The 144,179-nt window shown below is 39.6% G+C and overlaps 2 protein-coding genes across 9 annotated transcripts; both read left to right on the forward strand.

Annotated features, from left to right (window-relative positions):
- Positions 1-24,910: 24,910 nt before the first annotated feature.
- LOC513659 (guanylate-binding protein 6) lies at positions 24,911-50,526 on the forward strand. 2 transcript variants are annotated; one of them, XM_002686262.5, is made up of 11 exons: positions 24,911-25,061; positions 29,444-29,652; positions 30,456-30,583; positions 33,037-33,146; positions 33,345-33,541; positions 44,246-44,491; positions 45,785-46,065; positions 46,757-46,969; positions 48,720-48,822; positions 49,161-49,354; positions 50,264-50,526. In XM_002686262.5, the coding sequence occupies exons 2-11, from the start codon at positions 29,463-29,465 to the stop codon at positions 50,486-50,488; spliced, it is 1,887 nt and encodes a 628-aa protein (XP_002686308.1). In that variant the 5' UTR covers positions 24,911-25,061; positions 29,444-29,462; the 3' UTR covers positions 50,489-50,526. The 2 variants fall into 2 exon arrangements, with proteins under 2 accessions (XP_002686308.1, XP_005204401.1); XM_005204344.5 differs by having other exon boundaries at positions 29,448-29,652.
- A 20,056-nt stretch (positions 50,527-70,582) lies between these two features.
- LOC786372 (golgin subfamily A member 6-like protein 22) lies at positions 70,583-87,988 on the forward strand. 7 transcript variants are annotated; one of them, XM_010803350.4, is made up of 16 exons: positions 70,583-70,646; positions 76,752-76,826; positions 77,196-77,383; positions 79,485-79,533; positions 80,098-80,256; positions 80,608-80,795; positions 82,184-82,265; positions 82,588-82,743; positions 83,114-83,272; positions 83,618-83,799; positions 84,335-84,383; positions 84,895-85,053; positions 85,664-85,822; positions 86,178-86,336; positions 86,688-86,872; positions 87,773-87,988. In XM_010803350.4, the coding sequence occupies exons 2-16, from the start codon at positions 76,781-76,783 to the stop codon at positions 87,827-87,829; spliced, it is 1,977 nt and encodes a 658-aa protein (XP_010801652.1). In that variant the 5' UTR covers positions 70,583-70,646; positions 76,752-76,780; the 3' UTR covers positions 87,830-87,988. The 7 variants fall into 7 exon arrangements, with proteins under 7 accessions (XP_010801652.1, XP_010801653.1, XP_024845850.1 ...); XM_010803351.4 differs by having other exon boundaries at positions 86,688-86,815; XM_024990082.2 differs by having other exon boundaries at positions 77,199-77,383; positions 83,621-83,799.
- The last annotated feature ends 56,191 nt before the right edge of the window (positions 87,989-144,179 follow it).

Raw genomic sequence — 144,179 nt, forward strand, 5'->3', positions numbered from 1 at the left:
AAAATATATATTTTCAACTATATTTCAAGTATATTCAAGTATTTGTAGGTGCTCTGATTCAAAATTCTCATATTAATAACATAAAAAAACAAACATGTCCAGTGATTTCCCTGGTGGTCCAGGGGTTAGATTCCATGCTTCCACTGCAAGAGACTGCAAGGGTTCGATCCCTGGTGGGGGAACTAAGATCCCGTAAGCCGGGTGGTGTGGCCAAAAGAAAGAAATACAGAAATAAACCTTGAAGGGGAGATATTTATAGACAAATAGGACTTCCGGGGTCTCTCAAATGCCACTATATATGCAGCTTTCCCCAAGTGAATATAAAACTGCCTTATGACCCAGCAACCCCACTGCTGGGCATACACACTGAGGAAACCAGAAGGGAAAGAGACACGTGTACCCCAATGTTCATCGCAGCACTGTTTATAATAGCCAAGACATGGAAGCAACCTAGATGTCCATCAGCAGATGAATGGATAAGAAAGCTGTGGTACATATACACAATGGAGTATTACTCAGCCATTAAAAAGAATACATTTGAATCAGTTCTAATGAGGTGGATGAAACTGGAGCCTATTATACAGAGTGAAGTAAGCCAGAAGGAAAAACATAAATACAGTATACTAACGCATATATATGGAATTTAGAAAGATGGTAACAATAACCCGGTGTACGAGACAGCAAAAGAGACACTGATGTATAGAACAGTCTTATGGACTCTGTGGGAGAGGGAGAGGGTGGGAAGATTTGGGAGAATGGCAATGAAACATGTAAAATATCATGTAGGAAACGAGTTGCCAGTCCAGGTTCGATGCATGATGCTGGATGCTTGGGGCTGGTGCACTGGGACGGCCCAGAGGGATGGTATGGGGAGGGAGGGGGGAGGAGGGTTCGGGATGGGGAACACATGTATACCTGTGGCAGATTCATTTTGATATTTGGCAAAACTAATACAATTATGTAAAGTTTAAAAATAAAATAAAATTGGAAGAATAAAAAAAAAAAATTAAAAAAAAAAAAAAAAAAACCTCCTGGAACACAATATCCTGGAATATTTGGTTTGCTGACTAATATTTCCTGCCATATTTCCAAAGCTGAAAGTTGATCTCTTTTTATTTTTGACTTCCTCTCTTTTTTGTTTTATTATTGTGTGTTAGTTGCTCAGCTGTGTCCAACGCTTTGCGACCCCATGGACTGTATGTGGCCCACCAGGCTCCTCTGGCCATGGAATTCTCCAGACAAGAATACTGGAGTGAGTTGCCATTCCCTTCTCCAAGGGATCTTCCCAACCCAGGGATCGAACCTGGGTCTCTCTCATTGCAGGAAGATTCTTTACTGTCTGAGCCACCAGGGAAGTCCTACTAATAGTAAAATCTGATTTTCTTAAACTTTTCTTCTACCAAATTTGGCTTATTTGCCCTAAATCACTTCTAAGAAACTTATACAAACTTTACTAAAAGTTTGTAAATTTCTTATAAACTTGATTCTTTATAAAATTTATTTAAAATCTCCCCACCTCTCTTCCTGGCCTTCTCTCTCTGTCCTGTCAAGTCTTAGTGTTTCAGCACTTTCAGAAAAACTCCTCTGCTGCCCTCTTGTGGGCATCTGCAGATATCAGGCATGCTCCCCAAAGCTACTGAACCTGGCTGGATCACTGGTGTGGAAATGGGTGGGGTAATCATCTAGCTCCAGCAAGGAGCTCCTTGTAGGTTGCTTTCCTCTCTGGCAGAAGCCAGGACACTTAACCACAGTCACAGCTAAACTCGTTTTTTGTGTTTTAATTTAATTGGATAGAGTCAGCAAATTTTCTATTATTGGCAGCTTATGAATAGTTTCCCCTATTTTTCTGTCTCAGTCCCAAGGTTTGGAGTCAGGGAAGAAAGCAAAGCATTTCAGCCTCCTTTGAATGAGCAGCCTGCCTCTCCCTGGACTGTTACAAACAGTGACCAGAATGGTCTTCTCAGGTGTCCAGACTGACCTTCATTCTGGGCACCAGGGGGTTACTGTGGGCTACCTGTGCTGCTGCTTTTCTTTACCTCCAAGGTGGGACACATCTTTTTTTTTTTAAATAAAAGTAACATGTTCATTTGCACATTAGAAGAATCAGATAGTGAAAGAAGGACAGTAAAGGTCATCTGTAATGTCAACACACTGACAAGCTGTTGGCAGTTTGCATTGTCATCCCACATGTGTATATATCTCTCTGAAGAGCTGTGTCCCAGTATAGGAGTGGTTCTGTATCCCTCTTCTCACACACTGCATGCAATCATTTTGCTGTGCTGTGCTGAGTAGTTTACATCATTCTTTTCATGCTGCATAGCCTCGGTGCCTTTGCACTCAGCTTTCCTTTAAGAGGATGGGAAGATTTAGGAGGTGTCCCCCCCTGCCAGCTCCTTGTTGCCTCAGCTCAAATACTGCCAACCCCATGTGGTCTTCCCTACCCTTCAACACAGGGAGCTTTCTCTGTCATTTGTCATTTCCTTCATGCAGCATGCCTTGTCTGTCCTATGAATTTTTTCATTTCTTTGTTTGCTTGTTTTAGGCTTTTCCTGAGAACCAAAGTCTTCTTTATCTTCCTCAGGGCTTAGGATAGTATGTGTTGCAAAGAATTTCCTTGGTCAATAATTGTTGACTGACAGAATTAGTTCTAAGGCTGTACCAAATGCGATCAAGTCATTTCTTTTTGCAGAGACTGTAGGTGGTACCCCGTGTTTTAATATTTTCAACAGCAGTGCAAGAATGTGTAGATCAGTCTTATGGACTCTGTGGGAGAGGGAGAGGGTGGGGAGATTTGGGAGAATGGCATGGAAACATGTATAATATCATGTATGAAACGAGTCGCCAGTCCAGGTTCGATGCACGATACTGGATGCTTGGGGCTGGTGCATTCGGACGACCCAGAGGGAGGGTATGGGAAGGGAGGAGGGAGGAGGGTTCAGGATGGGGAACACAGGTATACCTGTGGCGGATTCATTTCGATATTTGGCAAAACTAATACAACATTGTAAAGTTTAAAAATAAAATAAAATTAAAAAAAAAAAAGAATGACTTTGTGCACTTGAACCCTACTCTTTTCCCCTCCCAACATTAAATTGAAACATTTAAAATGTACAGAAAAGTAGAAAGGATAATGCAACAAACACCCATATATTTGTCATCAAGATTAAAAATTTGTTAATGCAACATTTTGCCACATTTACTTTCTCTCTCTCTCTGCATACCTTTATTGATGAATCTTTTAAAAGTTACAGACTTCACAATACTTTATCCCTGAACACTTGAGCATGCATCTCCCAAGAATAAGTATCTTCTCCCAAATAAACACATGATATTAGCACACCTAAAAAAGTAATAATAATGAATTATTCTCCAGTAAAACCTGATAGTCATCCTATATTCAAATATCCTCAACTGTATCTAAAAATTCTTTAATAACTGTTTTATTTATTTATATTTTTGCATCAGAATAAACCAAGTTTAATGCCCTATAGTGGAGCAGGAAATAGCAACTCACTCCAGTATTCTTGCCTGGAGAATCCCAGGGATGGAGGAGCCTGATGCGCTGCCATCTATGGGGTTGCACAGAGTTGGACATGACTGAAGTGATTTAGCAGGAGCAGCATGCCCTATAGTTATTTGTATGTTGTATCTGTCTAGGTCAATCTATTAGAAGTGTCATCTTATGATTTTTTATTATTCATTTTTTTGAAAATGACATTAGATTTTTTTTCTTTTTTTGATTTTTTTGATTTTATTTTTTAACTTTACAATATTGTATTGGTTTTGCAATATATCAACATGAATCTGTCACAGGTATACACCTCTTCCCCATCCTGAACCCTCTTCCCTCCTCCCTCCCCATACCATCCCTCTGGGTCGTCCCAGTGTACCAGCCCCAAGCATCCAGTATTGTGCATCGAACCTGGACTGGTGACTGATTTCATATATGATATTATACATGTTTCAATGCCATTCTCCCGAATCATCCCACCCTCTCCCTCTCCCACAGAGTCCAAAAGACTGTTCTATACATCAGTGTTTCTTTTGCTGTCTCGTATACAGGGTTATTGTTACCATCTTTCTAAATTCCATATATATGCGTTAGTACACTGTATTGGAGTTTTTCTTTTTTTTTTTAATTTTATTTTATTTTTAAGCTTTACAATATTGTATTGGTTTTGCCATATATCGAAATGAATCCTCCACAGGTATACATGTGTTCCCCATCCTGAACCCTCCTCCCTCCTCCCTCCCCATACCATCCCTCTGGGTCGTCCCAGTGCACCAGCCCCAAGCATCCAGTATCGTGCATCGAACCCGGACTGGCTACTCGTTTCATATATGATATTATACATATTTCAATGCCATTCTCCCAAATCATCTCACCCTCTCCCTCTCCCACAGAGTCCAAAAGACTGTTCTATACATCAGTGTCTCTTTTGCTGTCTCGTATACAGGATTATTGTTACCATCTTTCTAAATTCCATATATATGCATTAGTATACTGTATTGGTGTTTTTCCTTCTGGCTTACTTCACTCTGTATAATAGGCTCCAGTTTCATCCACCTCATTAGAACTGATTCAAATGTATTCTTTTTAATGGCTGAGTAATAAATACTCCATTGTGTATATGTACCACAGCTTTCTTATCCATTCATCTGCTGATGGACATCTAGGTTGCTTCCATGTCCTGGCTATTATAAACAGTGCTGCGATGAACATTGGGGTACACATGTCTCTTTTAATTCTGGTTTCCTCAGTGTGTATGCCCAGCAGTGGGATTGCTGGGTCATGAGGCAGTTCTATTTCCAGTTTTTAAAGGAATCTCCACACTGTTCTCTATAGTGGCTGTACTAGTTTACATTCCCACCAACAGTGTGAGAGGGTTCCCTTTTCTCCACACCCTCTCCAGCATTTATTGCTTGTAGACTTTTGGATTGCAGCCATTCTGACTGGCGTGAAATGGTACCTCATAGTGGTTTTGATTTGCATTTCTCTGATAATGAGTAATGTTGAGCATCTTTTCATGTGTTTGTTAGCCATCTGTATGTCTTCTTTGGAGAAATGTCTATTTAGTTCTTTGGCCCATTTTTTGATTGGGTCATTAATTTTTCTGGAGTTGAGCTGCAGGAGTTGCTTGTATATTTTTGAGATTAGTTGTTTGTCAGTTGCTTCATTTGCTATTATTTTCTCCCATTCTGAAGGCTGTCTTTTCACCTTGCTTATATTTTCCTTTATTGTGCAGAAGCTTTTAAGTTTAATTAGGTCCCATTTGTTTATTTTTACTTTCATTTCCAATATTCTGGGAGGTGGGTCATAGAGGATCCTGCTGTGATGTATGTCGGAGAGTGTTTTGCCTATGTTCTCCTCTAGGAGTTTCATAGTTTCTTGTCTTACATTTAGATCTTTAATCCATTTTGAGTTTATTTTTATGTATGGTGTTAGAAAGTGTTCTAGTTTCATTCTTTTACAAGTGGTTGACCAGTTTTCCCAGCACCACTTGTTAAAGAGATTGTCTTTAATCCATTGTATATTCTTGCCTCCTTTGTCAAAGATAAGGTGTGCATAGGTGCGTGGAATTATCTCTGGGCTTTCTATTTTATTCCATTTATTTATATTTCTGTCTTCGTGCCAGTACCATACGGTCTTGATGACTGTGGCTTTGTAGTATAGTCTGAAGTCAGGCAGGTTGATTCCTCCAGTTCCATTCTTCTTTCTCAAGTTTGCTTTGGCTATTCAAGGTTTTTTGTATTTCCATACAAATTGTGAAATTATTTGTTCTAGCTCTGTGAAGAATACCATTGGTAGCTTGATAGGGATTGCATTGAATCTATAAATTGCTTTGGGTAGTATACTCATTTTCACTATATTGATTCTTCCAATCCATGAACATGGTATATTTCTCCATCTATTAGTGTCCTCTTTGATTTCTTTCACCAGTGTTTTATAGTTTTCTATATATAGGTGTTTAGTTTCTTTAGGTAAATATATTCCTAAGTTACTAGAACTAATCAATGAATATAGTAAAGTTGCAGGATATAAAATTAACACACAGAAATCCCTTGCATTCCTATACACTAATAATGAGAAAATAGAGAAATTAAGGAAACAATTCCCTTCACCATTGCAACGAAAATAATAAAACACTTAGGAATATATCTACCTAAAGAGACATTAGATTTTTTAAAACAGTTTTTATTATTATTTATTTATGTATGTGTTTATTTGGCTGCTCTGGGTCTTCGTGGCTGCCCCAGTTTTTCTCTAGTTGTGGGAGCAGGGGCTGCTCTCTAGATATGGTGTGTGGGCTTCTTACTGTGGTGGCCTCCCTTATTGTGGAGCATGAGCTCTAGGGCACCTAGACGTCAGTATTTGTGGCTCCCAGGCTCTAGAGCACAGGCTCAACAGTTGTGGTGCCTGGGCTCAGTTGTTCCTCGGCATGTAGGATCTTCCTGGACCAGGGATGGAAGCTGTGTCTCCTGCGTTGGCAGGTGGACTCTTCACCACTGAGCCACCAGGGAAGCCCCTGACATTTAATTTTTAAAGAACTAGATTAGTTTTCTTATAGAAGACTCCAGATAATCTGCCTGTCCATTTTCTTGCAGTTTCATTTACTTTGTTTTTCTTCCCTCCATGTTTCCTATCACTGAAGTTAGATCAGGATACTGCCTTGGATTATATGATTATAATCACTCATAGTCGTGATTCTTTTTGATAGTAAAATTGTCCCAAACTTGTCCATGAGGTGTCCCTTTGGCCAGCCTCCTTGTCCTTGATATAAACTCATTAATCTTTGAGTGTGCTTCTGCTGTTTGGCACAGAACTACGTCACAGCCACACCTTATGTTTTCTGCCTATGCCTGAAACCTCTGATTTCTCCAAGGAGTGCTATTTGTTGTTATTTTTTTAAAAAATGAACAAAAATTGTTTAAAAACAAAAATTTGGGTGCTGCATTTACTCAATATTATTAGAGTTCTATAGTTTCCAGGACCTTTCAGTGGGTCAAACTGTTATATACATACATAAAATTTTTTCAATTCAAATTTGTATTATACAGATTTTTCTTAACTCCTTTTATTTTATATCTTTATTTTAAACACTCACTGATCAAAACTCACCAGGGAAAAAACTTTATTTTGCTGGTTGCAGTCAGGGAAAATGTACACAATAGGTAACTAGATGGCATCTCAAAATTGGGAAATTAGGAAGGGTTCAGGGGATGGGAGTTAAACACACGATAGTCTCTGCAGGAATTGTTTAGAATTTGTGAAGTCTGGGAGTTTTAGCTATTGTTTGCAGTTTTATCTTTAGAACACAGATGTCCCTATGAGTTATTGTTAAGAATGTAGACTCTTCTATAAAAGGACTGTGGGCTGAATTAACTGGCGTTTGAGCTTAGATAATTTGTCTTGCATGTTATGGTTTGGTATATTTTATATACTCTGTGAGCCATGGTACCATTATGTAAATTGCAGTGTTTGTTTCAATTACCAGTTCCCCCCTCTTGACCTAGCTGTCCCCAGGGTAATTTTTTTTAAAGACAGTTTTATTGAGGTAGAGTTGATATACAAAAACTGTACATATGTAATGTCTACAGATGGTAAATTTGGACATATGCATACAGTCATGCAACCATCACCACAGGCAAGGTAATACTTCATTGTCTCTAAAAGTTTTGTGCCTCTGTTTTGGGGGGAGTTCTGAATCCTTAACCAGAGATTTCCCCTCTCAACAAAATTTTAAGTGCATGATGCCATATTATTGACTATAGGTTCTATGTTGTCCAGTAGTCTCTGGAACTTACTTATCTTTCATAACTGAAATTTTAAACCCATTGAACAACCAGTCTCCATTGCCTCCTCCCCATTCCCCCTCCCCCACAACCACTTGATTCACTGATTCTGTGAGTTTGACTATTATAGGTTTTGTGTATAAGTGGAATCAGGCATTATTTGTCCTTCTATGACTGGCTTACTTCACTTACACAACATCTTCCAAGTTTATCCATGTTGTCACAAATAGCAGGATTTCTGTCCTTTTTAAAGCTTAGTCATATTCCACTGTATGAATACACCACGTTAACCTATTCAGCCAGTTGGATGTTACTGTTGTTGACTTTGTCTGCCTTGCAGTTCTTTTGTTCCTCTCTTCCTGTCTTCTTTTGTGCTTTGCTGATTTCTGTTGTGGTGGTGGTACTGTTGCTGAAACTGCCTCTGTTCATTGGTGCTGAATAGAAATGAGGAGACAGTTTTGGATAAGTAGAAAAGTGTAGCTTTCATTGCTTTGCAAGGGAAAGGGGCCCACAGCAGGCTAATTCCCTCAAGACTGTGTGACCCACCCCGGAGGAGGGCAGTGAGGATGTTTATAGTGCTCAGGAAGAAGAGCGTGATCAGCTTGGGGACCATGCTTGGATTGATTGGCATCAAAGTCAAGTTTCAAGCATCATCAACTTTCTGGTTTCAACCAGTCTAAGGTCTATGTTCTTTCAGTTGGCAGTTTTTATCTGGTCAGGGGTCTGCTTCCTATAGAACACAGATGTCCCTATGAGTTATTGTTAAGAATGTGGACTCTTCTATAAAAGGACTACGGGCTGAATTAACTGGCGTTTGAGCTTAGATAATCTGTCTTGCAAGTTATGGTTTGGTATATTTCCTGTAGAAACTGTGTCAGGCCTGTATCTATATTTTTAAGGGAACTGGGAATCTGGTGATTCTGCTATGTGGCAGAATTATATTCTAAATTGTTACCAGCTCCCCAGCCCAACAGTTACCCTTTGTTTCTACAGCTTCACAATCCCCAGTCACTAACTCTTGAGTCAGCATTTTACTTCAAAAGACAAGAACTCAGGATCTTGTACAGTTTCAATATTCTTTGTTTTCTCTTTCTCTTTTTAAAAAAAGTTTGTTGTTCTCTAGAAGCTCACTGAGCTTCTTTAAGATGATTATTTTGAAATCTCAAATTCATTAGGATAAGTTACTGGAGATTTACTTTGTGTCATATTTTGCTGATACTTATGCTCCCTGTATCTTTGCATTGGCTTCTGTGATTTGAAAAAGTAACTCCCCCTGTAGCTTTAATGAACTGGCTATGGCAGGGAGAAGCTTTCAGCAATTGGCCTGGCTAGAAGTTCTGGGAGCTCTCAAACATTTTCTATGGATGTGCACATTCCATGACTCATCTTCCTCCTGGGAGAGAAGTTTCAGGGCTGTGTGTCTTCCCCCAGACTTGCAGAGCTGTGCTACCACCCACCATGAGCTGCTGTCCCCCACCCCCCCACCCCCACCCGTTACCTAGGGCAGATGTTAGATTCATGCCCTATTCCTCTCTCCCCCATCAGAGGGAGAAGTCTCAAGGTTATGCTCCTTCTCTCAAACTCACAGAGCTGTATGACTTCTATAGGCCACCTGTCCCTTTTCCTAGGGCAGTGCTTTGAAAAGCCTGGCCACTGAGTGTGCACGTCTCTTCTCTCCCTCCCTCCTGAAGAGGAAGTCCCAGAATTGTGTGTCACGTCCTAATCTTGCAGAGCTATGCCAATGGCTAAGAGAGACTCACTTTTTGCTGCCCTCATGCTTATTTATCATTTGAAATAAGGGAGCCTTTAAAATTTTCTTTATGCTAGTTAGTCATTGATAGAGGTGTTAACAGCTATCAGCTTTGTTCTTGCCACATTTGTACATTTTGACATATTGTGTTGAATTCACATTTTTATTTATTTCAAAGTATTTCTAATTTCTCTTGTGATGTTTTCTTTGACACAGTCATTATTTAGGAACATGTTATTTAATTTCCACATATTTGTAAATCCCCAAATTTCCCTCTGTTATTGATTTCTAATTTAAATTCCATTGTGTTCAGGGAATATACTTTACATGATTTCAATCCTTTAAAACTTGTTGAGGTGTGTTTTGCGGCCTTGTGTATGGTCTGTCTTAAAAGAATGTTTCAGGTGTGTTTTAGAAGAGCATGTGCTGTGTTGCTGTTGGGAAAACTACTCTACAGTTGTCTGGTAGGTCTAGTGGTTTGATAGTGATGCTGAGTCCTTTATATCCTTGTTGATTTTATATTTAGTTGTTCTACCACCTAGTTTAAAGCTTTTGTGGTTCTGCAGTTTTACCATGTTGCGTCTATATGGATATTTTTGGAAGTTACTTTCTTTGATTAATTGGTCTTGAATTTGTGGTTTGGTTTTCTTTCAATATTTCTAGAGAATAATTATCCACCAATATTTCTTCTTTAAAATTTTAAAACCTGATGTATAGTTGACGTAAAATATTATATTAGCTTCAGGTGTACAACATAGTGACTCAACATTTACATATATTACAGGTTAATCACTTTGTTAAGTCTGTTAATCATTCATCACTATGTAAAGTGATTACAATATTGTTGTCTATATTCACTGTGCTGTATCTTACATTTCCATGACATATTTATTATATAAATGTAAGTTTATACCTGTTAATCCCCTTCACCTATTTGGCCCAACCCATCCTCCCCTTCCCTCTAGTGACCATCAGTTTGTCCTCTGTATCTGTAAGTCATTTCAGTTTTGTTTTGTGTGCTTTTTGTTTTTTTAAATTTTAAATTCTACATATACGTGAAATCACACAGTATTTGTCTTTCTTCATCTGTTTTGTTTCAGGAGTGTAATAGGCTCTAGGTCCATCCATATTGTCTCAAATGGCAAGTTTTTATCCCTTGTTAATGGCTGGGAAATATTCCATTGTATGTGTATACCACATCTTCTTTGTCCATTCATCTATTGGCAGACACTTACGTTGCTTCCATATCTTGGCCACTGTAAATAATGTTGCAGTGAACCTAGGGGTGCATGTATCTTTTCAAATTAGTGTTTTTGTCTTATTTGGATAGATACCCTGAAGTAGATTTTCTGAATTGTATGGTAGTTCTATTCTTAATTTTTTTGCAGATAGCTCCATTTTGTTTTCCATAGTGGCTGCACCAATTTACATTCCCACCAACAGTACATGAATGTTTCCTTTTCTCCACATCCTCACCAACACTTGTTATTGTGTGTCTTCTTGACAGTGACTATGAATAGCCACTCTGACAGTTGTGAGATAATATTGTTTTGATTTGCATCTCCCTGATGATTAGTGATGTTGAGCATCTTCTCCTGTGTCTGTATGTCATCTCTGTGTCTTCCTATGAAACATGTATTTAGTCCTCTGCTCATTTTTCAACTGGACTGTTTATTTTTTTGTTATTGAGTTGTAATGAATTCTCTATATGTTTTTATATTAGCCAATTATTGAGTATATGGTTTGCAAATATCTTCTCTCATTCAGAAGATTGCTTTTTCCTTTCTTGATGGTTTCGTTTGCTGTACAAAGCTTTTCAGTTTGATGTAGTTCTACTTTTTTGCTTTTGCTTCCCTCACCTGAGAAGATAGACTCCCAAAATATCTCTAAGACCAGTGTCAAAGAGCATACTCCTGATGTTTTCTTCTAAGTGTTTTATGCTTTCAGGTTTACATTTAAGTGTCTAATCCACTTTGAGTTTATTATTATATATTGTAAAAGAAAGTATTCTAGTTTGATTCTTTCGCATGCAGCTATTCAATTTTCCCAACAGCATTTATTGAAGAGACTGTCTTTTCCTCCCTGGATATTCTAGGTTCACTGGTTGTAAATCAGTTGGCCATATAAGTGTAGGTTTATTTCTGGGCTCTCTATTCTGTTCCATTGATCTATATGTCTGTTTTTGTGCCAGTACTATACAGTTTTGATTGCTATATTTTGGTAGCGTAGTTTGATAACAGGGTATGTAGTATTTCAGTTTTGCTCTTTCTCAAGATTGCTTTGCAATAAAGATTTGCTATATAGCACAGGGGACAATCGTCAATATCTTGTAATAACCTATAATGGAAAATAATCTGAAAAATAATACATGTGTATATGTATAACTGAATAACCTCATTGTGCACCTGAAACATTGTAAGTCAACTATACTTCAATAATATAAATATATATTTTAAGAAAAAAAATGATTGCTTTGGCTAATTGAGATCTTTCATGGTTCCATAGAAATTTTAGGACTATTTGTTTCAGATTCATAAAAAATGCTACAGGTGCTTGGATAAGGATTGCATTGAATTTATAGATTGCTTTGGGTAGTATGGATATTTCAACAATATTAATTCTTCCAATCCATGACCCTGGTATATCTTTCCATTTATTTATATTGTCTTCAACTTCTTTCATCAATATCTTTTGGGTTTCAGAGTATAGATCTTTTACCTCCTTAATTAGATTTATTCTTCAGTGTATTCATTCTAAAGCAATTGTAAACTGGGTTGTATTTCTTAATTCCTTTTTGTTAGTTTATTTTTAGTGTATAGAAACACAAGAGGTTTCTGTATAGTATGTTTAATCCTGCAACTTTACTGAGTTCATTTGTCAATTCAAATAATTTTTTGTGGAGTCTGAATTTTTCTATACATAGTATCATGTAATATTATTGCCTTCCTTCTACTAACTTTGGGATTTGTTGTTATCTACTTTTTTAGTTCCTTTAGGTGTAAAGTTAGATAATTTATTTGATATTTTCCTTGTTTCCTGAGATGGACTTGTATCATTATAAACTTTTCTCTTAGAACTGCTTTTGCCAAAACCCATAGATTTGGGAATGTTGTGCTTTCATTTTCATTTGTTTCAAGGTATTTTTTAAATTTCCTCTTTGATTTTTTTTGTTGATCCATTGAGTTCACAAGCATGCTGTTTAGTCTCCATGTGTTTGTGTTTTTATCCAGTTCTCTTTTTTAAATTGATTTCTAGTCTCATACCATTGTGGTTATAAAAGATACTTGATACAATTTCAACCTCCTTGAATTTATTGAGATTTGTTTCATGGCCTAAACTTGTGATATATCCTGAAGAATGTTCCATGCACACTTGAAAAGAATATGTATTCTGCTGTTTTGGGGTAGAATGTTCTATGTACATCTGGTCTAAAGTGTTTAAGGCCAATGTTTCCTTATTGATTTTCTGTTTGAATGATCTATCCATTGTAAGTGAGGTATTAAAGTACCTCACTGTTTCTTGTATTGTTGTCAATATCTCCTTTAATAGCTGGTAATATTTATGTATATATGTGCTCTGATGTTTGGTGCATGTATGTGTGCATGCCAAGTTGCTCCAGTTGTGTTTGACTCCTTGTGACTCTATGGACTGTAGCCTGCCAGGCTCCTTTGTCCATGGGATTCTCCAGGAAAAAATACTGAAGTGGGATGCCATGCCCCGCTCCAGGGGGTCTCCACTCAGGGATCAAACTTGCATCTCTACATCTCTTGCATTGGCAGGCAGGTTTCTGTATTCATGGAATTATCATCACAGTAATTCTAGCTAACATCTATTGCCACACATAGTTATAATATTTTTTTTCTAATGATGAGAACTTTTTTATTTTGGATGATGAAGAATTCAATATTTATTAAATAGAGGAAAACAATAGAATGGGAAGACTAGAGATATCTTCAAGAAAATTAAAGATATAAAGGGAACATTTCATGCAAAGATGTGTACAATAAAGGACAGAAATGGTATGGACCTAATAGAAGGAGAAGAAATTAAGAAGTGGCAAGAATACACAGAAGAACTATATAGAAAAGATCTTCATGACCCAGATAACCAGGATGGTATGATCACTAACCTAGAGCCAGACATCCTGGAGTGTGAGGGTAAGTGGACCTTAAGAAGCATCCCTACAAACAAAGCTAGTAGAGATGTTGCAATTCCAGCTGAGCTATTTCAAATCCTAAAAGAGGATGCTGTTAAAGTATTGCACTCTTTAACAGTATGCCAGCAAATTTGGAAAACTCAGAGTGGCCACAGGACTAGAAAAGATCAGTTTTCATTCCAATCCCAAAGAAAGGCAATGCCAAAGAATGTTCAAACTACTGCACAATTGCACTCACATGCTAGCATCTCACATGCTAGCAAGGGCTTCCCTGATAGCTCGGTTGGTAAAGAAGCTGTCTGCAATGCAAGAGACCCCTGGTTTGATTCCTGAGTTGGAAAGATCCACTGGAGAAGGGATAGGCTACCCACTCCAGTACTCTTAGGCTTCCCTTGTGGCTCAGCTGGTAAAGAATCCATCTGCAAAGCAGGAGACCTGGGTTCAATCCCTGGGTTGGGAAGATCCCCTGGAAAACAGAAAGGCTACCCATGCCAATATTCTGGCCTGGAGAATACCATGGACTGTATAGTCCTTGGGGTTGCAAAGAGTCGTACACAACTGAGTAACTTTCACTTCACTTCACATGCTAGCAAAGTAATGCTCAAAATTCTCCAAGCCAAGCTTCAACAGTACTTGAACCAAGAACTTTCAGATTTTCAAGCTCAATTTAGAAAAGGCAGAGGAACCAGAGATCAAATTGCCATCATCAAAAAAGCAGAGAGTTTCAGAAAAACATCTACTTCTGCTTTATTGACTATGCCAAAGCCTTTGACTGTGTGGATCACAACAAACTTTGAAAAATTTTTAAAGAGATGGGAATACCAGACCACCTGACCTTCCTCCTGAGAAATCTGTATGCAAGTCAAGAAGCAACAGTTAGAACTGGACATGGAACAATGGACTGGTTCCAAATAGGGAAAGGAGTATGGCAAGTCTGTATATTGTTACCCTGCTTATTTAACTTCTATATAGAGTACATCATGCAAAATGCTGGGCTGGATGAAGCACAAACTGGAATCAAGATTGCTGGGAGAAATATCAATAACCTCAGTTACACAGATGACACCACCTTTATGGCAGAATGTGAAGAAGAACTAAAGAGCCTCTTGATGAAAGTGAAAGAGGAGAATGAAAAAGTTGGTTAAAAACTCAACATTCAAAAAACGAAGATCATGGCATCTGGTCCCATCACTTCATGGCAAATAGATGGGGGAAACAATGGAAACAGTGAGAGACTTTATTTTCTTGGGCTCCAAAATCACTGCAGTTGGTGACTGCAGCCTTGAGGTTAAAAGATGCTTGCTCCAGCTTCCCTAACCAGGAAACCTTGACAAGCCATTCGTCCAACTGCATCCACAGGGAGGAACTTCCACAATAAAGAAGAACCACAAACTTCCAGCATACAGCAAGGCCACCCCAAACACAGCAATCTAAACAAAATGAAAAGGCAGAGAAATATTCAGCAGGTAAAGGAACATGATAAATGCCCACCAAACCAAACAAAAGAGGAGGAGATAGGGAGTCTACCTGAAAAAGAATTTAGAATGATGATAGTAAAGATGATCCAAAATCTTGAAAGCAAAATGGAGTTACAGATGAATAGATTGGAGACAAGGATTGAGAGATGCAAGAAATGTTTAACAAGGACCTAGAAGAAATAAAAAAGAGTTAATCAGTAATGACTAATGAAATAACTGAGATCAAAAGCACTGTGGAGGGAACCAACAGTGGAATAACTGAGGCAGAAGATAGGGTAAGTGAGGTGGAAGATAGAATGGTGGAAATAATTGAAGCAGAGAGGGAAAAAAGAAAAAAGAATTAAAAGAAATGAGGATAACCTCAGAGACCTCTGGGACAATGTTAAATGCCCCAACATTTGAATCATAGGAGTCCCAGAAGAAGACAAAAAGAAAGGCCATGAGAAAATACTTGAGGAGATAATAGTTGAAAATTTCCCTAAAATGGGGAAGGAAATAGTTACCCAAGTCCAAGAAACCCAGAGAGTCCCAAACAGGATAAACCCAAGGTGAAACACCCCAAGACACATATTAATCAAATTAATGAAGATCGAACACAAAGAACAAATATTAAATGCAGCAAGGGAAAAACAACAAATAACACACAAAGGGATTCCCATAAGGATAACAGCTGATCTTTCAATAGAAACTCTTCAGGCCAGAAGGGAATGGCAGGACATACTTAAAGTGATGAAAGAGAAAAACCTACAACCCAGAGTACTGTACTCAGCAAGGATCTCATTCAAATATGAAGGAGAAATCAAAAGCTTTACAGATAAGCAAAAGCTGAGAGAATTCAGCACCACCAAACCAGCTCTTTACCAAATGCTAAAGCATCTTCTCTAGACAGGAAACACAGAAAAGTTTTATAAACTCAAACCCAAAACAATAAAGTAAATGGCAATGGGATCATACTTATCAATAATTACCTTAAATGTAAATGGGTTGAATGCTCTAACCAAAAGACAAAACCTGGCTGAATGGATACAAAAACAAGACAGCCATATATGCTGTCTACAAGAGACCCACCTCAAAACAAGGGACACATACAAACTGAAAGTGAAGGGCTGGAAAAAGATATTTCACACAAATGGAGACCAAAAGAAAGCAGGAGTAGCAATACTCATCTCAGATAAAATAGACTTTGAAATAAAGGCCATGAAAAGAGACAAAGGACACTACATAATGATCAAAGGATCAATCCAAGAAGAAGATATAATAATTATAAATATATATGCACCCAACATAGGATCACCACAATATGTAAAGCAAATACTAACAAGTATGAAAGGGGAAATGAACAGTAACACAATAATAGTGAGAGACTTTAATACCCCACTCACACCTATGGATAGATCAACTAGATAGAAAATTAGCAAGGAAAGACAAACTTTAAATAATGCAATGGACCAGTTATACCTAATTGATATCTATAGGACATTTCACCCCAAAACAATGAATTTCACCTTTTTCTCAAGTGTATATGGAACCTTCTCCCAGATAGATCACATCTTGGGCCATAAATCTAGCCTTGGTAAATTAAAAAAAATTGAAATCATTTCAAGCATCTTTTCTGATCACAATGTGGTAATACAAGCATATGGAGGCTAAACAATATGCTTCTGAATAACCAAGAAATCACAGAAGAAATCAAAAAAGAAATCAAAATATGCATAGAAATGAATGAAATGGAAACACAACAACCCAAACCCTATGGGATTCAGTAAAGCAGTGCTAAGGGGAAGGTTCATAGCAATACAAGTTTACCTCAAGAAATAAGAGAAAATCAAATAAATAACCTAACTTTACACCTAAAGCACCTAGAAAAAGAAGAAATGAAGAACCCCAGGATTAGTAGAAGGAAAGAAATCTAAAAATTAGGGCAGAAATAAATGAAAAAGAAACAAAGGAGACCATAGCAAAAACAAAACAAAGCTAAAAGCTGGTTCTTTGAGACGATAAATAAAATAGACAAACCATTAGCCAGACTCATCAAGAAAAAAAGGGAGAAGAATCAAATCAACAAAATTAGACATTAAAATGGAGAAATCACAACAGACAACACAGAAATACAAGGGATCATAAGAGACTACTATCAGCAACTATACGCCAATAAAGTGGACAAATTGGAAAAATGGGACAAATTCTTAGAAAAGTATAACCTTCCAAAACTGAACCAGGAAGAAACAGAAAATCTTAACACACCCATCACAAGCATGGAAATTGAAACTGTAATAAAAAATCTTCCAGAAAACAAAAGCCCAGGACCAAATGGCTTCACAGCTGAATTCTACCAAAAATTTAGAGAAGAGCTAACACCTATCCTACTCAAACTCTTCCAGAAAATTGAAGAGGAAAGTAATCTTTCAAACTCATTCTATGAGGTCACCATCACCCTAACATCAAAACCAGACAAAGATGCCACAAAAAAAGAAAACTACAGGCCAATATCACTGATGAACATAGATGCAAAAATCCTTAACAAAATTCTAGCAAACAGAATCCAACAACATATTAAAAAGATCATACATCATGACCAAGTGGGCTTTATCTCAGGGATGCAAAGATTCTTCAATATTTACAAATCAATCAATGTGATACATCCCATTAATAAATTGAAAGATAAAAACCATATGATTATCTCAATAGATGGAGAGAAAGTATTTGACAAAATTCAACATCCATTTATGATAAAAACCCTCCAGAAAGCAGGTATAGAAGGAATATACCTCAACATAATAAAATCCATATATGATAAACCCACAGCAAACATTATCCTCAATGGTGAAAAATTGAAAGCATTTCCCCTAAAGTCTGGAACAAGACAAGGGTGCCCATTCTCACCACTACTATTCAACATAGTTTTGGAAGTTTTAGCCACAGCAATGAGAGAAGAAAAAGAAATAAAAGGAATCCAGATTGGAAAATAAGAAGTAAAACTCTCACTGTTCACAGATGACATGATCCTCTACATAGAAAACCCTAAGGATTCCACCAGAAAATTACTAGAGCTAATCAATGAATATAGTAAAGTTGCAAGATATAAAATTAACACAAAGAAATCCCTTGCATTCCTATACACTAACAAGGAGAAAACAGAGAAATTAAGAAAACAATTCCATTCACCATCGCAATGAAAAGAATAAAATACTTAGGAATAAATCTACCTAAAGAAACAAAAGACCTATATATAGAAAACTATAAAACACTAGTGAAAGAAATCAAAGATGACACAAAGAGATGGAGAAATATTCCATGTTCATGGATCAGAAGAATCAATACAGTGAAAATGAGTATACTACCCAAAGCAATCTATAGATTCAATGCAAACCTTATCAAGCTACCAACGGTATTTTTCAGAGAACCAGAACAAATAACTTCATAATTTGTATGGAAATACAAAAAACCTTGAATAGCCATAGCAATCTTGAGAAAGAAGAATGGAACTGGAGGAATCAATCTGCCTGACTTCAGACTATACTACAAAGCTACCGTAATCAAGACAGTATGGTACTGGTACAAAGACAGAAATATAGATCAATGGGACAAAATAGAAAGCCCAGAGATAAATCCACACACCTATGGACACCTTATCTTTGACAAAGGAGGCAAGAATATACAATGGAGAAAACATCTCTTTAATAAGTGGTGCTGGGAAAACTGGTCAACCACTTGTAAAAGAATGAAACTAGAACACTTTCTAACACCATACACAAAAATAAACTCAAAGTGGATTAAAAATCTAAATGTAAGAGCAGAAACTATAAAACTCCTAGAGGAAAACTTAGGCAAAACACTCTCTGACATAAATCACAGCAGGATCCTCTATGACCCACTTCTCAGAGTAATGGAAATAAAAGCAAAAATAAAAAAATGGAACCTAATTAAACTTAGAAGCATTTTCACAAGGAAGGAAACTCTAAGCCAGGTGAAAAGACAGCCTTCAGAATGGGAGAAAATAATAGCAAATGAAGCAACTGACAAAGAATTAATCTCAAAAATATACAAGCAACTCCTGCAGCTTAATTCCAGAAAAATAAATGACCCAATCAAAAAATGGGCCAAAGAACTAAACAGACATTTCTTCAAAGAAGACATACAGATGGCTAACAAACACATGAAAAGATGCTCAACATTACTCATTATCAGAGAAATGCAAATCAAAATCACAATGAGGTACCACCTCACGCCAGTCAGAATCAGTTCATTTCAGTTCAGTTCAGTCGCTCAGTTGTGTCTGACTCTTTGAGACCCCATGAATCACAGCACGCCAGGCCTCCCTGTCTATCACCAACTTCTGGAGTTCACTCAGACTCACGTCCATCGAGTCAGTGATGCCATCCAGCCATCTCCTCCTCTGTCGTCCCCTTCTCCTCCTGCCCCCAATCCCTCCCAGCATCAGAATCTTTTCCAATGAGTCAACTCTTCGCATGAGGTGACCACAGTACTGGAGTTTCAGCCTCAGCATCATTCCCTCCAAAGAAATCCCAGGGCTGATCTCCTTCAGAATGGACTGGCTGGATCTCCTTGCTGTCCAAGGGACTCTCAAGAGTCTTCTCCAACACCACAGTTCAAAAGCATCAATTCTTTGGTGCTCAGCTTTATTCACAGTCCAACTCTCACTTCCATACATGACCACTGGAAAAACCATAGCCTTGACTAGACGGACCTTTGTTGGAATAGCTGCTATCAAAAAGTCTACAAACAATAAATGCTGGAGAGGGTGTGGAGAAAAGGGAACCCTCTTACACTATTAGTGGGAATGCAAACTAGTACAGCCACTATGGAGAACAGTGTGGAGATTCCTTAAAAAACTGGAAATAGAACTACCATATGACCCAGCAATCCCACTGTTGGGCATACACACCGAGGGAACCAGAATTGAAAGAGACAAGTGTACCCCCATGTTCATTGCAGTATTGTTTATAATAGCTAGGACATGGAAGCAACCTAGATGTCCATCAGCAGATGAATGGATAAGAAAGCTGTGGTACATATACACAATGGAATATTACTCAACTATTAAAAAGAATGCATTTGAATCAGTTCTAATGAGGTGGATGAAACTGGAGCCTATTATACAGAGTGAAGTAAGTCAGAAAGAAAAACACCAATACAGTATACTAATGCATATATATGGAATTTAGAAAGATGGTAATAATGATGACCCTATATGTGAGACAGCAAAAGAGACACAGATGTAAAGAACAGACTTTTGGACTCTGGGAGAAGGCAAAGGTGGGATGATTTGAAAGAATAACATTGAAACATGTATATTACCATATGTGAAATGGATTGTCAGTCCAGGTTCGATGCAAGAGATGGGGTGCTCAGGCCTGGTGCCCTGGGATGATCCTGAGGGATGGGATGGGGAGGGAGGTGGGAGGGGGGTTCAGGATGGGGAACACGTGACACCTATGGCTGATTCATGTCAATGTATGGCAAAACCAATACGATATTGTAAAGTAATTTGCCTCCAATTAAAATAAATAAATTAATTAAAAAACAGATACTTGCCTCTTGGAAGAAAGCTTTGACAAACCTAGACAGCATATTAAAAAACAGAGAAAGCACTTTGCCGACAAAGGTCCATCTAGTCAAAGGTATGGTTTTTCCAGTAGTCATGTATGGATGTGAGAATTGGACTATAAAGAAAGCTGAGGACTGAATAATTGATGCTTTTGAACTGTGGTGTTGGAGAAGACTCTTGAGAATCTGTTGGACTACAAGGAGATCCAACCAGTCAATCTTAAAGGAAATTAGTCCTGAATATTCATTGGAAGGACTGATGTTGAAGCTGAAACTCCAAAACTTTGGCCCCTCGATGCAAAGAACTGATTCATTGAAAAAGACCCTGATGCTGGGAAAGATTGAAGGCAGGAGAAAGGGATGACAGAAGATGAAATGTTTGGATGGCATCACTGACTTGATGGACATGAGTTTGAGTAAACTCTGGGAGTTGGTGATGGACAGGGAAGCCTGGTGTGCTGCAGTCCATAGGGTCGCAAAGAGTCAGACACAACTGAGTGACTGAACTGAACTGATTGTGTGTATCGTGGTAAACAACAGTGATTTCAGACTTTGAGGAAATAGTCTAGGAGAGAGGAGAGATAGATAATGTTATAACATTATAGAAGTATTGAATCGTTAACTCCTAAGATATACGTAAAAGAAGTAAGCTTCAAACCCATGTATTAATATATGCCCTCCCTAATAGTATTAGCTTTATTTTTACAGTTACAACTACATACACATTGGCTGTTATAAAGTGCCTGTGGGAATTTAAGCCTAGACTTTTCTTTTTTTTTATGTAGTATCTTTGTATCAGGGTGATGGTGACCTCATAGGATGACTTTGGATGTGTTTCCTCTTCTTCAATCCTTTGGAAGAGTTTAAGAAGGACTGTTGTAAGTTGTTCTTTGTATGTTTGGTATAATTTCCCAGTGATGTCATTAGGTTCTGGCCTTTTGTTTGCTACGAGTTGTTTTTTTTTTTTTTTTTTAGTATAGATTATATTCACTTAATGAGAACTTTTAACATCTACTCTCTTAGCAACTTTCAAACATACAGTAGAATGCTGTTAACTCTGGTCACCATGGCAACTGTAGTATATTACATCCCCATAGACTCTTTGGACAAGTTCTGGCTTTTGAACTCTGGCCCCTTATCTCATAATGCCTTCAAAACCGATGGTACATTCCCTTGTTTGGCAAATGTTATTGGGAAAAAGCAGCTTCCGTGCTCCACCCAACGCTCACTTTCCTGTGAAATTTGACCTAATGATGTCATTCATTACTAACTTGCAAAAATTTTATTGCTTTTAAAAAGATACATTTTAAATGCAGAATTTTAACTTGTTTTCAGTACAAGGCTTTGTTTGAAAAGATTATTCAGATCAGGTCACTGTATTTTGCAATTCCTGCTGCTGCTGCTGCTAAGTCGCTTCAGTCGTGTCTGACTCTGTGCGACCCCATAGATGGCAGCCCACCAGGCTCCCTTGTCCCTGGGATTCTCCAGTAATTTCCAGTACTTACTATCTGCTCCTTCTGCCTCTTGCCTCCGTTCTCAAACCCACTGCACTTATGGTACCAGTTAGCATACTTCTATGTCCTACTCGAGTGTCTTATCCATCCTTTCTCAGGCCTTTTTTCAAGCTATGAAAGGCAGCTCATTTTACACAAGCACAGCCTAGAAGTTTAGAGGGGTTAAAGACCTCTAAGGTAACTCTCAATTGAAGGGAAACATTGTTGGAAAAATCCTCACATTGTCCTTCAAAAGGTCACTTCAGAAACGCATTCAGTGTAGTTCTTCAAAATATCCATCTTGAGATTGATTTGCAGTTTCCCACAGGGTAACAAGCTCAATAATTCACCTTTTTGACTTTTTCCATTTTCCCTTTCTTACTTTCGCTATCCTCCTTCACCCTTCTTCTGGCTTCTTGTCACTGCTTCTCAAATAAACTGTGTGCATCCATGTCTCTTTTCTGGGAGGGAGAACCCAAGAATAAACATTCTTTCCAAAGGAGCTTAAGAGCTTACTACTTCTCTCTTCATTTCAATTAACCTTTAGAGAACTTACAGGGGCTTCCCAGGTGGCTCAAGGGTAAAGAATCCAGTGCAGGAGATGTGGGTTCGATCCCTGGGTTGGGAAGGTCCCCTGGAGAAGGAAATGGCAAACCCACTCCAGTATTCTTGCCTGAGAAATCCCATGGACAGAGGAGCCTGGCGGGCTGCAGTTCATGGGATCACAAAAGAATCGCAGCACGCCAGGCCTCCCTGTCCATCACCAACTCCCGGAGTTCACTGAGACTCACGTCCATCGAGTCAGTGCTGCCATCTAGCCATCTCATCCTCTGTAGTCCCCTTCTCCTCTCCTCCTCCTCCTGCCCCCAATCCCTCCCAGCATCAGAGTCTTTTCCAATGAGTCAACTCTTCGCATGAGGTGGCCAAAGTACTGGAGTTTAGCCAGTGTTTATGTTAAGAAACTTATGGAATCAAAATGATCATTGCATGCATGTAATATACTTGTATATGTGGATTCACACTTTTTAATAGTTGAATTTCTATAGATTCTATATTGAATTTATATTGAATTCAACAAAGATCTTGTTGCAGCAAAATTCATATATTACTGGAGATAGATCATGATTTTGAGTTGCCACTTGGTGGCAGTGTCGGCAAATCTTTATAGCTTAGGTTTGGCCTTGTGCTGCTTCCATGGAAACCGTGTACTTTAACCTGTGCTTGAAATGAGCAGTCCAGAAAATGCAGGCAGGAAAGTCTGGATGTATTTCAGTAAAGCACAGCTTACTCAGGCTGGAGGAAGTCACCTTGACATGTACCCAGATGTTAGGCTTCCTCACTCAAAGAGGATGGTAGACCCGCAACAGGAGTCCCACAACCAAACCAGCCTCTTCCCCATTACCACTGACTATCTGCCATCACCCTTGTTCCTCTTCGGCCTCTGTAGGAGCTACTGGCAGTGCTATATTGTTGGGAGTTGGACAGTTAGTTGTGTAGACATGTGGATGCTTGGCTGAAGGACCCAGGCAGGAACTCACTTGGATGATGCTCAGACAGATGGACAGAAAGCATATTCCTTTTCTGTCTCTCTGCTCCAAAATAATAAGGATACTTAGACTCAAATTGCCACAGAAGTAGACACTCAGACTGAGACCTTGGACTTGGGCCATTCCATTTATCCTGTAAGACAACGATACATGAGAAGGTGACAACCCCTAGCATGTAGTAGCAGCAGCACACTTAACTAAACCAGGGGTGGACAAACTATGGCCATAGGCCAAATCTGTCTCATTGCCTACTTTTGTAAATAAAGTCTTATGGGAACATAGCCACACCCATTTGTTTATCTTTGTCTATGTATGCTTCTGCTGAATAGTTGTGACAGAGACCTATGTCCTGCAAATCCTAAAGTGTTTACTATCTGGCCTTTTCTGGAAAAGTTTCCATAGATAAGGAGAATGGTGAGGACAATGGAGACCAGGCAGATGGAGCCTCACGGCCTGACTTCCTTGGGCATCTTCCTACCAAACCTCTGTTTTTCTCTTTACATGGCTCCTTTGTCTTCCTCACTAACAAACATGTACACCCAATCATTTTCTTACCTGATCAAATAAACCCCTTTGAAACTGGTCCAATTGGCTAAATTTCTGTAGAAAGGGGGGTGGTACCTATGTTAGTTGAGGGTCCATGCTTTGGAGAACTATGAAAATGTCCAGCCAGTAGTGAGCACCTTGGATAATACCATGAAGGATTACTCATTTTCATCTTTATTTATCTTTTTATTTTAAAAGATACTTGTTTCATTAAATATAGGTATTAAGGAACAGATTTAAAATGTTTAAGAGTTCTTCACTAACACAGTACCCAGGAATCCTTGCTGAGAAAAAAAATGCTTGAAATATACTTGGTTTACACAGCTCAATTTCACTCACTTCAAGCAATCTTATGCCCAGGAGAGAAGAGAGGCCATGGAAGCCTTTAAAGTGGCTGAAATTCCACCATAGAAAAGTGGTGGAATGTGTTAGGATTCACATTCTGCAATCCTAATTCAGTCATTCTGGACTGGCTTTTTCTAATTTCCTCTCACTCTGCTCCACACACCCATATTTGTGCTGTAGTCAAAGAATCTGGCATGACTCTGCTACCTCAGAAAGAGCATACTTTCAATTTCAGTTTAAACATATCACTATACTGGAAGAGAAGACTGACTTGCTCAGTCTTCTTTAGCTTTGATAAAGGAGAGACAAAGGGGTGGAAGGAGCAAGTAAGCAAAGGGTGAGAGGCAACTGGAACCATTCTTGGACTCCTGGTGTGTGGAACAGGTATGTCCATCTTTTATGTGCTATCTAAGATTGATTTTTGATTCAATGTGACAATTGAAGAAGGGCAGATGGCTTGTTGTCTGGAGTGCAGAGGTCTACAGCTGGCTTTATTTTGGGGAGCTACAGCTTCTCTGTTTGGATCAGTAGGGCTGCAAAGTGACGGGCACACTGTGTCTTCCTGGATGTGCTGCTTCTAGAAGGAGCCCTTATGGGATTTTGCCTGTCTTGCTTTGTCAAGCTCTGTGGCTGGCATTTGAATTCAGAGAACAAGATATTTCCTGCCAAGGCGGTTACAGGCAATTATAACTTAAAGAGATCATTTCTTTTCATCTTTATATCAGTCATACTTAAGAAAGCTTCACAGAGAGAGCTCTGAAAATTTGTCTATGTGCATTAAATTTAGTACCCACATAGCTGATATTTAATAATTAAAGATTTAAAATCTCATCAAAACTCTTTCGTTCTCTTCTCCTTTTCTCTCTCTCTCTCTTCTCTCCCATCTGTTGTGTTTGTTGGTTTGCTTTTCATGGTTATGAAGTTGGAGCCGTTTGTAGCATTTAAAAAATCTATACCATCTGGGTTTAACAATCCCTTTGGATAATTCTTCTGTAGATCAAATTTAGAAAACCAATCCTGAGTAGGACTGAACAGCTGCACTTTGTTAATTTGAAGTTCAGAATTTTGTAGCCCATTCACAGTAAGAAATCAGAGATCTACAGATCTGTGGGTTTTTCTTTGTTTGTTTGCTTTTTTGTTTTTTGAGCAAAGAGAACAAAGAAGTAGTTTACTGAGGCAAAAGCAGAAAGACACACTCAGGGGAAAGTGTGGGGGCATCCCTGTAGGATTTTTTGATTTCATCTTTTTTCTTATTTTTATCATTGAATGAATGGGGTATTTTTGATTAGAGGTAGAATATTCATTGAGGGAGGTGTGTGTGGGGGGCTTCCTAAGTGGCTCAGTGGTAAAGAATCTGCCTTTTAAGCAAGAGATGCAGGAGATGTGGGTTTAATCACTGGGTTGGGAAGATCCCTGGAGGAGGAAATGGCAACCCACTCCAGTATTCTTGCCTGGGAAATCCCATGGACAGAGGAGTCTGGCAGTCTACAGTCCACAGAGTTGCAAAAGAGACACAACGGACAATGCATGGATGAATGATTTATTGAGAGGAAGACAGAACTGGTTTTTATAAAGTTGTTTGCAGTGGTTCATCTCACATCTTCCTACAGCTTCCTGTAATCTTCCCTTTAAGGAGGGAACTGGACAATTCTAGAAATTATAATGTAGCTGTTAGAGGCTCCTGTTTTCCTTTGTATTCTTGATTCCCACACTGAAGAACTAGACAAAAGCAAATGGTGCAGGAGCAATGTATGAAATTGCTTGCTGCTTTTCTCTGATAAAAATTTTTTATTTGTAGACCTTATTTCTTAGTAACCTAGAGTCCACAGATTGTGTTCAAATGCAGAACCCAAAGGACCAATCTGTTCAGTGCAATTTTTGTGGATAAGTCTTCATCTAATTCAACAAACATGTTCTGAAATTCTATTTTGTGCTGTGTGCTATGCTTAGATACAAGCTTATAGTATCTAATTTTATTATTAAAACATCCACCATACTGGATCTATAATTTTTCTCACATTACCCCTATAATTATCTTTAAAAACTTAAGTTTAACTAGGTGGGGCTCCTTGTTTAAGACTACATGAGTAGTAACTGATAGAGTGATTTTTTTGTTTGTCTGTTTGGTTTTTGAAGTATCTTTTGATAGTATTAAATGTATCTAGAATGTTTGACCTGTAAATATAAAACAATATTTTAGATAATTGAATATAATATCATGCTTATACATTCTGATAATGAAACATGCATAGATATTATAGGGAACTTTTAGCATAATAGCAACCAAAAATATGCCAAGAGATCCACGGTATAATAGTGCTTTTAATATTTAATTTTTCAAATCAAACTTTGCCTTGGAAAACAGTTACAAGGAAATCCCATCTCTTTTCATCTAGATTTACCTAGTGGTCATCTTTTGCTTGGAGAAGGCAATGGCACCCCACTCCAGTACTCTTGCCTGGAAAATCCCATGGGTGGAGGAGCCTGGTAGGCTGCAGTCCATGGGGTTGCTAAGAGTCGAACATCACTTTTCACTTTCATGCATTGGAGAAGGAAATGGCAACCCACTCCAGTGTTCTTGCCTGGAGAATCTCAGGGACTGGGGAGCCTGGTAGGCTGCTGTCTGTGGGGTCGCACAGAGTCGGACATGACTGAAGCAACTTAGCAGCAGCAGTAGCAGCATCTTTTGCTACATTTACTTTATCTCTCTAAATATATTGGGTTGGTTAAAAAGTTGGTTCAGGTTTTTCTGTAAGATTCTAAAAAAAATAAATGGCCAATAAGAAGGGCTATTGTTAAAAGAAAAAAAAAAACCCAAACATAAATAACAAATATTGGAGATTTGCAGTTCTCTAGTAATTAGTGATGTTGGGCATTTATAAAATCAGTCACATTTTGAGTTCTTTGTCTGCCAGTTTTGTTCCAAGGAAATCTTTCACTAAATTTGTCCTTGGTTTTGAGGTTTGGGATTAAGCTAAAGAGAAACAATAAAGTCTTTTTAGGCTTTTCTTTTATGCATCTTCCCTGGGCCTGTGTGTGCCTTTTCAAATTTCCCATATATGCGCTGCTTTAAAATATCTTAATTTTCCAGACAGTCTCTCCTCAGGGCTTCTGATCATCTATTGTTCGCCTTTACCTTGAAAAGGAAAAATTCAGCTTCTCCTCTCAAATTTCTATCCTCCATATATCACTTCTGGTCATCACTTACGTGGGCATATAATCATACTAAGCAATTTTGACATAGTAATTTCTCAGAGTTAGTCCATACTCCACAGTCCACAGGTTAAGGGTTGAGTCCCTCAATTAAGACACAAATTGCAAGTCTAGATTGTCACTTGGGCTTCTAACTGGCTATACAGTGAAGGTTCCCACAATCTTCTCCTCAGGTTCAATAATTTGCTAGGATGGTTTACAGAAATCAGGAAAAATTGTTTACTTTCTAGGTTATTGATTTATTAAAAAAAAAAAAAGGATACAATCCAGGAAGAGCAAGAGAGAAGAAATGCATGAAAGTAAGAAAGGGGTAGGAGAAGGAAATGGCAACTCATTCCAGTGTTCTTGCCTGGAGAATCCCAGGGACAGAGGAGCCTGGTGGGCTGCTGTCTGTGGGGTTGCACAGAGTCAGACACGAATGAAGTGACTTAGCAGCAGCAGCAGCAGCAATAAAGGGGTATGGAGTTTCCATGTTCCCTCTGAACATGCTATCCTTTGGAAACCTCCATGTTTATCAAGCCAGAAGCTCTCTGAACCATTTTAGTTAGCTTTTTTTTTTTCTAGTTTTTTAAATAGAACCCTCATTCAATAGCTATGGTTGATTAAATAATTGGTCACTAATGATTACTCAACTTTCAGCTCTTCTGTGATCCCCAGAGGTTGGGGAATGAGGCTGAAGGTTCCAAGTCTTGAATAGCATGGTTGGTTCTTTCAAATATGAACTTAGCTGGGTTTGTGCTTTATGTGGGCTTCCCAGGTGGCTCAGTGGTACAGAATTGGCCTGCCAATGCAGAAGGTGCAGGAGACAGGGGGTTCAATCTCTGGGTTGGGAAGATCCCCTGGAGTAGGAAATGGCAATGTGTTCCAGTATTCTTGCCTGGAAAATTTCATGGACAGAGGAGCCTGGTGGTCTACAGTTCATGGGGTCACAAAGAGTCAGACATGACTGAGCTACTGAACAGCATCACACATGTATTTTATGTATCATTGTTCATTGTTCTATCGGTAGGTCATGTCTTACTCTTTGGAACCCCATGGAATGCAGCATGCCAGGCTTCCTTGTCCTTCACCATCTCCCAGAGTTTGCTCAAACTCATATCCATTGAATCGGTGATGCCATCCAACCATCTCATCCTTTGTCATCCCCTTCTCCTCCTGCCTTCAGTCTTTCCCAGGATCAGGGTCTTTTGCAATGAGTCAGCTCTTTGCATCAAGTGGCCAAAGTACTGGATCTTCAGCTTCAGCATTGGTCCTTCCAATGTATATTCAGGATTGATTTCCTTTAGGATTGGGGCTTAGTATGTTGTAGGCCTTCAGTGCATGGTAACAATAACTTGAATTTTATTATTATTCTTGAAGTAAAATTATAGATAGTGATAATAGTTTGTGTTTTATTAAAAACATCATAGAGATTTGAGGAAATGATGGAGGAAAACCTCGGTAGTATGCTAATTCTAGGTTACCTGTTGTCTCATGGAAAGTACAGAAGTCTTACTGAATTTGAAGTTGACAGATGCCTTGTATTACTCTGCCTGTAATCTTATTTCTACTAGAAAGCTCTTCTAGGTTACCATGACATCTGGACCCAACATGATGAACCCCATTTGTCTGGTGGAAAATGACAATGAGATTCTGTCAGTGAACCAGAAAGCTCTACAGATTCTTGAGAAGATTTCTCAGCCAGTGGTGGTGGTGGGCATTGTAGGACTCTATCGTACAGGCAAATCCTACTTGATGAACCGTCTTGCAGGACAGAACCATGGTGAGTGTTGTACTTGGTTAGAGTCCAGTTGTTTGATTCTAGCTGACATCTTAGTTTCTTAGTTTTCTTCCTTGATCATGTGAAGGGAGAAACAAATTCCTCTGAATAAGCCAATCTTCCACTTCTAATTCTCACCACTAAATCACTACCTTATTGTGATCTATTATCATGTTCTCTGTTTTATTCCTATAAAGCAAAATCTCTTCAACATATGCAAAAATCCTACCTTATCCGACCTGATTAAATACTGTGCTCTTGCAGTTGTCTTCTCACTTTCAAAACATTTTTTTTTTAATTGAATATTCTCAAGAACATATAAAGATATTTCATTATCTATCATCTTAAAAATTCTTCCTGGATTTCATATCCTATTGTGGCTAAAACCTCTCAAACTCTCCCACTTTTTTAAAAATAATTTTTTTCTGGAAAAATACAATCTCAATTTCTTTTTTTTTTTTACTTTTTTTCCATGTCCATATCTCACTGTAATGCACTTCTCCACTTTTGAAACTCACCATTCTTTCAAAATGTTCTTGTTACAGTTAGCCATAACCTCTGTTTTATCTGACTCATGGATACTTCTTTGTCTCCATGCTGAACCCTTGCTTGGTATCATTATTGCAATTAATATCCCCTTCTCCTTGAAACAGAGAACACACAAAGTAGGGCATTCTTGTTGAGGTAGAGACAGCACCATCATATGTACTAAGGTACTTGCATTCTAGTAAGTCTGATTTTGTAACCCCTTGGTGGCTTAGATTATCTGCTGTGATTGAATATTGCTTTCTCCCCTCCCTTTGCAGGTTTCCCTCTGGGCTCCACAGTGCAGTCTGAAACCAAGGGCATCTGGATGTGGTGTGTGCCCCACCCCTCCAAAGAGAACCACACCCTGGTCCTTCTGGACACCGAGGGCTTGGGGGATGTGGAAAAGGTGAGGTGGAAGGTCACAGATAAATCCTTTTTATTCTGGGTTTTCTCCTTATTGCTTGATGATCGTAGAACTTTAGCTGCTGTAGTCTATTTGTAAAATCCAGAAGTCAACTATAGTAAATGAGGCAAACTATGGTTTGTTTGAATCCCACTTCTAGGAAAAGTTATTAGACATATATTAAATAAAATATTTTATTTCTTGGCACTGCATGGATGACTTGATTTCTTTTAATAAATAATTATTGAACAGCTGAATTCTAGGCTTTTGGACTTAAGAAGGTAGATTGTGTTGGTGGTTTAGTTGCTAAGCTGTATCTGACTCTTGTGACCCCACAGACTGTAGCCCACCAGGCTCCTCTGTCCGTGGGATTTCCCAGGCAAGAATACTGGAGTGCATTGCCATTTCCTTCTCCAGGGGATCTTCCCTGACCCAGGGATTAAACCCGAGTCTCCCGCATTACAGGTGGATTCGTTACCAACTGAGCCACCAGGGAGGCCCAAATAAGGTAGATATCAGTGACCAAAGTAAAGGTCTTGTTCTCAAAGACCACACATGTGCAGTCAGCTTTAATAAAGGGTGATTGGTAAAGAAGAAGGTTAGAGAGAGGAGGAAGCTGAACTACATTGCAATCACCAACCCCTGTCAATTCCCTGGGAGCTCTGGGCAAGAATGGTCCTTTTGAGTTGCTCTGACTTGGAACAATGGTGCTAGTAAATTATTGAAAAGTTACTTTGGGAGCCTTTCTAATTAATAGGGCTAACACCTAAAGACTCTTTCACTGGCACTCCCAACAGCTAGGGGAATAAGTCCTTCAGTCTTAAAAGGTGATCCAGGCAGGACTTGACAGTTTCCATCACTTACAGTTAAGTTATAAAGGTGTGTTGGTAAAAAAGAGGAGAAACATCAACCTGGGAGAGAGGAAGGATTTTTGATTCATCTTCTTAGCTATCAGATGAAGAGTGTATTTAAAGGTTGGAGTTAAGAGATGGGTTTACATTTTCTATGATGAAATTCATCAACTGTTCACAGAACATTTTAGAAAGCTGTGAGATACCTCTAGATGTGGTGGTTCTATAAGACATATGTTTGTCCTACAAGAAACATTTTAAGATGGATTTTTTGATATTTTAGCTTTCTACTAATGGGTGAAAGAAGTTACATTTCTTTGTTTCATTAACTTTAGAGTTATTTGGAAATAGTACCTAAATTTCTATAGCTTTTTATATTTCTCCCCAAAGGAGAATTAGAAATTCTGTTTTTATCTTGAAAGTCATATATCAAAATGATATAGTCTTGTTGTTGAAATAATTGATTGTTTTCCATAAATGCCACTTCTTCTAATTGATTATTTTCTAAGACTGAGTTTTGGGGAAATAAAGTAATGAATAGACTATTTCCCCCCAAATTCCCATATAGAAATGTCTTGACATAAATCAGTTTTTCCATTTGCTCTAGGCAGCAGCTTTACACACTCTTTACAGCAGAAATAATATATAGATTTATGCTACTATTTAGAAAATGCTATGATTTATACAAACAAATTAGTCTGGCCTTTAAGGCCCTTCATCAGGTTGCACTAGAGCTTCAAATTCACTTCTCCACTCACCTTCTGCTCCAGTCAAATGAAATAACTCTGTTTTAATTATAAGACCCCAGTATTCTCCCATCTCTAATTTTGCCTCTGTGAGTGCTTCTGTCTATGGGATCACCTTCATTTCTTGAAGTCCACATTTTGCCAATTCTTTAATACTCAGTTCAAGACTTCGAGGAAGCTTTCATGTCACGTTGTTTCTCCAACTTTCATAGCTTGGTTCTTCCTTTACAGACATAAATTTTAATTTAATGTTATAGCTATAAGTTTCTCTGCTTATATACATTACTAAGATGTCAGCTTTCTATAGGTACTGTCATCTTTGCTGCATTTATTGTTATGGATGTTTGTCACTTATTTGAAATAGGCGTCCTGAAAGGAATAATTGTCATTTTTAACATTGCTTTTTGAAATCTAAGAACAGTGGGAGAGTATTAACTTTTGTAGATATTTATTGATTTAATATAATTTAAAAGCCCAATTATGCCAACTCTGGTCTATTTTATATGAGCTATGATTAATAAATACATGTGGAATGAAGAAGTACTAACACTCATCATTGAATACATAGTTACGTACCAAGTACTGTACTAGTTTTTATGTATATGTTATTTTCCTTCATCCACTGAGGGAAAAGAAAGTCTTATAAAGATTAGAATCACTTTATATATGAAAAAATCACAAACATAAAAAATGTCTTTGTAATTGTCAAAGCTGATATCTGTATTTGCGTCTGTCTTCAAATAGTGTCTATGAGTGTGTTAACTGAAATAATACATGAAAGCCTGATAGAATCAATGGATGAATGAATTTTTAATTTAGGAGTAAAATCCTAAACCTCTTGTTTAAATGTGGTTTCTAGGGTGACCCTAAGAATGACTCGTGGATCTTTGCCCTGGCTGTGCTTCTATGCAGCACCTTTGTCTACAATAGCACGAGCACCATCAACCACCAGGCCCTGGAACAGCTGTAGTATCCTTCCAGAAACTGAACCTCCACGTTTCACCGAGTTTGATGAAAGTGATAGAGTCATTTCTCCTTCCCTATCATTTAGTTGCCTTTGGTGGAGCAGAGGGGACCCAGGGCCAAAGAGAGTGATGATAATACTTTTTAATTAGGGAAATGTAGGACTTGTGCGGAGGCTGTTACTTTTCTTTAACCAAATCTTAGCTATGTGACAGAGCTCACAGAACTTATCCAGGCCAAGTCCTCTCCAAGACCTGATGGAGTAGAAGATTCCACAGAGTTTGTGAGTTTCTTTCCAGACTTTATCTGGGCTGTTCGGGATTTCACCCTGGAGCTGAAGTTAAACGGTCACCCTATCACAGAAGATCAGTACCTGGAGAATGCCTTGAAGCTGATTCCAGGTATTAGAGCACGACCCAGGCAGTGGATGGTCTAATGGAGGGTGGGATTTACTAAACACTGTCTATCATCTCTGGGGTTGTGTTGCCCTAATGGTCCGGGAGTGAGCGACAAGAATGAAGACAGAACACGAAATCTGGTGCAATGGGTCAGGGGACATGCAGCCTGTATGGGACTGAGGTGCAGAGTCCACTCTGAGTCCAGCTTTTATTCCTAATTGCAGACTACAAGACTATTTTTTATGTTATCTTTCCCAAGACACTACGCTGACATAGTCCAGATCTCCTTGTTTTTACGCCAGGTTGTTCCCTTTTGGGCTTGTCTCAACAATCAGCAAGTGTATAGGCAGTGTTCATGCTTGACACGGACCTGGTGTTCCAAGGTCCATGCTTTCATGATCCCAGTCATACTCCCTTCTGGGTCTGGTCTTGGGGTTTGTAACAAGGAGATTATTCTTAAGAAAAACATGAAAGATAATCATTAACACAGTTTCTTAATATATGCTGTTTTTCCAGGTGCTATTTCTGTGGAATTTCTCAAGGCTGTGAAAGTACATTATAGGAATTCCCACTACATCTCCCTTTTTGTTTTTGCAGGAGTAGATATGCTGTCTGAGCAACTGCCTTTTTCATCAGTTCTCGGATGGTTTTTCTCATGCATCTGAGGACTAGACACAAAACAGTTAAAAATTTACATCCTGATATTATTGTACCAAGCAATCCTCCTCCTAAAGTTTTAATCCACATCATGGGGTTAAGTTAATGTAAGCTTTCCTCAATTTCTTCAAAAAAATCAGTTTCTGGGAGTAATTGTAAGTGATCATTCTGCATATTAGAAATAGTAGCCTGTAACCGGGAAATATCTGAGGATAGATTATTATGAATGTGTCCTCTCAAATGTTCAGATAATCAGTCCCAAGTATATGCACTTTGATTATACTTATGAGGTATGACACAAAATGAAGAGATATTCCAATCACACTTAAGATGAATTTGTAACTTAAAATTTTGTACTTTGTCCCCTAGTAGGAGAGCTGCATTTTCTAAAGCCATCAGTTGTTCATTAATTTCTTGGTCTATGTGGGTTTGACTTCCCCAGGCAGAACTTGCATTTTGGTACCACTGCTGTACAAATGTAGTCGTTTATATCGTTTGATGCAGTGCCAGCCCGGCTATTACTGCTGTCATGGTTATGGTGATAATTCCCATAATAGCTGCCATAAGGAGTCCAATAAACATTTTGGAATGCTGTAGTACTTTCTTTATAACTTTTAAAAGAGGATGTCTTTCAGAAGAGCCTCCCCAAGGTCTGGTTTGATTTACTGGAAGCCGTATTCCTCATCTCCTTCTTCATATAACAAATGAGTGATTAGCATTATAAAGTGAAGAATTTAAGCAAGTATATAATTTTCAATCCTGGCAAGAAAATTCTTGTACACTTTCATTGATAGAAATTGTTCTTTTCAAGAGTACATAAGGATCTCTCACACAAGCCTGAATGTAAAATGTCCAGTTTGGACTGGTATTAAATGTCAAGAAATAACATCCATCCCAAATTTGGAATTTTTTAAGACTTAAGGCCAATTTCCAAATTTCTCCTTGCCCTATTCCTTGATCCAATTGTGGGAAGGGGGGAGACATGCCACTACCATGCCATATAATTGGATGATCTAAATGAGTGGTGATATTAGTATGGTGAAAGACTTCATGCAGCTTCCAACACAGCCTTTTGTGAGAATTGCAGTACTGATTTTGATGAGAACAATTAGAGACTGCCTACCCCTTAGGGGACCAGTCCCATCAATTCCATAGGAACCATTAATCAAAATTACTCCCTCAGTTCCACAACAATTATCCCACTGAATACGATCTTGTTTTTCAGTCCATAGCTTGAGATGCTCTCATAAAGGTCTGTCTGATTTGGTGTAATTGTCAGGTTCTGAGTTGTTATAAGCAAAACTCAGACCAGAGAGAAGATGTAGCTAAATCTTAGTATAGTTGCTATTTAAAGAATTGGTGGGCAGCCAGGCTTGCACAGATAATTTAAGACATCCTGTAGCTGGTCCTACACAAATTGTCCAGGATTCATACCCATAAACAACACTGAAGGGAGTCCCTTCCTCTTGTTTAAAAAAGAGGAAGATGTGTATCTTCAGGTCCTGGTATCCAGGAAGAATCATTAACATAAATGGGGATCATAGAATCCCCCCAATCAACAGGTTTTTGTAATGGGGGGTTAGGTATACATGCCCAATAAGTATAATTTTTAGATTCAGCTGTTGCTAGGGGTATGTATACTCACTGCGGTGGTGATAAGAGCAAACATGGAAATGCCCGGGTTGTTAGGAGTGACAGCTTTCCCTTCATTTTCTAAGATCTCCTTTGATTTCTGTGTTCATCTTTTAATTTGTCCCCACGTGGGAATCTTGTTCTGATGTGTTGACAGGAGGGGAATCGTTATCTTTGTTTGTTTCAGACTCATGCTTTTTAAACTCATGACTGGGGTCTCTACATCCCATGTGAAGCATCTCTTCTGTGGGAGTTTGCTCATGATACGGTTTCAGATGACGCGATGGAATCCAAACGGGTGTTTCTGAATCACTAGTGAAACACAAGCGAAACCCCTTCCCCAGGTTATCAGATTCACCCTATGCCATGAGTGTGTTTGTGGATCATACCACCAAACAGGTGGTTTGGGGTGAATTTCTTTTTGTTCCTTTATAAAATGCTGTTCTGCTGCGGTGAAATCATTATCTTGATGCAAAAAATTTTAAGTAAATAATACTTTATATAATATTTGCTGTGGTGGAAGTGACATTCCATCTCCCCCTTTCTGTTTTTGTAACATTTCTTTAAGAATCTGTTAGCTTGTTCTACAATAGTTTGTCCGTGGGGATTATAGGGAATTCCTGTATGATGTTTTCATAGACCAAGCCTTTAAAAAATCCCTAAAAGCAGAACTGGTGTAAGCTGGGCCATTGTCTGTTTTTATATTTTGTGGGAGGCCCATAGTAGCAAAGCAGCTACGCAAATGTGAAATAACGTGTCTTGTAGATTCTCCAGAGCAAGCAGTTGCCCATATAAATTTAGAGTTAATATCAACTGTGACATGTACATAAGCAAGCTTTCCAAAGGATGGAAGGTGAGTTACGTCCATCTGCCAGATCTGATTTGGCCTCAGGCCACGAGGATTAATTCCCCCAGTTTCTGTTAGAGACATGGTTATTGCAACCATCTGACATGTAGGACAAGTGCTCACAATCTGTTTAGCTTAAGCCCAAGTGATGTGAAACTTGGTTTTTAAATATTTTGAATTACAATGTGTCAGGTCATGAAAGGCTGATGCCTCTGTAAAGGCTGGAAATAAAAGGGCATCGGCTTGAGTATTTCCTTCTGTTAAAGGCCCTGGTAAAATAGTATGAGCCTGAATATGAGTAATGTAGAATGGAAACCGTCAGTGTCTAATCACCTGTTGTAAATTTGTAAAAAGTGTATATAATGTGGATGGGATAGTATCCTTAATAGTTGCTGTTTATATATGTTTAGTGACATGTACAGAATATTGAGAATCAGATAAGATATTAATTGCTTGGGGAATATTTTGTGATATGTGTATAGTAGGTAGAATTTTTGCTTGTTGTGCAGAATATCCAGGTGTTTCAATTACTGGCATAAATGTGCCTGTATATCCTGCTTTCCCTCAGCTAGTGCCATCTGTAAAATTGAGAGGAGCGGAGGGAATGGGGTTGATACTGCTAATTCTAGGCAAAATCCATCTTGTTTGTTTTAAAAACTACAAGATATAGGCAAATCAGGATAGTGGTTGCCAATATGTCCAACATATTGGACAACTAAAAGTTTGTTGCCAAGATAATGAATAATGAATTTTGAAGAGAATGTTTTAATTCCTTGGAAGTTGGTGTAGTCCAAACAAGGCAGGGATCATGTCCAGTAAGCTGTTGAACACACTCTCTTCCTTTTAGAATTATATTGGCTACCATATCTAAGTAAAGGGTAATAGATTTTGTTTGTGAATTAGCTAAGAATAGCCATTAAACTATTAAAGGAGTTTGCATAATCAACCCAGTAGGGGAATGAGGGGTGGGGAAGACAAACAACTGAAGAGGCTCTAAAGGGTCTATTTTGTCTATTTGGCAGTTTTGTACAGCTTGTTCTATAATTGCTAGTTTTTTCTCAGCCTCAGGAAATTTTTGTTGGGAGCTATTAAGCTCTGGATTTTCTCTTAATAGAATAAATGGGATAAAGAATAAGTTGGAATCCCTAGTTTAGGCTGAATCCAGTTCATTTAAAGTTTTAATTGAGTCTCTGCGTATCTGCATCTTTTGGTTTGATTGCAGTATGGGTGACTTATTTCCTGAGTACTGAAAAGGTTCAGTGTATTGTGATTTATCAGGAGCTATATACAAGCCAGTACATTCCAAGCATTCCTTTAGCTTTAAAAACATTCCTATAGGCTATCAATTTCAGGTAGGCACATAGTATATCATCCATATAATGAATGATATATGCATAAGGGAATTGCTGTCGCATTGGATGTAAAGCCTTGGCTACAAAATTTTGACAAATAGTGGGACTGTTAAGCATACCTTGAAGTAATACAGTCCATTGAAGTCTTTTATGTGGCTCTTTTAAATTAATGGAGGGAACTGAAAAGGCAAATCTAGGTTTATCATCAGGATGTAAAGGAATAGTGAAAAAACAATCTCTGAGATCAATAGCAAACAAATGCAAATTTCTTGGAATCATACTAGGATTAGGTAGACCAGGCTGCAGAGCACCCATTGAAACAATAACAGCATTAACAGCTCTCAGATCAGTAAGCATTCTCTGTTAACCAGATTTCTTTTGTATAACGAACACTGGAGAATTCCAAGGGCTAAGATAGATCAGATCAGTCGCTCAGTCGTGTCCGACTCTTTGCGACCCCATGAATCCCAGCACGCCAGGCCTCCCTGTCCATCACCAACTCCCGGAGTTCACTCAGACTCACGTCCATCAAGTCAGTGATGCCATCCAGCCATCTCATCCTCTGTCGTCCCCTTCTTCTCTTGCCCCTAATCCCTCCCAGCATCAGAGTCTTTTCCAATGAGTCAACTCTTCGCATGAGCTGGCCAAAGTACTGGAGTTTCAGCTTTAGCATCATTCCTTCCAAAGAAATCCCAGGGCTGATCTCCTTCAGAATGGACTGGTTGGATCTCCTTGCAGTTCAAGGGACTCTCAAGAGTCTTCTCCAACACCACAGTTCAAAAGCATCAATTCTTTGGTGCTCAGCCTTCTTCACAGTCCAACTCTCACATCCGTACATGACCACAGGAAAAACCATAGCCTTGACTGGACAGACCTTTGTTGGCAAAGTAATGTCTCTGCTTTTCAATATGCTATCTAGGTTGGTCATAACTTTCCTTCCAAGGAGTAAGTGTCTTTTAATTTCATGGTTGTAGTCACCATCTGCAGTGATTTTGGAGCCCCCAAAAATGAAGTCTGACACTGTTTCCACTGTTTCCCCATCTATTTCCCATGAAGTGATGGGACCAGATGCCATGATCTTCGTTTTCTGAATGTTGAGCTTTAAGCCAACTTTTTCACTCTTCTCTTTCACTTTCACCAAGAGGCTTTTTGTTCCTCTTCACTTTCTGCCATAAGGGTGGTGTCATCTGCATATCTGAGGTTATTGATATTTCTCCTGGCAATCTTGATTCCAGCTTGTGTTTCTTCCAGTCCAGCATTTCTCATGATGTACTCTGCGTATAAGTTAAATAAACAGGGTGACAATATACAGCCTTGATGAACTCCTTTTCCTATTTGGAACCAGTCTGTTGTTCCATGTCTAGTTCTAACTGTTGCTTCCTGACCTGCATACAAATTTCTAAGAGTTTTTTCCCACCTGGGAATACCAGGTGGTCTGGTATTCCCATCTCTTTCAGAATTTTCCACAGTTTATTGTGATCCACACAGTCAAAGGCTTTGGCATAGTCAATAAAGCAGAAATAGATGATTTTCTGGAAGTCTCTTGCTTTTTCCATGATCCAGAGGATGTTGGCAATTTGATCTCTTGTTCCTCTGCCTTTTCTAAAACCAGCTGGAACATCAGGAAGTTCATGGTCCACATATTGCTGAAGCCTGGCTTGGAGAATTTTGAGCATTACTTTACTAGCATGTGAGATGAGTGCAAAGGACTCAATAATATGTCCCTTGTTAAGTTGTTCATTAACTAATTCATGTAAAGCCTCAATTTTTTTTTTTTTTGGTTTAGGGGGCACTGCTCTATCCACATAGGTTGATCTGTTTTCCGATTAAGGGGTATGGGTGTGGGTGGAGGAAGATTAATAGGAGCAGTGGCCACTAGTGAAAAGAGGGTGGTTTGAAATCTTGAGTAGTCAAAGGATAAATACTTCCTTGTTGATTTTTGCCCAGTCCCAATCCTGGTATATAACCTTGATTGAACATAATTTGGCGACTGCCCTTGCTATATTGATTTGGAGGACAAGGGGGAGGAGACGGAGGAAAAAATCCCTCATCATCTTCCTCAGGAGCTGAAGGAGCAGGTTTTGCAGATGGCTGCCCCTTTCCCTCAGACTCCACATACTCTGAACTTTGAGGTTATTCAAGAGAATTATCATCATTTTCATCAAAAGAATCAGAAATCTGCAAAGGTTCCAGTACTGAGTTAATTAATGCCCACATACTCCAAATAGAAATAGGGAGTGGAGTTCCTTTTGCATGTTCTTTTTTAAACTTGGCTCCAACCTTTTCCCAGACTTTTAAATCCAAGGCCCCTATTGATGGGAACAAGCAGCAATATTTATCTATTGCTTGCAACAATTCTAATAATCCCCCTTCACTAATAGAAGCTCCTCTCCCTTTCAAGAGTTGTCTTAATAAACAAATATGTGGGTGATAGTGTTCTACAGTCTCAACATTTCCCATTTTCAGTTTGTTTAGTCACTTAGTCATGTTCGACTCTTTGCGACCCCATGGACTGCAACACACCAGGCCTCCCTGTCTATCACCAACTCCCAGAGTTTACTCAAACTCATGTCCATTGAGTCTGTGATGCCATCCAACCATCTCATCCTCTGTTGTCACCTTCTCCTCCTGCCCTCAATCTTTCCCAGCATCAGAGTCTTTTCAAATGAGTCAGGTCTTCACATCAGGTGGCAAAAGTATTGGAGTTTCAGCTTTAATATCAGTCCTACCAATGAATATTCAGGACTGATTTCCTTTAGGATGGACTGGTTGGATCTCCTTGCAGTCCAAGGGACTCTCAAGAGTCTTCTCCAATACCACAGTTCAAAAGCATCAATTCTTCTGTGCTCAGCTTTCTTTATAGTCCAACTCTCACATCCATACATGGCTATTGGAAAAACCATAGCCTTGACTAGACAGACCTTTGTGTTGGCAAAGTAATGTCTCTGTTTTTTAATATGCTGTCTAGATTGGTCATAGTTTTTCTTCCAAGGAGTAAGTCTTTTAATTTCCCGGGTGCAGTCAACATCTGCAGTGATTTTCTTCTACTTCTAAGTCACTTCAGTTGTGTCCGACTCTGTGTGACCCCATAGACGGCAGCCCACCAGGCTCCCCCATCCCTGGGATTCTGCAGGCAAGAACACTGGAGTGTGTTGCCATTTCCTTTTCCAATGCATGAAAGTGAAAAGTGAAAGGGAAGTCGCTCAGTCATGTCCAACTCTTTGCGACCCCGTGGACTGCTCCTCCATCCATGGGATTTGCCAGGCAAGAGTACTGGAGTGGGGTGCCATCGCCTTCTCCACAGTGACTTTGGAGCTCCCCACATAAAGTCTGTCACTGTTTCCACTGTTTCTCCATTTGCCATGAAGTGATGGGACCAGATGCCATGATCTTAGTTTTCTGAATGTTGAGTTTTAAGCCAAATTTTTCACTGTCTTCTTCCACTTTCATCAAGAGGCTCTTTAGTTCTTCTTCACTTTCTGCCATAAGAGTGGTGTCATCTGCATATCTGAGATTATTGATATTTCTCCCAGCAATCTTGATTCCAGCTTGTGCTTCCTCCAGCCCAGCGTTTCTCGTGATGTACTCTGTATGTAAGTTAAATAAGCAGGGTGACAATATACAGCCTTGATGTAGTCCTTTCCCTATTTGGAACCAGCCTGTTGTTCCATGTCCAGTTCTGACTGTTGCTTCCTGACCTGCATACAGGTTTCTCAAGAGGCAGGTCAGGTGGTCTGGTAGTCTCTTGAAGAATTTTCCACAGTTTGTTGTGATCCACACAAAGGCCTGGCATAGTCAATAAAGCAGAAATAGATGTTTTTCTGGAACTCTCTTGCTTTTTTGATGATCCAGCAGATGTTGGCAATTTTATTTCTTGTTCCTCTGCCTTTTCTAAAACCAGTCTGAACATATGGAAGTTCAGGGTTCATGTATCATTGAAGCCTGGCTTGGAGAATTTTGAGCATTACTTTACTAGCGTGTGAGACGAGTGGAATTGTGCGGTAGTTTGAGCGTTCTTTAGCATTGCCTTTCGTTGGGATTGGAATGAAAACTGACCTTTTCCAGTCCTGTGGCCACTGCTGAGTTTTACCATTTTAACCCTGTAAATGCTTGAAGACTTACCAGCAGGAATTTTCAGAGGCCTCTCAACTATCCCAGGTTCTGTGTTGCTGTAATTTCACTTTTGCTCCTAGTGGTCTTTTGCTCTGGCCCTACGTTTGGTGCCAATTGTTGCCCTAATGGTCTAGGAGTGAGCAACAAGAATGAAGACAGAACACAAAATCTGGTGCAATGGGTCAGGGTACATATAGCCTCTATTGGACTGAGGTGAGGGTCCACTCTGAGTCCAGCTTTTATTTTTAATTGCAGACTACAAGACTATTTTTGATCTTATATTTCCCAAGGCACTACACTGACATAATCCAGATCTCCTTGTTTTTACTCCAAGAAGTTCCCTTTTGGGCTTGTGTTGGGAACAATCAGCAAGTGGGTAGGCAGCATTTATGCCTGACGCTGAGCCAGTGTTCCAAGGTCCATGCTTTCATAATCCCAGTCATACTCCCTTCTGGGTCTGGCCTTAGGGTTTGTAACAAGGAGATTATTCTTAAGAAAAACATGAAAGATAATCATTAACACAGTTTCTTAATATATGCTGTTTTTCCAGGTGCTATTTCTATGGAATTTCTCAAGGCTGTGAAAGTACATTATTAGGAATTCCCTCTACAGGGTTGCATTTGTACTTGAGATTAGATCAAAATCTGTAGGAATCATGGCTGGAAAGTGGGTTGCAAAGCTCTAGCCACTGGAGTTGATGTTCACTTAAGAAAAGTAAAGTGTAAGGTGAAGTGAAATTATTCAAAATCAATTTGTTTTTTATACCATTTGTAAATTAGCATCCAGATTACAATGGGTGCTAAAGCCTTCTAAAGACCAGACGCCTGTGTTCCCTATTTTGGCTTCTGCTTTTCTTTGTTGAGGAAAACAACTGACCAGGTACTTGTTGGCATGAAATTGTAATGAAAAGTCTATCTAATTAAAAAAAAAACCAACAACTGCATTTCACATAGGTAGATTTTATTCTCAAAGAGGGATCTTTCTAATCCTGTATAGTTATGTGCTAGGCTAAGTCGTTTCGTCATGTCTGACTCTGCGACTCTATGGACTGTAGCCCTCCAGATTCCTCTGCCCTTGGGATTCTCCAGGGAAGAATTCTGGATTGGGTTGCCATGCCCTCCTCCAGGGGATCTTCCTGACCCAGGGATCGAACCCACATCTCTTACGTCTCCTGCATTGGCAGGCAGGTTCTTTACTGCTAGTACCACCTGGGAATATCATGTAAAAAATGACTTAATGTTCTAAATAAACCTGATGAAGTGTGTGTCTTTTCAATCTATGCTTTTTCAATATTTCTGATAATTTTTAGAACATTCATTTTACCTTCTTCATCCCAGCTTTCTCCTGATTCTCACATATTTACCTGTGTTTTAATTACAAATTAATGAATTATTTTAATGGGTTACATTTACACTGGGTATATCTGATGAAATCTTGAGAGAGATATCAATTCTGATTTACTCATTCTTGCTTTTTCTATTTATGCTTTCTCAAAATATCTATTGAGAAATTGTCTGGTCAGAAGAGGACAACTGTCAGATCAAATATAATAGTTTTTGTCAGAGTTGATTGATTAGTGGTGACATCTTAAAATTGAATTTTAGTTACGTTTATCCTTCAGAGGTTTTTGCTAAAAATTAGCTAACTCTGTACCAAGTATTTTTTAGCATCAAAATCATTTTCTCTAAATAATTAGGGTGTCATTCCCAATATTTCAAGTATTGTCCCTTAACCCTTGTTTATGGCTCTTCTTCTCGGCCTCACGGCTCAATTCCTACATGAGACTAACTAGAGCTAAAATTTACATTTGAACTTTCATCCTTTTACCCATTAGTTCAGTAAATATCTAAGAGACAACTGCTCTATAGTGTGCAGGTCTGCAGATATCAGTTTTAGGTTTCTTTTATTGAATCAGATGTCTCCCAAAACTTCTCTCCAGAGTTATATCAATGGTGTAAGTTTTATGTGCAAGGAAGTGCTGAGTGTTTATGTTAAATAAGTTATTAGCATAGAAGACAGCAAAGAAACACAAATCCCTGTCCTGAACACCATGAGCTCCATTGTTTCAAAAGTCTTCCCTCTCTAATCTGTTTTTCTGTCTTTCAGGCAGGAATCCCAAAGCCAAAACATCCAATCTACCCAGAGAGTGTATCAGGCATTTCTTTCCAACACGGAAGTGTTTTGTGTTTGATTGGCCAACAAATGACAAAGAACTCCTACACAATATTGAGAATGTGTCTGAAGACCAACTGGATCCTAAATTCCTGAAACAAACAAACAATTTCTGCTCTTACATCTTCACCAATGCAAAAATCAAGACCCTCAAAGAGGGGATCATGGTCACTGGGAATCGTGAGTCTCTTTTTCCTGATTCCATGGGGGTTGATGTGTGCTGAATATTGTGTATAATATGTTTTTCAGTATTTTTGTTTGATTCTTTATGGAATTTGGGTTTTACAGACACTCATACTCCATAAAGAAATATGTATGCTTCATAATTATCTTACTTTGGGGAATTTACAAATCCCTTCCTTAAATGGCAAGTTTTGTCACTGAAATCTGTGGCTTCTACTTATCTGGAAAATTCCTCTACTGAGAAAAAACTCACTATCAGGGTATAAAAACAGAATCTTCCATTTTCTGAAGTCCTATATAGTAAGTGTTCTTTGCGAGTAGAATATGAAAGATATTTTGGAAGATTCAGCTCAGTTCAGTCGCTCAGTCATGTCTGACACTTTGTGACCCCATGCACTGCAGCACGTCAGGCTTCCCTGTCCATCACCAACTCCTGGAACTTGCTCAACCTCATGTCCATCGAGTCAGTAATGCCATCCAACCATCTCATTCTCTGTCATCCCCTTCTCTTCCTGCCTTCTATTTTTCCCAGCATCAGGGCCTTTTCAAATGAGTCAGTTCTTTCCATCAGGTGGCCAAAATATTGGAGCTTCAGCCTCAGTATCAGTCCTTCCAATGAACATTCAGGACTGATTTCCTTTAGGATTGACTGGTTTGATCTCCTTGAGATCCAAGGGACTCCCAAGAGTCTTCTTCAACACCCAGTTCAAAAGCATCAATTCTTTGGCACTCTGTTTTCTTCATGGTCCAACTCTCACATTCATATACAACTATTGGGAAAACCATAGCTTTGACTAGACAAACCTTTGTTGGCAAAGTAACATCTCTGCTTTTTAATACGCTATCTAGGTTGGTCATAGCTTTTCTTCCAAGGAGCAAGCATCTTTTAATTTTAAGTGTCTTTTAATTTTTTTGAAGATTAGAGTGGACCAAAAATAAATACTAGTCCATAAATCACTGAAAAATCCATTCAAAGCCTCAGAATTGTGAGTAAATATAATCTTATATACCCTGTCTCATCTTAATACCTATGCAATCTATATTGCTTTTAATATTTCAGATGCCTCCTAGTTTATTACATAGAGGTAGATTTTCAATTTTTTCTGCCCTGTGGGCTGGAAAAACATAAAAATAAAGAGTCAATAAGAAAATGAAGGTAGTGATAGTAGAAGGGGGAACGGTGTGTGTGTGTGTGTGTGCATGTGTGTCTTTAAAAATGTAGTCTGAGAATCTTGGTGCCTATTGATTGATAACTTAATATTTATCCCTTAAATGTCCTGACTTATTTAGGACTGAGGACTCTGGTTGTGACCTATGTGGATACTATCAATACCGGAGCTGTACCTTGCTTGGAGAATGCAGTGACAACTCTGGCCCAGCTGGAAAACTCAGCAGCTGTGCAGAAGGCAGCTGACCACTACAGTGAGCAAATGACCCAGCGACTGAGCCTCCCCACAGAGACGTTCCAGGAACTGCTGGAGGTGCACGCAGCCTGTGAGAGGGAAGCCATTGCCATCTTCATGGAGAGCTCCTTCAAGGACAAAGATCAGGAATTCCAGATGGGTCTTCTGGTAATTTGTCTTTGTATTTACCATTTTCCCCCCTCCCCTTGAATAATGAAGCCTAGCAGTGCCCTTATGGTCCCCATGGTTCATCCCTCATTCAAGGATGAAGTAGTCTGTGTTCACATGAGGGATAGAGGTTCAAAGGACTGCGTTGTCTTCTTTTTTCTACCAAATCTTGGGAAGTTTATCTGGAAATGTCTCTCATCTCTGCTGTAAAACCAGTATAGATATCCTTTGGAAGTAAATATTTCTGCAGATTCCAGTGCTGTCCAGGGCACACACACAAGTCATTCTTAAGTTGATTTCTTTTTCTTTGAACACATTCTTTTGATCAGGAACTAAAATTTTTCTAATCAGACTCTTATTCCAAGCCATTTTCAACTTAGGTTGCTCCTTGCTATATCATTGAAAATAGAATCACTGAGCATTGCAACTGCAAAGAACCACAGAGAAGAGATAATGCAACTCCAACATTTCAGATAAGAACCTGAAGGGAAGCTGAGAAAATTTCCTGTGCTCTATCAGAGAGTTTTCAGAGTTGTGATAGATCAGGTCTTGTGATTGCTTTTTTATTTGATTAAAAAAAATACTTTTCTCATGAGGACAGCAGTTAGACCAATCCTTCTACTACGTTCTTTGAAATTTTACCTCCTCTTTTTCATTTTCCTGGTGACATCTCTCTATATTTCCCTTGCAGGAAGTCATAAAGAATAAGAAGGAGGGTTTCATGCTGCAGAATGAAGAGGCATCTATCAAATACTGCCAGGCTAAACTTGATGAGCTTTCCAAGGCCCTAATGCAAAGTATATCAGCAGGTGCTTTCTCTGTTCCTGGAGGGCACAAACTCTACAGGAAAGCAATGGAAAGATTACAACAGGACTATTGCCAAGTGCCCAGGAAAGGAGTAAAGGTGAGGAACAAGGGGAGCATGGGGAGCCTACAGAATAGAGTCCAGAGGGTCTCTTGAAAATCTGAGAGCAAAACACCAAGTGTGGGTAATAAGAGAATATGGGGAAATCATGAAAGTTTTAGGTCTTAAGATTCACTGTATGAAATTCATTAATAACTACATTTGTACCTATTTATTAGACTCCACATATAAGTGATATCATATGATATTTGCTTTCTGTGTCTAACTTACTTCACACAATTTGATAGTCTCTAGGTCCATCCATATTGCTGCAAATGACATTACTTTGTTCTTTTTTATGGCTGAGTGATATTCCATTTATGTATATCTTTTTAATCTATTCCTCTGTTGATGGACATTTAGGTTGCCTCCATGCCTGGTTGTTGTAAATAGTGCTGCAATGAAAATTGGGATACATGTGTCTTTCTAAATTTTGGTTTTCCTGGAATATATGCCCAGGGATGGGATTCCTGGATCTTTCCTTAGACCCTTTAATCCTTCAAATGACATAAAGATGCATCTACACTTATTGTCATCATCTTAAAGATCTGAACTGAGAGGATTAGCAGGTTAAACAAAGTTGCCTTAAGTTTTAGCCATCAAGTGAAGAAGCACAAGCTGCAATCAAGATTGCCGGGAGAAATATTAATAACCTCAGATATGCAGATGACATCACCCTTATGGCAGAAAGTGAAGAGGAACTAAAAAGCCTCTTGATGAAGGTGAAAGAGGAGAGTGAAAAAGTTGGCTTAAAACTCAACATTCAGAAAATGAAGAGCATGGCATCTGGTCCCATCACTTCATGGGAAATAGATGGGGAAACAGTGGAAACAGTGTTAGACTTTATTTTTCTGGGCTCCAAAATCACTGCAGATGGTGACTGCAGCCATGAAATTAAAAGATGCTTACTCCTTGGAAGAAAAGTTATGACCAACCTAGATAGCATATTGAAAAGCAGAGACATTACTTCGCCAAAAAAGGTCCATCTAGTCAAGGCTATGGTTTTTCCTGCGGTCATGTATGGATGTGAGAGTTGGGCTGTGAAGAAAGCTGAGAGCCGAAGAATTGATGCTTTTGAACTATGGTGTTGGAGAAGACTCTTGAGAGTCCCTTGGACTGCAAGGAGATCCAACCAGTCCATTCTGAAGGAGATCAGCCCTGGGATTTCTTTGGAAGGAATGATGCTAAAGCTGAAACTCCAGTACATTGGCCACCTCATGTGAAGAGTTGACTCATTGGAAAAGACTCTGATGCTGGGAGTGATTGGGGGCAGGAGGAGAAGGGGGCGACAGAGGGTGAGATGGCTGGATGGCATCACTGACTCGATGGATGTGAGTTTGAGTGAACTCCAGGAATTGGTGATGGACACGGAGGCCTGGGGTGCTGGGATTCATGAGGTCGCAAAGAGTCAGACACAACTGAGCAACTGAACTGAACTAAACTGAGCAGAGGAAAACAGCAGCACAGTTTAGAGGCAATATTTCACACTGGGAAGACAAATATATAAAAGTACTGGAGATCTTGGGTTTGTAGAACTGAAGATAGTTCTGACTGGCTGGAGTCTAGAGTGGCTAGAAGGAAGTAGCACTGAGAGGGAGATGGGAGGAAGACAGGTCACTCTAAGGAGCTTAGACTTGTAGGGGACTACTGTGGAATTTTAAACATGAAGAAAAATTATGTGGATGTGACTGTTTTTGCACTTATCTCCCCAATGGAAATCTAAGTTCTGTGTTCCTTCTTGGTTCCTCAGGAAAATGAAGTCCTCCAGAGCTTTCTGCAGTCACAGGTGGTAGTCGAGAAATCCATCCTGCAGGCAGATAAAGCCCTCACTGATGGGGAGAAGGCTGTAGCAGGTACGGGGTAGGGTTTGGCTCACAGGGAATGGGTAGACTTGGGCAGTGCCCTCTGACAGGTGTGAGACTAAAACCCTGGTACAAAGAGATTCCTCTCCATCTGTGGAACAACTCTGCTACATCTGAAAACAGTAAAAGGAATTGTGCAATCACAACAGGGTTAGACATCAGCCAGACTCCCATCACATTCTGGAATGTGCTCTTGGTGATGTGGACAAAGCAAGGAATTCAGAGATTTCCCACCTTGCTTTCCAACTTTATTTTAATCTCTGAGGTCAGGAGGGTAGAGATCAGTCCTTACCTTATTTTCTTCCCTCTCTAAAACCTTCCTGGGGCAGAGGAGCGGGCCAGGAATGAGACAGCTGAGAAGGAACTGGAGCTGCTAAGACAGAAACTGCAAGAGCAGGAGCAGGAGATGGAGGCGCAACAGAGGAGTCTCCAGGAAAACATAGCCCAGCTGACAGAGAAGCTGGAGAGGGAAAGAGAAAACATACTGAGAGAGCAGACTATGATGTTGGAGCATAAGCTGAAGGTAAGTCAGGCTGTGGCCTTAGTCGTGCTCGATGGTCATTACCCTGGGACCTCAGGAAGGGATGGGTAAAGGTTACAGCAAGACCATGGAGGGAAGAACCATTGACATTTACTGCTTGTGATTCATTAAAACCCCAAAGCCTTTGAATCCTTCCAAAGTCTTTGAGTGCTATTCTGTAAGTAGACTCTGGAGACTTCAAGAGGCATAGGGCCTCTGCAAGCCATCAGAGAGTATGAACACGGTTTGTATTTATAAACCCTATTATAAAATTTGGGGAGTTTTAAAATGATCTCATGAGGCTTGGTTAAATGGATATTCTAACCACATGTATTTAACTGGTTTGCTTTAGAGCATCACTGCCAGTTACCCTGCTACCACCCAAAGGCCCTATCTATGCTGACATAGAACTATCAGCAAGGCCCAGACTTAAAAAACACAGGGCAGGGACAGCTTCTAAATGTGCTGCATTGTCTCCAGGGGTGGATACCCAAGCTATCGTGCGGCAAAAGGGAAACTCTCTCACTGTCCATCTGGGTGTGTTTAGAACAGATGTCTATGATTTGGATGACTATACCATCCTGAGTGGGGCTGAGACTTAGTGCAATCACACCTGGCATCTTTTGTCTAGAACATGTATTTGTCCTCATGTCAGGCTTAGCTTCACGGGCTAAATCCAATGGTGTATGAGTAGTAGTAAGACTGTAAATTACAATTTCTCTTAATGTTCAGGTCAAAACTGGTAGATATTCTGTTTACAAAATTCTCCTTCCATGATTGAGTAAGAGAGAACAATGTTAGGAATAAAATAGACAGTTTGATGAGGTTTTAAAATTTGAGAAAATGTAATCCTTGAGAAAAAAGGGAATTAAAAATTTTTTACTTTTCTCACTCTTTTTTTTTTTTTTTTAGGCCCAGGAAGCTCTGCTTAAAGAAGGATTTAGACAGAAATCTGAGAATATGAGTGCAGAGATAAATCATTTGAGAAATATGATTGATAATACTAATGATGGTAATGCTTCCTGGATTGCACTAGTCTTGGACAGATTTGGCAAAGAGATTGCTTCAGTATTGTGTGCTCCAGGCAAACTTCTTGGTCATATTGTGAGAGGCATGGGCTCCCTATTTAAAAAGTAGATCTCCTTTTAAAAAATTAAAGATATATTATATATGTATATGCTCTGGCCTATGTTTGGTGTGAATGCTTTTCACTTTCATTTAGCAAGGCTTTAAATATAAAAAGTGGTTACTAAAAATATCAATGCCTGGCCCACATTAGACAGAATAAATGCCTAGACATTTTGATACAGCATCTCCACTTTTAAGAAATATATGTGTGCAAAATCACACACACACACACACAGCATATACACACATATACACATATATAGCTTCCCTCTAGCTCAGACGGTAAAGAATTTGCTCTCAATGCAGGAAACCCAGGTTCAATCCTTGGGTCAGGAAGATTCTCTGGAGAAGGGCATGGCAACCCACTCCAGTGTTCTTGCCTGGAAAATCCCATGGACAGAGGGGCCTGGTGGCCTATAGTCCATGGGGTCTCAAAGAGCTGGACATGATCGAGCGACTAACACCACTACTGCTTTATACACATATATATATACAAGAGGTCCATTGAGGCATCTCTTTTAATGGCAAAAGACTGAAAACTACTTAACTGTCTATCTATATAGTTGGTATTAATAATGTATATTTTGCATGTACATATACTGGAATACTATGTAGCCAGTAAATAAATCAACAATGGAAGTCTATCCACATAAATATGCTATGCTATGCTAAGTCACTTCAGTCGTGTCCGACTCTGTGCGACCCCATAGACTGCAGCCCACCAGGCTCCCCCATCCCTGGGATTCTCCAGGTAAGAACATTGGAGTGGGTTGCCATTTCCTTCTCCAATGCATGAAAGTGAAAAGTGAAAGGGAAGTCGCTCGGTCGTGTCCAACTCTTAGCGACCCCATGGATTGCAGCCTAACAGGCTCCTCTGTCCATGGGATTTTCCAAGCAAGAGTACTGGAGTGGGGTGCCATTGCCTTCTCTTCCGCATAAATATAGAAAAAGCTTAAAGATATATTGTAGAATGAAAAAAAACTGAGGTAGAAAACAGTTTGCATTATCTGTTCACCATAAAAACTGCAGTTATTATGTGCACTCATTTATATGGAGCATCTCTTGAAAAACTGATATCATTGATTTCTTCTGGGGAGGGACAGCTTGGTATTAAGGGTGTTTAAAAAAAACACGTGTTTTTCATTATATCGTTGTCATTTCTCAAATAACAAAGAAAGCATGAAGTATAATACTAAAAATGATAATAAATGGAATTTGAAATTGACTGTTAGATGATAAAATTGTTCATTGTTTCTAGAAATATTAGCCTGTTCAATGAGTTGGAGCAAAACACTAGAAGGCATCAAATTTGCATCCTAGTTTGTTTTCCTCTTGGTTTGGTTTTTAATCCCTTACATTTGCTTCAAATATAAGGTATAAACTTTCCTGTTACCCCTTGATTTCTCAGCTAGAGGAACCATTAGTGGTAGTGGTTTAGTCACCAAGTTGTGTCCGACTCTGCCTTTACTTCCTGTGAAGTACACTTGTAAGATGCTGGAAGAAAATTACTAAACATTAGGAATATTCCTGGTGAGAGGAATCCCATCTTGCTTGAAAGTTCACTGGTGGCTCTCTGCTGCAGGCAAGAGTAGAAGGAGGGATGTACCATGAAGAACTGGATGTCCTGACAGTACTGGGGCTGATAGACGCTGATACATGGAGGCCAGGTGTTGGCATTTAAACATCAAAAGTCGAGCACCCACAATGATAGTGGTGAGAATCAGGGTTTGTCTTAGCTCAGGCTCTATAACAAATTAACACAGACTGGATGGCTTAGACTACAAATGCTTATGTCTCCCAGTTATGGAGGCTGTAAGTCCAAAAGTGTGTATCAGCACTGCTGGGTTGTTTGTAAGTGTCCTCTTGCAGCTTCACAGATGGCAACTTTCCTATTGTGTCCTCATAGTTTTGGAAGAGTGAGAGAAGGAATACCTCATATTTCTTTGTTATGAGGGCGTTAATCAGACTCATAAAGGCCCCACGCTCATTACCAAATAATTTCCTCCCCAAAGCCCCACTTCCAAGTACATTGGGACATTGGGAGTTAGGGTTTCTGCAAATGAATTTTGGAGAACACAAGCATTCAGTCCATAAAATGGTTGGAGTGGAAGCCAGCAGGACCTGGCCAGAGAAAATTCTGAATATGGCAAATAGAATAGGATGACCATAGAGTCAAAATGGATGTGGAAGAAGCAACAAGGATGTTTATCAGGAGGCTGAGAGGTAGCCTCGATGAAAAGAAAGTCTGTAGCCTTGATCTAAACCAATTTCAGATAATGAACTTATCACCTGGAGAGGAAAGGAGGATCGCAAGAGAAATGACCCTTCAACTCTAGAACAGGGTTATATGATAATGATTTTCCCATTCCCCTTCTAGGGGACCTCTGGAAATTTACTTGGTACCTGTGTGCTGGAGAATGGGGATGCCTGCATGTTCTGAGGACTCTTGGAATCAGGATCCAAATTTGCAGTGATACCCAGATCCTGAAAAGAATTTACAGTGTCCCTGTTAAAGTAGAGGCACACGGGATCTGGTGATAAATCCAGTCTAGTGTTTGTTTTCAAATGAAAGTAAAGTTCATCCGAGGACAAAAACCATGACCTACTTTTCTGCGCATCTTCATGGAGTATGTTTAGGCACAGAGTATACTGCATAAGACTCTGCTGGAAACACAAAATACTGATACATGCATGATGGTTATCAATTGCCAGAGTTCCATGAACACTCCAAAGGCCTGAAGGAATAGATAATTTGGATTTCACACACTAGATTAAGATCTCTAAGTTGATTTAAATGCTAGCAGAATAAAAGAAACTTTTCTGGCACAGTCTCCTCCTCTGTGACCTCCTCTGTGTATCACAATCTCTGTGCCTCTGCAAGGATGTTAACACATCTCCACTGGAGATTTTAAATGACTTTATCAATTATAACTGTGTCTTCAAGTGTTCAGAAGGAAGAATGACTTTGCCTTTTAAGTAAGAAACTGTTTAGTAAAGAGTATGTGGCCAGTAAATGATAGGGTTTAGTGGAAAAGCAAATTATTCTATAGAAAACCTGTATATCTTTTCCCATCGAGAACTTGAATTAAGCAGATGTTCTAGTCCCTTAGACCAGAGACATCCCGAATTGAAGAACATAAAGAAGTCTTGACGTTTTTAGATTTGACATATAAGTGACATTACACAGTACGTGTCTTTCTTAGTCTGACATCTCACTTAGTATAATGTGCTTAAGGTCCATCAAATTGCCGCAATGGCAGAATATCCTCTTGCCTCATGGCTGAATAACATTCTGTTGTGTATATGTATCACTTCTTTTTTGTTCATTCATCTATTGATTGGTGTTTAGGTTGTTTTTATATCTTGGCTGATGTGATTAATAGTGCAATAAACATGAGAGTACAGATATCTCTGTGAAATAGTGTTTTCATTTCCTTTCAATAAAAAATAACCAATACAGTATACTAACGCGTATATATGGAATTTAGAAAGATGGTAATGACAACCCTGTATGCGAGACAGCAAAAGAGACACAGATGTATAGAACAATCTTTTGGACTCTGTGGGAGAGGGAGCGGGGGATGATTTGGGATAATGGCATTAAAACATGTATAATATCATATAAGAAATGAATCGCCAGTCCAGGTTTCATGCAGGATACAGGAAGCTTGGGGCTGGTGCACTGGGATGACCCAGAGGGATGGTAGGGGGAGGGAAGTGGGAGGGGGGTTCAGGATGGGGAACATGTGTACACCCGTGGCAGATTCATGTTGATGTATGGCAAAACCAATACAATATTGTAAAGTAAAAAAAAAAAACCCAAAAAACCAACTTTATTGATCATTTAAAAAAGAAAAAAAACTTTCAAAAGTAGTTAACAATTTATTCATACACCTGTTCTAATACTTATTAAGGAATATTTAGTTCTAATTATTTACACTGTTTGCTAAATTCTTATGCCCTACCTGCTATTGTCCTGGATTATCTGAAGAGAGAAAAGTAAAAATATTGTTTTCATGCAGATTACACCCTGTATGGACCATACATAATATTATGGCAATATTTAGGTAGTAATAAATGTTGTGTATGTGTATATATATATATATATAACCTGGATAGTGATTAAGACTCAAAGTAGAAACCAAATACTCATTCTTTAAGTGTGATTTCAATCTAGTCTTTCTTATCTAGGCATATAATTGTGCATTACTGAATCCTAAGGACCAAATAAGATAGCATCAAAGCATAATAAAACCCAGAATACATGATGATTGAAAGAATGAGTAAATAGATGAATGGTTGGCTGAATAAATAAGTGTAACATTTCATTATCATTTCAAGGGATAATCAATATCCATTATTGACCATTACCCATAGTCAAAATAGTAAAGGTGTTTGCTGAGAATGTTGTGTTTTTCCATCTGATGGAAAGAACATACAGACAAGATCTCAAGTAGAAGGATTATGTTAATGGATTGAAGCGAAGGTCTTGATAGGAAAAATGTGCAAGCTCTCTCACAGAGCAAGTTTTGAGCTTTATAGCTCTGAACTGTTAACTCTGGAGTCCCAGAGTGAGGCTAGGACAAAGGTTTCTGACCTTAGGTAGATATTCGAAGTGATTTTCCATCTCAGGTCTGAGTGATGGAACATTTAACATAGCTAAATTGAGCTCATGAGTCTTTTCCAGCTCTTTTTAAAATAATAAAATCTCTTTATCTCTCTAACACCAGTGTCCGGAGAAATTATCATTGCTGGTCTTGGACTATTTGCTCTAAGGTCTGTTCTGTTCCTTTCCTGCTGCTCTCCACTGCTGTGGAAATTTCAGCTCAGTGCTACACACATTCCTCCTTCCCCCTGCCTGCCTACTAGCTTCAGCCAAGATATGAGGCACTGGATGAAAACTGTGAGTGAGGAGGAAGGGACAGTTTGAGGTCTCTGCATCCTGTGTTCTTCAGGTAGTGTCTGGGACACTACCAGGTACATCTCTGTGGCTCCAACTCCCTCAACAGAGGCCTGTGAGGCATCACTTTCTGCTTGTGGCCCAGGCCTCTGGACTTCAGTATCAGCATCTTTATCAGTTTCAGCATTAGTATCAGTCTCTAGTTTCTGAAGCCTAGGATGTTGTTTCTTACTGCAATTACTTAGCCCCCAGGGTTATTGCATGAGCCCCTGTCTCTGTTCCTGTGTCACTTGTACAAATTTATTATGTTTAAACAAACTGAAGTGGTTTCTGTTTCTATGACTGACTGCAACTGGTATATCAGCTCTACAGTGTTTTTCCTAGTATCTCTTTCCTTGGAAAGGTGCCTTCCCTACTCAGCATTGTTATCTGAATGGAATTCTTTTACTTCAGCAATATGATCCTATTTCCCTGACCACCGTTTTTATGCCCAGTAGTCTCACGTTGCACTGAATATGGTGCTCACTCTTGGCCCAGTTGACTGATGCAGGGACTGATTCCAGTCCCTGATCAAACGCAAATTAATGAATTCCTCTCTGATATATTTGCACTAGGAGAGGTCCCAATGTCTCTCTGTCCCTGCTGACTGTCCACTAATACATAAAATGCAGAAACTATCAAGTCTATTTCCTTCCACTTAAAATATTTAATTTTTTCATTGTCGTGAAATATATACAACATAATGTTTGCATTTTATCTATTTTTAGAGTACAATTCAGTGGAATTAAGTACATGCACATAGTTGTTGCAAGCTTCACTGCTGTCTCTTAGTCTTTTTCATTTTTCTAAACTGAAACTTTGTATCTAATAAACAAGTCTCCATTTCCTTCTCACCAATTTCCTGGTAATCACTAGTAAACTTTCTATGAACTTTACTCTGAATACCTCATATAAATGGTGTTATACAGTATTTTATGTGATAGGTTTATTTCACTTAGCATAATGTTTTCGGGTTCATGTGTGTTGTAATGTGTCAGGATTTCCTTCCTTTTTAAGGCTAAATATTATTCCATGGCAAAAATATACTGCATTTTATTTTTATTTAAAAATTAAAAAAATTTATACAACTTTTAAGGTTACAATTAATTTACAGTTATTACAAATTAATGGCTATATTCTCTGGGTTGTAGCTTATTTTCCATCCAATATTTTGTACCTTCCCTGCCCCCACCCTTCTATTGTCCCTCCCTCCTCCCACAGTAACCACCAGTTTGTTCTCTATGTCTGTGTCTGCTTCTCTCTTATTATATTCACTAGCTTGTTGTATTTTTTAGATTTCACATGTCACTGATATCATGTAGTATATTTCTCTGGCTTATTTTATTTTGCGTAATGCCATCCAGTTCCATCCATATTGCTGCAAATAGAAAATTTTCATTCCTTTTTATAACTGAGTAGTAGTCCATGGTGCATATATGCCATACCTTCCTTATCCATTCACATCTGTTAGTGGACACCCAGGTTGCTTCCATTCTTCGGCCATTGCAAATAATGTTCCTATGAACACTGGGATGCATGCATCTTTTCAAATTAGTGTTTCTTCTCTCATTCTTTTTTTTTTTTTTAAATATATTCCTGGGAGTGGAATTGCTGAGTCATATGATAGCTCTGCTTTTAGATTTTTGAGTCACCCCCATGCTCTTCCACTATGGCTGCACAGATTTATATTTCCACCAAGAGTGTACCCAGGATTCCCCTTTTCTCCACATTGTCTACAGCATTGGTTACTTGTCGGTTTTTTTTGATGATAACCATTCTGACCAGTGTGAGGTGATAGGTAACACATTTTATTTACCCATTCATAAAGTTGGTGGATAATTGGGTTAGTTCTGCTTTTTGGTTACACAATCTTTCCAAGTTCACATGTAACATTCACCAAGATAGATGGAAACAGTGACAGACTTTATTTTCTTGGGTTCCAAAATCACTGCAGATGGTGACTGCAGCCATGAAATTAAAAGATGTTTCTCCTGGGAAGAAAAGCTATGACAAACCTAGACAGAATATTAAAAAGCAGAGACATTACTTTGCCAACAAAGGTTCATATAGTCAAAGCTATGTTTTTTCCAGTAGTTGTTTATGGATGTGAGAGTTGGACCATAGAGAAAGCTGAGTGCCAGACAGTTGATGCTTTTGAACTGTGGTGTTGGAGAAGATTCTTGAGAGTCCCTTGGACAGCAAGGAGATCCAACCAGTCAATCCTAAAGGAAATCAGTCCTGAATATTCATTGGAAGAAATGATGCTGAAGCTGAAGCGCCATTACTTTGACCACCTGATGGGAAGAGCAGACTTACTGGAAAAGACTCCGATGCTGGGAAATGCAGGAGAAGAAGGGGACGACAGAGGATGAGATGGTTGGATGGCATCACTGACTCGAGGGACATGAATTTGAGCAAACTCTGGGAGATGGTGAAGGACAGGGAAGCCTGGCATGCTGCAGTCCATCGTTTTTAAAGAGTTGGACATGACTGAGTGACTGAACAACAACGACAACAAGACCACATTATGGATGGTAAAACACACCTTAACAATTTAAAAGAATAGAAATGTTACAACACATGTCTCAGATCATGGTGGAATTAAACTAGAAACTAATATCAGAAAGATATCTGGAAAGTCCTAAAATAGCTGGATACTAAACAATGCACCTCTACATTATATATAAGTCAAACAAGTCTCAACGGAAATTTTAAAATGAATGAATTGAAATGAAAATACAACTTATCAAAACTGGTGAAATATAGCGAAAGTTGAAAGAGACTTGTAAGTTTTTTCTTTTGCCATGATATGTAATCTTATGAAGACTATAGACTAACAGCTGTCTGGGTGTTTTAAAAACTCATCTGAGTGGATAAATTATCCGCTTTGTTGCAATTAATCTTATCAGCCTCTGGTAGTTGCATTTGAGGTTCCTACATTTCTCAAAAGTCCCAGAGAGGAAAGAAGCCTAAACCTTGAGTGGTTGTATAGCATTTAAGGGCTAGAATGGGAAGGGGAAAGTCTGACATGGGTGGATTGGGGGTTGTTGAATGCAGGAAGGGGAACACTGATAGAGCTCAGAATAGAGCTCTGCCGGGAGCTGGTGAGGCATTCCACTCGTGACAAAGGTCATGAGGAAGGAGGCTCGGCATACGCAAAGGCGGGATCGAGCCTCAGGAGTCCGCCCGGATATTCTCGAGCATCTACCCCCCAAAAAACCAGAGTCTGCCTACTTTATTGCTTTGTGCTCTCACCTCTGACTTTACTGGGGGCTGTCCCCTACCACCATCTCGCTCTCTCTGTCAAAGAGTTAACTTACAGCTCCAATTAATAAAGTTCCTGGGCAATTAGGAGTGTTTAAATCCAAACCCCTCAGATGGCTCTCTAACTCGCCTGACAAGTTTACCCGGACTCCTACAGCTATGCATACGATTGTTTACAGTCTCCCAGCCTCAAGAGGCACGGGAAGCTTAAGATATTCAAATAGCTTAGAGCCTCTCAGAGAGTTAGAAACTGTCAGAATAAACTAGTAAAGGATTTCATTGATGAGCCAATGCTTGTTGCTAAGTTTTCACATCCCCTGAATTGTATCCTTGAATGTGTATTAATTAATATAGTTGGTATGTAGAAAAAATAAGTAGTGGCCTTGGTGTTAGTAACTTTAGACCCTTAAGGTAATGAATTATTTTCTTTGTTGTAAACCCATTACACATCCGCCCTATAGGAATGCAATTTTATCTTTGGAAGATGGCGCCAAACCTTAAAATAATTACTCTTAGAGAAAATAAGTCTTTGTTGATAAGTTCTTGTCAAGAGTCATAAAATGTTAGTAGGCCTTCTGGCCAGAAGATGATGTAAATCACCTAAACCATTTGTATACGATAAATTTGCAGGAAAGAAACCCTGGTTTTTGATAAGACTCAAAGACTGCTGACTTTGCATCCCCTATTATCCTCTATGTGTAACTTAGGGTATAAAAGCCCCTGTTAAAAATAAAGCTACGGGCCTTGCTCACCAATGCTTGGTCTCCCCATGTCATTCTTTCCTTTAACTTCCAGCTGAAGTCTCCATCTGGAGCGTGGATATCCTCTGCGACCACTTATTTGCCTGGGCTTCTAAGACCCACTCGAGAAGGTGTCTAAGGTGGGGCACCTTCCGCTATTCGAGAGGGCGCCTGCGGCCTCCGTGGTCAGAGCTAACCTGGTGTCACGGGTTATATTGATTTTCCGCGTAAACCAAGCTACTCAGCCTCTTTTCTCCACTGAATTTTCCTACTGAGCTATCCTCATTCTATTACTCTTTATATCTTTGATAAATAAATAAATAGTCGCCGACGCCGTCTCCCCTTCGAATACCCTGGATCAGCCGGGGCTGGTCTTCGGCAGAGCTCTCTTTCCTTTTCTCCTAGATGAAAGGGAACATATTAGTACATTAGGTCTTGGAAGAGCCAGTACCCTTTCCATTTGGCTTTTTAACAGCCAGAATGAAAGTGTTGCATGGGCTAGAAATAGGAACCAGAAGTCCCTTATCTAAAAATCTTTGAATTATTGGGAAGAGTCCTTCAAATCCATCTAAGGCTAAATTACACTGGGGACTTGTGAGGAGGACCATGGAGACATGTACCTCTACTTATCATAGCATTCTATGATGGGGTTCTACACCACATAGATGCCAATATCAGTGGAATTTCTTGTCTACAATGAGGTGAAATTCTGTCCACTAATTGGCTTAAGTCCTCTGCAAAATAGGTACGAGGTTGAAGAGGACAGAGAAGATTAGTGAAATCGGGCAAAGCCATTAGAGGAAGCAGGTGTGAAGGAAGTGAATAGACGTGTGAAAGAAGTCCTTCAGGGTCTCAATGACGTTTAACACCCCAATTCACAAAGTTATTGGGGTAGTTGATCTAAGAAGAAAACTCTATTGACACTGAAGGGATCTTATAAAGATATTGAGAGTCTGGCAGGCAAATTGTGAAGCAAATTGTCAAAGCCCACTACTGGCAGTTTGGTAATTTTGAAGGGGCCAGAAAAAGAAACAGTGTTAAGAGTGAAATGTGTCATTCCAATATCTATGATATTGTGATTGGGTGCCAATCACATGATTGTGAAATAATCACAAGATTGGATGCCATTTAACTCACAAGGGTAACATCATCTGGTGAATTTAGTGGGAATTAAGGGCATGGTATGTCTGCTTTCTCAGAGCTGAGTTAGTATTTCTCCTGTGAAGAGGGTTTTGGGTTCTTTTCTTTCCATCTGAAGGCTGGACATTCCCAAACCCAATAGTTTCTTTTTTTTTTTTTTTTTGCAATACCAGCAAGCATCCTGGTCAGTGCAGGCCCGTATTATGGGGTTTTGTCTTCATTTAACTTTTCCTAATTGCTTTAATAAATAAAGTCATATGATTTGATTATGCATTTTCTGTTTTTTAAGAACTGTTGCCCTCATAGTGCTAGGCTAATGTCTGAAGTTCAGACATCTCAGTATTTTAACAATAGCCATTTTTTGAGGGAGTAGTGTCATGAAGCTTGAGTCTTAGGTCATTCAGAAAGCTGTAACTAGAGCAAAGGCTGCTTGGTAACTGAGTTCAAGTCCCGAATGCTCTTTCTAAGTAATGTCTAATTGCTGATGATAATTTGTCAAGGTTTCTCCTTTAGTTGTTTTCAAGTTTGAATACATGACCGATCAATTTTAACAGGATAAAACTCAGAATGTCTTCTAATGATTTTTCTTTGACTTTTTTACCCCCTGAATGGACTCTGCAGTGGTTTGAGATCTCTTAAAGGAGATCACTCCTGGGTGTTCATTGGAAGGACTGATGCTAAAGATGAAACTCCAGTACTTTGGCCACCTCATGTGAAGAGTTGACTCATTGGAAAAGTCCCTGATACTGGGAAGGATTGGGGGCAGGAGGAGAAGGGGACAACAGAGGATGAGATGGCTGGATGGCATCACCGACTCGATGGACATGAGTTTGGTTGAACTCCGGGAGTTGGTGATGGACAGGGAGGCCTGGTGTGCTGTGATTCACGGGGTTGCAAAGAGTCGGACACAACTGAGCAACTGAACTGATCTGAACTGAACTGAAGGTTTTCCAAGATAGTAGTTCCTTTAGCTTTCCAAAACTAAAGAAAGGCATACCACAAATAAGAGGATAAGTTGATATAAGTTGGAGGATCTCAGAGAGTAAGCACCCAACAACTCCTGAATTGTTAAATAAATTTCTCTTTCCTTTGGGGACTTGGTGGATTTTAGTTGTGAAATTTGATCTAAGACCAAGGTTTAAATGTTACTGTCTATGTTCGGTTTTGATTGTGAGTAAGTGGTGGGGGTGTCTTGAGCATCATCTACAGATGGTGGAGACTCAATACTTTTACCTTGGAGGTTAACTTAAAGGCAGAAGAGCATTTTAAGAGCAGAAGGAAAAGGGACAGTGGAGAGGGGAATATGGAGACACTGGAGAATGGAGTGTAGACGACAGTGTTTTGGGAAGGCCAAGAAGGATCTCAAGGTCTGAATGAAAGATCTTGGAATCTTTTTATTACTGGGATTCTCTAAGTTAAAAGTAGTCAGCAAGGATTCAAGATAGGGGTGTGAACTGAGAAGCTCTCATGCTTTAGATCATTGATGTCTGAAATTCTAATGCAGTTTCAAGATTATACACAGACTGTTAAGAATAAAAAATTTGTCCTTACTGTGCTATCATCTGAAGCAATGAGATAGGAGTTGAACTCAGTAACTGATCTCTAATCAAGTCAGGAATGAAGAAAAAATTTTAACAGGTGTACAACTGAAGTCCAAGGTGAAAGTTCTGCAGAGCACAATGGTGAATCTGTTGCAGCAATAGACTGTAATAGAAACAGTATACTAACACTTCTTAAAATGGCAAGGAAGTCTTTATTCAAGATTTTTGCAAAAGGGGTCAAAGCTGTTGCAATAGAGAAGAAATATTGAGCTCTGATACAAATATAGTAAAGTCAGTTGGGAATATATAGCTGACAAGCAGAGTTAGAGGGTCAGGGCATAAAAAATTACTGAAGGTGGCACAGCGGTAAAGACTGCCTGCCAATAGAGGAGACGAAGGGGATGTGGGTTTGGTCCCTGGAGTAGGAAATGGCAAACCCACTTCAGTGTTCTTGCCTGGGAAATTCCATGAACAAGAAGCCTGGTGGGCTACAGTCCATGGGGTCACAAAGAGTTAGACACGACTCAGCACGAAGACAGGTAGGTAAGGATAAGGAAATTCTTGTTAAACTGGCTTAATAGGACTGCTAAAGACAGACCAACAGCTTAGATATTGAGTCTTAGTAAGTTCAGGTGCTGTAATAAAAACACTATAGACCAGGTGGCTTAAACAACAGAAATTACTTTGTAATAGTTCTAGAGAAAGTACAGGATCCTGGGAAGTACAGGATCAATGTGCTAGTGGATCTTGTGTCTGGTGGTTTGTAGATAACTGTTTTCTTATTGTATTTTCATGTGGCAGAGAGCAGAGAGAGATCCTATGTTTCATTATCTTTTTATTAGGACTGAAATCCATTCACGAAGGTTCTTTTTTATGATCTAATTACTTTCAAAAAGCCCATTTCCAAATACTATAACATTGGGAATTTTGGCTTTAACATATGAATTTTGGGGGAACACAAACATGATGTCCATAGCATTCCATCACTGGCCCCACCAAATGCATGTCCTTTACATGTGCAGAATACATTCACTTTATCCCAACAGGCTCAAAATTAAAATTCTTGGTACATTCCAGTAACAGCTCTAAAATATAATGACCAAAGTCTCACATAAGTATATTCTGTATCAGATATGGATGAGGCTTGCAGTAGGAATCATCCTGAGGCAAAATTCTCCAGCTGTGAACCCATGAACCCAGACAAGCTGCATGCTTCCAAGATACAATGGTGGAGCATGGACAAATAGTATAAGGATGGATATACAATCCATCCCCACAGGGAAAAATAGGAGAGAAAGGTGGAAGGTGTGAGGGTCCTAAGCAAGTCTAAATTCCTAGCAAGGCAAGCTCTACTAGATCTTAAGGAAGGACAATAATACTCTTTTTTTTTTCAATGCACTGCCTTCTATATTTATTGGGGCAGAATTCTGCCCCTGGGCTCACTGAGTCATTAGCCCCACAGTTCTGCCTGGTGGGGGTTGTGTGGGTGAGGCTCTCCATGGCAGGGGTCATGTGCCTGTGGCTCTGTGGGGTGAAGGTCATATGCCACAGATTCTCTGCTGGGCATTTTCCTCACCCCTTGAAATCAACATAAAGGCACCCCTGTACTCCTAAACCACATGTCCATGAACTCTGTGCCTGAGGTGGAAGTGGCAGCCCTGACGATCTCTGAATTGTATTTGGGGTTCTTCTTCTCTTGTCTTGAAGAAGAGTACTTATTAACTGACGAAGAGCTCTATGGTCCCGTTCTCTTGAATCTAAGAAGTCCAACAGACTTTCTTCATTTCATCCCACTTTGTCTGTTTCCTGTAGTTCCAGCTGGCAGTGTTTCTGTGGGTATAGTCCCATCTCTATACTTGCCTTGTGTTGAGACGGCTGATTAAATTCATGCCTCACGCCACACTGATTTTCTTATCAAATGGTTCTGCCACCACAACTTTATTGTGCTCTTCTGAGTGTACTTCCTTATTTTTTATAATGTGGTCAGCCTGAGTGAGAGCTTTCAAAATCTTTACATTTTGGTTCCTCTTTCCTTAGCATTTACAACTTCATTATTTTCTGTCTTCTCACATTTTAGTATAAAGCAGTTAGAAGGAATGAAGCTTCTCTCTCAACACTTAGAAATCTCAACTAAATTTCTAGTTTCATCTATTTTCTACTAAATAGTAGAACATGAAGAAATTGGGGCAGGTTCTTTGTCACTTTACAAAAAGAATTATCTTTCCTTCAGTTTAAAAAAACATGTTCCTCATTTCTGAGGAACTCTGAGAGGAACTCTGAGAGGAACTCTGAGAACTCATTTCCGAGTTCTCACCAGAATCACCCTTACATGATTCTCTTCATGGCAGTATTGGCTTTTTCTTGCATCTACTTCAAAACTCTTTCAGCCTCTACCCATTACCTAGTTCCAAATCTGCTTCCACATTTTAAGGTGTTTGTTGAACTTTAGCACCTCAGTTGTTGATATCAAATTCTATCTTGGAAGGATACAGACATTTAGTCCATAACATCAAGAGTGAGTGATGAGGAATTTAATCATAAATCAAGGATGGGGGAATCTCAATAAACTAACTTAGCAGGATTCTTACTGAAGTTGGGCTAGGAAAGGACAAGGATTAAAGTCAAGTTCTACTTGATGGGAAAAGTGAACTCTGAGAAAGCCTCAAGAGGGTATCTTTGTCTTTGGGAGGAGCTATATGGCTAAGAAGCAGATCAGACCCAAAGGAAGAGAAATTGATTGAGGTAGGGAAACATCATAAAAAGCAATTCAGGGTGAAGAATAGGTTGGTAATGGAGGGAATAGAACAAGATGTCTAACTGATATGGAATCAAAAGTAGTAGCCAGGGAAAGAGAAATGGGACAGAGGCCATATTTGAAGATACAATGTCAGAGAATTTCCCAGAACTTTAAAAATCATCCATGTGCAAATGCAAGATTAAATCCAAGTGGAAAAAATGGTAAATATACACCTGAGAAATCAGAATGAAATTATGGCATGCAAATGAGACTATCTGAAGAATATTTACAGAAGAAGAACATATTTAGTTCACAGCAAGACAGAGTGAAAGCTGACTTCTCAGCAGCATCAGTGGAAGTGAAAAGAAAGTGCAAGGTAAAGAAAAAGATAGTTGTTAACCTAGATATATGCAGGAAAAAAAACATTCAAAAATGGGTACAAAATTCATATCTGGTGGAGAGTTTACCATGAGCACATCAACTCTAATTGAAATGCAGGAGTAAAAAGATCCAAGAGACAGGAAGTCTGGAGTGCAAAAGCAAATGAAAATCTAAGACAGCAGTAGAATGTGAAACAATCAATAAATGACTGACTGCATGAAACAATCATAATAATATATGCTCAGACTAAAAAATGAGAAGATAGAATTAACATTAAATAGTTCAGGAAGATTGGGGCCACAGATCAAGTGTTCTAAAGTCTTTGAATTATTCTGGAGGAGAGTAAAGGTGAATAATTTTGAGTGTGATGATTTAAGCATGAATGTTTTTCACTTATGTCACAATCAGATAAAGAACAGAGAAGGCTTTTAATTTCTGTACTGTGAAACATAAAAGTGACTTACACATCTCAGTAATTCAGAAAATAAAAGACTGAAAAATCGGAGAAATTAGAAAATGTCTTAAAAACTTAATGAACAAACTTGGCTTAATGTTTAATTGTAGAACCTTCACCCTGAAACATAATACTCATTCTTTTAAAACAGATTTGGAGCCTTCACATGAAGCTTACATATACTAAACCACAAAGGAAGCTTTGTAACGTCTTAGGTCAGTTTCCTCAGAAGCAGAGACTGAGAGCTATAGTTTCATACAAATGACTCACTGAGTGAGTGCTTTCAGAAGGGGAATGAGAGAAGGCGGAGAGGAAAAGAATATAAAAATAAAAAAGGTTACAGTCTCAGGTGGAAAGTGGCTTCAAGCTGGTCCCATGTGACCACTTTAGCACAACCAGCACCAGAGTTGGTTCCTCCTTGCAGCAAAGGGTTGGATATCAATATCCCACAGCAGGCATTGGCTGTGGGCCATTCATTTTGGGCAGAGAAGCTCCCATTTATTCCAGGGAAACTTTCCAGAGTAGATGATTAACCAAGCCAGTTACAAGCAAACATGTCCTTAGACATTGTCAAATGTCACCTGGGGGCCAAATCAGCACCATCGGGAGTTACCAAGCTGGAATAACTGAAACCATCTCTATGCAAACACATCCCAGTCTCATAACTGGTGCTCCTGGGCTTGACCAGTCTTCAGGGTTGAAGAAAAGTATGGAGGAAGGAGCCACTTAACAATGTCTACAGAAGATGTCTTCTTTGCCCTAAGATGTTTAAATTGCCTGATTTGGTGTAGAAAATAAAAGTAATAGGATTCAGTTAGCAAATTCAGGCTGTACTTCCTCAGATTTCTGCTTTTTGTTGCTTTTTTGTTGCTTATTAATGCTTAATTATTATTAAGCATTATGTATTTATTATATATTTATTTATTAAACATTATTATTTATTAAGCATTTTATGCTATTAATGCTTATTAATGCTTAATTAATGCTAATTTCTGCTTAATTAATGCTAATTTCTGCTTTTTGTTGCTTATTAATGGGTCTGGAAGATCCCCTGGAGGAGGGCATGGTAACACACTTCAGTATTCTTGCCTGGAGAATCCTGTGGACAGAGGAGCCTGGCAGGTTACAGTTCATGGGGTCGCAAAGAGTCAGACATGACTGAAGCGACTGGGCACACAGATAGGCAAAACTGATACCACGTCATGCCACCAACCTTACAAATAGACCAGTCTGGGGCTTCCTAGAATTAAAAGCAAGACTTAAAATGCTAAGTGCCATATACTTGCTCTTGAAAAAATAACAATGAAAGGTGCTGTAACTCTTTGATGCAGTTGCTGATGAAAAATTAATCTGTTGATCTATGGAAGAAATCAGAAATTTTATTTGAGTCAGATTTGAGGATTATAACGAGAAGAGAATCTCAGAAAGCTCAAAGAACTGTTCCACCTGTTAGAAGTCAAGTCAGTGATAAAAGATTTTGAGGACAGATGCTGTACATTATGGAGAAGGCAATGGCAACCCACTCCAGTACTCTTGCCTGGAAAATCCCATGGATGGAGGAGCCTGGTAGGCTGTAGTCCATGGTTTCGAAGAGTCGGACATGACTGAGTGGCTTCACTTTCACTTTTCACTTTCATGCACTGGAGAAGGGAATGGCAAACCACTCCAGTGTTCTTGCCTGGAGAATCCCAGGGACAGGGGAGCTTGGTGGGCTGCCGTCTACAGGGTCACACAGAGTCAGACACGACTGAAGTGACTTAGCAGCAGCAGCAGCTGTACATTAAATGGCATGTTTTGGTTGTTCACATAACCTAGAATGAAGAGTCATCATGGCCCTTTATGAGATCAGGAAGGAATGTTATTTTTAAGGCGTTGTCTTGGTGAACAGGGGAATGTTGCTGTTTATGGCTGAGCAGGTATTTCTGCCCATGGTGGAAGTTTTGCTGATACATAATGCAGATACACAGTGCACCATAGGAGGGAGACAGGAGGGCAAAGGGCACAGAAAATTTATATGATTAAATTTTTCTTCTCTTGCCATAAAATATGAACTTTATTTCACATGATGTTTCTCCCCTTACTCCCACCAAATGACACATGGTTGCAGTCATGACTTTTTTCTTCTTCTAGCTTTAATGAGATATAATTGACATAAAACATAGTTTAAGATGAGGGCTCCCCAGGCAGTGCTAGTGGTAAAGAATCAGCCTGCCAGTGCAGGAGACATGAGAGACGTGGGTTCGAGCCCTGGGTAGAGATGATACCCTGGAGGAGGGCATGACAACCCATTCCAATGTTCTTGCCTGGAGAATCCCATGGACAGAGGAGCCTGGTGGGCTATAGTCTATGGTGTTGCAAAGACTTAGACATGACTTAAGTGACAGCACACAGACACATAGTTTAAGGTGAACAGTAGTTAGGTTTTAAAATGATCCAGCATAATGTTTTTTCCAGCCAGCCAGTGTCTTATATCACTTGAGGCCACTTGAAATGGCATTTCTTTTAAACAGGATCCAGACTGAAACTGAAAGCAATGAAGAGCTCCTTTTGTAACAGACTCCATTCTAGGAAATCAGCAGCTCTTCTGTATGAGGAAAAGAAGAGCCTGATTTTGAAAATCTAAATCTGTAGCAGAATGTGAAAACTGGTCAATTAAATCTGTGTTCCCAAAGTGCTTCTGCAGATTCTCCTTAGAGACCACACTCTTCCTCCAGGGGACAGCTGGACTGTATTAACATATTATTTCTAAAACAAGATGCTGGGTTGGCCATCTTTTCTGGAGTTAAATAGAAGATGAGTAAAATTTCATTTCAGTTAAATAACATCTCTTTATCCTCCATCAGTTTAGGAAATTATTTTAATAATTCTTCCTTAACCAATACTATATTTTGTGAACAAGATTTATAGAATACATTTCTTAAAAGATATTTTATCTTGCAATAATTTTCCATGGAACTCTTTCTGGAGTTCTCCCATGGAAGCTGGGAGATAACTCCAAGGGTATTTTTCTTCAGTAATAATAATAAATTAGCATAATTAAATAATATTAAAATAAGTTATTATAAACATTAAAATATGATAAATAATAAAATAACAATAAAAATGTTGATTTAAAGACTAAAAGAGTTAGCTAGCTTTATATTCTACATCTTTAAAATCATATTTTTATTTTATAGCCTCATGGAACAAAATAAAAACCAAAACAAAAGAGTGAGGCAAAAAGAGAGGGCAGGCAGGATGCTGTGATCCAGTTGATGAGGGAAAAAAAATTTTTTTCTCTGGACTTGGGTCAGTGCCCGACCCTCATTGTCAGTATCTGTGTCTCAGTAAGTTCAGGGTCACTATCCTTAACCCAGTTAAATTTCAACTCTAGAAGTTACAAGTTTAAGACACTTTAAAAATCTGTCTCTGATATTGTTGGGTATACTTTTAGTGGTTTGACAGAATTTTCAACTGTAAACACTATGATTGATTCTATTTTATGAGATGAGCTCATGGCAATCCAGGTAGAGATCCTACTTTTCTACCTGCTCTTGCATCCAGGTGATTAGAAGTATATGTACCTTACTTGTGGGTCTATGCCAGAGAACCTTGAGCCTGTTCTCCACCAGTCACTCTTATCCATCTTACTATCTGGGAAAGACTGAAGGCAGGAGAACAAGGGGACGATAGAGGATGAGATGGTTGGATGGTATCACCAACTCGGTGGACATGTTTGAGCAAGCTCCGGTAGTTTGTGATGGACAGGGAAGCCTGGCGTGCTGTAGTCCACGGGGTCACAAAGAGTTGGACATGACAGACAGACTGAACTGAACTGATCTGGATATCAGCTGATGTGGCAGCAGTCAACCTTTGAATTTCCACATATTTGTGATGTCTTAGTGGGTACCAAACAGCAGAATGGAAGGAACCTGAAATTCTGAATGACTCTCTGGAACCTAGAGTGGTGGGACTGTAATATGTCTTCTAAGTTATAGAATCACCGTCCCAAACCATCTCTATCTCCAGTGTCCTCACTTTATTCTCTCTTTCTGTCATCAGAGAGAGGGAGCTCAAACATGACTCAGCATTCCTAGTAACCTTCAAAGTCTCTGCCTGCGGAATACAGTCTATGAACCAAGTCTTTCAACTTTATTCTCAGTGAGTCTGTTACACTGGTTACATGGACCTGATTACTTAGGGGCTGAGTAGCCCCTACTTTAATACATCTGCTCACTGCCTTCATTTGCTTTAAAATCTATTTCCTCCAGTTACTTTTTTAAAAAGACTGACTCACTTTTTAAGATCCAACAGAAATGATACCTCCTCAGTGAAGCTATGCATGAAAAGTGAAAGTGCTAGTCACTCAGTTGGGTTTAATTCTGTGACCCCATGGACTATACCCTGCCAGGCTCCTCTGTCCATGGAATTCTTCAGGCAAGAATACTGGAATGGGTAGCCTTTCCCTTATCCAGGGGATCTTCCCCACCCAGGGATCCAACCCAGGTCTGCTGCATTGCAGGCGATTCTTTACCAGCTGAGCCACAGGGAAGCCCAATTAATAAGGGCACTTTTAAAAGAGAGACAGACAGGAAAAAAAAAAAGATTCAAAGCAAAAAATTAAAACCCCAAACCCCTCTACTGCCTTACCAAAATTATCCCTGAGAAACAATTACATCGGCTGCTCTATTCCTACTGTGGAGTAAGGGCCCCGAAGACAACTGTGGAGGAGGGAGCTGCCTGGATTTTGCCCACATTCTGAGTCTCTAGCCTCAGTTAAGAAAGAAAAAAACCTGTAGCAATTAACCGTAGGATACTGCATGTGTCCTTTCGGTTTCATTACTCAGAAACCTCACCCATAACACATGGCTGTAAAAACCTGCTCGCCTTTCAACTTTTAAGGAGCAGAGCAGGTTTCCGGAGGAACCAGACTCAAGGGGAGCCCCAGGGAAGAGCCAAAGCAGCTGGGAATTTGATACCCCGGTGCTCCAAGTAAGTTTCCTCCTACACTTCCCTTTCCAAGCACATTTTTGTTAGCTAACAACAATGGATCCCCTGGCGTAGACCCCACACTGCGGGAGGGGAGGCTGCCGGCTGCCTGGGCGGAAGGGTGTGAGGGCCGTTTTGCGTCTTCCTTTGGATCTGATGCGGCTGCGAAATCATGTCCCTGCATACGCTGCTCCTCCGGGGGACTCAGTCCCGGGCTGCTGCAAAGAGCCTCCCTTGGGAGGAGGAATCCACCCCGCCTCACCTTCGGAAAAGCGGGCTGAAGTCCTTTTTAGGACTGAGGGACTAAATCCCGCCTCCTAAAAGAGGAGCTGAGTGGGGTTGCCCCCTCCTCTCTCTTCCCTCTTCCCTCCTCCTCCCACCTGAGACACCTCCTGATTACTCTGCTGGGTAGTGGCAAAACAGAAAGGAAGGTCCTCAACATACGGAGGAGCCTGGTGGACTGCAGTCCATGGGCTCGCTAAGAGTTGGACACGACTGCGCGACTTCACTTTCACTTTTCACTTCATGCATTGGAGAAGGAAATGGCAACCCACTCCAGTGTTCTTGCCTGGAGAATCCCAGGGATGGAGGAGCCTGGTAGGTTGCCATCTATGGGGTCGCACAGAGTTGGACACGGACACGACTGATGCGACTTAGTAGCAGCAGCAACATACAAGTTTATTTTTAAAAATTCTTATTACATATTAACCATGTATAATATTCCAAAAATTCTGCAGAGTTGCATGTATGTGAAATAATTCATTCTCACACTTTCCGTTAAAATAAACCATAAGGTCTAAGCCTATTTTTTCTCCTTCATTGTTTCCAAATGTGTAGTCCTTACCAAAAACAAAGCAAGACAAAAACACAAACATTATTTTCAGTTTCAGTTTCTTGTTCTATTCCCTTTGTGAGAATGAAAAACATGTCTCAGTTTCTTTTCAACTTCTGTAAAATGGCTCAGAAGGTAAAGAATCTGCCTGCAATGCAAGAGACAAGTTTGTTCCCTGAGTCGGAAAGATCCCCATGCAGAAAAGAATGGCTACCCTCTCCAGTATTCTTGCTTGGAGAATTCCAGGGATAGAGGAGCCTGGTGGGCTACAGTCCATGGGGTTGCAGGTCAGACAAGACTGATCAACTAACACTTTCCATAAAATAGCAGCAGAAAAGTGGGAGGAAAAAAGAGAGCAAGGATGAGTGGTAAATAACTGGGAGCTTTTTCTGGAACTCACTGATCTGAAGAGCTCTGGAATAGATATGTTAATCCGTCAACTTTGTTTTGCATGTAAATTAGTCTTGAGATCAGAACTCTTAATTTCTCCTTCAAAATGGTATGTGAGGAATGGAGAGGTGAGAGAGAATATAGCCTGATGGTCTGGACTGAAGGATTCAGATGCTGGCTTTAGTTCTGGGAAAACTCAGCTTTTCCATTTGTACCAGTGGTAGCTGGAGCTGACAGCCTCACATCCTGTCACATAGCCAGGACAGCAGCCCATGGTGTGGAAAGAACCCTGCCTGGAGAGATGAGAGATTAGGATCTTCTCCTGGTTCTTTGGAGAGGGGGTAGGGGAAAGACACATTTTCTCCATCCATGACCTCAAGTTTTCTCACTTGTATATGCATTGAGAGACTCATCAGGGTTCTCAACAGGGCTCCACACTAGATTCACTACCTACACCTTTTTTTTTTTTGAGTGAAGACCAAGACCATACTTGACTCAGACAGTTCTGGCTGGTTTTATTTATTGAATAAGGAAAAAAAATGATACCCCAAAACAAATAGGCAGCCTAAACATGGCAGCCTCATTTTATGCTCAGTCACACCCTTAAAAGTTGGGAAACAAGCATGTTGCCTCCTGGCCTTGGTTGTAAGCCATTGCTCAGGTCCAAGTTGCCTCTGACACCCCGTGGGGCTGCTTGTTTCTGGATACTTTCTGAAAATTGGGAAGGACCAACTCAGCACTTCTGGGAAACAAGCAGTGCTTCCTTCTTCCAGGGAAGTTATCTCAAACTTCCCTGGTGGCTCAGATGGTAAAGCATCTGCCTACAATGCGGGAGACCTGGGTTCAATCCCTGGGTCGGGAAGCTCTCCTGGAGAAGGAAATGGCAACCCACGCCAGTATTCTTGCCTGGAAAATCCCATGGACGGAAGAGCCTGGTAGGCTACAGTCAATGGGGTCACAAAGAGTTGGACATGACTGAGCTACTTTCTTTCTTTCTTTCTTCTTCCTTAATGTAGTCCTGTGGTAGACATGTCCAAGAGTTGTGCAGACCCTCCTGAGGGAAGAGTTCAGTTCTGAGTCTTTTTACGTGGATATTTTTGAACAGTTATACTTCACCGAAGAACAGATATTCTTCATTGACTTTTTAATTAAGATATACTTTTTATTGGTTTATTACACACATGTTTTTCTTTATTTTTTTTTTAACATACATCTTTTTCTTGATGTTGACCCACATTTCTATTTGGAAAAACAAAACCAATTTTCTGATGACCCAATTTCCCTACACAGAGGGTGATTGTTAAACTGTGTGGCCAAAAGGATTTTGATGACTTCTAAAAAAGAAAAGAAACAAAAACTGTTTCCCTTTTGGATCCCAAACTCCTCCAATCTCTTGAATAGTATAAATGGTTCTAAAGATACTGTATTTCATTGATTTGTCATATGTCAAACTGGAGTTGTCAATCATCACAGATTTTGATGAATACTTGCTATCCCTATCACTAATTCTAAGCTGTTCTCAACAACTAAGACCAGGGAACAGAAGAGATGCATGAAATCTGTGTCTTAACTTTTCATGGTTTGTGTTCCCAAGGTCATCTTAGTCCCAGGTCCTCCCTCAGCATTAGCTTCACTGCTCTGTTTTATTTTTAATATGTTTTCCTGGGAAATTCTTCTTTCAGAATACACCAGAGTATGTTACCTGAAAAAAGATACTTTCATTTTTAAAATGCAGTGACTTGGAGATCCATAAAGATTAATAGAAAGGAAATCACTAATTTAGTAGCAGGAGATGTGGTTTATGAAGATTTTCCTACTTATTGTTTGGTAGGAAATGCCAAATTTCCTACCAAATATTTGGTCGCTAAGTTGTGTAGGAAATAGGTAGGAAATACCAAATTTCCTACCAAATATTTGGTCACTAAGTTGCGTAGGAAATACCAAATTTCCTACCAAATATTTGGTCGTTATTTGGTTGCTAAGTTGCGTCTGACTGTTTGTGACCCCTGTACAAACTGCAGCACACCTGCAGTCCACCTGCAGACCCCTGGTGGACTGCAGCACACCAGGCTCCTCTGTCCTCTCCTATCTCGTGGAGTTTGCTCACATTCACGTTGATACTACATGGATATGGTAAATGATTAAAAAATCATTTAGATGTGTAGTTTTGTACAGATTTGTAGTTTCAGAGTTATTGATCATTCATCATGGCTGACTTATCCAGTACTGTGAATGCTTGTGGCGACCTTCCTGGATGCCTTCAATGATGGTGGTTCCTTGTTTGGAGAACCTCTATCCTCGTGTGGAAACTGAGCAGCTATGCAGAAGGAGGTTTCCACAAAAATGGTCCTGTCAAAGATGGCCTACAGAGAAGATGTAATGGAGTACTCCAGGCTTCCCTGGCTGCTCAGTGGTAAAGAACCCGTCTGCCGGTGTAGGAGACACAAGTTCAAAGCCCTGGGTCAGGAAGATCCCCTGGAGGAGGGCATAGCAACCCACTCCAGTATTCTTGCCTGGAATCCCATGGACAGAGGAGCCTGGTAGGCTACAGTCCAGGGGGTCACAAGAGAGTCGGACACGACTTAGCACCTAAACAACAACAACAACAATGGACTACTCCATCAAATATGACAAACCAGTCATTGAAGTAGTACATGATAATTTGTCTTAATGGTTGATGCTTCATGTTACCTCTGATACCCTGAAGCCACACTGTTATCCACAGGTTTACTACCATTCATAGTAGAAAGATTCTGATTCTTTTGAGTAGAGTGTTCTAATAGATTATATTACTACAATTTGTGGCCTTCTCTCCCAAGCTCAGTGCTTCCTTGGTGGCTCAGATGGTAAAGAATCCACCTGCAATGCGGGAGACCTGCAATGGGTTCGATCCCTGGGTTGGGAGGATCTCCTGGACAAGGGAATAGCAACCCACTCCAGTATTCTTGCCTGGAATACTGACAAGACATGGACAGAGGAGCCTGGAGGTATACAGTCCATGGGATTGCAAAGAGTTGGAAACAACTTAGCAACTAACACTCACACTTTCCCAAAGTCAGGCAATTTTTCTGGAAATCTGTCTGACCACTGAAGCAAAGTCAGTACAGAATTCAGATGTCCTCCTTGACTGAAACTTATAAACACACTTAAGTTATTTTGAGCTTGTTGCTTTTACTGTGTACTCTCTCCCATTCATTGTAACCCAAGTTTCTCTGGGAAGATTCTCTTACTAGATATTTCTTTACTTTGCTTTTAGTGGTATTACTGTAAATCATGTCCTATATATTGAATCTCAGGATGCTGCAAATGAGAGGAACCATAATATGAAAAATCTTAGGATGCTACAACTGTGAGCAACCATAATACAAACCAACATTTCATACAGAAGACTCAGGGGGCTTAGAAAGTTGCTAGTAGTCTTAGAGTATTTCAGTTTCTTTTTCTGAGGTGGGAGTAATTCAAGTTTCCTTAAACAGTTTTATTGAGGTGTAAAACAAACACCATAAATTTAATGCATTTAAAATTTACAGTTGATACAAATGTACCAAATTGAGAAAGGAGTACATCAAGGCTACATATTGTCACCCTGCTTATTTAACTTATATGTAGAGTACATCATGTGAAATGCCAGGCTGGATGAAGCCCAAGTGGGAATCAAGATTGCTGGGAGAAATATCAATAACCTCAGATATGCAGATGACACCACCCTTATGGTAGAAAGCAAAGAAAAACTAAAAAGCCTCTTGATGAAAGTGAAAAAGGAGAGTGAAAAAGTTGGCTTAAAGCTCAACATTCAGAAAACTAAGATCATGGCATCCAGTCCCATTACTTTGAGGCAAATAGATGGGGAAACAGTGGAAACAGTGAGACTTTATTTTCTTGGGCTCCAAAATCACTGCAGATGGTGACTACAGCCATGAAATTAAAAGATGCTTGCTCCTTGGAAAAAAAGCTATGATCAACCTAGAACAGTATATTAAAAAGCAGAGACATTACTTTGCCAACAAAGATCCATCTAGTCAAAGCTATGGTTTTTCCAGTAGTCATGTATGGATGTGAGATTTGGACCATAAAGAAAGCTGAATGCCAAAGAATTGATGCTTTCGAACTGTGGTGTTGGAGAAGACTCTTGAGAGTCCCTTGGACTGCAAGGAGATCAAACCAATCCATCCTAAAGGAAATTAGTCCTGAATATTCATTGGAAGGACTGATCCTGAAGCTGAAACTGCAATACTTTGGTCACCTAATGTGAGGAACTGACTCATTGGAAAAGACCCTGATGCTGGGAAAGATTGAAGGTGGGAGGAGAAGGGGACGACAAAGGATGTCACATGATGACTCGATGGGACATGAGTTTGAGTAAGCCCTGGGAGTTGGTGATGGACAAGGAGGCCTGACATGCTGTTATCCATGGGGCTGCAAAGAGTCGGACACAACTGAGTGACCGAACTGAACTGAACATATGTACCAGGGTAAATGTACAGTGATTTCACATGGAGAAGGTGTTTTCAGAAATCTTCCTGGAAGATGTGTGGGATGTAAACTGTGAAATATTTTTACATACTATCCAGGGTGGGATGTCTCCAGAAGAACCACAAACAGAAAAAAGATTGTGAAAAATATGAAAGGGCTTATAGTTACCTATTTGTAAACCTGCACATTCTTCTGACTAGTGGAAGCTAGCATGTGGTTTGGTGGAGTTGAGGGGAGGCAACACTGGCAAGGAGGTGCAGGGGTAGGGAGGTGGGCAGAATCTTGGAAATTGCATTTGTAGGCAGTTGGAAACAACCAGTGAATGTTATTCAGAACAGTTCACTTGTCAGAACACTTTAATGGAATTCTAGATATGACCTGCTTGACATGTCTTTGCCCCTTTCTGTCTCCAGAGCTAAAAGAAGAATTAGAAGAAAGCTGCATGAATAAAGATGGGATCCTTCATGATACAGAAAAGACCTCAGCAGGTACAGGGGAGGGTTCTGCTCACAGTAGGGTGGAGTTCTGCTCACAGTTCTGCTGCAGTGGCCCCTGAGACTCTGACAGGAAGAACTTCCAGAAGCAAGGACCTTCTCCTTCTATGAACACACTCTGTTTCATCTCATAATAATAAAGAGAGTTGTGGTTGTAGGTCCAGGCAGCCAGTCAGAGTCTTTCCTAGCACATTCCCAAACCTGCCCTTGATGTACAGTCACAGGTGAAGTCAGACATGTCATGTCCATTTGCTTTTGCAAGACAGTCTGGTCACTGAGAAGGTGGAGGTTTGAGGGATGAGAGGTTGTAGCTCTTAGGACTGACTTTTGTTTTCTCCTCTCTCTAACATCTTCCTGGACCAGCAGAGCAGTACGAAAGAGAAGCAGCTAAGAGGGAAAAGGATTCTCTTGAGCAAAAGATTAAAGAGCTGCTACAAATGTTAGAGAACCAAGAAAGAGCCTTCAAGATATTTAGAGTCAAAATCACCAGCAAGATGAGAGAAAGAGACAAGCTTCTGAGAAGGATGAACAAGAGGATTGAGAGGCTGGAGGTAACTTGGTGTGGGTCTGGGCAGTGATGGTAGAAAAAGTCCTCAAACCCCAGGAAGGGATGGGTGGAAATTAAAGCAAAGTCATAGAGAGAAGCACCATGGTCCTTGACTGTTTTTGACTCATTAGAAGCTCTGAGTTTTTAATGATTTGTTATTTAGTTGCTAAAGTGTGTCTGACTCCTTGCAACCCCCTGGACTGTAGCCTGCCAGGCTCCTCTGTCCATGGAATTATCCAGGAAAGAATACTGGAGTGGGTTGCCATTTCCTTCTCCAGGGGATCTTCCCAACTCATGGATCAAACCTGTGTTTCCTGCATTGGCAGGTGGATTCTTTACCATTGAGCCACCAGGGAAGCCCTTTTAATGGCTTAAATCCAAGCATTTGGGTTCTGATCACAGTGAGTTTCTGAAGATTCCAGGAGGACCTTGGAACCTCCAAGCATTTATAAATAACTTTCCCATGATTTGAGAGAATAGCATTGAAACGTGTATATTACCATATATGAAATAGATCACCAGTCCAAGTTCAATGCATGAAACAGGGCACTCAAAGCCGGTGCACTGGGACAACCCTGAGGGATGGGATGGGGAGGGAGATGTGAGGAGAGTTCAGGATGGGGGATACATGTACACGCATGGCTGATTCATGTCAGTGTATGGCAAAAACCACCACAATACTGTAAAGTAATTAGCCTCCAATTAAATAAATTAATTTAAAAATAAAAACTTCTCCCAGAGCTTGTGTTGCTGTTTTGAGGGATTCCTGGATGATCTCATGGAGTCAGTATTAAATAGGATTCGCAGCATTATCAGATGGTTATTCTGAGTGTATCTACTAGATGCCGGAGATGTTACTGGAGTAGTACATGTAATTTGTCTTAATAGTTGATTCTTCATGTCACCCACTTTACCTCAATGCCATCTTATTGGCTACAGATTTACTACTATTCAAACCCTGATGGCTCAGTGGTAAAGAATCCACTTGCAATGCAGGAGACTTGGATTCAATCCCTGGGTTGGGAAGACCAACCCGGTACAGTATTCTTGCCTGAGAAACCCCACGGACAGGGGAGCCTGGCGGGCTATACAATCCATGGATTCGCAAGAGTTGGACATGACTTAGTGACTAAACCACCATCATAGTAGCAGGATCTTGATTCCTTTAAGAGAGTCTAAATCACTATATTACTCCAAGTAATCTTCTCCTGTTCCAAACTCAGGCACTTTTTCTGGAAAACTGTCTGACCTCTGAAGAAGAGCAAAGGCACTCAGATGTCCTTGACAGAACATGCCCAAAGTTTCCGTATCTACTTGGAACACACCTAGCTTATTTTTAGCTTGTTGCTTTTTTTGTACATTCTCTATATTCACAGTAAACCAAGTTTCTCTGGGAAGATTCTCTTACAAGATGAGTCTTCATCTTTACTTTGCTTTTAGTTATGTTACTGTTAACCATATCCTGTAGATAGAATCTCAGGATGCTACAACTGCAAGGAACCATAGAGATTATATAATGTAAATTAAACATCTTGCAAACATGGCTCAAGGAGTTGACACTTATTAGTAGCCACAAAGAGACTATTTTCCCAGATGGAGTAACTCAAGTTTTCTTAAACAATTTTATTGAGAGATAATTAAAAAAAAACTACCAATAAAATTTCATTTCTTAAAAACACATGATTGATAAGAATTACTCATGTGAATGTACACTAATTTTCACATGGGGAAGGTGTTCTCTGAAATCTTCCTGAAAGAGGCATATGATGTAAATTTTGAAAAACTGGTGCATCTTATTCAAGGTGGGATGTTATCAGAAGAGTCAAAAGCAGAAAAAAACAGCATATGAAAAATATAAAAGTCTCCAAGTTTGCATACTTATAAAACTGCACATTCTTCTGATGGGTGGAAGCTAGCATGTTGAGGGGAAGCACCATGGTGAGGAGGCTGCAGGGGTAGTCAGGTAGGTGGGACCTGGAAAATTTACCTGTAGGCAGTGAGAAGCAACCAGGAAGTGTTGCTTGAAACAGTTCATTTCTCAGAATGTTTCAGTGGAAGTTTAAGTTTGACCTGCCTGACATGTCTTTGCTCCTTTGTGTCTCCAGATCTTAAGAAAGATAAGGGAAGAACAAGAGGAATACTACATGAAGAAAGGTGAGGAGTGGAGAGAGCCTCAAGAAAGAGTGGATATATGTATATGTATATGTGTATATATATAATTATGTTGTATATTCATGTTGTATATTCATGTCGTAAGACAGAAACCAACACAACATTCTAAAGCAATTTTCTTCCAATTAAAAAAAATAAAATATTGATTAAAATTTGAAAAAAAGAAAGATTCTTCATGATTCAGAAAAGACCTCAGCAGGTACAAGGTGGGCTCTCCTCACAGTAGAGAGGAGAGGTTCCTGCAGTGCTCTCTGAGACTCTGACAGGAGAACTTCCAGAAGGACGAGCTTCCTCGCCTCTTATGAACTCACTTTGCTACATCTGAAATAACGAGGAGAGTTGTGGTTGTAGATCTAGCCAGCCAGTCATGGCCTTTCCTAGCATGTTTTCACACTTGCCCTTATGTGTGGTCTCAGGTGAATTCAAACATGTCTATCTTTTTTCAGACAGTTTGGTCACTGAATGTGGAGGTTTGGGGGATGAGAGGTTGAAGCTCTTGGAGTTGACTGTTGTTTCCTTTCCTCTCTAAAAATCTTCCTGGAACAGAGGAGCAGATCAAAAGAGAGGCAAGTGAGAGGGAAAAAGACCCTTCTGAGCGAAAGGTTAAAGAGCTGCAGCGACAGTTGGAGAACCAAAAGAGAGTTTTGGAGAGATTAACAGCCAGAGTGAGAAAGGAGATAAGAGAAAGAGAGAAGACCTCAGCAGGTACAGGGGAGAGTTCTGCTCACGGTGGGGTGGGGAGGTTCTTGCAGTGCTCTGTGAGACTGCTACAGGAGTAATTTCCAAAAACAAGGACCCTCTTCTCCTTCTCTGAACACACTCTAAGCTATATCTGAAAACAACAAGGTAAGTTGATGTAGGTCCAACCAGGCTGCCAGGGCCTTTCCTAGAACACTCCCCAAACTGCCCTTGATGTGTGGTCACAAGTGACTTGAAATGTTTTACATGTCCACCTGCTTCTACATTTTGGTCAAGAAAGGAGGGTTGGGTGCTGGAGAGTATAGGTCTCAAATCTGACTGTTGTTTTCTTCCTCCTCTAAATCCTTCCTGGGGCAGAAGAGTGGGCCAGAGGAGAGGCAACTGAGAGGGCAAAGGAACCTCTTGAACAAAAGGCTAAAGAATTACAGTCAAAGATGGAGGGCGACAGAAGTGCCATCTTGAAGGAAGTTAGACTCAAAACGACAAAGATGAGAGAAAGAGAAAACCTTCTAAGAAGGATGAACGAGAGGTTTGAGATGTTGGAGGTAACCTAGTATGGGTCTGGGCAGTCAGTGCCTGTGGAAAAAGTATTGGGACCTCAGGAAGGGGTGGGTGGAAATTAAAGCATAATCACAGAGAGAAGCACTATTCTCTTTTGCTTTCAATTCACTAGAACCTCTGGGATTGTAATGGCTTATATCCAGGCATTTGGGTTCAGTTCACAGTTTTTGAAGAGTCCCTGAGGACCTTGGTATCTCCAAACATTTATAGAATATAAATAACTTTTCCAAGCCTTGTGCTGCTGTTTTGAGAGTTTCCTGGTTGATCTCATGGAATCAGTATTAAATGGGGCTCCCAGGTTTAACAAGTAGACATTCTGAGTATGTTTAAGGCAAGTAGGATAAGTTACTGAAACAGTACCTCATCATTTTTCTTAACAGTTGACACAGATTTAGTGCTATTCATAGTAGGGGGATCCTGATTTCTCTGAAAGAGTTCTAATAGACTATAATATTCTATTCCAAACTGAAGCACTTTCTGTGGACATCTGTCTGACCTCTGAAGCAATGTCAGTACAGATGTCTTCCTTGACTAAACACTTGCATAATTTCCTTATATGCTTAGAAAAGACAAGTTATTTTGAGATTGTTACTTTTACTGTGTACTTACTCCCATTCAGAGCAAATCAAGCTCCTCTGCAGAGCTTCTCCTACCAAAGCTTTCTTTATCTTTATTATGCTTTTAGTTGTATTGCTGTTATTCATGCACTATAGATAGAATCTGAGGAAGCTACAGCTGTGAGGAACTATAGACATTATATTAAAACCCCTACATTTCACCTAGAAACTCAAGGAATAAAGATACTTACCAGTATGTCTTATAGTATTTCAGCACTTTTTTTCTGAGATGCAGAGATTCAGGTTTATTTAAACAGTTTCAAAGAGATGTAATTCACAAGCCATAGATTTCAGGGATTTGAATGTACAACTATATTTAATTAAATGTACATGTATGATTGATACAAATGTATGCACATAAAAGTACAGTGATTTCATATAGGGAAGGTGGTTTAGTGAATGTTCCCACAAAAGGTGTGTGATGTAAATTTTGAAAAATTTGTGCATATTCTCTATGGTAGAATGTTATCTGAAGAGCCAGAAGCAGGAAAAACAGCATACAGAAAATATGAAGGGGACCAAGGTTATGTATTTGTAAAACTGCACATTTTTCTGACTAGTGGAACCTTCATGGATGGTGGAAGCAACACTAGCAGAGGAGGCTGGAGAGTTAGTGAGGTAGGCAGGATTTTAGAAACTTGTAGGCAGTTGAACACAACCAGGTAATATTATTGAGAATAGTTCTTTTCTCAGAATATATCAATGGGGAGTTCAGGTTTGACCGGCCTGACGTGTCTGCCACTCTGTGTCTCCAGATCTTGGGGATGATAAAGGACGAGCTAGGGGAATGCTGCAAGAAGACAGATGAGCTTTGTAATGCAGCCAAGACCTTGGCAGGTATGGGGGAGGGCTCTGCTCACTGTGGGTGGGGAGGTTCCTGCAGTCCCCTCTGAGAACTCTGACAGGATGAACTTCTGGAACTTCTGTGAATATGCTCTGTTTCATCTGAAAATAAGGTGGCTTGTGGTTTTAGGTCCAGTCAACCAGTCATTCCCTAAACTTGCCCTTGATATGTAGTTACAGGTGACTACAGCCATGACCATCTCCTTTTTCACAACAGTTTGGTCACTGGGAAAGTGAAGGTTTAGTGGGTAGAGGTTGTACCTCTCAGGGCTGACTGTTGTTTTCTTTCCTCTCTAAAAACTTCTTGGATGAGCAGAATGCACTAAAGGAGAGCCATCTGAGAGGGAAAAGGAGCTTCTTGAGCAAAAGTATAAGGAGATAAGTCAAAAGGTGGAGGACCAAAAAAAAGACTTCGAAGAATGTGTAGGCAAAATGATAGAGAAAACAAGAGAAAGACAAAAGATTTCAGCAGGTACACGAATGGGCTCAGCACACAATGGGGTGGGGAGGTTCCTTCAGTGCCCTTTAGGAGTCTGATGGGAGGGACTTCCAGAAGCAGGGAGCTTCCTGCCCTGTGTGAACGTACTCTGTTATATCAGAAAATAATAATGCTGGTTGCGGCTGTAGGTCCAGCCTACCAGTCAGGGATTTTCCTAGGAGATTTCCTACCCTGCCCTTGGTGTGTAACACTGGTGAATCCAGACATTTCCATATGATTTTTAATGACAGTTTGATCACTGAGAAATTGGACAGTTGTGGGGGGAGGGGTGTGGTGTGTGAAGGGTTATAACTCTCAGATCTAACTGTTGTTTCCTCATCTCTCTAACATCTTCCTGGAACAGAAGAGTATGCCAAGAGAGTGGCAGCTGAGAGGGAAAAGGAACTTCTTGAGCAAAAGGTTAAAGAGCTGCAAGAACAGCTGGAAGACCAAGAAAGGGTCTCTGAGGAATTAGGAGTCAAAAAGACAGAGAAGCAAAGAGAAAGAGAAAAGACATCAGCAGGTATAGGGTAGACTCAGCTCATGGTAGGGTGGGTTCCTGCAGTGCCCTCTATGACTCCGACAGGAGAAACTTCCAGAAATAGAGCTTCCTCTCCTTCTGTGAACACACTCTGCTACATCTGAAAATAACAAGGTGAATTATGGTTAGAGGTCCAACCAGTCATCCCCTTTTCTAGCACATTCTCGCACCTGCCCTTATGTGTGGTCACAGGTGAATTTAGACATGTCCATCTGCTTTGCCCAGACGGTTTGGTTACTCAGAAAGCAAGGGTTATTGGTTGTGGGCTTGTAGCTCTCAGTGCTGACTGTTGTTTTCTTCTCTTCTCTCTCTAAAATCTTCCGGAAGCAGAAATGCTGGCCCAATGGGAGGATGCTATGTGGGAAAAGAAGCAAATGGTTAAAGAATTGCAGCAAAAGTTGGAGGACCGAGAAAAAACGTTCGAGAGATTTAGAGACAAACTCACAAAGGAAATGAGAGAAAGAGACGACCTTCTGAGAAAGATGAATGAGAGGATTCAGATGCTGGAAGTATGTCTGGTCTGGGTCTGGGCAGTGAGTTTGGAACAAAGCCTGAGCCCTCAGGAAGGGGTGGGTGAAAAATAAAACAAAGTCATAGAGAGAAGCACTATTGTTCTTCACTGCTTCTAATTCATTGGAGGCCCTGAGTTTTAAACAAGATTCTGTAACAATTTAAGTTAAACTTCAAGTTTAAAGTTCTTACAGTTTTATTGAGTTATATTTCACAAACCATAAATTTCAAATATTGAAAATGTATGATATCATTGACACAAATTTACCAAAGTATGTACAGTGATTTCACTTGGGGAATGTGCTTTATGGAATGCTCCTGGAAGAAGAGTGTGGTGTAGAATTTGAAAATTTGTACATATTATCCAAGATCAGATGTTACCAGAAGGGTTGCAAGCAGTAAAATCCAGCCTATGAAAAATATGAAGCAACACAGGAATGTTACTCAGAGGAGTTCATTTCTCAGAATATTTTAGTGGAAGTTCAGCACAGGTGAGACCTGCCTGACATGTCTTTGCCTCTTTCTGATCTCCAGCGCTTACTGAGGTTACTAGAAACACTAGAGGAACAGGACATGAAGAAAGGTGAGCTCCTTTGTGATGCAGGAAAGAAACCGAGCAGGTAGAGAGGAGAGCTCAGCTCACAGTGGGGTGGGGAGGCTCCTGCAGTGCCCTCTCAAACTCTGACAGGAGGGAATTCTAGAAGCTGGGAGCTCTCATTCTGGGAATGCACTCTGCTTCATCTGAAAAAACAAGGCTAATTGTGGTTGCTGGTCCAGTCACTCAGTCAGGGCCTTTCCTAGAAGATTCCCAAACCTGCCCTTGTGTGTGGTCACAGGTGTATTTAGACATGTCCATCTCCTTTTTCATTGGAGAAGGAAATGGCAATCCACTCTTGCCTGGAGAATCCTTGGGACAGGGGAGCCTGGTGGGCTGCCGTCTATGGGGTCGCACAGAGTCAGACACGACTGAAGTGACTTAGTAGTAGTAGTAGTATCTCATTTTTCATGACAGTTTGGTCACTAACAGAGTGGAGGGCTGTACCTCTTGGGGTTGACTGTTGTTCTCTTCCCTTTCTAAAATCTTCCTGGAGCAGAAGAGCAGGCCAAAAGAGAGGCAGCTGAAAGGGAAAACGAGCCTCTTGAACAAAAGGTTAAAGAACTGCAGCAAAAATCGGAGAACCAAGAAAAAGTCTTCGAAGTATTAAGAGACAAAATGACAGAGGAGTTGAATGAAAGAGAGAAAGCCTCAGCAGGTACAGGGGAGGGCTCATTTCACAGCGGGGTGGGGAAGTTCCTGCAGTGCCCTCTGAGACTGACAGAAAGAACTTCCTGAAACAGGGAGCTTCCTTACCTCCTGTGAACACACACTGCTTCATCTGAAAATAACCAGAGTTGTGGTTGTAGGTCCAGCCCGCCAGTCAGGGCCTTTCTTAGCATGTTCCTAGGTGTATGTGGTGTGGCGGAGGAAATGGCAACCCATTCCAGTATTCTTGCCTAGAGAATCCCGGGGACAGAGGAGCCTGGTGGGCTGCTGTCCCATAGGGTCGCACAGAGTCGGACACGACTGCAGCAACTTAGCATGCATGCATGCTGGCATTGGAGAAGGAAATAGCAACCCACTCCAGTATTCTTGCCTGGAGAACCCCAGGGACAGAGGAGCCCGGTGGGCTGCCGTCTATGGGGTCACACAGAGTCGGACACGACTGAAGCAACTTAGCAGCAGCAGCAGGTGTATGTGGACATGTCTACCTACTTCTTTGGGACAGTTTGGTCCCTGAGGATATGGAGGGTTGGGATTTGGGGGGTTGTAGCTCTCAGGTCTGACTGTTGTTTCCTTCCTTCTCTAAACCCTTCCTGGAGCAGAAGAGCAGATCAGAAGAGAGGCTGTTGAGAGGGAAAATGAGTCTCTTGAAAAACAGGTTAAAGAATTGCAGCAAAATTTGGAGGACCAAGGAAGAGTCTTCCAGAGATTAAGAACTGAAATGACAGAGGAGATGAGAGAAAGTGAAAACGTCTCAGCAGGTACAGGGGAGAACTCATTTCACAGTGGGGTGGGGAGGTTCCTGCAGTGCCCTCTGAGACTCTGATGGAAAGAACTTACTGAAATGAGGAGGCTCTTTTCCTTCTGTGAACACACTCTGCTTCATCTGAAAATACCAAGGAGAGTTGTAGGTGTGGGTGCATCCAGCCAGTTAGGGCCTTCCCTAGCATGTTCCCAAATCTGCCCTTGATGTGTGGTCACAGGCACAGGTGGAAATGTCCACCTGCTTCTTCAGAACAGTTTTGTTACTGAGGATATGGAGGGTTGGGATTTGGGGGTTGTAGCTCTCAGGTCTGACTATTGTTTCCTTCCTTCTCTAAACTCTTCCTGGAGCAGAAGAGCAGATCAGACGAGAGGCCACTGAGAGGGAAAAGGAGTCTCTTGAAAAACAGGTTAAAGAATTGCAGCAAAATTTGGAGGACCAAGGAAGAGTCTTCCAGAAATTAAGAACTGAAATGACAGAGGAGATGAGAGAAAATGAAAAGGCCTCAGCAGGTACTGAGGGCAGAGCTCATTTCACAGTGGGTTGGGGAGGTTCCTGCAGTGTTTCTCTGAGAACTCTGACTGGAGGAACTTCCAGAAGCAGGGCCCTTCTTTTCCTTCTCTGAACACACTGTACTACCTATGAAAACAACAGGCCAGTTATGGTTGTGGGTCCAGCCAGCTGGTCAGCACCTGTCCTAGCACACTCTCACACCTGCCCTTGATGTGTGGGCACAGGTGAATTCAGACATGCCCATCTGCTTTTTTCAAGAAAGTATGGTCACTGAGAAAGTGGTGGGTTGGGGGTTGGGGATTGTACCTCTGACTGTTTTTTCTTCCCTATGTATAATTTTCCTGGAACAGAAGAGCAGGCCAAAAGAGAGGCTGCTGAGAGGGAAAAGCTTTTAGAGCAAAAGCTTAAAGAATTGCAACAAAAGTTTGAGGACCAAGAAAGAGCCTTCAAGGTATTTAGAGTCCAAATGACAGAAAAGGTGAGAGAAAGAGACAATTTTCTGAGAAAGATGAATGAGAGGATTGAGATGCTGGAGGTGAGTCTGGTCTGGGTCTGGGCAGTGACTGTGGAACAGAGCCCTGGAACCTCAGGAAGGGATGGGTGAAAATTAAAGCAAAGTTGTAGAGAGAAGCACCATGATTCTTTACTGCGTTAGATTCACTAGAAACCCTGGGATTTAAATGGTTTATGTCTGGACACTTGATACTTTCAAGAATTTTATAGACAACTTTCCCAGGGCTTGTGCTGCTGTTTTGAGGGATTCCTGGTTGATTTTTGGACTTTTCCTGGAGCCAGTATTAAGAGGGATTCCTAGGGTTTTCAGGTGGATGTTCTCAGAAGCAGATATTGGTTCATGTTACTAAGCTTCCTGCTAGTTTTCAGGCTGCTACTACATCAAAGACCCTAATATAGATCCTTGCTAACCTAAAGCATTCAAATATGCACAGACTTAGAAATATGGGCAACTGCCAGCTCCTAATTTGGCTGCAGTTGTCCCCAGGTGAGTTTAAACTGCCAGAGTCAGCCTTCAGTAGAGAAGTTCTGTCTTCTCCCATCTGGAATTATTTATATCAGTTTTCTTGATCAATTTAGGAATTCTCAGTATTTCTAAGATGTGGAGAGAATTTGTGCCATTCACGAGGAAGGCCCTTACCCAAATAGCATAAACATGGCTGAAATGTCTTATAACAATTGTCCTCTTGCCTGGTTAGGAGTGTAGGGAAACCCTAGTGATGGGTGTGAGTAAGTTTGTGCTATGCATCCTCTCACCATCCAAACCGAAACCAGGAGATATTTCTGATGAGCATAATAACTTCTCATGATCCTTTAAGAAAGAACTCTTTAAAAGAAAATAAACTGTTAATGGAAAACCTTGTTTTTGAAATATTGAGATTTTGAAAAGTTTTCTGTTTACTAACACATCATACATTTTTAGGCTGCAGTGAACAATGATAATGACAAGGATAATGAGGAAAACACTGAAAAGTACTGAACTTCATAGACACAGGAAGATAATGACAAAGAAAATACTTCACAGCCTTTTGTTTTAATCTCAGTTTGGGAGAATATAAAACATGTGTGGTCACTAATTACTCAGATTTTTTGTTTGTTTCTTTTAAATTCTGGTAATATTAAAAGTTTTCACAAGTGCTTTTTTGATCTGGATTATTTCTATCTATGTATGTACTTTTTCTTTTATCATTAAAGTTTTAATGTAAAAAATAGAAAAATCATCTACTATAGAACATCAATTCCTGGCCCACAAAGGAAAGAATTAGTGTGGCTGGATAATTAATTTAAGTGGAAATGGAAGCAACTGAGTAGAAGACAAAGAGGTCAAATTTGTAATATCTTGAAAAAAAGAAAAATTTTATTAAGTAATGCTTCTGAAAGTCACATATGAATAATTATACAAATGAATATGTATACTGGTTTCTTGAGAGGAAAGGACTAATTTCTTATACAAAACAACTGTGTTACTTCACTTGTAAATTTTATGTGTTTTGAGTTAAAATTTCACAAAAGCTGATTGTAAATTTTAAATTGAGCTGATCAAACACATTAAAAAGCCATGAAAATTCAGAAGGGGTACAGGGTTTGGGAAGTTTTCAGCCATAATTTCTTCTATAAATGAAGTTTATAGAACTGCAGTCATTAGAACAATGTGCCATCAAGGCATAAATCTGAAGACAAAGAATAACAGCATGCTGCATAGTCTAAAAATAGAACCAACAACATACCTGATTAAGGTTGTGTGAATAGTGTTGTTTCAGATCAGTGAGACAATATAAACAGTACATGAAGTGCTGTCAGTCTACTGGACAGCCATATAGAATGAGAGTGCCTAGATCGCTTATAAATCTTGCACAAATAATATTCCAGCTTGACTTTAGATTTAAACATTAAAAATAATCTTGATAAAAACAGTAAATGTCAGATAATTATAAAATAAATGTGGAAACTTGAATTTATTTTTAAGTGACATAAAACTCAAAGATACACATTTTATGATTTTGATGTCCTCTTTTACATTTTCATGTTTATCATTTTTTGTTCATTTTTGTTGTCACCACTTTCACAGAAACTTCTTTGATTTTTAAAAATCTGTATATTGGCTTAAGTGATTTACTTTCCTGTTATATGATTTTCCCTTTCCTATAGATTATTGTTTCTTTTCTATTTAGAGAAGACCTTTCAATATTTCTTTTAGGATAGGTTTAGTATTTCTGTAGCTTTTGTTTATCTGAGAAATTATCTCTCCTCCTGTTCTAAATGGTAATTTTGCTGGGTAGAATATCCTAGGTTGCAAGTTTTTCCCTTTCGGGGCTTTGAATATATCTTTCAACTCCCTTCTGGCCGGCAAATTTCTGTAGAGAAATCAGCTGATAGACTTACTGGAGTTCCTTTGCAATTAACTCTTCTTTTTCTTGCTTCCTTTAGAATCCTCTCTTTAACTTTTTGCCACTTTAATTGTAATATGTCTATATATGTTTGGGTTCATCTTATTTGAGTAATGGCCCCTCTGCTTCTTCATTTTACTTATATTTTTCTGACTCTTTGAATTTAGGAGTAAGAGCACTGTTACTCCTACGGAAGTAACTCTTTGAAGGGAAGAATGGTTCCTGTACCTGAATATCTGTTTCCTTTTTAGGCTTGGGAAGTTTTCAGCCATAATTTCTTCAAATACATTTTTGATCCCCTTTTCTCTTCTCCTCTGAGATCCCTATTATGTGTAGATTGGGATAGTTTATATTATCTCATGCTTGCTTTCATTTTTCTTAATTTATCTTTCTGTTTGCTGTTCTGATTGGGTGATTTCTGTTGTTTTGTCTTCCAGAGCATTTATCCATTCTTCTGCATTATCCAGTTTGCTATTTGTTGTCTTTAACTCCCATTTTATTTCTGCAAATGAGTTTTCTAATTTCAGTTGACTCCTCTTTATAGTTGCTTGTTTCTCTTTACAGTAATTTGCAATTCTATCTATAGCCTTTCTTAATTCCTTCAGTATTTTCATTGCTCCTTTTTGAATTCATAATCTGATATACCAGAGAAGTTTGTTTCATTGTTCTTTGAAGGAAATTCTCTTCCCTTCAAAAAGTTTCTTCCCTAGAAGTAACAGTGCTCTTACTCCTAAATTCAAAGAGTCAGAAAAATATGTAAAGAGTCAGAAAAAAAGTAAAATGAAGAAGCAGTCAAGAGAATTAAAAAAATCAAATTTTTTTTTATTTTGATCGAAAAATCAAGAGAATTCTCTTCAGAGAACAGTTATCTATTGTGCTCTTGTGGGCTTCCCAGAGGGCACTAGTGGCAAAGCATCTACCTGCCAATGCAAGAGATGCGAGAGACGCTGGTTCAATCCCTGGGTTGGGAAGATCCCTTGGAGAAGGAAATGGCAACCCACTCCAGTATTCTTGCCCGGAAAATCCCATGGACAGAGGAGCCTGGATGGCTACAGTGCATGGGATTGCAGAGTCAGACACGACTGAGCGCAAGCAGGCACGCGTGCACACACACACACATACTGTGTTCTTGAAGAACTGTTTTTACATGGAGGGTGTCCCTGTGTGACCCGCATGAGTCTAGTAATTTTGGTATGAGGACTGTGTTTTTTGTTTTTTTGTATGGATACCTGCTATATTGTTCCTCAGTGTGTGCTGGCTGTTATCCTCTTGATAGTATATCTAATAGAGGTCTATTAAATTTGAACGGAAACATATTAACAGGTCTTGGAATAGCCAGTACCCCTTTCCACTTGGCCTTTTAGTAACCAGAGAGGAAGTGTTGCATGTGCTAGAAGTAGGAACCAGGAGTCCCTTATCTAGCAATCCCTGACTTATTGGGCAGAGTCCTTCAAGTTCCTCTGGTGTTAAATAATCTTGGGGAATCTTAGGGAGGGACATGGATAGATCTACATTTACCTACTATAGCACTCTATTATGGGGTTCTGCACCACATAAATGCCAGATAATAGTGGAATTCCTTGTCTACAAAGAGGAGAAGTTCTTTCTACTAATTGCCTTCAGTTCAGTTCAGTTCAATTCAGTCGCTCAGTCATGTCCGACTCCTTGCAACCCCATGAACCGCAGCACGCCAGGACTGCATGTCCATCACCAACTCCCAGAGTCCACCCAAATCCATGTCCATCGAGTCGGTGATGCCATCCAGCCATCTCATCCTCTGTTGTCCCCTTCTTCTCCTGCCCTCAATCTTTCCCATCATCAGGGTCTTTTCCAATGAGTCAGCTCTTCACATGAGGTGGCCAAAGTATTGGAGTTTCAGCTTCAACATCAGCCCTTCCAATGAACACCCAGGACTGATCTCCTTTAGGATGGACTGCCTTCAGTTCAGAACTCATTGCCTTAAGTTCTCTATAAGATAGGTACTAGGTCAAAGATGACAGAGAAACTTAGGGAAGTCAGGAAACTTAGGAAGCCATTAGAGGAAACAGGTGTGAAGGGAACAAATAGGAGACTTGTGAAAGAAGTCCTTCAGGATCACAAGGAAGTTTAACCCCATTTCATGAAGTTATGAAGGTAGCTGTTCTAAGAAGGAAATTGTATTGGCCCTGAAGGGATCCTTTAAAGATAGTGAGGGACTGGGGGCAAATTATCAAAGCTCACCATGGACAAAATTTGGTGACTTTGAGAAAGAAGCTGGGGAATGAAGCGGTGTTAAGGGTGAAATATGTCACTGCAATATTGATAAGAAATATAGTAGGATGCCCTTCAACTCACATGGGTAACATCACCATGAATTTATTGGGAATTCAGGATAAGGAAAGTCTGCTCCCTCAGACCCGAGTTAGTATTCCTCCTGTGAAGAGACTTTTTGGGTCTTTTCTTTCTTTCTGAGGAATGGACATTCTCAAACCCAAAGGGCTTTTTCTTTACAGTACTTGTAGGTATCTTGGTCAGTGGAGGCCAGTTTTGGGGATTCTTTACGTTTAAAATAATTTAGTGGTGTATCTTCTAATTTTTCTTTTAGAGATATTACTATCACACTGTTGAGGTACTGTGTGAAGTTCAGACATGTCAACATTTTATTTTTTTTAAATTGGAGAATAATTGCTTTACAATGTTCTGTTGGTTTCTGCCATACAGCAACGTGAATCATTCATATCCCCTCCATCTAGTCAGCATTTTAAACATAGACTTTTTTGGTTGTGCCATAAAGCTTAAGTCTTAGACCATGTAGAAAACCATGGCTAGAGCACAAGCTATATGGTAAAGTCAAGCTTTCACTACTCTTTCAAAGTAGTTTCTCATTGATGATAATTTGCCACAATTTCATCCTTTAATTGTTTACAATTTTGAATTCATGACCAATCAATTTTAACAGCATCAAACTCGGAATGTTTTATACTAATTCTTTAAAACTTCCTTACTCTCTGACTGGGCTCTGCAATGGTTTGAGATCTCTTAAGGTCTTCCAAAATAATTGTCCATTTAGCTTTCTTAAACCATAGAAAGTCTCCTCTACAAATAAATGGATAAATTGATATGTTAAGGGAATCTCAGAGAGTAAGCATCCAATATTTCTTGAATTGTTCAACAAATTTCTCTCTTTTTCTTTGGGACTTAGGGAAGTCTTTAGTCATGGAATTTGATTGAAGATTAAATTTTAAATGTTACTTTCTCAGTTTGGTTCTGTTTGGAACTGGATTTAGCATTATCTACTAAGATCCCCAGAGAAAGGAATGGCTATTCACTCCAGTATTCTTACCCTGGAGAATCCTATGGACAGAGGAGCCTGGAGGGCTATAGTGGTTAGAAAGAGTTGGAGATGACTGAGAAACTAACACACACATACACACAGAAGGTATAGATGCAATACATTTATCTTTGAACATTTAGTCTCTCAGTTGTATCCAACTCTTTGTGACCTCATGGACTGTAGCCCCCCAGGCTCCTGTGTCCATGAAATTCTTCAGGATAGAATACTGGAGTGGATAACCATTCCCTTCTTCAGAGGATCTTCCCAACCCAGGGATTGGACCCAGGTCTACAGCATTGCAGGCAGATTCTTTACCATCTAAGCCAGCAGGGAAGTTTCAAGATAGCATTCTGAGAGGGGAAGGAAAAGGGAGAGTAGAGAGAGGAGTATGGAGTGACTGGAGCTCGGGGTGTAAGGGGTGTTTTTTGGGAAGGCCAAGAAAGGCTTGGGGTCTGAAGGCATGATCTTGGAACCCTTTTGTTTCAGCATTTCTCTAAGATAAAAGTAGTCTGCAGGGATTCAAGAATGGGGTGTTCAGTCAACTGAGAAATTCTCATTTTCTAGATCACAGAAATCTGTAATTCTAATAGTTTCAAGATTATACACATATAGTTAAGAATCAAAGTCTGTCCTTACTGTGCTATCATCTAGAACACAGGATTAGGAGTTGAACTCACTAACACATCTCCGATCAATTGGTCAGAAATGAAAACAGCATTAACAAGTTTATAACTGGAGCACAAGGTTATAGTTCTGGGTGTGCAATGATGAATCTGATCTTATATGAGCTGCAGCACCAGACTGTAATAGAAACATTATACTAACACATGTTAAAATGGTAAGGAAGACTTATTCAAGATTATTGCAATAAGGGTCAAGGCTATTGCAATAGAGAAAAAAGACTGAGCTCAGTTCCAGATATAGCAAAGCCAGCTGGGAATATATAGGTGAAAAGCAGAGTTAGATGGTCAGAGGATAAGAAATTGCTAAAAGACAAAGGTAGGGAAATTCTTGCTAAATTGGCTTAATAGTATTCTTGTTAGGACAGGACAAGGACTTAGACACTAACAGTCTTGGTCAATTTGGGATGATATAACAAAAATACTACGGACTAGATGGCTTCAGTTCAGTTCAGTTCAGTTGCTCAGTTGTGTCTGACTCTTTGCGACCCCATGAACTGCAGCATGCCAGCCCTCCCTGTCCATCACCAACTCCCGGAGTTTACACAAACTCATGTCCATTGAGTCGGTAATGCCATCCAGCCATCTCATCCTCTGTTGTCCCCTTCTCCTCCTGCCCTCAATCTTTCCCAGTATCAGGGTGTTTTCAAAGGAGTCAGCTCATTGCATCAGGTGGCCGAAGTATTGGAGTTTCAGCTTCAACATCAGTCCTTCCAGTGAACACCCAGGACTGATCTGTTTTAGGATGGACTGGTTGGATCTCCTTGCAGTCCAAGGGACTCTCAAGAGTCTCCCCCAATACCACAGTTCAAAAGCATCAATTCTTCTGCACTCAGCTTTCTTTAGAGTCCAACTCACATCCATTCATGACTACTGGAAAAACCATAGACTGGAGGTTTAAATAACAAAAATTGCTTTCTCACAACTCTGAAGGCTGGAAAGTACAGACTCAAAGTGCTATGTCTGGTGACATTGTGATTTGTAGTTTGTAGATGTCTATTTTTTCATTGTATCCTCATGTGACAGAAAGCAACAAGAGCCTATGTTTTGTTCTGTTTTTATTAGGGCATAAGTCCATTCATGAAGGTTCCACTCTATGATCGAATCGCTTCCCCAAAAAACCCTCCAATTACTATCACATTGGGAATTTAGGCTTTAACAAATGAATTTTGGGGAGATACAAACAAAATCCAGAGCATTCTATCCCTGACCCCTCCAATATTGTCCTTTTCACAAGCAAAATATATTCATTCTATCCCAACAGTCTCAAAGGCCTTAACACATTCCAGAATCAACTTTAAAATCTAAAGTCTGGAGTCTTACTGAAATATCATCTAAATCAGATATGGGTGGAAATTAGGGTAAAAATAGTCCTGAGGCAAAATTCTCCAGCTGTGAACCCTTTAAACCAGACAAGTTATTTGCCTTCGAAATACAATGGCGGGGCATGGACAAATAACATAAGGACACACCTTCCAATCCAAAGGAAAAAAATAGAAAGAAAGAAGGAAGGTGTGAATGTCTCAAGCAAGCATAAATCCTAGCAAGGCAAGGATTCTATATCTGGAGGCACGAGAATAATTCTCTTTTTCTCAATGCACTGCCTTCTACGTTTATTCAGGCAAGATCCTGCCCCCGGACTCAGTCATCATCCCTGCCTCCACCGTTCTGCCTGGTGAAAATTACGTGGTTCTTCCTGGTGAAAATTACTCTGCCTGGCAGAGATCATGAGCCTGCAGCTCTGTAGGGTGGAGCTCATTCTGCCACACATTCTCTCCTGGGCATTTTCCCCACCCCTTGAAATAAAAATAAAGGCAGCTCTGCACCCCTATTTCACATGTCCACACACTCTGTGGTGGAAGTGGCAGCCCTGATGACCTCTGAATTGCATTTGGGGTTCTTCCCTTGTCTTAAAGGATAGTGCATATTAGCAGAATAATAGATACAGTTCTCTTGAGTCTAAGTAGTCCAACCGTCTTTCTTCATTTCATCCCATTTCTCTATTTCCTGTAGTTCCAGCTGGCAGTTCTTCTGTGGATATAGTCTCATCTCTATTTTTGCCTTTTTTGAGATGGTTAATTAAATTTATGATTCACACCACACTGATTTCCTTGTTGGATGGTATATTTGCCACCACATCCTTACTGTTCTCTACTGGACACTTTCTTATATTTTGTAGTGTGGTTAGCTTGAGAATTTTTGAAATCTTTGCATTCTGGTTCCTCTTTCCTTAACGATTCCATCTCCATGACTATCTTTTTTCTCACATTTCACTATGAACAGTTAGAAGGAACCAAGCCTCTCTCTCAATAATTTTCTTAGAAATCTCGTTAACTATCCAGTTTCATCTACCTTCTGCCACATACTAGAATATGAACAAATTGAGGGAGTTAATTTTTGTCACTTTATAAAAAGGATTATCTTTCCTCCAGATTTGAATACCATGCTGACCATTTCTGTCTGAGTTTTCACCAGAATCACCTTTCTAGTAGTCTTCATGGCAATACTGGTTTTCACTTGTATTTGTTCAAAACTTTCTCGCCTCTATCCATGCAGTTCAGTTCAGTTCAGTTCAGTTGCTCAGTCGTGTCCAACTCTTTGCGACCCCATGAACTGCAGCACGCCAGGCCTCCCTGTCCATCACCAGCTCCCGGAGTTTACACAAACTCATGTCCATCAAGTCGGTGATGCCATCCAGCCATCTCATCCTCTGTTGTCCCCTTCCCCTCCTGCCCCCAATCCCTCCCAGCATCAGAGTCTTTTCCAATGAGTCAACTCTTCGCATGAGGTGGCCAAAGTATTGGAGTTTCCACTTTAGCATCAGTCCTTCCAAAGAACACCCAGGACTGATGTCCTTCAGACTGGACTGGCTGGATCTCCTTGCAGTCCAAGGGACTCTCAAGAATCTTCTCCAACACCACAGTTCAAAAGCATCAATTTTTCAGCGCTCAGCTTTCTTCACAGTCCAACTTTCACATTCATACATGACCACTAGAAAAACCATAGCCTTGACTAGACGGACCTTTGTTGGCAAAGTAATGTCGCTGCTTTTGAATATGCTATCTAGGTTGGTCATACCTTTCCTTCCAAGGAGTAAGTGTCTTTTAATTTCATGGCTTCAATCAACATCTGCAGTGATTTTGGAGCCCCCCAAAATAAAGTCTGACACTGTTTCTACTGTTTCCCCATCTATTTCCCATGAAGTGATGGGACCAGATGCTATGATCTTAGTTTTCTGAATGTTGAGCTTTAAGCCAATGTTTTTACTCTCCTCTTTCACTTTCATCAAGAGGCTTTTTAGTTCCTTTTCACTTTCTGCCATAAGGGTGGTGTCATCTGCATATCTGAGGTTATTGATATTTCTCCCGGCAGTCTTGATTCCAGCTTGTGCTTCTTCCAGCCCAGCATTTCTCATGATGTACTCTGCATAGATGTTAAATAAGCAGGGTGACAATATACAGCCTTGATGTACTCCTTTCCCAATTTGGAACCAGTCTGTTGTTCCATGTCCAGTTCTAACTATTGCTTCCTGACCTGCATATAGGTTTCTCAAGAGGCAGGTCAGGTGCTCTGGTATTCCCAGCTCTTTTAGAATTTTCCACAGTTTATTGTGGTCCACACAGTCAAAGGCTTTGGCATAGTCAATAAAGCAGAAATAGATGTTTTTCTGGAAGTCTCTTGCTTTTTCCATGATCCAGCAGATGTTGGCAATTTGATCTCTGGTTCCTCTGCCTTTTCTAAAACCAGCTTGAACATCTGGAAGTTGATGGTTCACATATTGCTGAAGCCTGGCTTGGAGAATTTTGAGCATTACTTTACTAGCGTGTGAGGTGAGTGCAATTGTGCGGTAGTTTGAGCATTCTTTGGCATTGCCTTTCTTTGGGATTGGAATGAAAACTGCCCTTTTCCAGTCCCGTGGCCACTGCTGAATTTTCCAAATGTGTGTGCAGCACTTTCACAGCATCATCTTTCAGGATTTGAAATAGCTCAACTGGAAATCCATCACTTCCACTAGCTTTGTTCATAGTGATGCTTCTAAGGCCCACTTGACTCCACATTCCACTCACCTAGCTCTAGGTGAGTGATCATACCACTGTGATTATCTTGATCATGAAGATCTTTTTTTGTACAGTTCTTCTGTGTATTCTTGCCACCTCTTCTTAATGTCTTCTGCTTCTTTTAGGTCCATATCATTTCTGTCCTTTATTGAGCCCATCTTTGCATGAAACATTCCCTTGGTATCTCTAATTTTCATGAAGAGATCTCTAGTCTTTCCCATTCTGTTGTTTTCCTCTGTTTCTTTGCATTGATCTCTGAGGAAGGCTTTCTTATCTCTCCTTGCTATTCTTTGGAACTCTGCATTCAGATCTTTATATCTTTCCTTTTCTCCTTTGCTTTTCACTTCTCTTCTTTTCACAGCTATTTGTAAGGCCTCCCCAGACAGCCATTTTGCTTTTTTGCATTTCTTTTCCATGGGGATGGTCTTGATCCCTGTCTCCTGTACAATGTCATGAACCTTTGTCCATAGTTCATCAGGCACTCTATCTATCAGATCTAGTTCCTTAAATCTATTTCTCAGTTCCACTAAATCAAATAAGGAATTTGATTTAGGTCATACCTGAATGGTCTAATGGTTTTCCCTACTTTCTTCAATTTAAGTCTGAATTTTTCAATAAGGAGTTCATGATCTGAGCCACAGTGAGCTCCCAGTCTTGTTTTTGCTGACTGTATAGAGCTTCTCCATCTTTGGCTGCAAGGAATATAATTAATCTGATTTTGATGTTGACCATCTGGTGATGTCCATGTATAGAGTCTTCTCTTGTGTTGTTGGAAGAGGGTGTTTGCTATGACCAGTGCATTCTCTTGGCAAAACTCTATTAGCCTTTGCCCTGCTTCATTCCGTATTCCAAGGCCAAATTTGCCTGTTACCCCAGGTGTTTCTTGACTTCCTACGTTTGCATTCCAGTACCCTCTAATGAAAAGGACATCTATTTTGAGTGTTAGTTCTAAAAGGTCTTGTAGGTTTTCATAGAAACATTCAACTTCAGCTTCTTCAGCATTACTGGTTGGGGCATAGACTTGGATTACCATGATATTGAATGGTTTGCCTTGGAAACGAACAGAGATCATTCTGTTGTTTTTGAGATTGCATCCAAGTACTGCATTTGGGACTCTTTTGTTGACCATGATGGCTACTTTGTTTCTTCTAAGGGATTCCTGCCCACAGTAGTAGATATAATGGTCATCTGAATTAAATTCACCCATTCCAGTCCATTTTAGTTTGCTGATTCCTAGAATGTCGATGTTTACTCTTGCCATCTCCTGTTTGACCACTTCCAATTTGCCTTGATTCATGGACCTAACATTCTGGGTTCCTATGCAATATTGCTCTTTACAGCATCGGACCTTGCTTCTATCACCAGTCATATCCACAACTGGGTATTGTTCTTGCTTTGGCTCCATCCCTTCATTCTTTCTGGAGTTATTTCTCCGCTGATCTTCAGTAGCATATTGCACACCTACCGACCTGGGGAGTTTCTCTTTCAGTATTCTATAATTTTGCCTTTTCATACTGTTCATGGGGTTCTCAAGGCAAGAATACTGAAGTGGTTTGCCATTCCCTTCTCCAGTGGACCACATTCTGTCAGACCTCTCCACCATGACCCACCCGTCTTGGGTGGCCACACACGGTATGGCTTAGTTTCATTGAGTTAGACAAGGCTGTGGTCCGTGTTTTTAGACTGATTAGTTTTCTGTGATTATGGTTTGTGTGTCTGCCCTCTGATGCCTCAGGACACCTACCGTCTTACTTGGGTTTCTCTTACCTTGGACGTGGGGTATCTCTTCACGGTTGCTCCAGCAAAGCGCAGCCACTGCTCCTTACCTTGGAGTAGGGGTATCTCCTCACAGCTGCCCCTCCTGACCCTGAACGTGGAGTAGCTCCTCTCGGCCCTCCTTGCCTGTGCAGCTGCCTCGGCTGCCTCCCCTGACCTCGGGCGTGTGGTACCTCCTCCAGGCCGCCGCCCTGGACTCAAGTGTGTGGTAGCTTGTTTTGGAAGCTGCCCCTGACCTTCAACGTGGGGTAGCTCCTCTCGGCCGCTCCTGTGCCAACGTAGCCTGGCACTCTCGGTCGCAGCCCTTGACCTTGGGCGAGGGGTGGCTCCTCTCGGCCACGCTTCTGCAAGGTCTGTCTCAGCCGGCGTGCTTCTGCGCGGTCCGTCTCAGCCGGTGCTGAGAAACGAATTTGAGACTGCTAAAAATGATACCAGGGCATGCCAACACAGGGAGGGAAGTGTGAGGGGGGTTCAGAATGGGGAACACGTGTACGCCCGTGGCGGATACATGTTGATGTATGGCAAAACCAATACAATATTGTAAAGTATTTAGCCTCCAATTAAAATAAATAAATTTATATTAAAAAAAATAAACCAATCTGGGGCTTCCTAAAATTACCATCCTGTTTGTAAGAGAATTAGAATGCTAAGTGCCAGATACTTGCTCTTGAAAAATGACAATGAGAGGGGCTGGAACTCTGAAATGTAATGTTCTTCCCTTGCTGCCTCCAAATTGCACACACTTCCAGTCATGGCTTTTCCCCAGCTTTAGTGAGATATAGTTGACATATAATATTGTGTAAGTTTAAATAATTAAGTTTTAAACAGTAATTAAGTTTTAAACTGTTCTAGCTTAACAAGGTTTTCAGCCCGAAGTAATAAATCTTGTATCATTCAAGGCCATTCTTTGTAAACATAATTCAGACTGAAACTGAAAGAAGAGTTCTTTTTATAATAGGCTTATTTCTAGGAAATCAGCAGCCTTTCTGTATGATGAAAACAATTCCTAATTTTGAACCTAAATAAATAGAATCTAAATCTGAAAACCATTCAGACAATAATTAATCACTCTCCCCAAATACACCCTCTTATTTTCTTTAGGCACCACAGCCTTCCTCTGAGGTACATTGTATTTCACTGACCAGAAAAATTCCATGGGTTGTGCAGCTGCTGCTTAGCTGGGAACTTCCCCAACCCCAGAGTGGTGTGATTTGAAGTGTGCAATTCAATTTAACGCATGTCTGTTGTCTTGTGTACATTTGCCCACAAGGTTTCCAAAACAAAGGTATCTGGCCAATATTTGAACTCTTAGAATTTTCCACATGCCTCATTCTTCTTATGAAAGTGACAGTGCTATTCACTGAGTTGCATCTGACTCTGCCACCCCAAAGACTATATAGCCCACCAGACTCCTTTGTCCATGGGATTCTCCAGGCAAGACTACTGGAGGGGGTGGCCATTCCCTTCTCCAGGGGGTCTTCTTGATCCAGGTGACAAACCTGGGTCTCCTGAACTGCAGGTGGATTCTTTACCAGTTGAGTCATCAGAGATAAAATTATCAAAAGATAAAACAAAGATTCATTATTTTAACATCCAACCCCCAGTTCTTGAGAGAGAGAGGGAAATGTGCATGCTTGTAAAAATTCATTGACTGCCTTCTGGAACAGAGGGGGAGAAAACAATATAAGTGTCAACATTGTTCAAGTTACTGTGCCTGACACACAGCCAGGCCAAACAAACCAAACACTGGAGTTTAGAGCAGAGAAAATTTGTTGCAAGAGCAACGCAAAGAGTTTGGGTGTCTCCTGCTCAAAATGCCTGAACTCTGTGATGGTTTTCCTGGAAGAGTTTTTAAATGTGAAATTTGCTGGGTATGTGATTACTTCTGATATATTGATAGTGAGGTAAGAAGGTGATATTGTAACCTTCCGATTTCAACCAGTCTGGGGTCTGTGAGGTTGTGGTCAGCACATAGTCATCATCCTCCACGTGGGTGGAAGCCTTCAGTTCAGTCCAGTCACTCAGTCATGTCTGACACTGCGACCCCATAGACTGCAACACGCCAGGGCTCCCTGTCCATCACCAACTCCTGGAGTTTACTCAAACTCATGTCCATTGAGTCAGTGATGCCATCCAACCATCTCATCCTCTGTCGTCCCCTTCTCCTTCTGCCTTCAATCTTTCCCAGCATCAGGGTCTTTTCCAATGAGTCAGTTCTTCTCATCAGGTGGCCAAAGTATTGGAGTTTCAGTTTCAGCATCAGTCTTCCCAATGAATATTCAGGACTGATTTCCTTTAGAATGGACTGGTTGGATCTCCTTGTAGTCCAAGGGACTCTCAAGAGTCTTTTCCAACACCACAGTTCAAAGCATCAATTCTTCAGCGCTTAGCTTTTTTAGAGTCCACCTCTCACACCCATACATGACCACTGGAAAAACCATTGCCTTGACTAGACAGACCTTTTTTGGCAAAGTAATGTCTCTGCTTTTTAATATGCTGTCTAGGTTGGTCATAGCTTTTCTTCCAAGCAGTAGGTGTCTTTTAATTTCATGGCTGCAATCAACATCTGCAGTGATTTTGAGCCCCAAAACATAAAGTCTGCCACTGTTTCCATGGTTTCTGCCATGAAGTGATGGGACCAGATGCTATGATCTTATTTTTCTGAATGTTGAGCTTTAAGCTAAATTTTTCACTCTCCTCTTTCACTTTCATCAAGAGGCTCTTTAGTTCTTCATCACTTTCTGCCATAAGGGTGGTGTCATCTGCATATCTGAGGTTATTGATATTTCTCCCGGCAATCTTGATTCCAGCTTGTGCTTCTTCCAGCCCAGCGTTTCTCATGATGTACTCTGCATAGAAGTTAAATAAGCAAGGTGACAATATACAGCCTTGATGAACTCCTTTTCCTATTTGGAACCAGTCTGTTGTTCCATGTCCACTTCTAACTGTTGCTTCTTGACCTGCATACAGATTTCTCAAGAGACAGGTCAGGTGGTCTGGTATTCCCATCTCTTCCAGAATTTTCCACAGTTTTTTGTGATCCACACAGTCAAAGGCTTTGGCATAGTCAATAAAGCAGAAATAGATGTTTTTCTGGAACTCTCTTGCTTTTTTGATCATCCAGCGGATGTTGGCAATTTGATCTCTGGTTCTCCTGCCTTTTCTAAAACCATCTTGAATATCTGGAAGTTCACAGTTCATGTATTGTTGAAGCCTGGCTTGGAGAATTTTAAACATTACTTTACTAGCATGTGAGATGAGTGCAATTGTGCAGTAGTTTGAGCATTCTTTGGCATTGCCTGTCTTTGGGATTGGAATGAAAACTGACCTTTTCCAGTCCTGCGGCAACTGCTGAATTTTCCAAATTTGCTGGCGTATTGAGTGCAGCACGTTCACAGCATCCTCTTTTAGGATTTGAAATAGCTCAACTGGAATTCCATCACTTCCACTAGCTTTGTTCATAGTGATGCTTCCTAAGGCCCACTTGACTTCACATTCCAGGACATCTGGGTCTAGGTGAGAGATCATACCATCATGCTTATCTGGATCATAAAGATCATTTTTGCATTGTTCTTCTGTGTATTCTTGCCACCTCTTCTTACTATCTTCTGCTTCTGTTAGATCCATACCATTTCTGTCCTTTATTGAGCCCATCTTTGCATGAAATATTCCTTTGGTATCTCTAATTTTCTTGAAGAAATCTCTAGTCTTTCCCATTCTATTGTTTTCCTCTATTTCTTTGCACTGATCACTGAGGAAGGCTGTCTTGTCTCTCCTTGCTATTCTTTGGAACTCTGCATTCAGATGCTTATATCTTTCCTTTTCTCCCTTGCTTTTTGCTTCTCTTCTTTTCACAGCTATTTGTAAGGCCTCTTCAGACAGCCATTTTTTTTTTTCCTTTTTCTTGGGGATGGTCTTCATCCCTGTCTCCTCTACAATGTTACAAACCTCTGTCCATAGTTCTTCAGGCACTCTGTCTATCAGATCTAATCTCCTGAATCTATGTCTCACTTCCAAGGTATAATCGTAAGGGATTTGATTTAGGTCATACCTGAATGGTCTAGTAGTTTCCCTACTTTCTTAAATTTAAGTCTAAATTTGGCAATAAGGAGTTCATGATCTGAGCCACAGTCAGCTCCCGGTCTTGTTTTTGCTGACTGTATAGAGCTTCTCCATCTTTGGCTGCAATGAACATAATGAATCTGATTTTGGTGTTGACCATCTAGTGATGTCCATGTGTAGAGTTTTCTCTTGTATTGTTGGAAGAGAGTGTTTGCTATGACCAGTGTGTTCTCTTGGCAAAACTCTGTTAGCCTTTGCCCTGCTTAATTCTGTATTACAAGGCCAAATTTGCCTGTTACCCCAAGTGTTTCTTAACTTCCTACTTTTGCATTCCAGTCCCCTCTAATGAAAAGGACATCTTTTTTGAGTGTTAGTTCTAAAAGGTCTTGTAGGTCTTCATAGAACCATTCAACTTCAGCCTCTTCAGCATTACTGGTCAGGGCATAGACTTGGAATATTGTGATATTGAATGGTTTGCCTTGGAAACAAACAGAGATCATTCTGTCATTTTTGAGATTGCATCCAAGTACTTTATTTCAGACTCTTTTGTTGACCATGACGGCTACTTTGTTTCTTCTAAGGGATTCCTGCCCGCAGTAGTAGATATAATGGTCATCTGAGTTAAATCACCCATTCCAGTCCATTTTAGTTTTCTGATTCCTAAAATGTTGACGTTCACTCTTGCCATCTCCTGTTTGACCACTTCCAATTTGCCTTGATTCATGGTCTTAACAGTCCAGGTTCTTATGCAATATTGCTTACAGCATCAAACTTTCCTTCTATCACCAGTCACATCCACAACTGGGTGGTGTTGGAGTCTTAGTTTCTGTAGAATAACTCAGAGATATGTATATGATGTTATTTCTAGCCCTTCAGGATGAACTAGGAGTCCTGTGACTCTATTGTGTTATTAACTGTTTGAGCCTACTCCTTGGAACTCACGGAAGCCCTAGAAGACTAAAGCCTTTTTTCCCTACATGGGACATAGAGGGGTTTTTGTATCTGCGAGGGTCCTGCTAGGTTTTATTACCAGAAAACTAAGCAAAATGTTTTTAAATTGCTTTGTCAGAGAAATTTTAATTACTCCCTCACACAAAGTAGTAAGTAGAGGAAAAAACAAAATGAGAATAGGAGACAAAAGCTAGTAAGGTGGAAAGGGCTGGGCTTTGGTGCACTGAAGAGCTCATCAGTTCAGTTCAGTTCAGTCACTCAGTCGTGTCCGACTCTTTGCAATCCCATGAATCACAGAACGCCAGGCTTCCCGTCCATCACTAATTCTCGAAGTCCACTCAGACTCATGTCCATCGAGTCAGTGATGCCATCCAGCCATCTCATCCTCTGTCTTCCCCTTCTCCTCTTGCCCCCAATCCCTCCCAGCATCAGAGTCTTTTCCAATGAGTCAACTCTTCGCGTGAGGTGGCCAAAGTATTGGAGTTTCAGCTTTAGCATCATTCCTTCCAAAGAAATCCCAGGGCTGATCTCCTTCAGAATGGACTGGTTGGATCTCCTTGCAGTCCAAGGGACTCTCAAGAGTCTTCTCCAACACCACAGTTCAAAAGCATCAATGCTTCTGCACTCAGCTTTCTTCACAGTACAACTCACACATCCATACATGACCACTGGAAAAACCATAGCCTTGACTAGATGGACCTTTGTTGGCAAAGTAATGTCTCTGCTTTTCAATATGCTATCTAGGTTGGTCATAGCTTTTCTTCCAAGGAGTAAGCATCTTTTAATTTCATGGCTGCAGTCACCATCTGCAGTGATTTTGGAGCCCAGAAAAAGAAAGTCTGACACTGTTTCCACTGTTTCCCCATCTATTTCCCATGAAGTGATGGGACCAGATGCCATGCTCTTCATTTTCTGAATGTTGAGTTTTAAGCCAACTTTTTCACTCTCCTCTTTCACTTTCATCAGAGGCTTTTGAGTTCCTCTTCACTTTCTGCCTTAAGGGTGGTGTCATCTGCATATCTGAGGTTATTGATATTTCTCCCGGCAATCTTGATTCCAGCTTGTGCTTCTTCCAGCCCAGCGTTTCTCATGATGTACACTAAGTCTGTGATGGTAAAATAAATCTTAGGAATAAAGATATTCTCCCCTATCTTCAGTAAAATCTATTATATTCACATGAGCTGTCTGGAAGGTCTTGTACTGATATTTTTCAATGGGCTTATAGGAGGTGCTATATGCATTTCTATCTCTGATTGAATGATGGTCCAAAAGGTGAGATGTCACCCTCCCCAGGACTACAAAGTCATGCTGGAAGGAATCAGTCAATGAGATAGCATGATGTCAACCAGCCATAGATATCACTCAAATGTCATAGGAAATAATGAAAAGTATTCTTTAATTTGCTTTCCCTCTTGGGAGGCTGTGTAATTTCACAGTCTGCTTGAATTAGATAAATGAGTTTTTATTCCCACAAGTCATCTTAGCAAAGTGAAGAAGGCTGTCATGTAAAAGATAACAAAAAAGAGCTCTGAGAATGGATTCCTTGGGCAGGGAATAGAAGTCCATGCCATGTAGTCTTGGAGAGTTCTATAACTCACTATTAGATCCCATGTGTCAAGAGAGAGCGTCCTAGAGACTGACTTCCTTGTATAAGACTGATTTTGAGACAAGCACTGGAGGATGGGGCTTCCCAGGTGGTGCAGTGCTAAAGAATCCACCTGCTAATGCAGGAGATGCAAGAGACACAGATTTAATTCCTGAGTCGGAGAGATCTCCTAGAGTGGGAAATGGCAACCCACTCCAGTATTCTTGCCTGGAAAATTCCATGGTGGGCTTCAGTCCATGGGGTTGCAAAGAGCTGAGCTACTGAATACACACTCAGGAACTGTTCTCCAGAGAGTGAGAGCAGTGTCAATGAACTGTCCTCTGTGGGAGGAATGGCCATGATTCTGAGGCTGTACCCCAGAGAGTCCTTTTGGTCACCATCAGTGATATAGCACCAACATAAGCCTCACTTCAGAAAAGGGTGAAAGATGGAAAAGAGGCCCTATGTCTTGAACATGAGGGGAGAAGAGGTAAAATAGACACGCAGGGCCTCTCAGAAAGGCACATGAGCAAAATCGGATTTTCATGAATCTATATGTAGTTCTAATATGCCTGTGTCCAGGAGGTCTTACCAGTAGCTCTGCCACCCCCTAAGTATTCATCCTACAAACTAAAAATCCCTAATATTCCAGATTTCAAGTTCTCTGTTTCTGATATTGCAAAAACAGAGTGAGTACTCTTCCTCTAGTGATATAATCTTATTCTAGCTTGTGAACACAGTGATATTTAATCAGCCAACCCACCAAACCATTTTCATTGCTTACATTTTGTGTAATTCTGAAAGTTTAGTCTTTTATTTTGTCTATTTGTATGCCAAGCAATATTCAAGGTGGTTTTCACTTTGCTTTGTTTTTACTGTTTTGACATTTTGGGCTACTCTCTCCAATTCTAGAATTCTCCAAGCCCATGCATCTTGTCCTTTAAGGGCCACTATTCCTCATGCCTACATTATTCCATTCTGAGAGGCCCTGGCAGGTCTATTTTACTTCTTTTCCACTCATGTTCAAGACATAGGGCCTCTTTCCCCTTTTTCACTCTTTTCTGAAGTGAGACTTAGGCCAGTGCTACATCACTGATGGTGGCCCCAAGCAAGTAAATAGATTTCTGAACTGAAACTGCTTCAAGTTTGTGCTGCTCTGGAAGGGTTGTTACACAGTAGATTTGTCTTCCACAAAGTTTTGCATACAGGATGTTAAAATGAGACTCTCCTACCTAAGAATTTCCACTAGACCCCAAAGGTGAATACAGCTGGTGTCAAATAAAGACTTTCTAAAACAAGATGCTACATATTTTTTCCTAGAATTGAGTAGAACATGAAAAAAACTTCATTTTGGTTAAATCACATCTCATTAACTTTCTTCAGTTTAGGAGATTATTTTAATAATTCTTCTTTTGCCAATATTATACTTTTGTGAATGAGACTCACAGAATATATTTTTAAGAGATACTTTTTCTGGTAATAATTTTCTACCATAGAAGATGGGAGAAAGACTCCAAATGTATTTTCTTTTGATAATGATAATAATAGTAAGTTATAAACAGTAAAATAATATTAGAAATAAGTTAATAAACATTAAAACATGAAAACAATAACAAAATAGCAATAATAAAGTACTGATTTAGATTAAAGAGCTAACTAGTCTTATATTATTCATCTCTGAGCTCACTGTTGTTCAGTTGCTAAGTTGTGTCCAACTCTTTGTGACCCCGTGGACTGCAGTACATCATACTTACCTGTCCTTCACTGTCTCCTGGAGTTTGCTCAAACTCATGTCCATTGAGTTGGTGAAGCCATCCAGCCGTCTCATCTTCTGTCACCTGCTTCTCCTCCTACCCTCAATTCTTCCCAGCATCATGGTCTTTTCTAGTGAGTTGGCTCTTTGCATCAGGTGTCCAAAGTATCAGAGCTTCAGCTTCAGTCCTTCCAATGAATAGTCAGGATTGATTTCCTTTAGGTTTGACTGGTTTGATCTCTTTGCTGTCATGAGACTCTCAAGAGTCTTCTCCAGCTCCACAGTTTGAAAGCATCAATTCTTTGGCTCTCAGCCTTCTTTATGGTCCAACTCTCACATCCGTTCTTGACTACTAGAAAAATGATAACTTGGATTATACAGACCTTTGTCAGCAAAGTGATGTCTCTGCTTTTTAATATGCTGTCACTTAGACATAACTTTTATCAAGTGACATATGTCACTTGATCATAGCTTTTCTTCCAAGGAGAAAGTGTCTTTTAATTTAGTGGCTGCAGTTACCATCCACAGTGATTTTGGAGCCCAAGAAAATAAAATATGCTACTGTTTCCACTTTTTCCCTATCCATTTGCCATGAAGTGGTGGGACCATATACCATGATCTTAGTTTTTTCAACATTTGAGTTTTAAGCCAGCTTTTTCACTCTCCTCTTTAACCCTCATCAAAAGGCTCTTTAGGTGCTCTTTGCTTTCTGCCATTATAGTGGTATCATCTGCATAACTGAGGTTGTTGATATTTCTCCCAGCAATCTTGATTCCAGCTTGTGATCCGTCCAAACCAGCATTTTGCATGATGACTCTAAGGTCTTACTTTTATTTTATAGGCTCGTGGAACAGAATAAGAACCAAAAACCAGAGAGAATAAGCCAGTGAGCGAGTGAGAGAGAGAAAGAGAAGACAGTCTTCTTTAATGTAGTTTGTAAGGAAGGACTCTTTTTTTGGACTTGGGTGGATGCCCAACACTCTTTGTCGGTTTCTGTGTCTCAGTAAGTACAGAGTCACAGTACTCACCTAACTCAAGAAACTGCTAAGTTTAATTATGGAAGTTAAAAAAAAAATCTGTCTGTGATATTGGTGCATATGACAGAATTTTCAGCTATAAGCATTGTATGATTCTCTTTCATGAGATGGACTCACGGAAACCCAGGTAGAGATTATATTTTTCTAGCTGCTTCTGCATCCAGGTGTGGACATGTGCACTGAGGATGAGTAGAAGGATGAATAGAAGTATATATACCTTATTTATGGGTCTGCTCCAGAGAACTCAGTCAGTCACTCCTATTCATCTTATTGTCGGGATATCAGATAATGTGACAGTAGTCAATCTTTGACCTTGCTGATGTATACAACATCTTAGTGGGTACTTAACAACACAATTGGAGGAATTTGAATCTCTGAATGACTTTTTGAAACCTAGAATGGTGAGATCATAATATGTCTTTTAAGCTGTAACACCATCCCCCTAAACTATCTCTATTTCCTGTGTCCTCACTTTATTCTCTCTTCCTGCTACCAGAATAAGGAAGCTCAAACATGACTCTGAGCATGCCTAATAGTCTTTAAAGTCTCTACCTGCTTGTGGAATACAGTCCATGAGCCAGGTCTTTCAACTTCATTCTCAGTGAGCCTATTTCACTGGCTACGTGGACCTGGCTGATTCCTAGCATTTTCCCTGCTCACTGCCTTTATTTGCTTTAAAACATATTTCCTCCAGCTACCTTTTTTGAAATATGAATCATCCTTTAAGATCCAAAGGAAATGATACTTCCTCAGTGAAGCCATATATAAACTTCCAGATATAATTAGCTGTTACTTTTGTAGAAAATAAGTGCTTTATTGGTAACATCATTTTTAACACCCTATCATTTGTTTTATTTTATAAAATTTTAGATTGGATATGAGAAACTTTCTCTCTTCATATTTTCATATGCAATAGCAATAGCTTCACATTTGTATTACATGGACCAGTAAAATGCACTACCAAGTGTTGCAGGAAAAGATAACATTGTCCAATTAAAAAAATCCAAAGAAAGGCAATTTATAAAAATTTTTGATAGTAAAATTCATATATGGGGGGAAGAAACTTAACAGAAGATCAAACCAGAAACCTGAGAGAAAATATTTGTGGCATTTGTCAGCTTTAAAAATTTTGTTTATGGATATTTTATGAAAGAAATTTATGATCATCAAAGAAATTTATGATTTCTTTGCTCATTTGAATAATTTTTCACTTTTAACTTGTACCTTTCTATTATTTTACTTTAAGCAAACACTCAAAATATATAAACTCCAGACCTCTATAATCCTCTACATATCCATCCCCCCCAAAAAGAAAAATGGAAGAACAGGCTACAAAATAATAGCAATTATTTCTGGACTGTAAAAACAGTAGTTTCAAACATACACTTACTGTTAATGAAAAAGTACTTATGTTAATAATAACTAGAGCACATTTAAAAGAGAGAAATGAAAAGAGATTCAAAGAATTAAATTAAAATCCCCAAATCTACTGCCTCTCCCCAAAGTACCCTGGGAGACAAGTTGTTGAACTATTTCAGCATACTGTTGCTTTGCTCACATTTATCCCTGCAGTTCTACCTTCACTGTGGGATCATGAAAACTTGACCTTTTTAATGGCTGAGTAATACTCCATTGTGTATATGTACCATAGCTTTCTTATCCATTCATCTGCTGATGGGCATCTAGGTTGCTTCCATGTCCTGGCTATTATAAACAGTGCTGTGATGAACATTGGGGTACACGTGCCTCTTTCAATTCTGGTTTCCTCAGTGTGTATGCCCAGAAGTGGGATTGCTGGGTCATAAGGCAGTTCTATTTCCAGTTTTTTAAGAAATCTCCACACTGTTCTCCATAGTGGCTGTACTAGTTTGCATTCCCATCAACAGTGTAAGAGGGTTCCCTTCTCTCCACACCCTCTCTAGAATTTATTGCTTGTAGACTTTTGGATCGCAGCCATTCTGACTGGTGTGAAATGGTACCTCATAGTGGTTTTGATTTGCATTTCTCTGATAATGAGTGATGTTGAGCATCTTTTCATGTGTTTGTTAGCCATCTGTATGTCTTCTTTGGAGAAATGTCTATTTAGTTCTTTGGCCCATTTTTTGATTGGGTCATTTATTTTTCTGGAATTGAGCTGTAGGAGTTGCTTGTATATTTTTGAGATTAGTTGTTTGTCAGTTGCTTCATTTGCTATTATTTTCTCCCATTCTGAAGGCTGTCAGTTCTAATGAAGTGGATGAAACTGGAGCCTATTATACAGAGTGAAGTAAGCCAGAAAGAAAAACACCAATACAGTATAATAATGCATATATATGGAATTTAGAAAGATGGTAACAATAGCCCTGTATACGAGACAGCAAAAGAGACACTGATGTATAAAACAGTCTTTTGGACTCTGTGGGAGAGGGAGAAGGTGGGATGATTTGGGAGAATGGCATTGAAATATGTATAATATCATATATGAAATGAATCGCCAGTCTGGGTTCGATACACGATACAGGATGCTTGGGGCTGGTGCACTGGGATGACCCAGAGGGATGGTATGGGGAGGGAGGAGGGAGGAGGGTTCAGGATGGGGAACACATGTATACCTGTGGCGGATTCATTTTGATATATGGCAAAACCAATACAATATTGTAAAGTTAAATAAAATAAAATATAAAAAAAAGAAAGAAAACTTGACCTAAGCCAACTGTGTTGGACAGGAGTACTGGGTTTTGCCTGAATCCTTTCAATTTCACTTCTCCTTTACAGGATGACTATTAAAAACAAAAACAAACAAACAAAAAAACAAAACAAAAAACTGGCGGGACTTCAGTTTCTAAAGATGAGTACTTCTTCAGGGGGAGCAAACACCAGAGGAGTTTGAGAGGTGAGGCAGGGGAGCTGAGAATTGTCCCCAGGCTGCAGTGTCTGCACACACCAGATGAGTTTACTCCTAAACTTTGCCTTCCGAGCACATTTCTAATAACTTAACAATAAACCCCCTGGCACTGACCCCACACAGCAAGCGGGAAGTCTGTGGGTTGTAATGCAAGGTACAAGGGTGTACAGTGGGTGAGGATCTCTGTGGGGCAGCTTGTGTCCCTGGGGTGGGCTGCTGTTCCTCGAGCACCTCTGCAGGCTATAGCAAAAACTGCTGCATGAAAAAAGGGGAAGCATAGCCTACCTCATCTGCAGAAAGGGAGCTGACTTCCTTTATAGGACTGAGGGAATAAACCTCCACCCCATTGTAGAGGCTGTGGTAGGGACTGCTTCCTACTGTCCCCTTCTCCCCTCCTCCAACATGTTCTGACTCACCTCTCTTGGCATATGGCCAGAAAATATGGTTCTTGACATACAATTTAAATATTTTAAAAATTCTGTCTTATGTTAACCATATCTAATATTCTAAAGACTCTACAAAGCTGTGTTTATTGGAAATAATTCATTCTCACTCTCTGTAATCATCTATCTATAAGGTCTAAGTCTGTTTTTTATCCTGCATTGTTTGCAAATGTGTGGTCCCTATTAAAAATACATAACTTACTGTTATTTTTAGGTTTGATTTTTCTGCTCTGTTTTCCTTGTGAGAGTGAAAAAGAAAATTCCTTAGTTTGCTTTCAATTTCCATAAAATAGCAACAGAAAAATGGGCAGAGGAAAGAGTACAAAGATGAGTGAGAAACAACTGGGAGCTTTTTTATAGAACTCACTGATCTGAAGAACTGTGGAGCAGAAATACTAATTTGTCAACTCTTTTTTGCATGCACATTAGTCTTGAAATGAGATATCTCAATTTCTGATTCAAAAAGTATGTGAGGAATGAGGAGAGGAAGAAGGTAGCCTGATGATTTGGACTGCAATGTTTGGATACTGGCTTTAGTTCTGGGAAAGCTTAGCTTTTCCATTTGAACCAATGGTAGCTAGAAAGTGACAGCCCCACATCCTGTCATATAACCAAGACAGCAGCAGATGGAGTGGAGAGAACCCTGCCTGAAGAGATGAGAAATTAAGATCTTTTCTTATATATTTGTGGGGAAGGTAGGAGCAGGAGGCATTTTCTTCATCCATGACCTCAAGTTTCCTCACTTGCATATGCATTGCTGCTGCTGCTGCTAAGTCACTTCCGTCGTGTCCGACTCTGTGTGACCCCGTAGACGGCAGCCCACCAGGCTCCCCTGTCCCTGGGATTCTCCAGGCAAGAACACTGGAGTGGGTTGCCATTTCCTTCTCCAATGCATGGAAGTGAAAAGTGAAAGTGAAGTTGCTCAGTTGTGTCCGACTTACCGACCCCATGGACTGCAGCCTACCAGGCTCCTCCATCCATGGGGTTTTCCAGGCAAGAGTACTGGAGTGGGGTGCCATTGCCTTCTCCTGCATATGCATTAAGAGAGACTCATTACTGGTTCTCAACCAGGGCTCCACACTAGACTCACTGTCTACATTTTTTTTTTTTTTTTTTGAGTGAAAATCATACTTGGCTCAGGCAGTTCTGGTTGCCTTTATTTATTGAATAAAGAAGAAACCTGTATGCAGGTCAGGAAGCAACAGTTAGAACTGGACATGGAACAACAGACTGGTTCCAAATAGGAAAAGGAGTATGTCAAGGCTGTATATTGTCACCCTGCTTATTTAACTTACATGCAGAGTACATCATGAGAAACACTGGGCTGGAGGAAGCACAAGCTGGAATCAAGATTGCCGGGAGAAATATCAATAACCTCAGATATCCAGATGACACCACCCTTATGGCAGAAAGTGAAGAAGAACTGAAGAGCCTCTTGATGAAAGTGAAAGAGAGTGAAAAAGTTGGCTTAAAGCTCAACATTCAGAAAACAAAGATCATGGCATCCAGTCCTATCACTTCATGGCAAACAGATGGGGAAAGAGTGGAAACAGTGGCTGACTTTTTTTTCCTGGGCTCCAAAATCACTGCAGATGGTGATTGCAACCATGAAATTAAAAGACACATACTCCTTGAAAGGAAAGTTATGACCAACTTGGAGAGTATATTCAAAAGCAGAGACATTACTTTGCTAACAAAGGTCTGTCTAATCAAGGCTATGGTTTTTCAGTGGTCATGTATGAATGTGAGAGTTGGACTATAAAGAAAGCTGAGCGCCAAAGAATGGATGCTTTTGAACTGTGGTGTTGGAGAAGACTCTTGAGAGTCCCTTGGACTGCAGGGAGGTCCAATCAGTCCATCCTAAAGATCAGTCCTGGGTGTTCATTGGAAGGACTAATGTTGAAGTTGAAACTCCAATACTTTGGCCACCTGATGAGAAGAGCTGACTCATTTGAAAAGACCCTGATACTGGGAAAGAATGAGGGCAGGAGGAGAGGGGGATGACAGAGGATGAGATGGTTGGATGGCATCAGCAACTCGATGGACATGGGTTTGGGTGAACTCCGGGAGCTGATGATGGACCGGGAGGCCTGGCATGCTGTGGTTCATGGGGTTGCAAAGAGTCAGACACAATTGAACAACTGAACTGAACTGTACTGAACTAAAGGAAAAAACGAGACCTCAAAACAAATGGGCAAACTAAACATGGCAGCCACACTTTTACCCCAAGTCACACCTTAAAAGTTTGGAAAAAAGCATGTTGTCTCCTGGCCTTGGCTGTAAGTCATTGCTCTGGCCCAAGCTTGCCTCTGACACCCCAGGGAGAAGCTTCTTTCTCGGTAAAGTTTGAAAATCGTGAAGGACCAACTCAGCATTCCTGGAAAATAAGTAGTTCTTTCTTCTTTCTTAATGAAGTCTTGTGGTAGACATGTCTAAGTTATGCAGACCCAACTGAGGGTAGGGTTTGATTCTGAATTCTTTCTCATGGATATTGTTGAACAGATACATAGAAAGAAGAACCAAATTCTGTTTCTTTTTTGGAATCTTAGAGTGTTTCAGTCCCTTAAATAGCATAAATGGTTCTATAGATATTGCATTTCATTGAACTATCATATGTCAAACCAGAATTGTCAGTTTTAAAACTCAGATTTTGATGAATGCTTGCTATCCTCATCACTAGTTCTAAAACTGTAATCAACAACTAAGACCAAGAGACAAAAGATATATGAAATCTCTGTCTTAACATTTTCCGTTAGGATGACCTAGTCCCTCAGCCTGGGCTTCACTGATTAATTTTCTCTTAGCATGTGCCTTAGGTCTGGGGAGAAGATGGTCAATGAGGTGATGAATTTGCTTCTCAGAAATGATGACCACTCTTCCTCCCTCTTCCTCCCACCTCCTCAGCTTTAGTAGAGTTGCTGTATTGCATCCAGGATGTGGTTGCCCTGTGCCAACGAAAACATCCAATCTGAGATCTTCACAGCATTGGGGGTACTTTAGCCATCTTAGATATTAATTTTAAGTTAGGAACCAAAAATAGATGAATTTTTAATTCTAGGCCTTAACCTATGCACACTGTGTCAAGAACATAGCAAGAAGAATGACTAAACTCAGAGACTGCTAAAGAGCAGCCTAGATCTGAAGACTATTTGCACAGAGTCATCAGGTGATGATTATCTCTGTTAGTATTGGATTGATGGTTAGGGATGCCCCAGAAAGAACTGTTGTGTTTCCTTTTGGTTACTTATTTTTTTTTCTTTGTTTGTTTCTTTTCTCCCAGTTTCCCTGAAATATAATTAAGGAATGGAGTTTCCACCAGGACCAGAATGTAGGCTGTTGAGTGGGTTGGCCTCAAAAACTATCAAGGTCTTGATGGATGTTTAAAGGGAAAGGGTAAAGTATTTATGGTTACCAAGGTTTGTTTTAGTGAAGATTTTCTTATTTTATCAGTCTTTTGTTTGGACATCAGGCATGTCTCTGGTCCTGTGATGGTCAGGAATAATGTCAGCATTAAGGGCTTGGAATAACTCACATATTCTCAGGGGCCTTCTATGTATGTTTTCTTCATGGCAGAAGCACCAGTGGAATAAATAAAGATCTCATATGGCCAAATATAAAAGCTAGTATTACAATAACAGCATTTTATAACTCTACTTTTTGCTTTCAACTATTTTTGTGATGAATTCATTAAAAAAATAGCCAAAAAGCTAGTATTATTTTAGTTTTGATATATAATCCAGATTTTCTCCTATATGATTTAAGAGACTAATACTTTAAAAGAAAACAATAATTAGTTTATGTTTTGGACATACAAGTATAAAGGTGTTATTTTGTGACATCAACAATGGAAAAGAATGGGAACAGAACTGTAAAGGAGCAGAGTTTGTTTATATTATTCAGTTAAACTGGTATAAATTGAAATTAGTGTGTCACAGATTTAGGATATTAAATTGAACCCCCATTGTAACCACAGGAAAAAGTAGCTGGAGGATAGAGACGAAAGGAAATCATTGAGGAATTAAAATATTTTAATACAAAGAGGCAACTAAACATAAAAGAAGATAGTAAAGCAGGAAATGAGGAACAAAAAAGCTATCATGTGAATAGGAAATAAACAGCAAAACGACAGAAATAACCTCTTTATCAGTAATTACTCTAAATGTAAAAGACAGAGACTGGCAGAATTGACTTAAAAATTGAGCAAACTATATACTGGCTATAGGAGACTTACTTTAGAGCCAAAGATACAAATAGGTTGAAAGTGAAAGAATGGAAAATCATATTTCATGAAATTGTAACCAAAGGAGAGCATGGGTGGCTATACTAATATCAGACAAAATAGACCTTAAAATTAAAATAAGAAGTTACAAGACACAAAGAAGGACATTATGTATTAATAAGATTTCAGTATGGATAGAAGGTATAAGAATTAGAAGAATTTATGTACCTACTAATAGCAGATTATCAAAACACACAACAAAAATTGAACAAATTGAAAAGGAAATTAAGAGTTCTAGAACAGTAGCTGGTGATTTCAATATCTAACCCTTTATTATGGATTCAATAACCAGACAGAAGATAATCAAAGAAATAGAGGACTTGAGAATTAAAGTAATCCAGCTAAATCCAACAGACATATAGAGAATACTCTGCAAACAAAATCAGAACACACTTTCTCCTCAAGTGCATATGGGCCATTTTCCAGGATAGATGATATATTGCTGCTGCTGCTAAGTCACTTCAGTCGTGTCCGACTCTGTGTGACCCCATAGACGGCAGCCCACCAGGCTCCTCTCCCTGGGATTCTCCAGGCAAGAACACTGGAGTGGGTTGCCATTTTCTTCTCCAATGCATGAAAGTGAAAAAGTGAAAGTGAAGTCGCTTAGTCGTGTCCAACTCTTAGCGACCCCATGGACTGCAGCCTACCAGGCTCCTCCATCCATGGGATTTTCCAGGCAAGAGTACTGGAGTGGGGTTCCATTGCCTTCTCCGAGATGATATATTAGGGCACAAATTAAGTCTCAGTAGATTTTAAAGTCTAGGTATCATGTCTTCTGTGACCACAGTGGATGAAGCTTAAAATCAATAACAGAAGTAAAACTGGAAAGTTAACTAGTGTGTGGAAATTAACAGACTCTTAAACAATCAGTAGATCAAGCAAGAGATTACAAGAGAAATTGGAAAACACTTAGAAATGAGTGATAACAATAACACTTAGATAACCTAGATGAAATGGACAAATTTCTAGACATGGAACCTACCAAGACTAAATCATGACAGAAATCTTTACGGATCCATAATTAGTAAAGAAATTAAAGTGAAAAGTGAAGTCGCTTAGTCATGTCTGACTTTATGCGACCCCATGGATTGTAGCCTACCAGGCTCCTCTGTCCATGGGATTTTCCAGGCAAGAATACTAGAGTGGGTTGCCATTTAAATCAGTAATCAAAAATTCCTATCAAAAAACCCCTGAACCTGATAGCTTCACTGGTAATTCTTCCAGACAAACTGGACTTCATAGACATTTTTAAAAATGTGCACCAAAAGTATCAATAGAGTAAAATTTCAGCTCAGATAGTGGGAAAAAATATTTACAAGTCGTATATACAGTTAGGGATTAAATCCACAATATATAGAGAACTCCTAAAACTCAAGAACACAGAAACAAACAATACAATTAAAAATGGACAAAGGACTTGAATAGACATTTCAAGAAGATATACAGCTATCATAAAGAGGATACACAGATAACCAATAAGCACACGAAAAGATGCTTAACAATACTAATCAGAAGGGGAATACAAATGCAAACTAAAAAGAGAAACTACTTCATGCCCATTAGAATGCTGCTGCTGCCAAGTCACTTCAGTCATGTCTGACTCTGTGCGACCCACAGACGGGAGCCCACCAGGCTCCCCCGTCCCTGGGATTGTCCAGGCAAGAGTACTGGAGTGGGGTGCCATTGCCTTCTCTGGCCCATTAGAATGACTACCATTAAAAAACAGAAAATAGCAAGTGTTGGGAAGGATGTGGTGAAATTGGAACTATTGTGTGCTATTGAAAGGAATGTAAAAAGATACAGTCACTGGAAAACAGAATGATTTTTCCCACAAAAATTCAAAATATAATTTCTATACAATCAAGTAATTCTAGTTTAGAATACATATCCACCCAAACTAAAAGTGGGTCTCAAAGAAATATTTGTATATACATTTTTATAGCACCATTGCACACAATAGGTAAAATGTAGAAGTCACCATAGTGTCCATCAGCGGATGAATGGAAAAGCAAAATGTGGTACACACATATGATAGAATATTATTTAGCCTTAAAAACAGGAAATTCTGACATATAGTACAACATGAGTGAATCTTGAGGACATTATGCTTAGTGAAATAATCCAGTCACAGAAGGGAGATACTGTGTTATTCCACTTATATAAAGTATTTTGAGTAGTAAAAATTATATATAGAGAAAATAGGATGGTGGTTACCAGGGGCTAGGAAAATGGGGGCTTGGAGAGTTATTGTTTAATGACTATAGAGTTTCAATTTTATAAGATGAAAACTGTTCTGTCCATGGATGGTGGAGATGATTATATACAATATGAATGTACTTAATACCACTGGACTTTCTACTTAAAAATGGTTAGGATGGTAAATACTATGTTATATGTATTTTACTACAATTAAAGAAAAACTTTTAAAAAGTGCTTCTGTACCCATTTTCAGAATGGGGGTTCAATTCTCTCTGTGGACCTCTTTGATCAAATACCATCTCCTTACAGAAATGGTGTTTTATGGATCCAGAGAACAAAGATAGAAAAAAAATTATCTTTGGAAGAGATCATTTCATATTTATAGAATACTGCAGTAAGGGCTTTAAAAATCATCAGGTAAGAATGAATTTAATTCATCATATCACAAATTTTTATCACAAAAAATTACTATAGTCAAAACTGAGTTTTTTGTAGACATGTTTCCCATAGAAACATTAGAATCACTGGTGGCTTTTGTTATACTCAGAGACTCGGGCTTGGGACTCTAGGTTTTACAATCATGCCAGATGATCCTTGCGTATGTCAAATTTTGAAAATCACTTCTGAACAGGAGTTTTTAACACTGCTTTGTTTATATGAATCTAAAATTTGTGCTTCTTTCAGAGCTGATACAACACAGACTAGTTAAAAAAGAGTTTGCAATAAAATTCATTTCTTTTTATAGTTTCCCTTAATCTTGTTGCTGAAAAGGGGGAATGCAAATCCAGTGATTATAATGTAGTTATTAGAGGTTATGCTTTATACAACCAAATGACATTTTTCAGAGTCTAAAAAATCCAATAGAAGAATGGTGAACAGAAATGGTAAGTTTTCAGCAGATTACTGTTTTGTTCTGGTGAAAAATTTATTTCTGTACTTCATGTCTTTGTAATTTACAGTTCATACAATGCATTGAAATATTATACATTAATTGACTAAATTGTCATTATGTCATTCATCTACTACTGAAAGCATATTTTGTGCTAGACGTTCTGCTAAGACAAAAGCTTATAGCATCTCAATAAAACCTCAAAACAAGCCTTGAGGTAGGATTTATTATTTTACCTATAACACTCTTACAATTACTTAAAATGTGAGTTAGCCAGGTTAAGCCCCTTGCAGAGGTCACATGGGTAGCAAACTACAGAGTCAGAAAATTGAAAGTAAAGATGTGCTTTAAGTATTTAATATATAAAACATAAAAATATTTCACACTGACTAAATGCTTTTACATGTTCTTACAATAAAAAAATTTAGAGATATCATAGAGAAATATTTCAAAGAATAAGTATTTGCTGGAGACTCATACAATAATGATACATTTAATATTTAATTATTTCAAATTAAACTATTTTGAAAAAATAATCTGAATTACAGAGAAAGTTTGATTACAATGAAATATCATATACATTTCATTTATACTTATTCTTGGTGGTATTTTGGGACATTTGCATTCTCTCCTTATAAATAGATGTATAAGTTTTCTATTTTCTAATTCTGATTATTATTTGGGAGTATCAGTAGAAGAGGCCATGACCTTCAGCACCAAACATGTAAGCACATAGCTCTTGAAATCCAGATACCTTCCAACCTTCCTTCTTGGAAGAGAGTTGCATTCCTGGCTCTCCCTCATTCCCATGGCTGTTCCTTCCTTCAACTCTGGCTCCTGGTCCATCACTGTAGTGAATGTGTGTTCAGGAAGATCATTCTTGGCCTCCTTGCTTACAACTACAGTGAGATCTCTCTGTGTTTACCATCAATGGCTTCTCCCATCTCTTCATTGTTCACTGTGTCTCCTTGCCTCTGAAAACCCATGCTCCCCCTGTACTGTCACCCCTTAGAGTTCCTCAAGGTTTTTCTTCTTTGTACTGTTAAGCTAAATTCAGTTCAGTTCAGTTCAGTCACTCAGTCAGTCGTGTCCGACTCTTTGTGACCACATGAACCACAGCACGCCAGGCCTCCTTGTCCATCACCAACTCCTGGAGTCTACCCAAACCCATGTCCATTGAGTTGGTGATGCCATCCAACCATCTCATCGTCTGTCATCCCCTTCTCCACCTGCCCTCAATCTTTCCCAGTATCAGGGTCTTTTTTTTTTTTTTATCAATTTTTAAATTTATTTATTTATTTTTTAAATTTGATTCTTTTTTTTAAATTTTATTTTATTTTTAAACTTTACATAATTGTATTAGTTTTGCCAAATATCAAAATGAATCCGCCACAGGTATACATGTGTTCCCCATCCTGAACCCTCCTCCCTCCTCCCTCCCCATACCATCCCTCTGGGTCATCCCAGTGCACTAGCCCAGTAAATTTATTTTTTTAATATAAATTTATTTATTTTAATTGGAGGCTAATTACTGTACAATATTGTAGTGGTTTTGCCATACACTGACTTTTCAAATGAGTCAACTCTTCACATGAGGTGGCCAAAGTATTGGATTTTCAGCTTCAATATCAGTCCTTCCAATGAACACCCAGGACTGATTTCCTTTAGGATGGACTGGTTGGATCTCCTTGTAGTCCAAGGGACTCTCAAGAGTCTTCTCCAACACCACAGTTCAAAAGCATCAATTCTTCAGTGCTCAGCTTTCTTCACAGTCCAACTCTCACATCCATACATGACCACTGGAAAAACCATAGCCTTGACTAGCTGGACCTTCATTGACAAAGTAATGTCTCTGCTTTTTAATATGCTGTCTAGGTTAATTAGGTCACCTCAACACATGACACTGTTACTATGTATACAAAACTTTCTCTCAGATACATAAAACTCACCCAGACCCCTTTGCCTCAGAATAATTTCAATTTAACAGGTGTTGACTGAGTGTATTCTATGTGCCCAGCATAGGGACTGAGCCAAGAATAAGAGAAACATGGTACCTGTCCCCCCAAGCTTGGACTTTAGTGGAAATAATTGTAAGTGTGATAAGCAGTGAATTGTGATCAGTATTGTATCATCTGTGGTTTTCCTAGTTTGAAGTGGTTACTGGAAAATTCTTGTAGCTGTCCCCTCATGTCCATTTTCCCCTTCCCCCATACTCATAGAACCTTTGCTTGTCTGCTATGTACATGTTTTCCCAGAATACTCACGGCAATTTCAGCTTCTCTTATGGCAGTATATGGTAATTTAATAATTTAAGAGCTATTTTTTAAAAAGTAGAAGTGGTTAGTTCTTAAAGGAAGGATCTATTCTTCTAGCTATTCTCTAATTCACTTTGATTACAAATGATGATGGTACACCATCTTGGACCTTGGGCTACTCCTTATATTTGGGCTGCTCCTTCCCTGGGTCAGGAAGATCCCCTGGAGAAGGAAATGGCAACCCACTCCAGTACTCTTGCCTGGAGAATCCCATGGAGGGAGGAGCCTGGTAGGCTACAGTCCATGGGGTCGCAGAGTCGGACATGACTGAGCGACTTCACTCACTCTTATATTTGGTTGAGCTTATGATAGAAAGGTTCTGGGTTACAGGTCTTTTTTAAGGGAATATTATATTATTTTATTTATTTTTGAGATATATCTATTTACAATACTTTATTAGTTTCAGGTGTACAGCACAGTGATTATATATCTTTATAGGTTATATTCCATTTAAAGTTATTATAAAATATAATGGCCATATATCCCTGTCCTATACAATATATTGGGCTATAGTTCTTTATGAAACAAATTTCTACTCACTAGTTGTGGACTACTAATCCTAGAATTTATATAAGAGATTAATTTAATTAAGTTGTCTATGCATCTTTTGTCCTATTTGTCACAACTAAACCTAATCCTAACTGATACAGTTAATCTAGTATTGCTTTGAAAGCAGGAGCCATAGCTTGTAAATAATTTTATCCCAGGAAACAAACATAGTTTCAGGAGCATAGCAGATGTTCATCCAATTCATTTAAATAAATAAAAGACAGTATTAAGAGAAGGAAAACATGAAAGCACACCATTCAGAAAATACTAAGTCACCCAGAACCTTGATGGAACACTGGTCAGGCAAGAAAAGATAAGAGCCTGGTATCAAACCACTGAGTGGTTTGTGGAGGGAGAGCCTGATTCTGCAGAAGTAGGAAGAATTGATCTCATCACATTAGTTCATTAGCGAATGTGTTGTTGGTATAGCAGAGTCAACAGAAAGCCTCTATACATCAGAGATCCAACCAGTCCATTCTAAAGGAGATGAGTCCTGGGTGTTCTTTGGAAGGACTGTTGCTAAAGCTGAGACTCCAATACTTTGGCCACCTCATGAGAAGAGTTGACTCATTGGAAAATACTCTGATGCTGGGAGGGATTGGGAGCAGGAGGAGAAGGGGACGACAGAGGAGGAGATGGCTGGATGGCATCACTGACTCAATGGACGTGAGTCTGAGTGAACTCCGGGAGTTGGTGATGGACAGGGAGGCCTGGCGTGCTGTGATTCATGGGGTTGCAAAGAGTCGGACACGACTGAGCGACTGATCTGATATCCACATTAGTGAGAGGTTTTTTTTTTTTTTTTAACATCATGACTGGATGTTGAATTTTATCAAATACTTTTTTCTGCATCTATTGAAGTGATCATGTGGATTTTGCCATTTTAATTACAATGTATCTTGGTGTAAGTCTCTTTGGGTTCATCTGTTTGGAATCCTCTTTCTTTCCTGTATCTGAATATCTGTTTCCGTCTTTAGGTTTGGAAAAATTTCAGCCATAAGTTCTTCAAATGCTTTTTAAATCCTCCTTTCTCTTTCTTCTTAGATCCCTACTATGGGTAGATTGGCATGCTTTATATTATCTTATAATCCCATATATTGCTTCCTGCCTCCCCCCATTTTTCTGTCTGCTATTCTGACTGGGTGATTTTCATTATTCTATCTTTCATATCACTTACTTTTCTTTTTTGTATTATTTAGTTTGCTATTTTTTGCTTTTAGAGTAGCTTTTATCCTGGCAAATGCGTTTTCTAATTTCAGCTGGTCTCTGTAGTTTTTAGTTTTTTGTTATAGGGGTCTGCATTTTTACTGGTAGCCTTTCTTGATTCCTTTAGCATTTTTATTGCCTCCTTTTTGAACTCGGAGTCTGGTAGACAGTGAAACAAAGAATTTCACTGTTTGTTCTTTCAGGGGAATTCTCTTGATTTTTTAATTGGGAGTGGTTCCTCTGCTTCTTCATTTTACTTTTCTCTGAACGAATGAGAACTTCAATGAATTGAGAAGAATTCAGTTATCTGCTGTGGTCTAGAAGGGCTGTTTTTATGTGGGAGAGTTCCTGTGTGGCCTGCAAGAGTCTAATGTTTTTGGCCTGAGTGCTGTTCTTAGCGCTGGTGCCTGCCACATCTTTCCTCGGTGTGTGCTGCCCATTAAAGGGCATGTGATTAGTGTCGTGGTGAATACAGCCTGCACTGGATGTTGAGTGTGGCCTTCTCTTTGCTCTGTGGTTTTCATGGCCCTGGTGGGGGAAAACTCTGCTCCCCAGTTGTTGGAGTTGAAGCCATCTGTTTCTGAGATGTGGCCTGTGTTAGGAGGGGCTGGGAGAAAAGCCACTGAGTATTCCTCTGCTGGACCTATCCATCAGGGAGTACACTCTGTGGTGCTACCTGCTACCCACTGTACTGGCTTACAGGGTACACTGTTCTTGGCACTGCTCTTGGCCCTGCCTCAATTGTGGAGATGCAGGCTATCAGCCCGGGTGCCCCTCAGGTGCTGTGCTGACAAAATCAGCAGTGCAGATCTGTCACCATAGATATTCTGAGGTCAGGCACCAGGACTGCTGTCATCACATACCTGGACCTGCTATGGAGGCGGTGGAATCAGCCCAGATCCCAGGTCCCACCTCAGTGTGCAAGTACCCACAACACTCACAGCTGCTGGCATCAGACCCACCCTAGCCATGGGAGCACCAGTAATCTACTTGGATGTCCCACAGGTGCTGAGTTTACACAGGTCACAGGGCTGGCTGGGACAAGGGTCAGATTTCAGCCCTGCCTCTTCCTGTGGTCAACTCACAGGTACTGATGGGTTCTCAGAGCAATTAGAGGTGGGGGCCACCCACTGTGAGCAGGCAGAGATTGTGGCTGCAGTGACAGGCCCTATGCCTCTATATCCAAGCTGTAACAATAGGGCTTCTAATGGCGGATCTGGGCTCCACCCTGCAAACACTCTTATTTGCAGCTCGTACCACATTCCTGCCCCTTCAGGCTGTATCTATGAGCCAGTCCCAGTCTTCTCCTCAAGTCTGTCCACTGAAACCCGAGTATCCTTACCCAGCCTCTGTGTGCACCAGCCAAGGCATATCTTGGGAGGGGGAGTGCAGTGATGGGCACGGACCCTCTGTGCTGGTCTCCCTGTCTTCTGCCTGCTGCAAGCTTGCTGGTGCTCTCCTCTGAGCCTCTAAACCTCCCTATCTGTCCCAGTTGATCTCCTGGCTGGTTAAGGGTATTCCCAGGGTGAGGAAACATTTCCTCTTTCACAGCTTCCTCCCAGGGCTGCAGTTCCTATCCTAATTCCTTTTTTTCTTTCTTCCTACTTGGTTATGTGGTGATCTTTCTTACAGTGTTCATTGTATGAGATGTTCTTTCAGAGTTCAGTAGGCAGTCTGCCAGAACTATTCCACACGTAGATGTATTTTTGAAGTATCTATAGGAGGAGGTGAGCTCCACATCCTTCTATTCCATTATTTGGTCTCCCTCGACATATTCATTGTTTTTATTTGATATAATGATTATCAATTTCATTGCTTAGGTTCACTGCTAATATGTAAACCCTTTGAATATATTGTCATCTTCATTGTATTTGTTTTTCAAGTGTTTTAAAATGTTTGTAAATACTATGAGACAGTCTTCTTGAGTGTATTCACTATCATATGTATCTGCTTTTTTTTTTTTTTTTTAAATCTTCCAATTTTATTTTATTTTTAAACTTTACATAATTGTATTAGTTTTGCCAAATATCAAAATGAATCCGCCACAGGTATACATGTGTTCCCCATCCCGAACCCTCCTCCCTCCTCCCTCCCCATACCATCCCTCTGGGCCGTCCCAGTGCACCAGCCCCAAGCATCCAGCATCATGCATCGAACCTGGACTGGCAACTCGTTTCCTACATGATATTTTACATGTTTCATTGCCATTCTCCCAAATCTTCCCACCCTCTCCCTCTCCCACAGAGTCCATAAGACTGTTCTATACATCAGTGTCTCTTTTGTTGTCTCGTACACTGGGTTATTGTTAACATCTTTCTAAATTCCATATATATGCGTTAGAATACTGTATTTATGTTTTTCCTTCTGGCTTACTTCACTCTGTATAATAGGCTCCAGTTTCATCCACCTCATTAGAACTGATTCAAAAGTATTCTTTTTAATGGCTGAGTAATACTCCATTGTGTATATGTACCACAGCTTTCTTATCCATTCATCTGCTGATGGACATCTAGGTTGCTTCCATGTCTTGGCTATTATAAACAGTGCTGCGATGAACATTGGGGTACACGTGTCTCTTTCCCTTCTGGTTTCCTCAGTGTGTATGCCCAGCAGTGGGGTTGCTGGATCATAAGGCAGTTCTATTTCCAGTTTTTTAAGGAATCTCCACACTGTTCTCCATAGTGGCTGTACTAGTTTGCATTCCCACCAACAGTGTAAGAGGGTTCCCTTTTCTCCACACCCTCTCCAGCATTTATTATTTGTAGACTTTTGGATCGCAGCCATTCTGACTGGTGTGAAATGGTACCTCATAGTGGTTTTGATTTGCATTTCTCTGATAATGAGTGATGTTGAGCATCTTTTCATGTGCTTGTTAGCCATCTGTATGTCTTCTTTGGAGAAATGTCTATTTAGTTCTTTGGCCCATTTTTTGATTGGGTCATTTATTTTTCTGGAGTTGAGCTGTAGGAGTTGCTTGTATATTTTTGAGATTAGTTGTTTGTCGGTTGCTTCATTTGCTATTATTTTCTCCCATTCTGAAGGCTGTCTTTTCACCTTGCTAATAGTTTCCTTTGATGTGCAGAAGCTTTTAAGGTTAATTAGGTCCCATTTGTTTATTTTTGCTTTTATTTCCAATATTCTGGGAGGTGCGTCATAGAGGATCCTGCTGTGATGTATGTCGGAGAGTGTTTTGCCTATGTTCTCCTCTAGGAGTTTTATAGTTTCTGGTCTTACGTTGAGATCTTTAATCCATTTTGAGTTTATTTTTGTGTATGGTGTTAGAAAGTGGTCCAGTTTCATTCTTTTACAAGTGGTTGACCAGATTTCCCAGCACCACTTGTTAAAGAGATTGTCTTTAATCCATTGTATATTCTTGCCTCCTTTGTCAAAGATAAGGTGTCCATATGTGCGTGGATTTATCTCTGGGCTTTCTATTTTATTCCATTGATCAATATTTCTGTCTTTGTGCCAGTACCATACTGTCTTGATAACTGTGGCTTTGTAGTAGAGCCTGAAGTCAGGTAGGTTGATTCCTCCAGTTCCATTCTTCTTTCTCAAGATCGCTTTGGCTATTCGAGGTTTTTTGTATTTCCATACAAATTGTGAAATTATTTGTTCTAGCTCTGTGAAGAATACTGTTGGTAGCTTGATAGGGATCGCGTTGAATCTATAAATTTCTTTGGGTAGTATACTCATTTTCACTATATTGATTCTTCCAATCCATGAACATGGTATATTTCTCCATCTATTAGTGTCCTCTTTGATTTCTTTCACCAGTGTTTTATAGTTTTCTATATATAGGTCTTTAGTTTCTTTAGGTAGATATATTCCTAAGTATTTTATTCTTTCTGTTGCAATGGTGAATGGAATTGTTTCCTTAATTTCTCTTTCTGTTTTCTCATTATTAGTGTATAGGAATGCAAGGGATTTCTGTGTGTTGATTTTATATCCTGCAACTTTACTATAGTCATTGATTAGTTCTAGTAATTTTCTGGTGGACTCTTTAGGGTTTTCTATGTAGAGGATCATGTCATCTGCAAATAGTGAGAGTTTTACTTCTTCTTTTCCAATTTGGATTCCTTTTATTTCTTTTTCTGCTCTGATTGCTGTGGCCAAAACTTCCAAAACTATGTTGAATAGTAATGGTGAAAGTGGGCACCCTTGTCTTGTTCCTGACTTTAGAGGAAATGCTTTCAATTTTTCACCATTGAGGATAATGTTTGCAGTGGGTTTGTCATATATAGCTTTTATTATGTTGAGGTATGTTCCTTCTATTCCTGCTTTCTGGAGAGTTTTTATCATAAATGGGTGTTGAATTTTGTCAAAGGCTTTCTCTGCATCTATTGAGATAATCATATGGTTTTTATTTTTCAATTTGTTAATGTGGTGTATTACATTGATTGATTTGCGGATGTTGAAGAATCCTTGCATCCCTGGGATAAAGCCCACTTGATCATGGTGTATGATCTTTTTAATGTGTTGTTGGATTCTGATTGCTAGAATTTTGTTAAGGATTTTTGCATCTATGTTCATCAGTGATATTGGCCTGTAGTTTTCTTTTTTTGTGGGATCTTTGTCAGGTTTTGGTATTAGGGTGATGGTGGCCTCATAGAATGAGTTTGGAAGTTTACCTTCCTCTGCAATTTTCTGGAAGAGTTTGAGCAGGATAGGTGTTAGCTCTTCTCTAAATTTTTGGTAGAATTCAGCTGTGAAGCCATCTGGACCTGGGCTTTTGTTTGCTGGAAGATTTTTGATTACAGTTTCAATTTCCATGCTTGTGATGGGTCTGTTAAGATTTTCTATTTCTTCCTGGTCCAGTTTTGGAAAGTTGTACTTTTCTAAGAATTTGTCCATTTCTTCCACGTTGTCCATTTTATTGGCATATAATTGTTGATAGTAGTCTCTTATGATCCTTTGTATTTCTGTGTTGTCTGTTGTGATCTCTCCATTTTCGTTTCTAATTTTGTTGATTTGATTTTTCTCCCTTTGTTTCTTGATGAGTCTGGCTAATGGTTTGTCAATTTTATTTATCCTTTCAAAGAACCAGCTTTTGGTTTTGTTGATTTTTGCTATGGTCTCTTTTGTTTCTTTTGCATTTATTTCTGCTCTAATTTTTAAGATTTCTTTCCTTCTACTAACCCTGGGGTTCTTCATTTCTTCCTTTTCTAGTTGCTTTAGGTGTAGAGTTAGGTTATTTATTTGACTTTTTTCTTGTTTCTTGAGGTGTGCCTGTATTGCTATGAACTTTCCCCTTAGGACTGCTTTTACCGTGTCCCACAGGTTTTGGGTTGTTGTGTTTTCATTTTCATTCGTTTCTATGCAAATTTTGATTTCTTTTTTGATTTCTTCTGTGATTTGTTGGTTATTCAGCAGGGTGTTGTTCAGCCTCCATATGTTGGAATTTTTAATAGTTTTTCTCCTGTAATTGAGATCTAATCTTACTGCATTGTGGTCAGAAAAAATGCTTGGAATGATTTCTATCTTTTTGAATTTACCAAGGCTAGCTTTATGGCCCAGGATGTGATCTATCCTGGAGAAGGTTCCATGTGCGCTTGAGAAAAAGGTGAAGTTCATTGTTTTGGGATGAAATGACCTATAGATATCAATTAGGTCTAACTGGTCTATTGTATCGTTTAAAGTTTGTGTTTCCTTGTTAATTTTCTGTTTAGTTGATCTATCCATAGGTGTAAGTGGGGTATTAAAGTCTCCCACTATTATTGTGTTATTGTTAATTTCTCCTTTCATACTTGTTAGCATTTGTCTTACGTACTGTGGTGCTCCCGTGTTGGGTGCATATATATTTATAATTGTTATATCTTCTTCTTGGATTGATCCTTTGATCATTATGTAGTGACCTTCTTTGTCTCTTTTCACAGCCTTTGTTTTAAAGTCTATTTTATCTGATATGAGTATTGCTACTCCTGCTTTCTTTTGGTCCCTATTTGCATGGAAAATCTTTTTCCAGCCCTTCACTTTCAGTCTGTATGTGTCCCCTGTTTTGAGGTGGGTCTCTTGTAGACAACATATGTAGGGGTCTTGTTTTTGTATCCATTCAGCCAGTCTTTGTCTTTTGGTTGGGGCATTCAACCCATTTACGTTTAAGGTAATTACTGATAAGTATGTTCCCATTGCCATTTACTTTATTGTTTTGGGTTCGAGTTTATACACCGTTTTTGTGTTTCCTGTCTAGAGAATATCCTTTAGTATTTGTTGGAGAGCTGGTTTGGTGGTGCAGAATTCTCTCAGCTTTTGCTTGTCTGAAAAGCTTTTGATTTCTCCTTCATACTTGAATGAGATCCTTGCTGGGTACAATAATCTGGGCTGTAGGTTATTTTCTTTCATCATTTTAAGTATGTCTTGCCATTCCCTCCTGGCTTGAAGAGTTTCTATTGAAAGATCAGCTGTTATCCTTATGGGAATTCCCTTGTGTGTTATTTGTTGTTTTTCCCTTGCTGCTTTTAATATTTGTTCTTTGTGTTTGATCTTTGTTAATTTGATTAATATGTGTCTTGGGGTGTTTCTCCTTGGGTTTATCCTGTTTGGGACTCTCTGGGTTTCTTGGACTTGGGTGATTATTTCCTTCCCCATTTTAGGGAAGTTTTCCACTATTATCTCCTCAAGTATTTTCTCATGGTCTTTCTTTTTGTCTTCTTCTTCTGGAACCCCTATGATTCGAATGTTGTAGCGTTTAATATTGTCCTGGAGGTCTCTGAGATTGTCCTCATTTCTTTTAATTCGTTTTTCTTTTATCCTCTCTGATTCATTTATTTCTACCATTCTATCTTCTAATTCACTAATCCTGTCTTCTGCCTCTGTTATTCTACTATTTGTTGCCTCCAGAGTGTTTTTAATTTCACTTATTGCATTATTCATTATATATTGACTCTTTTTTATTTCTTCTAGGTCCTTGTTAAACCTTTCTTGCATCTTCTCAATCCTTGTCTCCAGGCTATTTATCTGTGATTCCATTTTAGTTTCAAGATTTTGGATCAATTTCACTATCATTATTCGGAATTCTTTATCTGGTAGATTCCCTATCTCTTCCTCTTTTGTTTGGTTTGGTGGGCATTTATCCTGTTCCTTTATCTGCTGAGTATTCCTCTGTCTCTTCATCTTGTTTAAATTGCTGAGTTTGGGGTGTCCTTTCTGTATTCTGGCAGTTTGTGGAGTTCTCTTTATTATGGCGTTTCCTCACTGTGTGTGGGTTTGTACAGGTGGCTTGTCAAGGTTTCCTGGTTAGGGAAGCTTGTGTCGGTGTTCTGGTGGGTGAAGCTGTATTTCTTCTCTCTGGAGTGCAATGAAATGTCCAGTAATGAGTTATGAGATGTCTATAGTTTTGGGTGACTTTGGGCAGCCTGTATCTTGAAGCTCAGGGCTGTGTTCCTTTGTTGCTGGACAATTTGCTTGGTATGTCTTGCCCTGGAACTTATTGGCCCTTGTGTGGTGCTTGGTTTCAGTGTCGGTATGGAGGCATTTGATGAGCTCCTGTGAATGAATGTTCCTTGGAGTCAGGAGTTCCCTGAAGTCAGGGTTTGGACTTAAGTCTCCTGCTTCCGATTATCGGTCTTATTTTTACAGTAGTTTCAAAACTTCTCCTTCTATACAGCACCATTGATAAAAAATCTACATTAAAGATGATAAGTTTCTCTACAGTGAGGGTCACTCAGAGAGGTTTACAGGGTTACATGGAGAAGAGAAGAGGGAGGAGGGAGTTAGAGGTGACCCAAATGAGATGGGGTGAATCAATAGTGGAGACAGTGGGCTAGCCAGTAGTCACTTCCTTATGTGCACTCCACAACTGGACCACTCAGAGATGTTCACGGGGTTATACAGAGAAGAGAAGAAGGAGGAAGGTAACAGAGGTGGCCAGAAGGATAAAAGGGGGGAATGAAAAGGAGGGAGACAGATCCAGCCAGTAATCAGTTCCCTAAGTGTTCTCCACCGTCTGGAACACACAGAAATTCACAGAGTTGGGTAGAGTAGAGAGGGGTTAGGGAGGAGACACAGGCGACCTGGTGGAGAAAAAGGAGGGTCCAAAGAGAGAGAGAGCAGTCAAGCCAGTAATCTCACTCCCTAGTGAAAAATGGGTCCTGAAGATTGGGTCCTTAAAGGTACAAAATTGGTAACAAATACATAAAAGCAAAAATTAAAAATCTAGAGTAGAGTTTGGAATTTCAAAAATACGATGTTAAAGAAAAGAAGAAGGAAAAGAAAGAGAGAAAGAACGAACAAACAAAAACAAACAAGGTCGCGAAAATTATAAAGAAAGTACAGGTACAAAATTGATAACTAATACCAGAAAGCGAAAATTAAAAATCTAGAGTAGAGTTTGGAATTTCAAAAATACGATGTTAAAGAAAAGAAGAAGGAAAAGAAAGAGAGAAAAAACGAACAAACAAAAACAAACAAGGTCGCGAAAATTATAAAGAAAGTACAGGTACAAAATTGATAACTAATACCAGAAAGCAAAAATTAAAAATCTAGAGTAGAGTTTGGAATTTCAAAAATACAATGTTAAAAAAAAAAAAAAAAAAGAAGAAGAAAAATAAAGAGAGAAAACAAACAAACAAATACGAACAATGTCACAAAAATTATAAAGAAAATACAGGTACAAAATTGATATCAAATACCAAAAAGCATAAATTAAAAATCTAGAGTAAAGTTTGGAATTTCAGATATACAATGTTATATAAAAGAAGAAGAGAAAGAAACAGAGAAGAAGAAGAAAAAAAAAAGTCACAGAAATTATATATAAAAAAAAACTATAGGTACAAAATTGATAACATATACCAAAAAGCGGAAATTAAAAATCTAGAGTAGAGTTTGGAATTTCAAAAATACAATGTTAAAGAAAAGAAGGAAAAAACAAAAACAAACAAACAAAAAAAACAAGGTCAAAAAATTATAAAATATATATATATGAAGTTTGCTGAAGAAGAAAAAAGTAGGGTCTTTTTTTTTTTTTTTTTGCAAAGTAATAGGTTATAAAAGTGAAAATTAAAGGAACAATAGAGGACTTAAAATTTTTTTTTTTTTAATTAAAAAAAAAAAAGAATGATCGTAAAAATAATAAAAATTTATCTAGGACTTTTTTGTTGTTTTTTTTTTTGTGGGTGTTGTGGGTTCAGTTCATTTTTGGCTAGTTCCTTGGTCAGATTTATATTTCTCAAGATCTATAGGCCCCTTCCTATGTAGTCCGTAGTAACCACAGGGTTTTGATCTATTGCCTGTAGCTTCCAAGGCGTTTCCCTCTGTTATATCTTCTTCTGTTTGCTAGTCTCTTCCGTATCTGGTTTCCGCCCTGACTCAAAGGGCACGGTGGAGGACACTTTTTTTTTTTTTTTTTTTAGGCTTACTTGTTCAGTCGCGCTGTGGGGAGGGAGGGAGGGATGCTGCAAGCAAATAACACTGGCGTGGGCTCGCAGTGCCTCAGCCACCCTGGGTCTGCCCCCGCTCACGGCGCGTGTAGCCTCCCTGTCCACACTGCTCGGACTCTAGGTTGTTCTGCCGGGAACAATCCGAGGCTGGCCTTGGGCTGCATGCACCTCCCAGGTCCAAGCCGCTCAGGTTCAGGCACTCGGGTAGTCCTCAGAGGCGCAGACTCAGTTGGGCCTGCGTTTTGTGCTCTTCCCAGGTCCGAGCGCCAATTTGCTCTTCCCAGGCGAGCGCCAATGCTGCGACTTATCGCCTCTCCGCCACTCGGTTATCTGGATGTAAAACCGGCGCACCTTCTCAGGCAGATGTTGACCGTCCAGACCCCCAAGAAGTTTTAGTTAGCAAAGAAGCCTGCTTACAATTTTATAGATAATGTCTCTCTGGGGCTGCGATTGCCCCCTTCCGGCTCTGGCTGCCTGTCACCGGAGGGGGAAGGTCTGCAGCCGGCTATCTCTGTTCAGTCCTTTGTTCCGTGCGCGGGCCTGGCGGTCTTAGGTTAGGGCTGGCTTTTCGCGTGGTAGGTATCCCACAGTCTGGTTTGCTAGCCCAAATTATTTCGCTCAGATAGCGCTCAGGGTATTCAGGCCAGATTCTTACTCTCAGCGATGCAGCCCACGCCGCGCCTCCCTGCCCAGCCCCGGTTTGCTAATGGCGGATGCAGGCGTCTGCGCTGCTTCTCTGCTGGGGCAGTTACCGTAGGGCTCGCAATCTGCGAGTTTTAAATTGTTTATTTATTTTTTCTCCCTGTTATGTTGCCCTCTGTGCTTCCAAAGCTCGGCACAGATTCGGCAGTGAGAAGGTTTCCTGATGTTTGGAAACTTCTCTCTTTTTAAGATTCCCTTCCCGGGACGGAACTCCGTCCCTCTTTTGTCTCTTTTTTTTTGTTTTTAACATTTTTTCCTACCTCCTTTCGAAGAGTTGGGTTGCTTTTCTGGGTGCCTGATGTCCTCTGCCGGCATTCAGAAGTTGTTTTGTGGAATTTACTCGACGTTTAAATGCTCTTTTGATGAATTTGTGGGGGAGAAAGTGTTCTCCCCGTCCTACTCCTCCGCCATCTTGGCTCCTCCCTCTCTGTATCTGCTTTTTATAACTAATAAAGATAAGTAATGTTTAGTAGCAGCACATAGACATTTAATTTAATTAGATCTATTCTGAGTTTTCAGTTGTGACTAGCATAGTATACCTTGTGACTTACTTTTTGTTAAATGAATATGTGATGTTGCTTATTATTGAACAATGAATTGCTCAAAGGCACTCTAAGTTGTTTTTCACTCATACTATCTCATTTTATCCCATTCAGGAAAAAAAAAAGAGCTCTTTGTGGAATGTATTATCAGAATTCCTTTTTAGATGAGGAAACTGAGGTCACAGGAAATGTCAATGTAATTGACAAAACTCAGATTTTACTTTTAATTCTGTTTTCAAGGTTTTTCCTTTGTATCGATACTTTACTATCTGAAATAACAAATGGAAAACTGATTAAAGAAATAAGAATGAATTTCTGAAGAGAAGACTGCTAGTGCTTGCTCTAATATATTTTCCAGGGTGATCTTTGCCCTAGCTGTGCTTCTGAGCAGTACTCTAGTAAACAACAGCATGAGCACCATCAACAATGATGCACAGGAGAAAGTACAGTATCCTTCCCAGTTTTATTGAGAAATTGATGAGAATGGAGACCAAATTGGATTTCCCGTCCCTGTGGCTGAGTTGCCTTTGGTGGAACAGTGGGAACCAAGGGCAAAAGAGAATGTTTATAATCATTTTTATGAGGAAAATGTGGGAATTATGGGTAGAAATTTCTTTTTCCTTAACCAAGTCCTAGATATGTGTCAGAGCTCACAGAAATCACCAGGGCCAAGTCCTCTCCACATTGGATGAAGTAGAAAATTCCACAGAGTTTATGAATTTCTTTCCAGACTTTACCTGGGCTGTACTGGATTTCACCCTGAAGTTGAAGGTACACGTTTACCCTATCACAGAAGATGAGTACCTGGACAATGCCTTGCCTTGAAGCTGACTACTAGGCAGTGAGTAGTCAAGTAGAGGGTAGGATCTACTAAATACTGTCCATCATCTCTGGAGTTGCATTTATATTTGAAACTAGATCAAGGGCCATAGATGACTGTGATCTAGGCTGTTATTCCTTGATAAGTTCTAGTGACTACAGTTATGCTCACCCAAGAAGAATAGGGCTTAGCAAAGTGAAATTATTCAAAACTAGTTTGTACTGAAGATGATTTGTACCTTAACATTCAGATACAGTAGGAACTAAGACTTTTCAAGAACCAGATGCTTGCTTCCCTTATTATGCTTCTCCCAGAGACATTGCTTTGCCAACAAAGATCTGTCTAGTCAACGCTATGGTTTTTCTAGTGGTCATGCATGGATGTGAAAGTTGGACTGTGAAGAAAGCTGAGCACCAAAAAATTGATACTTTTGAACTGTGGTGTTGGAGAAGACTCTTGAGAGTCCCTTGGACTGCAAGGGGATCCAACCAGTCCATTCTAAAGAAGATTGGTCCTGGGTGTTCTTTGGAAGGAATGATGCTAAAGCTGAAACTCCAGTACTTTGGCCACCTCATGTGAAAAGTTGACTCATTGGAAAAGACTCTGATGCTGGGAGGGATTAGGGGCAGGAGGAGAAGCAGATGACAGAGGATGAGATGGCTGGATGGCATCACCGACTCGATGGACGTGAGTCTGAGTGAACTCCAGGAGTTGGTGATGGACAGGGAGGCCTGGTGTGCTGTAATTCACGGGGTTGCAAAGAGTCGGACACAACTGAGCAACTGAACTGAACTAATTTGAGTTGAGAAAAACAATGACATAATTGTTAGGCATAAAATAATAATGAAAGATATTTCCATCAGTTTTTATTCTTCTCAAGGAAGGGTATAACTTTCTAGAGTGTAGATAGGAAGGACATAACTTTCTAGAGTGTGGATAGGAAGGCTATAACTTTCTAAAGTGTGGATAGTTGTATCTTCTACAAAAAGTGACTTTAAACCTTAAAAAACCTGATGATCTTCTTTCAATCTATACTTTTTCATTATTTCTGATAACAACCAGATCTTTCATTTTATTTTCCTCATCATATCATTCTTTTTATTTTAACATATTCAGTCACTATTTAGTCATATTTAGTTACTTGGTCACTATTTTAAATTAGTAAGTCATTGTAATGAATTACATTTAAAGGTGGGTGAGTACTTGAAAAAAGTGCTGTGTTTATGGAGTAGTGGTAAGTTCTTCAAATTACATTTAGGTTCCTTTTAGTCTTCAGAGTTTCTACCCAAAATGGCTAGTCTTATTTTTATTATGTGAATTCAATCAATGAAGTTTTCCTTAACTGAACATGGTGTCTATGTCCCATGTTAATCATTACTCCATTACTTTTGTTTGTAGTTCTTCTTCATTTTGTTCCTATGATTTACTTCCTAGATGAGTTGGAGTAAACTGGAAATTGATATTTGATTATCATTCATTAAATCTTTTATTTGATAAACATCTAATGAACTGAGTACCATGTGTATTTCTGTGCATTGAAGATGTAAGTTTCTTTACTCGGAGCTGCTGTTTCCTAAAATTGCTCTCCAGGGATATGCCATTCATGTGAGTTTGATTTTTAATTTTTATGTATATGTTAGAGGAGTTCTATGAGAATAGAAGACTCCAAAGATAAAAAAAAATCCCCACTCATAAAAATTTTAGTGGCCTTATGCCAAGACTCTGTTGTTTTCTTTCTTCTTTAGGTCAGAATTCCAAAGTTAAAAATTCCAACATATCCAGGGAGTTTATCGGGCATCTTTTTTCCAAAATGGAAGTGTTTCATCTTTAACCAGCCAGTACATGAAAAGGAATTCCTAGCCCATATTGAGGAAATTTTGGAAAGCCAAGTGGATCCTACATTCAAGGAACAATCAAATAATTTCTGTTCATGTATCTTTATCTATGCAAGGACCAAGACCCTCAGGGAAGGGGTGAAGGTCACTAGAAATGGCGAGTTTCCTTTTTCAAAATTATATTTCTGTGTGGCCTGTTATGTGTTGACTATTTATAATATATTTTCTTTAGTAGTTTTGCTTCATTGTATGTAGAAGTGTGTAGTTATTTTAATTTTATTTTATTTTTAAACTTTACAATATTGTATTAGTTTTGCCAAATATCGAAATGAATCCGCCACAGGCACACCCACGTTCCCCATCCTGACCCACCTCCCTCCTCCCTCCCCTACCCTCCCTCTGGGTCGTCCCAGTGCACCAGCCCCAAGCATCCAGTACCGTGCATCGAACCTGGACTGGCGACTCGTTTCATACATGATATTATACATGTGTCAATGCTATTTTCCCAAATCTCCCCACCCTCTCCCTCTCCCACAGAGTCCATAAGACTGATCTATACATCGGTGTCTCTTTTGCTGTCTCATACACAGGGTTATTGTTTCCATCTTTCTAAATTCCATATATATGTGTTAGTATACTGTATTGGTGTTTTTCTTTCTGGCTTACTTCACTCTGTATAATAGGTTCCAGTTTTATCCATCTCATTAGAACTGATTCAAATGTATTCTTTTTAATGGCTGAGTAATACTCCATTGTGTATATGTACCACAGCTTTCTTATCCATTCATCTGCTGATGGGCATCTAGGTTGCTTCCATGTCCTGGCTATTATAAACAGTGCTGCGATGAACATTGGGGTACACGTGTCTCTTTCCCTTCCGGTTTCCTCAGTGTGTATGCCCAGCAGTGGGATTGCTGGATCATAAGGCAGTTCTATTTCCAGTTTTTTAAGGAATCTCCACACTGTTCTCCATAGTGGCAGTACTAGTTTGCATTCCCACCAACAGTGCAAGAGGGTTCCCTTCTCTCCACACCCTCTCCAGCATTTATTGCTTGTAGACTTTTGGATTGCAGCCATTCTGACTGGCGTGAAATGGTACCTCATAGTGGTTTTGATTTGCATTTCTCTGATAATGAGTGATGTTGAGCATCTTTTCATGTGTTTGTTAGCCATCTGTATGTCTTCTTTGGAGAAATGTCTATTTAGTTCTTTGGCCCATTTTTTGATTGGGTCATTTATTTTTCTGGAGTTGAGCTGTAGGAGTTGCTTGTATATTTTTGAGATTAGTTGTTTGTCAGTTGCTTCATTTGCTATTATTTTCTCCCATTCTGAAGGCTGCCTTTTCACCTTGCTAATAGTTTCCTTTGTTGTGCAGAAGCTTTTAAGTTTAATTAGGTCCCATTTGTTTATTTTTGCTTTTATTTCCAATATTCTGGGAGGTGGGTCATAGAGGATCCTGCTGTGATGTATGTCAGAGAGTGTTTTGCCTATGTTCTCCTCTAGGAGTTTTATAGTTTCTGGTCTTACGTTGAGATCTTTAATCCATTTTGAGTTTATTTTTGTGTATGGTGTTAGAATGTGGTCTAGTTTCATTCTTTTACAAGTGGTTGACCAGTTTTCCCAGCACCACTTGTTAAAGAGATTGTCTTTAATCCATTGTATATTCTTGCCTCCTTTGTCAAAGATAAGGTGTCCATATGTGCGTGGATTTATCTCTGGGCTTTCTATTTTGTTCCATTGACCAATATTTGTCTTTGTGTCAGTACCATACTGTCTTGATAACTGTGGCTTTGTAATAGAGCCTGAAGTCAGGCAGGTTGATTCCTCCAGTTCCATTCTTCTTTCTCAAGATAGCTTTGGCTATTCGAGGTTTTTTGTTTTTCCATACAAATTGTGAAATTATTTGTTCTAGCTCTGTGAAGAATACCATTGGTAGCTTGATAGGGATTGCATTGAATCTCTAAATTTCTTTGGGTAGTATACTCATTTTCACTATATTGATTCTTCCAATCCACGAACATGGTATATTTCTCCATCTATTAGTGTCCTTTTTGATTTCTTTCACCAGTGTTTTATAGTTTTCTATATATAGGTCTTTGGTTTCTTTAGGTAGATATATTCCTAAGTATTTTATTCTTTCCGTTGCAATGGTGAATGGAATTGTTTCCTTAATTTCTCTTTCAGTTTTCTCATTATTAGTGTATAGGAATGCAAGGGATTTCTGTGTGTTGATTTTATATCCTGCTATATAATCATTGATTAGTTCTAGTAATTTTCTGGTAGAGTCTTTAGGGTTTTCTATGTAAAGGATCATGTCATGTGCAAACAGTGAGAGTTTTACTTCTTCTTTTCCAATTTGGATTCCTTTTATTTCTTTTTCTGCTCTGATTGCTGTGGCCAAAACTTCCAAAACTATGTTGAATAGTAATGGTGAAAGTGGGCACCCTTGTCTTGTTCCTGACTTCAGAGGAAATGCTTTCAATTTTTCACCATTGAGGATAATGTTTGCTGTGGGTTTGTCATATATAGCTTTTATTATGTTGAGGTATGTTCCTTCTATTCCTGCTTTCTGGAGAGTTCTTATCATAAATGGATGTTGAATTTTGTCAAAGGCTTTCTCTGCATCTATTGAGATAATCATATGGTTTTTGTTTTTCAATTTGTTAATGTGGTGTATAACATTGATTGATTTGCAGATATTGAAGAATCCTTGCATCCCTGGGATAAAGCCCACTTGATCATGGTGTATGATCTTTTTAATGTGTTGTTGGATTCTGATTGCTAGAATTTTGTTAAGGATTTTTGCATCTATGTTCATCAGTGATATTGGCCTGTAGTTTTCTTTTTTTGTGGGATCTTTGTGAGGTTTTGGTATTAGGGTGATGGTGGCCTCATAGAATGAGTTTGGAAGTTTACCTTCCTCTGCAATTTTCTGTAAGAGTTTGAGCAGGATAGGTGTTAGCTCTTCTCTAAATTTTTGGTAGAATTCAGCTGTGAAGCCGTCTGGACCTGGGCTTTTGTTTGCTGGAAGATTTTTGATTACAGTTTCAATTTCCGTGCTTGTGATGGGTCTGTTAAGATTTTCTATTTCTTCCTGGTCCAGTTTTGGAAAGTTGTACTTTTCTAAGAATTTGTCCATTTCTTCCACGTTGTCCATTTTATTGGCATATAATTATTGATAGTAGTCTCTTATGATCCTTTGTATTTCTGTGTTGTCTGTTGTGATCTCTCCATTTTCATTTCTAATTTTATTGATTTGATTTTTCTCCCTTTGTTTCTTGATGAGTCTGGCTAATGGTTTGTCAATTTTATTTATCCTTTCAAAGAACCAGCTTTTGGCTTTGTTGATTTTTGCTATGGTCTCTTTTGTTTCTTTTGCATTTATTTCTGCCCTAATTTTTAAGATTTCTTTCCTTCTACTAACCCTGGGGTTCTTCATTTCTTCCTTTTCTAGTTGCTTTAGGTGTAGGGTTAGGTTATTTATTTGAGTTTTTTCTTGTTTCTTTAGGTATGCCTGTATTGCTGTGAACTTTCCCCTTAGGACCGCTTTTAAAGTGTCCCACAGGTTTTGTGTTGTGTTTTCATTTTAATTAGTTTCTATGTAAATTTTGATTTCTTTTTTGATTTGTTCTGTGATTTGTTGGTTATTCAGCAGGGTGTTGTTCATCCTCCATATGTTGGAATTTTTAATAGTTTTTCTCCTGTAATTGAGATCTAATCTTACTGCATTGTGGTCAGAAAAGATGCTTGGAATGATTTCTATTTTTTTGAATTTACCAAGGCTAGATTTATGGCCCAGGATGTGATCTATCCTGGAGAAGGTTCCATGTACGCTTGAGAAAAAGGTGAAATTCACTGTTTTGGGATGAAATGTCCTGTAGATATCAATTAGGTCTAACTTGTCTATTGTTTCATTTAACATTTGTGTTTCCTTGTTAATTTTCTGTTTAGTTGATCTATCCATAGGTGTGAGTGGGGTATTAAAGTCTCCTACTATTATTGTGTTATTGTTAATTTCTCCTTTCATACTTGTTAGCATTTGTCTTACATATTGCGGCGCTCCCGTGTTGGGTGCATATATATTTATAATTGTTATATCTTCTTTTTGGATTGATCCTTTGATCATTATGTAGTGACCATCTTTGTCTCTTTTCACAGCCTTTGTTTTAAAGTCTATTTTATCTGATATAAGTATTGCTACTCCTGCTTTCTTTTGGTCCCTATTTGCATGGAAAATCTTTTTCCAGCCCTTCACTTTCAGTCTGTATGTGTCCCCTGTTTTGAGGTGGGTCTCTTGTAGACAACATATGTAGGGGTCTTGTTTTTGTATCCATTCAGCCAGTCTTTGTCTTTTGGTTGGGGCATTCAACCCATTTACATTTAAGGTAATTACTGATAAGTATGATCCCGTTGCCATTTACTTTATTGTTTTGGGTTCGAGTTTATACACTGTTTTTGTGTTTTCTGTCTAGAGAATATCCTTTAGTATTTGTTGGAGAGCTGGTTTGGTGGTGCTGAATTGTCTCAGCTTTTGCTTGTCTGAGAAGCTTTTGATTTCTCCTTCATATTTGAATGAAATCCTTGCTGGGTACAATAATCTGGGCTGTAGGTTATTTTCTTTCATCGCTTTAAGTGTGTCTTGCCATTCCCTCCTGGCTTGAAGAGTTTCTATTGAAAGATCAGCTGTTATCCTAATGGGAATTCCCTTGTGTGTTGTTGTTTTTCCCTTGCTGCTTTTAATATTTGTTCTTTGTGTTTGATCTTTGTTAATTTGATTAATATGTGTCTTGGGGTGTTTCACCTTGGGTTTATCCTGTTTGGGACTCTCTGGGTTGCTTGGACTTGGGTGATTATTTCCTTCCCCATTTTAGGGAAGTTTTCAACTATTATCTCCTCAAGTATTTTCTCATGGTCTTTCTTTTTGTCTTCTTCTTCTGGGACCCCTATGATTCGAATGTTGTAGCGTTTAATATTGTCCTGGAGGTCTCTGAGATTGTCCTCATTTCTTTTAAATCGTTTTTCTTTTATTCTCTCTGATTCATTTATTTCTACCATTCTATCTTCTAATTCACTAATCCTATCTTCTGCCTCTGTTATTCTACTATTTGTTGCCTCCAGAGTGTTTTTAATTTCATTTATTGCATTATTCATTATATATTGACTCTCTTTTATTTCTTCTAGGTCCTTGTTAAACCTTTCTTGCATCTTCTCAATCTTTGTCTCCAAGCTATTTATCTGTGACTCCATGTTGATTTCAAGATTTTGGGTCAATTTCACTATCATTATTTGGAATTTTTTATCAGGTAGATTCCCTATCTCTTCCTCTTTAGTTTGGTTTGGTGGGCATTTATCCTGTTCCTTTATCTGCTGGTATTCCTCTGTCTCTTCATCTTGTTTAAATTGCTGAGTTTGGGGTGTCCTTTCTGTATTCTGGCAGTTTGTGGAGTTCTATTTATTGTGGCGTTTCCTCGCTCTGTGTGGGTTTGTACAGGTGCCTTGTCAAGGTTTCTTGGTTAGGGAAGTTTGTGTCGGTGTTCTGGTGAGTGGAGCTGTATTTCTTCTCTTTCCTTTCGAAGACTTGGGTTGCTTTTCTGGGTGCCTGATGTCCTCTGCCAGCATTCAGAAGTTGTTTTGTGGAATTTACTCAGCATTTAAATGTTCTTTTGATGAATTTGTGGGGGAGAAAGTGTTCTCCCCGTTCTACTCCTCTGCCATCTTAGCTCCTCCCCCAGAAGTGGGTAGTTATTTTAAAAAGTGTCATGCCTCAGAGATAAATATGTAAATGTTTTAGAAATTCTTTGTCATTATGGGATTAACAAATTCCTTTCCAAAACCCTTGTCACTGCTATCTGGGGTTGCTGGAGGGAGGAGGGAGGAGGGTTCAGGATGGGGAACACATGTATACCTGTGGCAGATTCATTTTAATATATGGCAAAACCAATACAATATTGTAAAGTTAAATAAAATAAAATAAAAAAAAATAAATAAAAGTTGAAAACTGAAAAAAAAGAAAAATACCACCATTGGTAATAAAATCACTAACTGGGTATGAAAATAGAGTATATTGTCTTCTCAGGGAAAGTTCTATACTATGTCTTTTTCTCAAGGAGATTTCTTAAGAGTTTAAATCAGTCCATGGCACAAAGACAGAAATATTGATCAATGGAACAAAATAGAAAGCCCAGAGATAAATCCACACACCTATGGACACCTTATCTTTGACAAAGGAGGCAAGAATATACAATGGATTAAAGACAATCTCTTTAACAAGTGGTGCTGGGAAAACTGGTCAACCACTTGTAAAAGAATGAAACTAGACCACATTCTAACACCATACACAAAAATAAACTCAAAATGGATTAAAGATCTCAACGTAAGACCAGAAACTATAAAACTCCTAGAGGAGAACATAGGCAAAACACTCTCCGACATACATCACAGCAGGATCCTCTATGACCCACCTCCCAGAATATTGGAAATAAAAGCAAAAATAAACAAATGGGACCTAATTAAACTTAAAAGCTTCTGCACAACAAAGGAAACTATTAGCAAGGTGAAAAGGCAGCCTTCAGAATGGGAGAAAATAATAGCAAATGAAGCAACTGACAAACAACTAATCTCAAAAATATATAAGCAACTCCTACAGCTCAACTCCAGAAAAATAAATGACCCAATCAAAAAATGGGCCAAAGAACTAAATAGACATTTCTCCAAAGAAGACATACAGATGGCTAACAAACACATGAAAAGATGCTCAACATCACTCATTATCAGAGAAATGCAAATCAAAACCACTATGAGGTACCATTTCACGCCAGTCAGAATGGCTGCAATCCAAAAGTCTACAAGCAATAAATGCTGGAGAGGGTGTGGAGAGAAGGGAACCCTCTTGCACTGTTGGTGGGAATGCAAACTAGTACTGCCACTATGGAGAACAGTGTGGAGATTCCTTAAAAAACTGGAAATAGAACTGCCTTATGATCCAGCAATCCCACTGCTGGGCATACACACTGAGGAAACTGGAAGGGAAAGAGACACGTGTACCCCAATGTTCATCGCAGCACTGTTTATAATAGCCAGGACATGGAAGCAACCTAGATGCCCATCAGCAGATGAATGGATAAGAAAGCTGTGGTACATATACACAATGGAGTATTACTCAGCCATTAAAAAGAATACATTTGAATCAGTTCTAATGAGATGGATAAAACTGGAACCTATTATACAGAGTGAAATAAGCTAGAAAGAAAAACACCAATACAGTATACTAACACATATATATGGAATTTAGAAAGATGGAAACAATAACCCTGTGTACGAGACAGCAAAAGAGACACCGATGTATAGATCAGTCTTATGGACTCTGTGGGAGAGGGAGAGGGTGGGGAGATTTGGGAAAATAGCATTGACACATGTATAATATCATGTATGAAACGAGTCGCCAGTCCAGGTTCGATGCACAGTACTGGATGCTTGGGGCTGGTGCACTGGGACGACCCAGAGGGAGGGTAGGGGAGGGAGGAGGGAGGTGGGTCAGGATGGGGAACGTGGGTGTGCCTGTGGCGGATTCATTTTGATGTTTGGCAGAGCTAATACAATATTGTAAAGTTTAAAAATAAAATAAAAAATTAAAAAAAAAAGTGTTTAAATCAGTCCAAAATAACTATTAGTTTCTGAGTCCCTGAAA

This window comes from Bos taurus, chromosome 3 (genome assembly GCF_002263795.3).
Source record: "Bos taurus isolate L1 Dominette 01449 registration number 42190680 breed Hereford chromosome 3, ARS-UCD2.0, whole genome shotgun sequence".
Classification (NCBI taxonomy): Eukaryota; Metazoa; Chordata; class Mammalia; order Artiodactyla; family Bovidae; genus Bos; species Bos taurus.

Bases quoted from the DNA above. Each gene is read 5' to 3' on its own strand.
- LOC786372 (XM_010803348.4), top strand. From the start codon at position 76,781: ATGAATAAAGATGGGATCCTTCATGATACAGAAAAGACCTCAGCAG. The intron at 85,823-86,177 runs GTACAGGGGAGA...TTCCTGGAGCAG, and splicing joins AAGTGAAAACGTCTCAGCAG to AAGAGCAGATCAGACGAGAG. The intron at 86,337-86,687 runs GTACTGAGGGCA...TTCCTGGAACAG, and splicing joins AAATGAAAAGGCCTCAGCAG to AAGAGCAGGCCAAAAGAGAG.
- LOC513659 (XM_002686262.5), top strand. From the start codon at position 29,463: ATGACATCTGGACCCAACATGATGAACCCCATTTGTCTGGTGGAAAAT. The intron at 30,584-33,036 runs GTGAGGTGGAAG...TGTGGTTTCTAG, and splicing joins GCTTGGGGGATGTGGAAAAG to GGTGACCCTAAGAATGACTC. The intron at 48,823-49,160 runs GTACGGGGTAGG...TTCCTGGGGCAG, and splicing joins TGGGGAGAAGGCTGTAGCAG to AGGAGCGGGCCAGGAATGAG.